Raw genomic sequence first — 121896 nt, 5'->3', positions numbered from 1 at the left:
TTGAAATATCGGAACTGGTGAATAGAAGAAAGTCATGGCAAGCAGTCATAGTACAGAGGTTAATTTACCTTTTATTACATTGTACCTTCCAGGCAATTTTCTTCCAGCATGTACAAATGTAAACACAGCACAGTCCTTGGCATGAGTTGGAAGATAAGCTTTGTCATGTTCATTTTACAGATGAGTAAACCTCTTGTACGGAGCTTGAAGGTGAGACGAGGGGGGGTTGGTTCAGCACTGCACAGTGCTGAAAGTGGTTTGCATAAGACACACACATGCAAACACTTTTATACAATTAAAAACTTAGCTGTGAAAGTCTTAAGGATATACCAGCTCCAGGTGGAGTGCTTTATCTGTGCTGCTGTTCTGCTTCTCCTGGTGTTTACCTTCACTCAGAGAGATGAAATCATACTATAAATAGAAGGCAAAGTCCGCTCTCAAACATTACTCGGTAAAGTCTCCTGTTTGACATGACAATAGTGTGGAGCAATAGGAGGGTTTGGTTCTTTGGAGCTCTTCTGCAGTACACTGTGCTCTCTAGTGAGTGGTGATACTGACTGAATCAAAACAGTGCTATGACCAGGACAAAAGAAAAACACCGACCATGACCTCACTAAACCTTTTGGGCAAGGTGTCAGTTGCACTTCAGCAGATCTCTCTCTTTTTTTAACCTCTCAGTAACTCTGCATTGGCAGTGCTGCCAGGGCTTCCGTTTTCTGCTCCACACCCTCTTTTTAGGAAAAAGTACTCTCGAGACAGTTGGGGATGCAGCTTTATCTTAGTTGCTACGCTGAAATAAGACAAAAGCCTGCTCCTCCCTGTTTCAAAGTGAACACCACCACCACATTTCTAAACCAAAGCCCAGCGCGGGCTGAAAAAAACACGTGGGCCCACTGAGAGACAAGGGCAGCCATTTGGAACAGGGCTCCTTCTGCAAAAGGGGGTGCACAGGGCCTGCTCACGCCACTTTGGCATCTCCATCGGTGCGACCGCAACGCCCACGCACGCCGTGCTGGCCAGCGTGCCGTGGTGACCAAGGGCCGTGGTGGCCACGCAGGGGTCCATCCCATGGCCGCTGTCGCACCAAGGGGTGTTGCATGCCCGGGCCCTACGGGCTCCCCAGCGGTGCTTCCCAGGCGGGCGGTGGCGGCTGGCGGCGGCGGCAGTGTCCCCGGCGGGGCGGGGCGCCACGGCCGGGCCGGGGCGGGGCGCGGGCGGACAAAAGGGGCAGTCAGGCAGGATTGCCGCCGTGAGTGGCTGGTGCGGGGGGCGCGGGGAGCCCCTCTGCTGACGCTGCTGTGTTCCCGCGACGCGGCGGGGACTGCGGGCCCAGGTGAGCGTCGGGGTCCCGGCGGGAAACGGGTGGCGCTTTTCCGCGGGGGGAGCCCGGCCGGGCTCTCCGGGCAGTCCCAGGCTGCGGTCCCAGAGCGCTGCGGAGTGCCGAGGGCTCCTGGCGGTGCTGGGACCCGCCGCCTCACCTGCGCCCGGCCCCGCGGCGTGTCCCGGGACGTTTCGCGGGCAGCACCTCCGCTTCGCCGAAGCATCTTCGGCTTCGGGATCGATGTCCTGTAAGAAACGCGGCGGGCGGGGGGCGGGGAACGTACGGCCCCGGCTGCTCAGCCCCGGCCGGGACCTGTGCCACTCCGAAGGATGCTGCGAGCACTCGTGCACTTTGTACGCAATACGGTGTCCTAAGCAAATGAGGAGCGGAGTGCGTGTACTTTCACTCTTAGCAAAGCAGGAAATAAGCCGTCAAAATAAGTCCAAGACGTGTAGCAAAATATGCCAGAGTTAAACATATAAAAAATCCCTGAAAAACTCGTTTACTATATCTGTGTACGTTTAAAACTATGCCGTTGATAACATGAATGATCTGCAGCAGCAGAGATGAATGTAGAAATCTGTATAGCAATGTATACTCAGTAATGTTTAAGTCGTTTCACAAGGAATGATTTCGTCAGCGTGGTGAGTTCTGTGATTAAACAGATTTTGAGGTGTTTAAGTGCAAAGTATTAGCCTGAGATTGCTTCTCAAGGCAATAGTAGAAAGACAGACACATGCATAACAGGAAGACAGAGTAGACTCCATTGTCATTTTCTGTCACAGCTACATGGACAAAGTTATTTTGAATTAGAGTATTATGCCCATAATAAAAAAAAAAACAACCTTTTTTTTTTTTCTTCATTTAATGCATGTCAGCTGAACGAGTTAGCACTGAGTATAATGAAGAAGAAAATCAGTGTTTATGCAAGGTGTTCGATATCTTCTGGTGTAAAAATGTCCCCTCTGTAGAGACACAATCTCTCTGAAAGAAGAAATTTAACAGAATTGTCTTAATTCCCGTTTCATAGATGTCTGTGGTAGTTTTTATAAGTGATTTCTGTATTGATAGGCCACTGACCATAATAGCATTTAGTGCAGACTAAAAATAAATTGAATGCACTCACCTTATGCAGGGTAACAGCCTGCTGGGCAAAACAAGAGCTGGTGGGAGTAGAATAGGAACTGTGAGCTTTACCCAATACAGAAAATCTAAGTAAAACTGCAAACAGTGTAGCATTTTAATTCTTTATACTGATGTTCAGAACAAGGCAGCATCAATACTGAGGTAAATCCGAGTTCTTTGACTCACAGTCACACTGTTCTTGCATATCAACAATTTCTCTCACCTTCCCAATGTGGCACCAGTAACTGGGATTCCAGAGGCACCTGCAGAAAATGCCACCAGAGGTCATAGATGATGATGAGTTTTCTGACCATAAGTCCAATAAAGCGTCCCTAAATAGGACAGGCTGGAGGTGCAAGGTGACAGTGTGGGTGCTGTGCAGTGCTAAGGGGACCAGGTGAGGGAAAATATATCCCAAGTGTGCCAGCTTTTTAATATTATGAATTATCAAATTTAAGTTAAAAATGTTATTTGGTCTGTTGAAGCTCAACATCTGCCTCAGTATTTTTATAGGTTATGACCTTGGTGACCAGCATCCTTGAAATCTACATCTAATACCAAGGCATGTATCCCAGAATCTGCCTGCTGAGGCAGGGTCACTGCAGGTACTTTACCCTCCAAGTGGATGGGGTGGTTGAACCAGGTCTCTTGAGTACATCAGATTTTCATTTGATTGAACACATCTTAAAATTAAGAATTCAGATTTTACTATGTAACTTTATAATATAATAATTATGGGCTTTGCACAAACTTTTTTGAACACAAATAAAAACTTTTCTGTCTGCATTATTTATTTTAGAAGCTTGCAAAAATACAAAAATCTAAGACAAAATCTTGGCATAAATGTGAACAAAGAAACATTTTTCCATTCATAGATTATTGAACCATATATATAGTCATACTTGCCTCCAACAACTTGGCCATGCAATTCAATAATCAATTTTAAGAAAGTTCTTATTGTATAAGAATCTTGACCTTTTGGTGAGACAGAGAAGTACATAGGGCAGAAGATGTTTTGAAAAGGAAGTGTAAATTAGAACAGAATCTGAGTCAATCTAAACCTTAACTCCTTATAAACAAGTAGAGCAAAAGCAGTATCCCTGACATAGGTGGTGCTGTCACAAAAAAAAAAAACAACAAACCAGAGCCTGGCAGAATGTGTGTGTCGTTTTGGGTTTTATTAATAGAAATAGTTTCATTGCGGTACCAATATATTCTTCTCTTCAATATTCTTAGATCTTCCCATGAAACGTTTTGGGAACTGAATGTGTTCATTTTGATAAAAGCAGACACCCTTTGTTTCTTTTTCAGTTTAGAAGCTGTTGAAATAGGTTGGTGAGCACTGAAAGACTCTTTAAGAAAAATGACACGTTACAGGCTTATCAAAGGATGGCTTTTTAATGCAGACATAACTGTGCTATGTACTTTTTAAGATGGAAATCTCTTGTTCTCTACAGTCACAGTCAGGACTGATGCTCTCTGAGTGCTCTAATAGACAACATAGAAATGCTGATGATATACAAAAAACTTGAGTTTCTTGAAGGCTTGCTTCAATCAGGAGCCCCTTAAACTTATTTTCAGTAGAGACTGAAATCCAAAATAACTGTATGTGCTTTTTGCCTAAAAGGTTTCCTGCATTTAAAGTCTGCTGTATGCATTCTTTTGCTACTAAGGTTATGGAACTTAAGCTTAAGGAACACATTTTTTATGTTTAAATATAATCAAATGCTTAATTCCTATTCTGTTTTGAGGTAAGAAAACCTATGTGACATTCCCAGTGGAGGCATGTTATCATACTAACTTACTGAGCATAAAAACAGAAATGAAGTAAAATGTAAGGAGTACAGCATGTATTTCTTAGATTTATAAAGTGTCCCTTAATAGCTGTTTGAGGCAATATTAAGAAGTGTTTTGTGTAAACAGTCTCCAAGGTCATTGATGTTAAGCTGACTCAAGAATGTGGTAGGAGACAAAGAAATAATTTATCTTTGCTCCTTGACCTGATACTGATTTAAGAGTTCATCTAGCATCCTGGATTAACTAACCTCCACAAAATGAGTAATGATGACTTAACCTCTCATCTTTTGAAGAGAAACTCAGGTTGCTGATGGTTACCCTGCAGCATTTTGCCATGAGCTGTGGTGGTTCCAAAGGCAGGTGTCCCTGTGAGAGAAGGGGCAGGGATCTCCTGGTGCCCACAGGCAGTATGCTGCCCACGGCTCGCAGCATTTGACCTGCAAGGGAAGAAGGCCAGAAGTCGAGGGCAGCTGCTGCTCATTGACAGAGGTCATAGGAGAGCCCAACGAAAACCAAACAAAAAATGCCTAAGCTTTTAAAGTGTATATTCCTGCCTGCCAAATATTCCTGTTTCTCTGAAACCTTAACTAGCTCTTAATCTTTGGTCACTATGTCAAAGACTTGTCCTTGTAAAATAGCACAGAGATTTGTGCTTGCGGCAGCAAGGATGATGCCATGTTTTGAAAGTTGGCTATGGATTGAAGATATATATGCAAACAACCAAGCCTCTATTTGTTTTTAATTTAAATTTAGTCTGCATGGGCAGCGGCAGCTGGTAGAATATGAAGGAGTTTGTGATGGGCTTTGATACCATGGGGGTAAAGGACAAGGGTCCTGTGTGTCAATCCATATTTATGTAGGCAGATGCTGGGAATTTTGAACCTGAACACTGGAATTAGAATATCAATAGTGATTTTCTGTTTTCATAACCAGATTAAAAACATAATAAACATAAACTATAATTAATGCATTATACTAAAGAATCATTGTGCCTGTCTTAAAATCTGTTAGCAAATCTAATTGTACTAACTACAAGTAGATTTCAGATCCTTTTTGTTTTCCCAACTCACCTGGCTTGCCTGGTTTAGCAATGTTCCTTTTTCAAGATGATTTTCTGTTCTCTTTTGCTAGGTTGAAGAACACCCTCACAAATAAAACCAACCTGACTACACAAAGTATAGACATCATCAACATAGTCCTTCTACTGAAGATGCTTCATTATTCAATCAGTCTTGTGTCCATAAATTGCCATAATTTCCATGATATAACTTGGCATTTGGAGAGGCTGTTTTTTAAAATTTGGATCTAGGTCTCTTTTTATCAGAACATTAAGTATATATTTGACTTGAAATACATTATTTATTCTGCTGAAGGCATTTCACCATTGAAACTAAGCTTTAAGCATGCTCAGTCAAAGCTTTACAGGGAAGCTTGAGCTTTTTTGATCTGGTTGCTTGTTTGGAAATGATCTCTGTTGCTGGCATGGGGTCATGCCACCACCTCCTCAGAGCTGTTGTGAGGTAGTCACTATCTGAATTACAAGCAATTACTCACAAACACATACAACCCTTTGATTTCTGTAAACCAAAATCAGTTTGCCTTTTCTTCCTGTATGAATGAGAGAAAGAACGGAAGGGTGAGATGCGTGGTAGAATATTAACACATCCTGCTGTGGATGAACCAGAAGGGCCTGTAGAATGTGATACAAGCTCCTCTTCCTCAGCTCTGCACAGATCCAAATCTGATGAACAGAATAGGTCCATATTAATGTAGCTTTTGTGTGCATTTCTATATTACACTTATACAACCAGATTTTTAAATTGATGACAGAAATGAGTAAATGGCCTCAAGGCAGGTAAGTCTCAAGAAGACAATTGCTAAGCTTTGCTCTGAAACTAAATTAGACCCATCGTATACACTTCCAAGACAGTGACCCTCCTCAGACTACCTTTGCCTCAGTACTGCCCATTCTGTAAAACGCATTTGAATACCCCTCCTTGCTGGATGGGCCTTGCGTTGACACAGCTTCGTGGGCAAAACCAACACATAAGGCTGCAGCAGAGCTGTGGAGAGCATGACCCAACAACTCTTTTTTAGCCTGTGGGAGGAAGGTATTATCGTGGTAACAGGTGTGAGGTAGCATATGTTGCACTTTGGGCTTTTGTTGCGGTACTGTATGGTTTGTTTACATGTCTGAGTTCTGTACTGTGTTGACTTATTATAGAACTTTTTCAGGACACAGGTTTTGTCTCACAGATTCAGACATTTCTGTTGTGTGGCTCTGTGAATGTGAAACTAGCATAGAGTCTAGAGATGAAGAAAAGAAGAGAAAAAGAAAATACCTTTTTTTAGTATTTTTTTCCCCTTGCTATGTCCTTGTGGAAGGTAAAAATAGTAATACATGTGCAGCAGACAGCTGACCTTTTATGCTTGGTCTTACTACATTTTATCCACTATAGCACTTTTTTTACTAGGTAACTTTCAACAACTTTCTGAACTGTGAAGAAATACAATTAATACATTTCCATTGGTACCCACAGGCTACGGGAGTATACCACTATATCCCTAGATGTTTACTTTGTACATGTGAGCCAAACAGTTGGGCTGTTAAACCTCCAAAAGTCCAGCACTGCGTGCTTTGACTGTTTCTCTGTGCAGCTTACTGAGATTAACTGCATCCAGAGAGCTGACATTTTAAGTGTCCAAGGGAGTACTTCAGCATCCCTTGGATCCTCCAAACTCTGCTCTGCCATTCCCAGTTTCCCATTCATGGATCTACAGGACACCTTGGAACTCCTGCCTGAGCTCTGGTGGAGTTCTCAAACCAGGAGCAGCCCTGGGTCACCCAGTCCATACTGCAGTAGTGTTACATTGGACCTTGCACCAAAAGGGACAGGGGTGCACTTGTGGGAATGCGATCAGCCCGTGGCCACCACTACACCCAGTAACCCACTGGTCCAGATGTTGCCCTGGGAAATTGAAGATCCGTTCAAGTACCTGCTCAAGTGAATATGGATTGATTTAATGTGATATAACTTCACTCTGGTGTGTGTATGAAGCCTTGGCACCTGATTCAGAGCTACAGAGTCCTTGGGGTGACTGGGTATCTGGAAGTAACGTATGGTGCTGGAATGCACAAAGTTCCTCTATGGACATCACCCTTTTTTTCCTGATTTTTTTTTTGGATGGAAGAGAGAGACACATAGCAATACATAAAAGATGAATTTAAAACAGGACAAGGCATCTTTTGAAGCAAATATATGGCTCTTTTTTTTTAAAAAATAAATCTGAATTAAAAGAGCCTTTTAACTTGCCTGTAACATTTAGATAGGTGCTCCCTTGGAAGGAAGGCTGTGGTGTTCTCCCTTAGAAAGAGGTGGGTTACACAACTCCCTTCAAAGCTGGTGCAGTAAAATTCAGAAGACCTGATCCCAGCTGCTCTTTGTCACTGCTAAACTACACAGCTTTTCAGAACTCTGGTCATACTTAAAATCCTAGATTCTAAACATCTTTGTAAGTAAAGCAGACGTTCTACAAACAGGAGGAAAAAACCCCAGAAGATGAAATTACAAACTGTATAAAACACGTATCTGCCAGCTGACACTAGTCTGTAACATGATTTTCTCCAGACACATTAAACACCATGAAGAGGATCCTATGATTCTGTAAACCAAGTATATTTTCATTTATTTAGTATCAATTTTTTGTGAGTTTGCTTATGCAGCAATGTATATACATTAGCTATGAGTAATTTTGCTTTGTGAAAAATGCAAACTTAATCTAAATATTGAAAGATCACAAAGACCCTAACCTCATCCCAAGTGTAAAATTTAAAGTTTTTACAAGACTGCAGCAATGTAGCAAACCAGACTCATACCAAGCAGCATTATGACATTATGCTTGGTTTAGTTTAATTTATGAAAATATTTTGTTTGAGTTTTATTAATTTTACCTGCTGAGTGTTTAAAAATGAGAAGGAAATCCAGCCAGCAGAACTCCCCTTTGTTGCTGTCCAGAATCACTCCATCAACAAAAGGGATCAATTTTTTAATGATGGAGCCAGGAAGCAAAGAAACCATAAAAAAGCTGGCCAAAACCAATGCCAGATAAAACCAGAGCATCTCCAGAAAGTTGTATTTAAGTTCCTCATCAGGAAGTCTTCACTGCAGCAAATGTTCAAGGACGTGTGTAGTTTGGAATAATCCCCATCTGCAGCTCTGATGTTGTTTCCCTTGATAAACGAAATAAAATAATCCTAATGACTACAAAAACATCAGCTCTGCTCTCCAAACACTGCTTTCTTCATTAAACAAATGCTTGCAATATTAGACACAAGTCACATGTGCTGAAACCTGTTCAGTTTTGCCATTGATTTTGTGGTACTGTTTGTGAATAACTTTCCCATTGTACAAGCAGGCAGCTCCACTGATTTTACTGGTTCCTACTGTCTGCTTCTCCATGTGGAAAGCTAGTAATGGATTAAAATCTTTCTTATATTCTATTTCTGTAGTGAGTTGCTTGTAATTTCCATGGTGGTAGCCTCCAGCTGGAGATGTGTAAGCTTAGACCTGAATTAAAGACTTACACCTAGGAAAACCTGTTGAAGTTTTTTTTAGGTACTTTGCTGCCTGGGGATCTCCATGGGTTAGAGTGATTTAATGCCAGGCAGGTTGTCGCAAACAATGCAGGAAAGCATCTCATACTAAGTGAAACTACTGAGAAACTATACTTGTCTACACTATTTATCGAGATTTTCCAATTTCTGGTTTGTTCTGAGCCAATATAAAGTAACAGCCATCTAAATGCTTCATGTTTGAATTGCTGGACATCTGCTGGGTCATTGAAACTTTCCTTTGACTGCTCTTAAAATAGTTATCTTAGAAGCACTCATGTTCTGACTGGAGAAATAAAAAGAGTAACTTTAAGAGCACTTGGAACAATTTCCATCTAAAATGAAAAGACCTTGCATAACATGAAGCCCTGAGGTTGTCTTTCATGACTTGTTGCAGAGTAAGATGTCTCGTATCAGGAGAGCTCCCAGGCACTTTGTCCTCTCCAGCTACCCCAATGGAGCACCAGAAGAGGAAACCTACAGTAACCTCCAAACAATTCCAGATACGACAGAGCAAATGGAGATTGATACCAGGTATGACACTACATTAATACTCCTTCTGTCCTTCCCAAGTACAAAGTGCCAGACTTCCAGAAAACTGATAAGCCAAGTAATCACAGTGCATAATATTGGAAATGGAATAGATATAAGTGTAGATAACCTGTAGTGCTTAACACTGACTATGCAAGATTATGTTGCATTAAATGTCTCTAAGTTTTTATCTTGCACAATGGCACAGATACAGCTCTTTATTAGAGACCCACCTGTTACAGCAAGCAGCTGAAGAAGCCATTTTTACATAATTCTCCAGGCGCCGCTTACAATAAACTGTAGTAGTAGTAGTACTGCCTTGGGTTTTTCTTAATCCCATACATACATTTTTTCCAGTACAAGAGTCCCCCATCCATGAAAATTAATTTCTGTAGTTTTTCTGGCCTTTTTTTTTGTTGGTGGACTGACCAAACCAAGCCCAAGGGTTTTTTTTTTCAGCAGACTCTAGAATTAAGCTCTTAAGCCTACTTACTATTCCACAGATCTCAGATCGCAGCAGAAATAAAAATTAAAATAAAAATGTATACTCTTACTATTTTTCTACCAGAACAAAAACACGTGTCTAAGAGAAGCTGAATCTAATGGGAACTTTCCATCAGGAAATCATAGCCAGTTTTTAGCATCAACATGTGCCACAGATGTTGTTCAAGTTTCTGTCTATCTCAGGACCTCCCTAAAAGCCTTAAGGTTTTGGTCAGTTTGTACCTGGGCACCACCCAGTAGCTGGAGACCCACATTGCACAGTGGAACTCATTGGAGTAAATCTGTTGGATGACAAAGCCAACCTTTTTGTAAGATGAAAGATTTTTAAAGGTTTGAATTGAAGACAGTTCCAATATTTTAACTTGGGGGGGGCAGGGGAGGGAGTGGGATAATCAAAAACCACAAACCAGAATCCCATTGTATTGTATAAAGAACTGAAACACCTACAAAATCAACACATTTTTACAAAAGTGCCAAATATGCAACTTTTTGTGGAAACATCGAAACACTTCATGTATGGGCATAAAATACTTAATCAATAAACCCATAAATAATGGGAAACAAAACCCCCTGTAACATTTCACTTTTGCATCCCCAGTTTAGCCCAAGTTGGGGGATTAACAGTCCCTGACATTTGCAGAGTGCTTTCAAAGAATTGCTGTTGCAAGGTTCTCCTCTAATCTGCACATCCTGACTTCCTTGCAGCTCAGCTACTCAGATTGGCCATCAGCTGGCCCTGATTGGGGATGAATTTAACAGGAGGTACCACAGGACATTAGAAGAAACACTGCTTCACCTGGCAAGAGTGTAAGTTACCTTCTTGGCAGATCCTTTTAAAAATCATGTTAGATAAACAAGAATGTTTCTGTATACAAAATACAAAAAATTATTGCTACTACTGCTGCTGCTTCCTACAGAACATAGAAAAGCAAAGCAGCTTGTTTTACTAGGAAAAGCTTGTAATAATGTAAAATGTGAATTGTTTCCACGGACTACAGCCATTTACAGTCAGAAGACTTAAATAGTGTCTTGCTATTTCAAATTCCTCAGAGGCACAGTAACTTTAGACACAATTTTAAGCATAACTGACTTGCAACCCAGTGTGAGAGTAACATGTTACTGCATGTAACTTACCCATGCACATACAAGAAAACATAGCTGGACTAGTTTGAACTGCCTTCTATCTACTGTGAGCTGAAGGTCTTGTCTTGCATAGTAATTAACTGACATGCATTGTCCTAACATGAGATACTCAGCTGTGTCTGAAGCCCCAGGTACTCTACCTTATCTTCTCCTTGCTTCTGGGAAGGGATGGTCACTCATTGCAGACCTACCAGAATGCAGATCAATTACAGCTGTGTAGCATAATGTATAAATGTATGTGTATATAACATATATATACACCTCCTATCTCAGCCAAGCTGGATTCACACTACAGAGAGAGCCTGCAGCATTGCTGTGTCAGTCTTGTATTGCTGTCCTGATTAATCAGACATAAACATCTCTCATTGGGTTATGCTCTTCTAAGTTTGAAACAACCAGAAAGATTGTCACTTAATCACTTAATTCTGAAACTATATTATCTTTAGATTTCAAAGGTCTTCTTCTTAAATATTTAGATAAATATACATGTACACATACACTTTTAGGGAAGAATATACTAAAGGGTTTTTTTGGTTTTGTTTTGGTTGGTTTTTTTTTTTTCCTAATCATTGGTATTTTATTTAGCACTTTTAGAATAAATTTTCAATCTTTATGCTTTTTTTTTTTTTTTTGGTTGTTGTTGAAATCATAAGGGTTGCTATCAGTGTTTTTCAGACCTGGAATGTTATTAAAAGTGTTAAAAGAAGCTTTGGAGATGTTGTGAGCAGTAACTGGACAAAGTGGATCAGTGGCTGTGGAGGCTGGGTATGCTTTCTCCCTTTTCTCCCACCTCTTTGTTGGCAAGCAGGCAACAGGAACACCTGACTCCCTTGTGATATCAGTGAGTGAAGCATGTAATGTGGCTTCAGGCTAGGGTTTATCTCTCAGTTTGTTGGTGCCCCCTTAGTGCCCTGCTTTTTTCTCTTTAGGCTGAGATTTCTCATTTAAAGACAGAGGATGCTGCCCAAATCTCACACAACTCACAGGGTTCCATTCAGAGGGGAGGCACCTGCCACTATGAAATGCTGTAAGCGTCTCCCTGGGGAGATGAGGAGAGCTGCTGCCAGTGATACTAACCCAGAGAAGAGAGGAGGATTCTTTAGAGGCTGGAACCCCCAGTAAAATTGACCCCCCTCTGCATTTCTGCAGCAGAACTAGATCATGCTGTCGGTCCTCTGACCTCCCACATGAGCACTCTTTTAGTTTCCTTTCACCTTCTTTTTGCTGCTTGTTATTTCTAATTACCATCCCCTTTCTTCCTGCAGACCTGCAGGCTTCCTGTGAGGTGCCTCTGCCAGAAGCTGGTGCCTGCAGCCTTGCTTGTTGCTGCCTTTTGGTGGGCCATGAATTATGGACTGTAGAATTAACACACAGAATTAAAACAGAAGGTCATTGCTGGACACTGACCAACATCACTGACACCCCAGTGGTGACAGCTGGTTTGTTTTTCAGATTTACACTGATACAAGTCTCTTTAATATTTAAAACCTAGGCTAGTGCTGGGCCACTGCTGTACTGTATCTTTTTTTAAGAAAAATCTTTTAAAATAAGGAGGTTGTTGCTGGATAACTGCCTGACTTGCTAGTTTTGAAATGTGACTCCAGGCGATTAGAAAGTTTGTCTTTTTTGTGTTTATTTTAATGCAATATAAAGTGTCTATTTCCTATAAATGAGTTTGTTAAGGAGATTCTGGATGTGAGGAAAACTGAAGGCATGCTGGCCATCCTTTGAATTTTAAGACTGTAAAAGCAATAGTAAACATTAATACCATGATACTTTTTTAAAATTAAATTGTTGCTTCAAACCTCTTGCAGTGTTGTTTACTTGATTTTCCAAGACTCTGCTATCACACAGTGACAGCAGTATGTTCTGCCCCTTTTCAAAGTGAAACTAGGAGCTGCTCAGAACAAAACCCCAAGAATTTGATGGGTTCTGAGAGGGGATTTTCTCAGAGGATGCATGTCTTTTTGCAAGGCACGTACTCGGAGGGAATAGAAGCCTGAGGGGAACATGAGAACAACTTACAGGGTTGGAGATAGTTGAGATGTCACCTTCTTGGACTCCACAGGTGACCATTAGGGCACAGTTGAGTTTTTCCTCTCTCATAATCTCCCATTTGTGCCCGAGTGCATCTTTTCTTCTCTGTTGAAGCTGGTTTTCCATATCCAGCTACAGACTCAGTGAGAGAAAACCAAAGTGCTTCTCTGTGGTTTGGATATTCCCCTCAACACAGGGGATGCCTGCTTCTTGCCCAGAAAAGCAACTCTTACCCTTAGTGTATTTTTAAATCAGGAAAATACAATATTCAATGGATTCATGATCTAAGCACTCATCAGAGAAGTTGGACTTTCAAGTCTCTGCTTTAAGTCAGACAAGGAATTTAAACCCCTCTACAGTGAAGACAAATGCCAAATTTAAGCATGTTGAGGAACATGCTTCCTCTCTTTAATGAATGGTGCCTAAATCCCATTATGATCCTAAGTGCCCACCTCAAAAAATGTTTCTGGGAAAAAAAAAATGAATGAAGCTCCACTAGACTATATCATTTGACCATTTAATGCAAAGGATTTTGAAGTATCTTGGAATGACTTGAAATGCAGAGCAAAAGGAAAGCAGACAAAGAAGGAAAGTAAAGGGTGATGGCTCGAGCATACCCCAGAAATTCCAGCAGGAGCAGCAGCAGCATACATTCCAGTGTCACATTTTTCCAAAATGCTCTCAAGCTAATGAGCCCTTCAGCAGCAGATAGAAAAGTTTTTTCCTAGAAAAGCACAGATAATACATCTGGAACTGGAGTCACACACAGGCCAGAAGTTGGCACACATAGCCAAAAAAACAGACTAAAGTTTTATCAGTGAATTGACTGCTCTGCTGAGCTCCATAATAACTGTGTGATAGAAAAATATGCTAAAGTTATTATTTAGTAAAGGGTAAAATTTAACATCAGGAGGGTCTAATAAATTATTCATGTGTAATAAAAGTACTAGCTATGAAAAAATTGACTCTTCCCAGCTGAATAAATTTAATACTACCTAAATAAATACTATACTACAATTTAATAATTGTTTCTAGATAAATAACCTTTACGCACAGGGGAGTGATGATGAACAGGAGACTCTTCACTGCCTATTTCATCCAAGAGCTGTGTGGGGTGACTGCTTTTTCCCATTCTTGTAATCCATAACGTAAGGCTTTGAATCACAAGAGAGGGGAATTTCATCATCCACCATGTATGGCGAAAAACACAGTCTCAAGGAATACAAAATTCAATCCCAGCAAAGAAACAAGTTAAACACAACACAAACGACATCCAAAGCCACAGCAATCAGCACTAACTGGAGTACCACAGAGCAGTCAGTGCCAGGCTCCTCTTTCACCTGTGGAGCACAGTTAGTTAATCCTTTTGTCACACCCCACAGTGACCCAGGAGACCCAATATTAATTCTGGTTTTTTTTCACTGCACACTTTCTCATATGTGACAGCATTTATGGCACTTGATTTTCTTCCACATCCTGTTTCTGCTTGTTCATAGGCAAAGGAGCCATGCTGGTTCGCCACCTCTCAAATACCCAGTTTCCAGAAGCAGAGGGGATAGATGAGCAAACGCATTAAAGAAATGCTCTGAAATCTAGGATTTGTAATTACTTGGGCACTGTGTGCCCAGCCACAGCCAATGATAAAGCGCATGTGAGGTGAGGCTCTGCTAACAGGCACCACACAAAATCAAGCCCTGAATACTCTCCATACAGAGGTACAAAGACCTCCATCACGCTTTTTCTGCTCCTAGAAATTGCAGCATCAACACAAGAGCATGATTCCCTCTGGCTTCTGCTTTTGGAGACACAAAGTTCATTCAGGAGAAGCCTCAGCTCCAACCACTGCACAGAAGAAAAGCAAACACCCGACAGTGGTGATGGGTCCTTCTTCCCACTAATTAACCAAGACCCACAAGATTGGAATGCCCTTAGGATACAGATTTCCCTTCAGCATTTTGCAGCTGACAAAAGCACAGAGGTTATCTAATGGTTTGCAAACAAGAGATTTCTAGATTGGATTTCCCAAAGAGCTTTAATTCCGAGCAAAGTGTACAACAAAATGAAATGAGGGGGGAAAAAAATGAAAAAAATTATGGCAAGAACACTACAAAATAGAAAACAAGTCTCCAACATTCCCTATGAAAGGTTAAATAAAAAGAAAGTCCAGAAATTTTAAAGCACTAAAATTAGTGCCACCAACATACCACACTCAGTTTCAGCTATCTTAAAGCCTGGTTTGAAAGTCATGAATGTTGTGTTTGGTCTTAAAAGGTGTGGTCAGAAACTTCTAACACAGGACAACACAGTGTTTAATAATATGAATGGGACTTAGTTGCAATATTCTAACCGATAATTCTAACTGAAGACTTTGGTATGCTTTTCTGAGTAATTAATGTCTTACCTGTAACATAGGAACCTTCACTGAAATAATAATTTTCTTTACAGTTATTCCAACCCTTACTCATCAGCTTCTAGCAGTCCAATGGTGAAGCTGAATAACTCTATACTATTTTGCTGATTGTTAATGTTTACACATGCTAGAAGTGGAATTTGTACTAGAAGGGGAGGCACAGCTGCCAGCTGCAGTCCACGAAAGAACTGTTTAATAATACAGCCCACTTAGCAACAATAATAAGGGCCAGTGTTTTCAATTCACTCTCCCTGTCACAAGTGTGAAATTACAGAATGATTGGTACTGTAATTGGAAGTTCTCCTGCATTTCATAATACACTACTGAAGACATTGTCAGTCGTTTGATTTAAGTAATATATCCTATTTTTTTTCTATATATTTGCTAAATACAGCATTAAAATACCAAAAAGCTGGGAAATGGGAAGCTCTTTCCAGGAGGGTTTGGGACAACCTGATGCTCTCTAGTTCATCATTTCCTGCTGCCAGGAAATGTAAATAATATTTTCGTTAAGTTTTTTTTTTCCCAGTGAACATTTCTTGTCTAACTCAGCACAACCAATGTGGCATTGGACAACTGGAGGGAAAGTTACTTCCATCCACATGCGGACAGAGCCAATAATGATGCACCCCAAAGCATTAAAAAGAGCAAGAAAAGCTTCATAGTTTATTTATAGTTTAACCATAAGAAAATAATTTTTCTAGTAACATCATTTGCCTCGCTCAGCTGCTACCTGGCAATGTGGACACAAAGTAAGAGAACTTTACATAGATGAATACCCCACAAGTCAGTTGAGTAAGAAAATGGGAACATCAACACACCTGAAAGCCATCCCAAGAAATGGCTCCTCCAAATGCACCCTCCAGCCCAGAACAGAGCCCTCTACAACTTGGAGCCAACAACAACCCCCACATTCCTGCAGAAGATCCCTGCATCACACAGCCAAGGCTACCAACTGGAACCTGAATCCACATCCAAAACACTCCCCCAAAAAATAATCAACTGAAAAAAAACAAACAAAAGAGAAACCCAAGAGAAAAAGTTGCTTGCAGGATTGAGGCCAAACAATGCTACCTGGCCTGTTTGTTGACAGCGTTGCGGTCCCAACACAGATGGAAGGCCAAACTTTGCTCTCCCCTTTCCACACCTGAGGAACTCAACGGAAAATGTTCATTGCAATTACACACATAGTTCTCTTTACAACATAAGAATATTTAAGACTTCCTCTTTTGGGAGCACAAAGTTTTAAATCAGAAAAAAAAGGAATCGTGTGGATTTTTCTCAAAAGGTTATTTAAGTCTCTGTTGCTTCCTCATCTTCCAGAGCATCTACATGTTTATATTGTTTCCAGGCCTTCAAATTACATTGTTTGAGAATGGCTCCTAGTTGATTCCTGGGCCCCACTTCATATGTGTAAGGAAATTCTGTTCCTTGCTTTCTTTCGTACACTGAGTGCATGGTCTGCTCCCACAGAACAGGCGACACCACCTGCTTCACTAACAGCTTTTGAATGTGCTTTGAATGCATGTACTTTTTGCCATCGACATTGGAATACACACAGAGCAGCGGTTTCTGAATTTCAATTGATTTTAGGACTTCAGCCAGTGGCTCTACTGCTGGTTCCATGAGGCTGGTATGAAAAGCCCCACTGACTGGGAGCATTTTTGTACGTTTAAAATAATATTTTCGGGCATTCTCCTGCAAAAACTCCAAAGCCTATAAAAGAGAGAGAGAAGTGAGTCTTGCACAACAAAGGTTTGCTCAGTCACCTCACAAGAATCACCTCATCAGACTTACTGTGATAAAGATATTCCTTTCCCTACCAAACAACTGAACACATACCAGAAAAAAAAAACAACCCACAGATCAAATATTTTTGTTTGGACAAACTAAGGCTGTACATAACACCCACACAGAAGTGCAAAGTAAAAGTTTTTGAAAAGTGAAATGCTCAGTTCAACTGAAGGAATAATTACTCTTGAAGCAATACCTGTAAGTGTCCTGCAATGACTCTGCTGTCTGGAAACAAATAGTTTGAAACTGTGCACACGGGGTTCTCTATACCCAGCGATTCACAGTGTTTACGGGCTTCCAGGCAGGCAAATTTGTAATTTGCCTCTCGCCGGCCGACAACCGAAAGCATTCCACTGGCGACAGCTTCCGACGCCTTTTGCATGGCTTCGGCGCGCACTTTCACCGCGTACAGCGCTACGGAGAGAAACAGAGATGCTGCGTGAACGTGAGCGCGGGCACCTGCGCGCAAGAAATGGCAGTTGCTCACTCTCGTGAAACTCAATGCTTTTAATGCCGCATTACATATGTTAAAGCGAACAGTGGAAGCAGAAAGTAAAATCTGTTCTCTAATTAAAAATAAAAAGCGGGAGGGACACAGTGATAACAGGCAACGCTTTGGAAACAGCAGGGAGCTCCGCACGTTCCCCAGGCACCTTCAGCAAAGCCCAGGGCTCCAGCGAAGACCAGTGCCGCAAACTCCCCCACGCTGTAGCCGGCGGCCGCCACGCAGCGCTCCACGACCTGCGGGGACACAGAGCCGAGCGCCGCCTCAGCCGCACTGCGAGCCAGGCCCGAGGCGCCGCCGCCCCGACCCCCCGCGCCCAACGCGGCCCCTCACTTCAGGCTGCAGGTGGTTGAGCTTCTCCACGGCGGCCAGGGAGGCGACGAACACGGCGGGCTGGCAGTGCTGGGTGCGGTCCAGCGCGTCCCGCGGCCCCTCCAGGCAGAGGGAGAGCAGGTCGTAGCCCAGGACCTTCTCGGCCAGGCGGTACATGTCCCGCACGCCGGGGTACTGCTGCAGCCCGCGGCACATCCCCACGAACTGGCTGCCCTGCCCGGGGAAGAGCAGCACCGTGCCCTCCCGGGGGCACCGCCGCTCCCGCCTCGCCGCTGCCGCGCCCGGCTCCTCGGCCTCCACCGAGCTCTGCAGGAGGTCGCTCAGGGTCGCCGCCCGGTCCCCAGCGCCGGGGCGGGAGCTGTCCCACAGCCGCGCAGCGCCGCGGAGGCCGCCGCGCCCGCTGCAGCCACCAAGCCGCCATGGCGCCGCGGCCCAGCCGCCCATGGCCGCCGCCCGGGAACGGGCGTTGCTACAGGAACGGGGCGGCCCCCGCCTGCAGCCGCTGCCGGGCCGGGCGCCGGCAAAAGGGACGGGGAGGGAGGGAGGTCAATCGGCCCGCCCCGGCGCTCGCCGCCCTCAGCCCCGCGCGCCGCCCTGGGCCCGGCCCGCGCCAGGCGCCTCCGCCCGCCCAGCGCTGAGAGCCCGCCTCGGGGCGGGGGATCCCGTGCGGTCCCGGGGGCGGCGCTTCGGTGCTCCGGCAGAGTAGGCATGACTAGCGGCAGCAGCACTAGCGGAGGAGGAGGTAACGCCGGTGCGGGACGGGACGGGACGGGACGGGACGGGACGGGACGGGACGGGACGGGACAGGACAGGACAGGACAGGACAGGACAGGACAGGACGGGACAGCGAGCCCGAGGGGAGACGCAGCCCCGCAGCGGGGTTCGGCTGCCTCGGCCGAGGGACCGCCCGCCCCAGCCCCCGCGCGGGTCCCGGCTGTTCCGGAGCGCTGCCGCCGCCGGGACCCCACCGCGCCCCGCGGGCGCCCTCGGCTCGGGTTGAGTGGGGCGATCCAGCTCTCTGCTGCCGGCGACAGCCCCGTGCAGCAGCCGCGGGTCCGCCGGGCAGGGGGATGCATGGAGACCGGCGGGGCGATACCGCGCCGCCGCTCACGGGCGGAGACGTCTTGGTCAAACACAGCTTTTCCGTGCCGCCGTTTAGCGCGGAAAGTGCTTTGAATAATAATAATAATAATAATAATAATAATAATAATAATAATAATAATAATAATAATAATAATAATACATACCAAGCTAGGGAGCTTATTCTAAATTTTTATCCAGTACATGAGTTTTTCAGTGGTTCACAGGTGTGCGCACACAGTAGAAAGGCAAATCCTGTTCCTCTGGTCTCTCAGAGAACACCGCACACGCGGTACATTCGCTCTCAGTACTCGGAAGTTTTCATGCTGCTTTTTAACTAAGGTATCTTCCTTCCTTCAGGGTCACCGAGGAACATTTCTTTAAGAGTGAAAGTGCTTTGGTTTCAGTTCTGAGTTTTTGAGTGATGCTTGTAAATCGGCCCAAAATGCACTGTGATATAATTTGAGCGTTCAACGACAAGATTATTTTTTAAAAAGCGAAAGTTGTCGTGCTGAAGTTGTAATTGTGTAACGACTTTGCATGAAGTAAGGTTATGAAACAGTATCAAGCATTGAGTCAGAGCAGCTCAGTGAAAGAGACTGTAGTAAGTACAGCTTGGGAGAAGAAAAATATGTCACAATAGCAGGTAATTATGTTGACTTTATTTTGGCGAATTTGAAAGGACTTGATCTCACTTTTCTATCCTCTGTGCTATTTTGTAAGATGATTTCTTCCATTTGTGCCAGCCTTCAGGTAAAATAACCATAAATGCGTTGCTCAAGTTAGCTGAAATATATGGGCAGTAACATAGGAGATATAAAACATATATGTGACCATATCCCAGCCCATGGCTGCCTCTACCTGTAACATAAGTGTCAGTGAGAATAGATTGAGCAGTAAATGGCAAATTCTCCCAGCAAAGATTTTGCTTCAGTATGCATTTCAGTTCCTGTGAATAATCATATGAAATCATAGATTTGTTTGCACAGCTTGTGCTCTGCCACAAAATAAGTGCAACCTGGGGAGTGACATTTTTTGTTTCCATCTGTACACCTTGCATCACAGTCTTCAATAAATACCGTAATTTTTTAAAAATTCTAAATACATATTATAAACATATATTATACACTTATTAGATATTTATATTCTATTTATATTCTATACCATTTCTTGTTTGAAGTATCTCTATTATTTGAGATTAGATAGCAAAGATAAGCCTGATTTGTTTTTTTTTTTCTTTTGTGGTAGTTGTATTCTTTGTCATAGACTGTGATATAAATTTTATTTCAGTGTTGCAGTTTCCCAGGAATTAAAACCATAACACACATAAATAGTTTATCAATATAAATTATGTTATCTTTAATTTTTCAGACATCTATCTTAGTAAGCCTTCCTTCTGGGGAAAATTTACATGCTGCCTCTCAGACCTGGGCAGAGCCTTATTTGCCCTTAAAAAATGTCTGGTAAAGGATGAGAGGGAGATTATGTGTCTTGGGAACCCCCTTCCATGGTATGGTCCCAGCTTTGTCAGTCCATCTCCAAACACTGGGCACTGGGAACCGCAGGGCTGCCAGGGTGATTTAGCTCTGCAGGGAGATTTTCCTTTGTGTTTTTAATGTGATTTTAAAGCCCCATGTGACTGGGTAGTCAGCTCCAAGCTACACAAGAATGGAACTAGTCAGAAGTTTTATCAGCACAGGGGTATAAGAAAATGGGATGAAAGCAGTTCTCCTTTCCGACCTTCCTTTTTCCTGCTGACAGAGTGCCCCAAGGAAGGAAAGGCACCTGTCTTTCAGAGACCTTCTCAAGGCAAAGAAGTTTTAGTTCATTTTTCATCAGGCTGATGCAACCCAGCTATCTGTCATGATATATCTAATCCCACTTACAGTGCACCCCATCCCTTTATTTGGGTGCACAGTGTTTTTTCTGGAAGGAGGACAAAGAAAGCTTCTGTTAGTTTTTTCTTCATGTTATGTCATTGTAGAAAAACAACAGAGAGAAGCCCATTAGGCAGCAAGTTTAACTATTGGGGCTTTTTTCCCCCCTTTATTTCTCCTTTTACTTTTTGAAGCTGGAACCAACTTTGGGTAAGTCAGATGTTTTGAATACCTAGAATAATTATTCTAACATGTATGTAAAGCAAAGTGGCCTAGTGCAGCCCTCACTGCACTGCTGAAACTGCCTGAAGTCACACCTAGGGATAAAAAGAAAAGGGACAGCATGATGAGGAATATCTTGCAGGGCAGAGATAAGAAGTAGAAAAAGAAGTAAACAAGTTAAGTGTGTGTGAGAAGAAATTATTTCCAACCTTGGTGGTTCTTAGAGGCAGATATCTGCTGGGTACGCTGCAGATATCATTCACAGACATCTAGCATTCCTCAGTATGAAAACGAGGGTGCAAGAATATTGTGCAACTCACCCTGGAGCTTGGGAAAGCAGTTATTACTTCTAGGTTGAGTAATACTGCTGCAACCAGTGGGGCTGTTTTACCAAGGCTGTGGTGTGTAAGTTCTCACCGATTCATTTCAGATCATCAGCACTGAAAGGAAGGCAGGGCTGATGAACCGTTGTGCTTACATTACTTTTAGAAAATGTACAGAGTGTTCTGTAAACATTGTACAGCTCTTGTACTGCACAGGTAAACAAAGACTGCAGCACTGGCTAACGCAGAGACTCTCCAGTGCATCCTTGCATTTTACTTATTCTCTTGCTAAAGACCTACATCAGGTAACCAGAGACAGACAGATGTGGCTTCTTCCATGTTGTTTTCTGAGTTACCTATATTTTTTATGGAAAGTTGATATTTCTTGGGAATGAAAACACAGGAACTCCCACTGCTGATGGACATCTGTGGTCTTGCTGCCAGCATGTCTTGCTGCATGGTTTTGTCCCTCCTTCTCCTTGTAAGACAGAGTATTTTGCCGTGCTTGGGAAGTCCTGAGAGATACTACTGGAAAATACAGCACATAATTAATTAGTAGTAATAGTAGTTAAAAGACTGAGGCACCAACATTCAATTCCAGGCAGTATGTTCAATCTGTTAATTTCTATTTCCTCCCCTTTGCTGTGTCTTCACTTCTCTCGTATCTTTGCTTTCCCTGTTTTGTGCTCTCCCTGTTTCTGTCTTCTCCCTGTTTGCTTGCCTAGTTTTCTTTCTCTTAAGAATTATTTCAGTGTTCTTCCCCCAACATGCATGGGTACATCACTTACTCACTAATGACTGCCACAGAGCAGTATTGTTTCAATTTTATAGTATTTAGCACTTTTGACTTACAGAACACTTTCAGATTTTGTTCTCTGGGAACAGAACCCTGACAAAATCCAGTTGCTGAACGCTGCAAGGAAACCACCTTTATATTGTTAGCATCCAAATAAAGCATTAGGCCTTCTGTGTTCTTGCTTATCACTTTTGAAAAAATAGTATTTGGCAGCCACGCTGGAGTTGCATGTATCACAGCATGTGTAGAGAGGTGAGCCTGGCCTCCCTGTAGGCAAAGCAAAAGGGTTAAAAAGTGAGACCTTACTAACTTTCAATTTCTAACTTAACCTTTGGGAATTACTCATCTGAAGGCAGCCAAAGAGAATCATTGTGCTCGAAGCTCTTGTTCACCTTGTTGTTGCTTCACATCCCAGTAAAAGCAGAGCCTTTCATGCTGTCGGTGGGTATGACAAGTAGTGCACACAGCAGCTGACAGCCTGCTTCCTTGGGAAATAACAGCACAGCTCTAAGTGCAGAACTGGGGAACTCCTCCGGTCCACTTAAGATGCTTCCTCGTAAGTAGAATCCACTAGGCAGCAATGAGCCCTGCAGATTTTTCCTCCTTCCCTAACTGATCCTATCACAGCAGAGTATCACATTGTCCTCCTTCTCCTTCTCCTCAGCCTCAGTTCTGAATTCTTCCCTCTGCTTTTTTTTTTTTTCACCCATTTTTGCTGTTTTTGACCTTGACTCGTATCTCTGGTGGTTTTTCCTGCTGCCTTTTTTGTGTATATTTCTATTCATTGCCTACTTCCCCCAGGCCCTCAGCCCAGGCCTAGTGCCCTTTGTTGTTTACCCCATCAACTTTTCTCATCCTGTGTGCCTTACCAGTCCCTCTATGGTCAGTTTGCCTTCAAAACTCTACTCTGCTTCTATCACCAGGATTTCTCTCAATCCTATGCAGACTGCATTGTGGTCCCAGCCACTGAAATCTCACATTTAATCTGTGTGGGCAGAGCCCTGAGTGCAGGGACAAAAACCATAATGCAAGAACTCCCTTGCTACTCAAGCTTACCCTGATCTCCAAACAGAAATTCACTGCATCAGCTGTGACACTGCAACCTCATCTGTGCCATTTCCTATCAGTTAAAACACATCTATCACAAGTAGGATTTCCTCTTCCCCACTCCCTACCTCCTCATCCCAGCAACCATGACTACAGCAATAGAAGCTTTGAAATTCAGGGAAAAACAACAGCCAGGACAGTATCAATATGGCACTTTTTTCTGACAAGCATCTGAAATGCTCATTGATCTAAAACCTTATTTTCTCTCCTGGGCTTTCTGCAGTTGCTCTTTCCCCACTGCTGCAATCTCTCTTTATCTCTGCAGACCAGATGAACAGGAATTGGGTGTATTTGCCTACTGTATATTTGAAAAAATATCTTTCAGTTCTGCCCTTTTTTTTAATTGTAGCTCTAATATTTACAATTCAGTAAACTAAACAGAGCTCTTCTGTAGCATCTGGCTTTTGACCAGAAATCTGAAGCTTTTTCCTCTTTCCTTGCTTCCTGGTTTTCCTGCTGCCTGTACCCTAACTAAAGCAGCATGGTCTAGCAGAGCAAGGCCCTTAGCCCTACTTCTGCAGGCAAATTTAATGGGCTTGGCAGCTACAATTGCTGCAACTGATTGAATGCTTCATGAAGGAGCCAAAGGTGTAATCCCCATGTATCCAGATTGCCTTCCTTGTTTAGCAAAACATTGTTTAAGTACTTACCTTCTTATTGTCTTCCCTGGTGTTTGTTTTCCAATGCACTTTCTCAAGTGTCTGCTACTGATTCACATCCTTCTGGCTCCCACTGAGCATCCTGCAGACAGCATCTCACATTCTTCAGCTTGAGCACAGGAAAGCACATGCTCTTTTCTTCCTTGGTTCTGCCATTTCATTGAGGGAATAGGCTTTCGGGTGAATACAGAGATACACACTTCTTACTACATTTCTTTATTTTTCAAGTGCAGTTCACGTAACATTAAACTGCATTATTCCTCTGCCATACTTATGGGTGAGGATATTTCTGTAGGTAGAATTCAGTAATCTTCATGCACTCAGCTGAGAGGGAAGTAAAAGCCCCACTTCTCAGCAGCTCTCCCCTCCCCAGGGAAGGATTCCTTTACAGGTGTATTGGTACAAGATCCATTAATTTCAGCTGCAGTCTCTCTCAATGACAACACTAGGCTGTGGATCAGATCTGACATGCCTGTTTTTAAAATCTGTTAAAAATGGAAACTTCTGCAGTTGCATTTTGAAAGTTCTCTGCCAATCAGTGTTTGGTTTTGTTTCAGGTTCACTGTCTCAATGGAAGTGGTAACAGCCTGGGCTCCAGCAGTAGGTTTCATGCTCCTGCCACATGCAGGAGGATTTTTAGGAAGCAGTATAACCAAAAGAGAAATCCCAAATTGGTACGAAACTCTGCAGAAGCCATCCTGGTGTCCACCTAACTGGGTGTTTGCTCCTGTTTGGGGAACTCTCTATACATCTATGGGGTATGTTTTTCACATTGTATTAAGGCACTGACCTGATCTCAAAGTTGCTTTTGGTATGATGCTGTACCAGAGGATATGACTGTACTCCTGTCGCTGTATGTTTGTAAGAAACTATGTCCAGCTGCATGTTTAACAGGTAAAAACATGTTTTGGGAGTTGCGTGTGGGTTTGATAGGACATTTTGTATGCAGAAGTATCCATATCAAAATCAGGAGCTTGAAAATCTGCCATTAATTTGCTTTCCTCATTTATTCTGAGGGGAAGACCTGCCAAGCTGGAAACACTGGGGTAAGGCAGAACTGGGATTTCTTTTAAGTATGTCCTTCAGTAGTTTTAGGAAAATTTAAAAAAAGGGGTGGGGGAAATTAGGATAGAACTGTTCTAACAGAGCTGAATAGGGCAATGGATGAAAATGCTGGGTTGGCACTTCCATGGTCCCTCCCCACCAGTATTTTTTTTTCTTTCTCCTTATACATATACTTTTTAACTTATTTAAGTGCAATACCTGTGTATTTGAAGAGTTAACATTTGAATGAGATCATTACTGACCTGTGAATAAAAACATGCCTTTTATCAAGGAGAAAAGAGCTGGGTGGCTTTCCCAATTTCCTTCAAGTTGATTGCACAATGTATAACCCTGTGTCTAGATTTCTCACCACGAATCTGGGTAGCAAGTTAAATAGCTTAAAAAAGTCCAGATTGTGACAGCTTATCAATTATTTTGGTAATAGCAAAATCAGTGTAGCCTAAGGTGGATAGTCTTGGTTATGTATTATATATTCAGCATAGTGAAAAGCTCATACTTAGTAACAGCCTTCTCTAATCTGTCATGCACACACATTCCTTGAATGACCAAGACATTTAATTTCTTAAGAATCTCTTAAATATATGGAAAGCAACAAATAACTAAAAGCAAGATTTAATAAGCTTACCTGCCTTTCTTGACACTTAACTTCCTAGATTTGTGCACCATAATCTTGGTCTGAAGTTGAAGTTAGATGTGTGAACAAGTGCAAGTCCTCGCTGTGCTCTGGAAATCACTTAGGAAACTGAAGTTTCTAATGCTTACCCTGCCACAGCTTTCTTGTTTTCATTATTCTCTGCAATAAAACTGTCAAAATAGCAAAGCTGCATTGTTCAGTCCCTGTCAAAGAAACAAAGTGGCTACAGAGCTCCCCATACACAACTCTGCTTTGGGAACCCATTCAATGCCACTCATTTGATCCACTTCAAAAGTGGGTTTTAATTTTTTTTTTTTTTTAATCTTTGAAATACCATGTTCCAGTATTAAAACAAAGTTCCTTTTGCATCTTAGAATTATTTCCATTTCAACATGGCATTCTTTTTTAAGACCAAAATGCAGTAGGTTTCTATGCACTTAAAAGTGAGAATTCAGGCATGACTGGAATTTTTCTCTCTCCATGTTGTTATCCAGAGCAGCTGATGAAGCTTGTGCTGTCAGTTACTTTGCCAAGATAGTAGGGCCTAGATATCTAAATCTTCTAAATTAATCCAGATCCTGGCACTGAAGTTATTTTATTGATCAAGAAGGTGTGATAGCTTTAAACAGTGTAGTGAATGACACTTCCCCTTTGCTTTCTGCAGATACGGCTCCTACCTGGTGTGGAAGGAATTGGGGGGCCTCAGTGAAAAGTCAGTGGTTCCTCTGGGTCTGTATGCAGGGAACCTGGCATTAAACTGGGCATGGACTCCAATATTTTTTGGAGCTCACAAAATGGGATGGGTAAGTGGAACCCTAAGTTTCCGAACCAAAGGCTCCTACTCTTACTAGCAAGGTATTAGCATGAAAGATTTGTGTCATAATCTTTTCTCCCTGAAAATGGCTCTGAATACAAAATATGGCTTGCAGAACTTTTAAAATATTCTCTTTAATGCATGCCAGCATCCACATGAGAGAATTTACAGTTCTAGACCACCCTTAAATTGATAGACTTCAAGCAGCTTTCTGCCAGCCTTTGGTAAGAGCTTTGTGTGATTAGAAGATGTAAACATTTATGCCTTATTGCAATTCCTAGGTCTCTCTGGCAAACAGCAGTGAGAAGCAGCTTATTACAACATTATTCAGGTGATCAACACCCCTTTTAGAAAAGACTCATTTTCTCCAGCTCTCTGAAGAGAAACAGCTCAATTATTCTCAAAAATAAGAATTGGTAATAAAAAATATAAAATATTTGTCTGGTTCTCTAGCTGTACATGCAATGCTGTAACAGGGAAAGACTGCCATCCATCACAGATTCATTCACAGTTCATCTCTTCAGGTGACATGAGCAAACTGGACAGGTTTGCTTGCTCCAAGTCACTTTGGGAAGTGTCTCGCTGTCCACTAAAGAGGGTATGAGAGAGACTTCATTTTCCCTCTCTGCTCCCTGCTGTAATGAATGCCCTTTCTTGTACTTGTATTGTTTTATGACTTGAAGTGGTTTGCAACTCAGCAGAAAGCTATCATCTTTTGCTGTTGGCTGATTTTTTGGGAAGGATTTAACTCCCAGAGGGATAGAACAGGTGCCAGAGCCAGGTGGAAAGAGCGCCACACAGGAAATGCAACAAGTAAAAATAACACTAACCACCTTTTGTGTTTCAGGGGTTGGTGACTCTCCTGCTTACAACTGGTACAGCAACAGCTACCACTGCTTCCTGGTATAACATCAACAAAACAGCAGCTTATTTGATGGTTCCTTATTTAGCTTGGCTAAGCTTGGCTTCTGCACTCAGTTATCAGATCTGGAAAGACAATCACAGCAAGAAACCTGAATAAGCAGTTTTCAGCCAAAACCATTTTTTTCCCCCAATTATTTTTTATATAAAGTTATGGCCTTATTTTATTTTTAGCTGAACTACTTCTACTATTACTTTGTTAACTACAAGTTGACAAAACAAATACAACTTTATTAGGCAAGCCACAATGGGGTGTATGTCTGACTGGGTTTTATAGCAAACTAAAAGAAAGTCTTGATTGAAAAGTAGTAAGTGCCATATACTGGTATTGTATGTTGCATAACAACAGCATTTTAACCATTGCCAGAAGAAAGCAGGAACTCAAACTTCCTTATGTTCAGAGGAAGAAATCCAGCCACACACTAACACAGTTTCCAGAAAGGTGACAGGCATGATTGTGGCCTGAATCTTTCATATATTTACCACTAGGCACAGTGCTTTTGTGCTATGATGTGTCCCACTACAGTCACCAGATATTTGTCTTCTGGCCATTGTTTTCCAGAAATGTTTAAGACAAGCTCTTTTTAATAATTTGTGCCTTCCGACTTTGAAGAACTGTACATGCATTCAGCTAAATGCATTAAACTACACATAACCTTGTTCCTTGCTGATATAGTTTTAAATTGTTTTGAGCAGAAGAACACTGAAGGCAGTAGGATGCTACAGCCTCAAAGACAGCCCCTTCATCACTTTTCCTCACTTTTGCAATGGCTAACACAAACCAGGAAATTCAGAGCACCTGTAAAGAAACTGTGAGAACCCAGTCACAACATTTCTTTAACCAAATTTAAGGAACCCAAACATCTGAGCAGAGGGCCAGCATGGTGTGAGCATCACTTCTGGTTGTGCAACCCTGGTCTCCCTTCTGTCCCACTTGCACAGCAGTTGGATTTTCCCAAGTTTATTTCTCCAGCCTATGCGCCAGTCAGTGGAACAAAGCAGATTCCTGCAGACTAGCCTGAAATAGCCTGAGATATTCCTTCATGTTCCTTATCATGAGGGATAACGTGCTACATGTTTGCAAAGTTTGAAGCAAGGTTTGGAACACTTACACAATTTTATAACTACTTTCCTCTCAAGCACATCCTAATTGCTGCAAACTAGCTTAAATAATTACTACCCGTACAATATGTATGTCATGCCAGACAGAATTTTTTGCAGCTTGCACATAAAATTGCTGAACTTCAGGCAAGTGACCCTGATTTGAGGAAAGATTAGGAATGATTAATTTCAAATGAGCACCCCACTGCTGTCACCCTGAAAACTCGGCTTCTGAGCTTGCTGATATGGTTTTCTAAAGACTTTATCAGAACAGTAACTGTAAACATAGATATCTGTACATTCTTTCTGTTACACGTTTTGTGATGGGCATCTCTCATGGCCAGTGCAGTGAGAAAGTGTTATCCTGACCATGCAATCCCTGGCTGTGGTCAGAAGCCTATAAATCTTGGGAGGAAAAATAAACTCTCTCTCTTCTTTTCACCACACCTTGACCTGTGTCCGCGTGATCTATTCATCTTCAGCGGCAACACACTGCCAAATACTCTCTCTTAGGCCCTAGACTTTGAAATCCAAAGACTGTTTGGACTTCTAGCAGAGCTTTCAAAATTCCTTTAATATCTTTCAGCTTATGCATTCCTGTGCTGTTCCAGACATTGCCTCCTGCTGACTTCCTCAAAAATCTGGTTTCTTTAAGGGGCAGGCCAAAGATGACAGCCAGCAGTACAAGTTCTTAAATGCAGCAGGGTTTGTTTCTATTATGTTAAATAGGAAAAATGGGAAGATCTGTAAAATCTTTTGTGGATGATACCCTGATCTGTGCATCAGAAAAGACTCACTTGGACATCACTGTTAAAAGAACCATTGAAGCCATAGAGAAAGCAGAATTCGAGATTTGTGAGGACAATGTGCAGTACACCAGCCCATTGACTTACTTCGGACTCCAGATTCGTGAGAAGACCATCGTACCCCATCAACTCACCATCTGAGATGACACAAAGACCTGAGAGACTTACACAGTTTATGTGGGTCCATCAACTGGATACATCCCCTGGTAGGGAATACAACAAAGGATTTCGCCCCCCTGTACCATCTCTGTGGCAGCGGAGACATGGATTCTCCACGCACTCTCACATCAGAAGCCTAAGATAGCATCACCAAAATCCAAGAAGCCTGGTCTTCATGCCAAGCCCATCACTTTGAGCCCAGCCTGCCTTTCCAGTTCGTCATTTTAGAAAAGGCCCCCTGTTTCTACAGGTTGAATGGGATCCTCAACTCAGAGACCCTTTACTGATATTTGAATGGATCATTACAAGCAATCAACCTATAAAAACTATTACCACCTTTCAAGAAATAATGGCACATCTAATTAGAAAGGTCAGAACCAGCCTCCGCTCTTTTGCAGGGTGTGAGTTTACATTAATATACTTGCCACTGACTACTGGGGATCTGGAGCATATGCTCCATCCAAGTGAAAGCCTCTAGTTCACCCTGGATAGCTATACAGGACAAATTTCCATCCACATGCCAAAGCATAGATTTTTTAATTGTGATTCACCCTTTAATCTGATCCCAAAATTAAACCAAAGTAGGACCCCTCCCAAAGCTCTAACAGTTTTTACAGATGGCTCAGGGTCATCCCACAAAGTCAGTAATGACTTGGAAGGATCCCAAGACCCAGAAACGGGAGTCTGATGTCCAAGTAGTGGAGGGATCTCCACAGATTGCTGAGCTAGCAGCCATCATCACAGCCTTCGAGAAATTCAGAGATGAACCCTTTAATCCACAGATTCAGCTTATGTTGCTGGCATAGCCATGAGGGCTGAACATGCTTTTCTCAAGGAGGTCTCAAATCCAAACCTATACCAATTGATTTCTGCATTAATTGGTTTAATCTCCCACAGAAAGCAACCTTACCATATTATGCATGTTAGGTCACGCACCGACCTGCCAGGTGCCATCACAGAAGGGAACAAGAAGGCAGATGTGTTCGTCATGTCGGCAGAGACTGCTAACATCCCTGACACCTTTGCCCAGGTGAAGCTGTCACATGCATTTTATCATCAAAATGTACCTGCCCTCATCAGAATGTTCAAGCTCTCAAAATATCAAGTGAAAGCTATTGTCGTAATGTGCCTAAACTGCCAAAATTGCCAGATACCATGTATGGGTATTGTGGTTAACCCCCAGGGCCTGAACAGCTGTCAATTGTGGCAGACTGACGTGACTCACTTCCCATCCTTTGGAAAGACAAAGGAGAGAGGAACAACACAAACCCCCCCTTTCACCTTAAAGCTAACAAACTTTGCTTATATTCTCTATCAGAAGCCCTATCCTTGTCCAAAGATGAAATTTATCTACATTGATGCCGCCCTCACTGCTGCCTGGATGCTCCTTACTGAGCCACATGCCTTCAGCTGGGTTGTCCCACAGCCTAGCCATAATGTTTGGGTGACCTTAGCAAAGACACTAAAACAAGATAACTTGTGCCTGTCTGCTGCCTTATGCGAGGCAGACACTCTGGTTCAGGAGCAGCATGGTGGCCATGCCCAGGCCACTCGGTCCATTTGCACACATCAATGTGATGGATGGCAGAAATGGCGTTTATTGCTGAAGAATTTGACACTTTATAACCTAGGTTTACAGTGTTACTCCCATCTGCTTTCATCACAGCTAGGTGCTATTGGCTAATTACGGGGGTCATTACCATAACTAAGGGGGAGGGGGGTGGCCATCTTTCTGTTACATCCCGATATCTTCTGAGCGCTGGGCCCTAGCTTCCCACACTTGTCCATGGGCAGCCTAGACAACCCACTTTCCATATGTCTGGTAGGGATTCCCTTGGTATGAATGGCCCATCACTGACTCAGATCTCCTCTGCACCACAGGTAAGAGGCCCAATCCCCTAGACACTTGGGACGAGTGGACAAAGATTCTGCCACATGCTCCAGAGGAACCCCAAGAACTAGATTTGCTGGGGTACTCCAAAGCAACAGGCTGTGTCAAATTTTACTTTGGACAACCACATCACCATTGGCCAGAAATTGACCAGGCAAAAAACACATACAGAAAAGACATTATCACCAATTAACAAAGCCTATAATAACCTAAATTGGTGTAATTACACCAGTTGCATACTCTCTGTGTCCTCACTCTATCCTAAAGTGTTGCCCTGGGGAATGTTTCTTATCTGTGGTGACTGAGTATGCGCTGGGATCCCCTCGTGTCTCCAGGGGTGTCCCTGAAGCCTTGGCAAACTTTCTACCCTCACTCCAAATATCACATTATTACATGATTGGAAAGAAAAGAGAATTGACACACCAAAAGAGACCCTATTCAGAATCTGATGAAAATTGTGACAGCAAAATTTAAAACCGAAACACAGGAAAGCAAGTTGCGGTTTCCCTGATTCTCCCTTGGGTAGCTGCAGCTAAAGCCCTTGGTGAGCTAAATCACTTGGGGTGTTGGCTTAGCAAGCAGGTCAATGCAACATCTGCTGCCCTGAGAGATCTTTTAAGGGATGAGGAGACTACCAGACATGCATCCCTACAAAATCAAGCAGCAATTGACTTCCTACTACTTGCCCACGGACATGGCTGCCAGGACTTTGAGGGGGTGTGCTGCTTCAACCTCTCTTTGTGCTCAAAATTCATCCACACCAACATCCAGAAACTGAAGGAACAAGTAAAGGGCATAAAAATAGAAAACACAGACTGTCAATGAACTTTTCAGACAATGGGGATTAACAGGATGGGTTTAATCTTTAGTTAAGGGAATTTTGTGGATTTTTGTTCTGATCCTTACTGTGTTACTTATGTTCTCCTGTGTTGTATGTTGCTTTAGGAGCTGTTAAGAAGGCGTTTTTACTAAATACATTAAGGGGGAGCTGTGGAGGCAGGTCAGTCTGCCAAGGCTTTCCCTTGGAGGAATGTGCCCTGGGGGAGCTGTGACAAGCTTATCCCAACCCTCTCCTGGAGAGATACCCCTTAGATGGGACCATCCTCTCTTCTCATGGTGAGGTATCCCACCATGCCTTGATGACTGTATTGGTCCTTTGTAGCCCATTGGTTTTCCCCCCTGGTACAACCCTGGCCGTCCCCCATAAAAACCCCAGCTTCTGCCCAGTTCAGCAGGGAGCTGCCATCCCAATGCTCCTGTCTGTCTATCTCTGAGTTGGCACGGGATAACCTTGAAAGCAGAGCTGAAATCACTTGCAGCCACAGGCTGCCCTTTGCTGAGGTTACCTGGTGGCCAGGTATCACCAGAGACCTCCCTGTAAAGGCTCTCTTGTGGGACTGCTCTCTCTGGGAAAGTCATGGTGTCCTGGGTCAGATCAACGAACCTGGCCTGGCCACCACAGTCTATAGTCTCATTAACCACATAGTTTATTGCAGTGAAATACCCTATTAATATATTATTTCCCACCCACCAGAACAATTTAGATCTTTGTATAGGAGTAGATAAGTAAGGGACATACAAACCCCAATGTGATTCAGTAAATTATAGTTTTAAAGTTGACATATGGAACTTGTGCAATGTTTCCCAGCAAGCAATCAGGCTACCTGAAAAACAAGTCCTACTCTGAGGTCTCAAATATTCAATAAACAAGCCACTTTGTCAACACACACCTATGTTTTACAGAAAGAACAAAGGAAGACTTGGACAGTGCAGACAAAGGGATTATCAATACAGTATATGGTATTTGCATCTTCTTCTGATATGGTATTTTTTTACCCTGGTGATCAGCATAGGAAAACAGTTGTATCAGCAGCTCATAGAACTGAAATATAAATCCTGCTGCTAAGTGTATCTGAGAAGGAAATTGATGGAGTCATGTCTCCTGTGGTTAGACAATGCGTGTCACATGGCAGTTGTCTGTTTCATCCAGAAAAAGGGTGCTGAAGACATCATTAAAAAAGGTAGGGTGGTATTTGCAGGCTCTGTCACAGTCAGGATTAAAGTTCACCTCCAGGATCTGAGGCTGCATAATTTTTTTTCCTGTCAAGGCAAACACAAACATTGCTGCTTAATACAAGCTCTACAGAGATCTTAAATCACGCCTTGTCTTTAATCCAGAAATTATAAAAAATTACTGGGAAAAGCATCTTTTGTGACCCAAACTGCTGAGCCTGTAGGGTGTTTTTGTTTCAGTGGGTTGGTTTTTACTGGAGGGACAGAAGTATGTTCTGCCATCATTATCCAGAGGACAATTATCCCACAGATCCTGCAACCACTGTGCTAATTCAGTGCCTCCTCTGGAATGAGAATTTGTGGCCACTCAATACAATCTTCCTGAATCAGCTGTTTTGCTTGTCAGTGTTAAACATCTTCAAGAAAACTCTTCTTCTCCTTTCACATTTCCATACAAACCTTGTTTTCTTAAACCTCCTAGGTATTTAGCAGTCCTGTTCTTTTAACTGCACCCACCCCCATCTGCCACTTCATGCCACTTCCTAAAGGACGTCAGGAAATTTAATTTTCTCTTATAACTTCATCAGTTCTGGATCCAATCCATTCTGTGCAGAGAAAAACCAAAGGATTTTATTTCATATCTGGTGTTGAGACTGTTAAGTGAGGGAAAAAACCTTCTGATGGATAAGCAAATCCTACTCTGCTTTGCACAGGAGCAATGAATCTCTTTGTCAACAGGCTGCCCACAGCTTTACAGCACTAACACTGGCATCACCCCTCATCTTCAAAAGGCCAGGGACCTGTGCAGCTCATGTTCTGCCAGGTATGTAATGAGAGGTTGGTTCATTTACTACAGTAGTTTTCCTCAAGCTAGTAATGTTTGTGAGCTCCTTTGCTTCTCCCATTCAGGACACCTCTGGGACACGTGAAAGAGCATCCAGTGTGTCTGTAGCAAACCACGTTCAACCTCTTGCTCCACCTCATCTAAGCAGTAAACGTTCCATCTTATACCTCCTGTTTCTCAATCATTTCCCTCCATGACAGCGACTCAATCTTTGTAGAATCAGTCCCTGCAGCAGTGGCCATGGGGCACTCACCCAACACACATCTGCAGGCAAACCTGGGCACAGGCAATCAACTTCTCCTGTGTCTCAGAGAACCCAGTACCAGAGGAAGAGAGTATGTTCAGCTCTGTTCAGTACTCCCTGGCAGCTCTCTTTGTGTTGATGCCTCTGCTACTTTTTTACCTCTACAAAAAACACATGCTTGGGTCAGGCACATTTACAGAACATTCCTGAACCTCCTAGTGAGAGAAATTATTCAGTCTGTTTGGCAGATTTTGCTACCATTCCTCCACAGCTGCCTGGAAGAAAGGCTTCAGGAAGTCACCCATTCTGTGGTACTAACATGAAGCAGCCCCACTCACATGTTCTTTCAGAGACTTGGCAACAGCTGAATGTCAGCCCTGAGGACATCAACAGCACTGGTGAATAGTGAATGTGGTCCCTTCCCTGCTGTAATAAATCACTGTGCACTGAAGACACTGCTCCAAGTCTGGAAGCCACAGACAGATGTCTCCAAGGTTTTCACAGAGAGTGACATGAAATTTCAGACATTTGTTTGGGGTTTTTGTGTGTGTGGTGGTTTGACTGGATTCTTTTGGTTCTCCCCCCCACCCCTCTGTTGTTTTGCTCTGTTTTTCTCCAAAGAGAGAACAACAGCAGCAAGGAAGCAAAGGTGCAGCTGTTGGCAGTTGGCAGCTGCCCCATCACACCTGTTAAGCAGCATGGCAGATGCTATCCCAATAGGTTTGTAACTTCAGGTGTCAGTGGGAGGGACAGAGCACACAGTTCACACTGCTTGAGAAACAGTACAAGTTAAAAGAGAAGAAACAGACTTCTGAAAAGGTCCACATGCATAAACAATTCAACGCTCAAATAACGGAGCTTCTCACCATCTCTGCTGGTGTCCCACTTAAGCATCAAGTCAATGGCATATATTGCTCTTGATGATGGATAATCGCAGATGCCAAGAGGGGCAGGTTTAGACGAAGCAACTTGGAACAAATCAGCAAATGCCTTAAAAATACTTGCCTAATAAAAGAAAAAGCCCTCTGAATGAGGAGTGAGGTTCCATAAAAGCAACACACATGTCTAATCACTTCATTCATGCAGCGTTTTAAAGGTTTGTATCAATTGTACTACATAACAGATGAAGATCTACACAGTGTTGGCTTCCAAATGTGCATTTAGACCTAATGCCAACACAGAGAAAGAACTCAGCACCTGGCAATATCCATGGACTTTTCTGGGGAGGCAATGAATACTATGGAAATCCTGAAAATAGTGCATTTTATATTAGAATTAATTCCCCTCTCAGGCATTATGCCAAGTATTGCACTTATGTGTAGAGGAGGGGGGAAAAAGAAACCTAGGAGAGTTCTGTGAAGACCAGCAGTACAACTGTGAAGTTCTGGCTTCTCTTCCTGCCTATTCAGTTGTATTCTAGTTTTCTTCTGTTCTGTTATGAAAAATCTTTTACCCATTTATACCCTGAAGAAGGGAGGGGGGACATGGAGATTTTAAGAATGTACTTCATAGGTATTTTGAAAAACAGTCAGATATCCAATCTGAAAGTGAAATAAACCAGGAAGAATGCACAGATGTGAGTTTAGCATTGAATTTATGCTGCAGTGAACCATTCCCTCTTTTTTCTGTACACTGTACTACTTTGGGTAACCTCCAGGATGTATTTTGACATCTCTCTTTTCACCCCTTGTAGCTTCTTCCAGACTATTTTAAACCCTGCCATATTGTGAGTATCATTAATTGGACACAAGGATCTAGTTAAAACAAATGTGAATTAATATATGGAAATCAAGTCACAGTTGGATAATTTATGCACTTTTGAATAATTTATGCACATATAAAGGCTCAGTTATCATTCACTCTGTTTCTTCTAGCTCCTAATAAATATGGAAAAAAGAAAGAATTCAGTTTTGTGCATGTTTCTGAACCAGCTCTTCACATTCAGCTTTTTCTTTCAAGCATGAATCATAGGAAAAATTAAAATCAATGAGAAGGGCCTCATCTGCCCTCCTGCACATTTTATGGAACTGTAGTATTTTGAGCTTCCTTTTTTCAATCAAAGATGTCCTGGTATCAGAGAACCATCTGTGTTCTTGTGAAAAGTCATCTGTGCAAGGAGCAGGGACAGGGCTCTGGCAAGGCTGCTAACACAGAGAAGCTGAGGCAGCAGCAGGAAACTCTGCACTTTAGAGTAGGAATAGCTGTACTGCTAAGTCCAACATAAAGAATTACCATAGTGTGAACATGAAATAAAATTCTCAAATTATAAAATACAATTTTCTAACAAGCAAGCATTTGAGGGCAAATTACACAAAATTCCAAAGTAAAGGTTAACATATGATCTCCTCTGTGAAACTTATACACATGAAGTATGTCTCCTGAGAGGAAAAAAAATCCTAACAACCCAAGACTTTTGGAAAAGCTGAGTAAAAAACCCCAAACAGATCATGAACATTTACATGAGAAAGATGAACTGCTGACTTACTTGTACCATTGTCCAAGGATATTCAGGATATTGTTTTTCAAACAGAGGAATAAAGTCTTCACAGTGCACCTAAAACAGTTTAGTAACATCAAAGGCTGTCTTGCTCGGGAATGACAAGAGAATGAAGATCAAATATATTTGCCATTCATACAAATGCACGTAGAGAACTAGGGAATTAAGACAGCTCTTGAATACCTTCCTTGTTCCAGGACTTCCTGTTATAAAAGATCAAACTAAGGCTTTGACAATGACAAGTGTTGTTTAATTATAATTCTGTTATTGTCTCTGTCTGTGTGTTTTATTCAGAATGTTTGTTTGTACTACCTTGGATAACCACAGATTATTAGGGGAAAGAGTCTAGAAAAGTATTTCCTTAGGACTTCAACATCCTGTTCAAATGGATGTGAAACAGACTATTTGCTAACAGCCACAAAGCAGGCACCAGAAGATTTTCTACCAACAGAAAGATGAGGAAGTGTTTTGGGCTGTTTGCTTACCTGTTTCAATGTCACACCAGGAGCATAATTCATGACAGTGAAATGCTTCTCATAATCATCCAGGTCATCAAGCGAAAATGCCCTAAGGAACAGAACAACTCCTCAGTTTCCAAGGTATGCAATTCCAGCATGTGCACACTGCGGGGGGAGGGGGGCACCTGTTGGAAAAGCGCAGCCAGAACACGTCGTAGCTGTAGAGCTGCAGGGGCCGGGCAGAGCGCAGCAGCACCACGTAGCGCACATCAAACTTCACCAGCCCCACGTCCTCACACTCAAACAGCACCGGCTCCTCGATGTATTTGCACACCACCTACAGCAAAGCACATGAAACACAGCTCAGGTGAGATGTGTTACTGCCCCTCCATGACTTAGGGAACCCCTGCTTGCATTTCAGCTTTTCCTCAGAAAATGTTACTTTTTGTCACACTCTAACTACAGGATGTGGAAATAAGACCAGGATGTTCTCAATTTTAAAAAAGTACAGATTTCTAACTGGTGACCTTGTTCTTTTGCAACAATTGTGAGGCAATTCTGTGTGTATTTCTGCACCCCAGAAAATACACACAGTCCACACATCACCAACAAATGGCACTGAAGCGAGCTCCAGTGCTCACACACTGTAATGTACAGGTGGATGTTGCAGGGACACTGTAAAAAGCTCTGTGATTCATCTCTTGTTGACACAGGTGGTCCTTTGTGCCACTGAGCAGAGCAGTAACAATCAACCAGGGGACAGAAGCAATAATGTTCCCAAATTAATGATGAATACTAACTACAGCCAATGTGTTTGAGCCTGAGGACTGGCTTTACAGCAGCACCATGCTGGCATCCCTTATTGTCAGGGCAAGTTTTATTTTTTAAATAAGACAACATCAGGCTCTGAGTTCATCACTGCAACAACTGGAGTTGACCGATTTGCAACTGATTCTATTCTGAACTGTATGCTTATGGCCAGCATATGAATTTTGAAGAAAATTAATTTCCTTTGTATTTTCAGACATCTTTCGACAAAGCAGTTTTTTCAGCTCTGCCTTTTAAATCCTGTTCAAAGCCAGGCTCTCTCACCTTTGGGCTGCTTTCCCTGTGCCTGATGATACTGTTCAGGTTGTTTGTGATGTGCGTATCCAGGCTTCTGGCCAGGTTCCATGGTTTGCATATCCAGTGATTGTCTTCTCCTCTGGGGGAGAGAAATATCTCTAAGTATCCACCTCATTCATCTGTCTGAACATCCACTTGGCTTGATCCAGGTCTTCTCCTGGAAAAATACTTTATAAAGCTGTGGGCTACAGTGCAAGAATTAAGACTTTTGCTGACAGCTGGGAGGAGTAGGCATTAGGAATAAGGGAGAGAAAAAGCAATGTAACCCTTCACAATTTTTTTTTCCAGTTAGGGCCTATCATGATCTCACTGTTTATCTCCTTCTACTGCAACTGACTCCATCAAAAAGGGAAAACAACCCATCAACAGGACAGCATCACCATGAACATGCACAAGTCATGGTGTGGAATTGTTCTGCCAGGAGCCTGAGAACATTCTGGTGGGGTATTGGGCAATTTTCCAAGTTGGTTCCCTACTGACACCTCCAAATCATTCACATTAAATGACACCAGAACTCATCTCTTTGGGAAGAAACTACAGTGTCTCAAAAGTTCACACTACAGGTATGTAAAAACACACCACCATCGGCTCGCTTTCTAGCACATAGACACCTCCCAGGGTAAAATTCTTTGAGATATCCTTGAGAAAATCCAGCAATATGCTGGTCTTTCCATCTATTTTTCCAAGTCAGGACAGGGTGATGCTTGATGTTCTTTCCTCAACCTATTAAAGCATCATAAAGTGAGCTGAAGATAGCAGTTAACTTCTGTTTTGTTAGTTTGAAAATTCCTGCCACTCCTTCCCATTTTCTACACACACACACTGCATTCATTGTCAGTCTTTGATGTTGAAAAATAATTAAACCACCACACACTAGGAACATGTGCCAGGTGTGCTCTCTCCTGATCAATGCCAGTCCATAACAGACTATGTACAGCAAATAACAGCCAAATGAAACACCTGGCAGGAGTGTTATAATAATAAGCAATATTAATAATAAGCAAGCAATCATCAAAGAAGCAACCTTTCAACCAGAATACTCCATGCCAGACATAAGAGGTTATTCAGCAGTAGCCAATGATCTCTTTCTCTCCTACATGAAGTATAATTGTAGTTTCCACCCACTTCAAGACAGCTGCAGTGGCAGCAGTGTGGATTTAGAACCCTAAAGCTCCACAACTACTTCAGTCTAACACTGAAACAAAATTTTACTTTCACAACCTTACAGAACCCAAGTACTTTAAACATTTTCCTCTCTGGCTTAAGTGCAAGAAAACTGCTAATGTCCCCTCAAAAAAAATAAAATTCCACACTTGTGAACACATTTTGAGGCTTCGTGTATCTGTTGAACACAAGAGGCAAGATTCTGACTAGGCAAAGAGCAAAGGACTTCAACTCTGTATTCAAATCACAGCAAAGTTTCTGGGTTTCAAACTGCACTGCTTAACTACTGTTACCTAAAATAAAAACCTAAAAGCCCCCACTTTTCAGGTAAAATTCACTTGAATGTAAATGCAGCAAGAGCTAACTCATGGTGGTGAAACAGCTGCAAAGACCAAACTGCAGGCTCCTGGTCTTTGAGGAAAGTGGGATCAAGACAGGACAAAACCTAAGGAAGAGGAAACACACGTCACCTTCTGTCACGCTGCTGGAAGTAGCTGATGAACTGAGGCAATTCTGTCTGGAGGTTAAAAGTCCGAGGCAACCACCTGGGCCCATCTGGTCCTCCAGCTCGTCTAGCAATGGATGCAAGGCAGTCTTTGACTGTCAGGAGGCTCTCACATGGGAACTGATTCACCATTACCTCAGGCCTCTCCTCACTTAGCTTCCTACAAAGTAAACAAGAGTTTGGTGAAGGGGGAAGGTTGTGGAGGCCTTTGGGAACAGTTTTTATAGAAAAAAAAAAAAAAGAGGAAAAAATATTATCAGCGGAATAATGAATCCTATAATTAATTAACCTAAAATCTTTGAAGTGTGAGAAGTTGTAGAGGATGTCTGCTTCTCCCTCGTTGTCTGTGAATACAAAACGGGGATGCGTCAGGTTGTTGAGGACTTGCTGAATGTCAGTGAACACCCTAGGAGAAAGAAGCACATGAAAAAAAATGTCAGTTTAGCTTCTGAAACTGATCAACTCATGGTTGAATAGAAAAAAAAATTTAAAGTTTGACTTTCTATAAGAATTACATTTTTCCTGTATACACTCTGTGACAATCTCTTCTTGACACAGAAACAATTTAAATTGAAGTGGGATAGATTAAAAAATTGTGAGAGATTACCTAAAAACTATTATTTTGAGATAGAAATCTCAAAGGTAGTTTAGCTCTGACAGCTTCATAAAAAAACTGTTCAGAAGATGATGATTAAACCTGTGACATAGAAGCCTGTAAGAAGTAACATGAATTCACTGTTTTACATTAAAAGTCCAAAAGTGAGAGTGGCCTTGTGCATACCTTCACTCCTGAAAGAGCTCTAAAAATCAGTCTGCTGTCATCCGCATGAAAGAAAGTCATAGGAAATCTTGTCAGCTTAACTCTGTAGCTTCAGAAGATTATTTTTATTTGTTCACAACTTTAAATAAACCAAACATATGAAAGTAGGTATATGCTGAGAATATACAAAGCTTTGAGGCTTGATACAACTTCCCTCTGAACCCCATTTAAAATCACCCAACCCAAACCTGATAGACATTTCAGAATGTAACCAAGAACGAGGCAAGTTGTTGCATATCTTAGGAAATTTCCCTCTCATATAAAACTGGTCACTTGGATGCTAAAACAAGCAGATAGAAATAATGGTTATTTTGATGACTTTAGAGATTAAAGTGAGGCCACTTAATTCAGAACTCAGCATGTTGACTCAAAAGTCAAGACTGTTTTTTTATATCATTCTCCTGGTAAAGGAACATTTAAACAGAATAAAAAAACCCACTAATTTTTTCCATGAAAAACTATTGTATTCTTCCTCCTCTCCAGATCTGTTTTTATCAGCTGTGGAACTTTCCTCTCCTCCTTCCACAACTACACAAGTGGAAGATATATTCCCCTGAGACACTTCTCTAAAAAGATGAACTGCAGAAATAGCCCAGTCACAGGAGGAAATAAATTCTTTAAAAAGCCAAGTATGTAAGATGCTTTACATAGCTCCATGTGTGAGCTATTACAATAGTTATACTCTTTATGCTGAAGCCTGTAACTGAGAGAGACGATGTCACTGTGGATGAAGGGAATCGGCCTTTTGAAAGAAGCCACCAGTCTTTCCTCACTGCTGCAACAGAAAGAAATTACTATTTCCACAGAGTTCCTCTGGCATTTCTTTCTGCAATCTGTGGCTTTTTGGCTTCTCCTTTTAAGTCTGCACACTAGGGGAAAGTGTAATACCAGATCTTCTGTACTGGATCCACTACAAATTCTGCCAAACCCACAAGCTCTCCTAACATCCACTGGTTTGGAGCAACTGTTAGTCCTTGCTGGAGCAAAAGGAAATCAAAGTGGTGACCTGAAGCTAAAAGGCCAATTACACAATGCTGTAACAGTCCTGAAGCACTCAAAATCTGCACACAAATAGGCATGAAACACAAGTAGTACTAAAATTGAAGTTGTTCAGAAAATCCCAAATTGGTTCCTTACAAACACACCCTACAAGTGCAAAAATCCTGCAAAGACCCAGTGCCAGAGCACTCAGGATTGTATTTGAAGACTTGCTTAAAATTCAGAACAAAAGAAATAGGGGAGCTCAATCTAGTTTTGTTAAGTGCAGGAACATCACTGTAATAAAATGAGGGAGATTAATATTAGAGAGGAAATAAGGCCATTTCATTTGTTCTAAGGTGTCATGGGGTAACTTTACCTTTAAGATAGCTTTAGGAGCTAAAGAAGTTAAAGCTGCTGGTGGCTGATGGGAGTCTTTTCTCCTGACCAATTATTGGTCATTTCTAAGAATTGACAGCAGTTTTGACCATTAAAAAGTGAAACCAACTTGTGAACACCACCTTAAGGTGTAAAGCCAGAGTTCTCTTGCTGTCTTTGGTTTCTGGCTTCTGAAAAGGTAACAAGGCTCTGTCTCGGCCTCTTCCCCCCCCTCCAAGCCGGACCAGGCCGCAGAGGGTGGAGGAGCGGGGGGGGCGGGGAGAGAAACGGAGCTGGCCGGCTTGGCTTAGTTTGTAGTTTCTGCTGCTGGACTGAAACCCGACACCATGAACACTTGCAGCTTTTCTAAGACTTTAATTCTTTTACTACCTAGATAAAATGTACAGATTACTCCTTTTTCCCAGAGAGACAGAGAGAGAGAGACAATCAGCATGAAGAAGACATCATAAAATCATCAAAGACAGTGAAGAAAAGAGTTAAGTTTTAGACAGGGAAGAGAGAGTAAGAAGATGCTTTATAAGCTGAAATATTTTTCTGTTAAAGCTATGGAGATGGACAATAGTGTTCTGAAAAAAAATCCTTTAATTCATGACAGAGTATATTGGGAGGGATAGAGTGTTCAAAGTGTGGATTTTGAGCAAAAGGTAGAGTAATGGTGATACAGTGAGGTGCTGGAACAGTGAAGCAAAGATTTGTGGCCTTGAGGGGCAATGAGAAAACTGTTTCCAGAGAAGCTCACAGCGACAGATGAAGAGAATTTTTACCTTTGAATAACTCATCCTTAAAAACGACATCCCTAGACTCATTGACCCATACACACCTCAGAGTGATGTGAAATGAGAGGAGTGAACTGATGGCAGGATTTCCGGGCAGCTGGCATCAGAGAAATAGAAAACTATAACAGAAATAGTTTTCTTGTGAGAAACTCCATAGATTAGCAGAAAAAACCTTCTGTTTCTCTACAAAGGCTGATGAAAAGACTCTAGCAGGAATTGAGACTGTTTTAAACACCAAAGTTCCAAAGTTTTTTGTCTCTATGTTGTCATGTGAACAAGAGAATGGTGGGTAGTGGGGGATAAAAGGGTTTACTGAAAGTTTATTCTGGAGTTCTTATTCTTGTAGTTTTGTTAATAAACTTTCTTTATTCCTTTTAAGTTTTAAGCCTGTTTTGCTCTTGTTCTAATCCATATCTCACAGCAAAGAATAAGTAAGTTTTCTAGTAATTTTTTAGTTACTGCTTTAAGACCACAACATAAGGTAATACACTGATAATACCACAAAAAGATACCGAGAGGTAAGAAATGCACCAAGTCCCATTCTGGCTTTGGCAGGGGGCAGAACATCTACACTGCAATCCTGCAGTATCAGCCAAGCTATTTTGGACCTTTCAGTCCAGTATCAGTGACACACTGAACTAATGAAGCCAGCTAACCATTTTTTCCCCCCTTGTCTCACCAAAGCCCCAGTGAAGGGCTATGAAGTCTGGGATAAAAGATGACATTCAGTGAAATTATGCAAGTAAAATAAATATGTTTATATGTTACTTAATTTACTCAAAATATTTAAAGCTAAGAAGCAATTATGAGAATCAACTCCCACAGCACAGAGCTGTGACAAGACCAACCAAAACAAAGACTTGTCTCATAACAGCTCTTTGGACATTTCAAAACAGTAACTGATGTAGCTGAAGAAAAACATGAAAGAGAAGATCAAAAGAAATAGAGATGATCATACCCAAAACAAACTGGAAAGACTTTCCCTAATAAATCCATCTTTGAAACATTTAGTTCTTTGATTCTTTTTTTCCATTCAGCAATCATCACAGCTGAATAGAACTAGGGCAGCCATTACTATGCTATAAGACCTAGTTAAACCTATAATTTTGCTGTATCAAACTACTTGTACTCACTTCCCTGCTTTTCAGGATTCAGGTTAAACATTTATTTAATCTTCCATTCTCTGTCTTAGCTCTGCTTGGATACAAGATGACTTTGTTCCAAGTTCTAAACTTTGCAACCTTGTGCCTTGAATTTCTCTTCAATCCCCTAAAACAGCAGCAATCCAAAAAGCAGAGCACAAGTATTATTAAGAGACTACAACCATCTATGCAGCTCCATGTGCTCCTACCTGTCTGCCCATGGTGGCACCCCTAAAACCTTTAAAGGAGGCCAAAAGCACTGGAAGGCTGCAGCTCACACTCAGTTATCTCCACTCTGAGATCCTGCTCTACTTGTGGAGGAACTTTAGTAGAAAAAATTCAGAGCATGAGAAGGATCTTACAGCCTTCTGTCCAGATATGAAGAGGATAAAGGAAAAGAGAAGGAAACCCTTAGGAGTACATTGATTGAGTGTGAATTAAATTTCTTAAAAGAAAAGCAGGAAGAATTTGAAGTGTTTCCCCCTCCTTTCTTGACTAATGTGAATGCCATTCATTTGAAATGTAAGATACAAACTAAAGAGATAAACAGAAAAATCTATCAGTGTTTTCCAACATCCTCAGTATTGCTTTCTGCCTCTGTCAGAATGCACCTGCCTTTGACTCCTGTGTCTGAGTACATCAGATGAAAAATATCAGCTTTTGCTTATCCTCATGGTCATGTAACCAAATGGAATCTTGACTGTAACTGGGCAAGTTAACAAATGCCTCTCCCCAAACAGTGACACTGATTTCCAGTAAGTTCTTCTCAAGTAAAGCTGATCTAGGGAGTAACAAACCAAAACAAGAAGCTGGTGTGTGAGTACACCTACCAAATACATTTTAGTGCAACTTTACCATTTAAGCAAAATGTTTCAAGCAAGAACTATGATCCCAGTGTCAGACTACAAGCACCCTGGAGTGCAACTCACAGAACATGCTAAGCAATGGCCTTTCTGGAATAAAACCAGTAACAAGGCAGCCTGGCCATGCAGCACCACTGTTTCTGCTCAAAAAATCCCTTATCTTTGCAATGCTCTTCCATCTTTCTTCTGAAATGGTTTCACAGCATACGGTCCACTTTTGTAGCAAACATATGTCCATTTTAAAACATTCCAGGTTTTTATAGGATTCCTGTTTGATAATGCCATCCAAAGAAGTGAACAGTCTGTTATATTCAAACAGCACAGAGCAACCCCTATGGACATACATGCTATAATGCAGAAGACAAGTCTTTAGTGTCTTTTCTACACCTTAAGTCATACTTAGTGAAAACAACACTGTGTAACTTAGCGTTAAAACATGATGCAACTTTTCCTTCACCCAGAAGGTGGCACTTAAAAAAAAACAACCAACCAACCAACCAAATGGAATTAATTTTTTAGAAATTCTGTAAGTGACAATTGGCTCACTCTGAAAAATAAATCTAACAGGAGCAACTAGTAAGTCACAATCTTAGGCAAGTAGCTCTATATAAACACACCTTTAACTTGCCTCTGTTCTTCAAAGGTGGAAGAGGCTATTTAGCCTGAACACACTGCAATTACTGCACATAATCCTGGTAAGTGGATACCTACTTGAAAACTTTGTCTTTGGCATAAACTGGTGGATTTATTGCTCCGGGAAGTTTTTCCTTGTTTTCTGTTAAAATTGCCTAGAAAACAGAAAATCACAAAAAGTTAATTCTAGGCAGAATGAAAGACTTCATTGCATGTCTTATTGGTCTGTTCTTTTTCATGCAAGTGAATTTCAGCAAAGTTCTATTTTGACAATTCTATTATGTTGTGTAATATGCTGTTCAGAAAAAAAATCTGTACAAGAACAGAGGCAGAAGGAAATCCTATCAGTAAAAAGGAACAAGAAATAAGGTTTTGAGGCCAGGGCACATCAACACTGTTGAGAGATCCTGAGAAACTCTTGCCTCCTAAACATTAAAAAAAAAAAAAAAAATCTCAAATCACAGCCAACCATATAAAATAGAAGACAAAGTTGCTGTATTTCCAACAAAATGGAAAACTGATCATTTACTTGTGACGCTTTGTTACAGATGACTAAAAAAATTATAGGAGGTTGGAACCCAGTTCTGCTCCTATGAAAACAAGCAAAATGTTTTTTGCAGTCTTCAGCAGTAACCATGCCTGCAAAGTCACTCTCCATCCTGTACAGCTCCCCTCTGACTGATAAAAGAAAATACACTCTTGGATCATTGCTGATGCCCTGCCAAAGGAAGCAGCTATCAGAAATTCTAGGATAGAAGTGTCGATGCAAAGTACACCTCTTCCAAAAATGCAAAATCCCAACCAATCAATCTGCCTTAGGTTACAAGACAGCCTAGCTATTATGAGTGTACAACTTTATTTAGCAGAAGGTTAACTTCATTTCTAACTAGATAATGTTAATAACAAGCTGGATAGAGCATTTTCTGCCTCTCAGCCATCATAAAGAAACAGATAGCTGAGGTACAGATTAATCTTTAGAAGCTGTACTTTGAATGCCATTATTGGCCAGTACAGCATCCTCATAGGTATCAAGTTTCCTCATTTTTCTAAGAGGTGAATCTTGTGCAGATATTGTTAATGAAAAGGAAATTTCAAACATTAATTTCACATCCTTAAAATATCCCAAACCTCTATTAGAAAGGAAACAAACTGAATGAATACTTTATAAGAGTGCCATCAAATTAAAAATGTCCCTTCTCCAATATTTAATGGCTCTAAACAACAACATGGCCCATTAGCCAGTCTGAAAAATGTAGCTTTTCCTAAAATTGTAAAACAAAACTTTCTGTAATTCAACACTGAACAGCAATGCTACAATAACAAATCCAATCAATAAGCCTATTAGACAATGCATCAAATATCTGACTGGAAGATGGATGCCTCAATATGAAGTACCTTGTAGTGTGCTTATAAAAAAAAACTATGCCATGCAGAGCAATAAAATAAATATTAGAACTCATTTATGTTGCTCCAGTATTTAAATACTTAGAAATCACATATAAATGTAAGACATTTCTTGTCTCATGGTGCTTTGAATTGTTTTTTTAGTTTAACGGCTGTCCTCTGAATCAGTCTTTAAGCTTAAAAAGAAGCAAAATCGGAATTCTTGCAATGCTTTTTTTAGACACTGCCTCTTCTTAACAGAGATAAGATACGGAATTAACTGGTTAAAATCATACCTGATAATGCTCATCTGGTGGTTCTGGAGTAAAGCAGCTGATATCCAACACTTCAGTAGGCACCCAGGGTAACAAAACACACTTCCTGATCAGGCGATCCGTCTCCCCGTAAGCGTAATCACGAGTGACTTCATCTGCAGCAAAACCAGGAGAGCCTTTAGGAACTGCCTTTCATTCCCACTGAAAATCTTCAAATAACAGCTGTACAGTCAATACCAGCACAAATCTTGTTATTTAAATAAAAAATTAGAGATAATTAAAGAAACGTGATAAAAAGAGTATTATTTAGGATGCTTATGTTCTCCACATGATGGAGGCACAGGGTGGCCCCTGGTCAAGATTACAGGAATAAATCATTGGACTGATGTTTCCCAACTTTCAGATCCCGACTTTCTGACACAAAACTACAAACACAGACTTTAAGGATTTTTTTTAAACCCTTCAGATGACTGAATTTGCAGTTTCACTAAGGCAGTGATGCAAGATTTAAGTTCTCTGTCAATAAAACAATAGCATTATTTTTTGACTGGTAAAATGTCTCTATCTTAAAATACAGAAATAACAGATAGAACTTTTATATTTGACAGTGTTATAAGAATACAGCTATTTTTGGTCTTGAAACATTTGTTCTACTGTGAAATGCTTAATGATTTTGTAACAACTGGCCCATTTTCTATTGCAAGCATTAAAGAAAACCCCAGCTCCTCAGACACACACTCACCACCAGTTTCAAGGTCTCTCAAAGGCCAGAGAACTGTGTAAGCAATTTGTTGAGGCATATAAAACAGAGGTGCTGCTGCAAAACTCGGCTGGTCTGAATGCTGAATGCGTGATCCAAATTCATCCATGATGTACCAGACAGGAACCTTCTCTTCTGCAGTCTGCATGAATAAACAGAGGGAGACATCTCGAACACTGGACTGCAGGAAAAGCTCTGTGAGACAGGCACTGGCAGCACCCCTACACCACTTCTCAGATTTCTGCTTTAACCTCCTCTTTCTTGTGCTATTGTTATTGCCTACCAGACCTGCTTTCCCTGAACCAAACCAGCTGCTTAAGAGAGCTAAGCCAGCAGAAGGCTGCTTGTTAGGACTAGTTTTCATTCAGTTTGTCTCAGAATCAATTAGCTGAAAAGTATTTGAAGTTTGAGAGTGAAGGAGAGCAAAACTGCAGCCTGCACTAACAGTAGCTACAAGTGCTGAGGCTGCATCATCAAAGCACTCCTTCCTGCAACACTCATCATGAAAACATCCTGAAACCTTAAACTGCTTGGTAGCACTACTTTGGTCTTTTTATGGAGGCAGGAATGGAGCAGAGAGATTAGACTTGAGGTATTTCCCAGAAAAGTGAACAGAAGATAAATTCAACCACAGGTTGAATTAACTGTCTTCTGGAAAATCACTTTTCAAGTAGTAACACAGATATCCATTTGACTCTCAAGCTATTCATAATAAATTGAGTAACAAAGAGATAGGGTAGAAAGACAGAGATACTGTTCTGATTTTCCCTTTCATTTACGGAAAAAGTCACAATGAATCTCCTCAGAGACTTTTCAGACCTGATTCTAGTGTGAGCTAAGTTTGAGCTTAATTGATAAAGATGACCAGTCCAGAGAACAATCTCAAGACCCTGAGCTAATAGGAGCAGTCTGACCATGCTCTCACTGCTCAGGGTTAGCCTTGCCCATTCTGCATAGGGCTGAGGCCAAAGAATTCAGATTTCTCCTCTTTAATTAGAAAGACTCAAAAAGACTTTGGAGCTCCACTGCAAACCCTACAACATGTTTTTCACCTGCACCCCAAGGGTTGTATTCCCTCAAAAATGGCACATGTGCATTTGAAAGTGTTTTAAAGGCTCAAGAAATGCTGGTACAGTGCTGAAGGACTACAGAGAGCAGGGTGACCAATCTGGTGTGGTCCTACCTACACACCCTAAAAGCAGCATTTCCTTTTCTTCCAAGTAGAAGGAATGCCTGTAAGGATCTTAGTTAATATTCATGTACTGGAACATCTTCACCCCAAAATTTTTAGCAACATTTAGTGTCTTACCCCTTGAGAGAGCTTGTAGGTCTGGTTGTATTTCCACATTTCCCGCACCACCTGCTCGATGCTGCTCTCGTCTGGGACCTCTCCATGGAAGGGGATGCCCATGAGGTTGGCCATCCTGTGCAGCAGGCCAGGCACAAGGCGCAGCTGCTGCCGGGCATGCTCCACGCGGTATGTCCAGGCGTGGTCGATGAGGAACACGCTGCAGGAGAGTTTGGGTGGTGTTACACCCTGGGGTTCTCACACACACACAGCTGCATGCTCTGAATAAAAGCTGCATTAGTGGGTGACTCCCTTCTGAGGGGAACAGAGGGCCCCATATGTCAACTGGATCCAGGGCACAGGGAGGTTTGCAGGGTACAGGACATCACTGAGAGACTTCCTGGGCTGATTCAGCTGTCTGATTATAACCACTGCTGATACATCAGGCTGGCAATGATGAACTCAAAAGGAGGAGTGTTAGGGCAATTAAAAGGGACTTTAGAGCACAGGTAGTCTTTTCCTCAGTCCCTTTAATGGCGGAGAGAAATGGTGAAAGGAATAGGAAAACTCACATCATCAACAAATGGCTCAAGAGTTGGTGTCACCGGCAAAATTTTGGATTCTTTGTTCATGGGGCAACTTTTACGGTACCTGCCCTACTAGAACCAGATGGGCTCCATCTCTCTGTTAAGAGCAAAGGATTTTTAGCTCATGTTCTGGTGGACTTCATTGAGAGGGCTTTAAACTAGGTTTGAAGGGGGAAGGGGATGCAGCTGGACTCTCTGAAAGGAGGCCCAAGGGTGGTAAGCCTGAGTTAGGGGTGAGATCAGCAGCCCAGCTGAGGTGCATGTATACTAATGCACACAGCATGGGTACTGAACAAGAAGAGCTGGAAGCCATGGTGCAAGAGCAAAGGATGTAGTCCTTTGCACCACAACTCACATAGCTGGAGCGCTGCACTGAATGGCTACAAGCTCTTCAGAAGAGACAGGAAAGGGAGAAGAGATGGAGGGGTGGTCCTTTATATTAGGGAGGTTTTTAATGCCATGGGTATTGAATCTAATGACGATGAAGTTGAGTGCCTATGGATAAGAACTAAGGGAAAGGCCAACAAGGCTGACATCCTACTGGGAGTCTATCATTCACCCAACCAGGAATAAGAGGTGGACAACTTATTCAATAAGCAGTTGGAGAACGTCTCAGGATCACCAGCCCTTGCTCTTGTAGTCAACTTCAACCTGCCAAACATCTGCTGGGAACTTAACATAGTAGAAAAGAGGCAATCCAGGAAATTTTTGGAGTGCATGGAGGACAATTTTTTGTTGCAGCTGGTGGGTGAGCCCACCAGGGGAGGGACTATGTTAGATCTGTTGTTTGCAAGTAGAGATGGGCTGGTGGGCGACGTGGTGGTTGGATGTCGCTTGGGGCACAGTGATCATGAAATTATAAAATTCTTGATATTTAGTGAAATCAGGAGGAACAAAAATAAGACTTTTACACTGGACTTCTGGAGGGCAGACTTTGGCCTATTTAGGAGACTTATTCAGAGAGTTCCCTGGGAAGCAGCCCTTGAAAACAAAGGAGTGCAGACAAGGTAGACATGCTTCAAAAGAGAGATCTTGAGGGCACAGGAACAAACTGTCCCTGTATGCTTAAAGACATGTCGACAAGGTAAACGTCCAGCCTAGATGGGCAAGGAGGTTTTGCAGGAACTTAGGAAGAAAAAAAGGAAGTATCATCTTTGGAAGGAGGGTCAGGTCTCTCAGGAAATATTTAAGGGGGCTGTTAGAGCATGTAGGAAATTAGAGAGGCTGAAGCTCAGTTTGAACATAAAATGACAACTTCTGTAAAAGACAATAAAAAAAGTTTTTACAAATATATTAATGGTAAAATGAAGGGTAAGATGAACCTTTGTTCTTTATTGGATAAGGGAAGGAACTTAGTAACTGCAGGTGAGGAGTAGGCAGAAGTGCTTAATGCCTTCTTTGCCTCAGTCTTCAGTGGGAAAGCAATTTTTCCTAAGAACAACTGTCCTCCTGGGTTGGTAGATGGTGGCAAGGGGCAGAATGGTCCCCCTATTATCCAAGAGGAGGCTGTCAGAGAACTGTTGAGCTGCCTGGATGTTCATAAATCTATGGGACCAGATAATCCATCCCAGGGTGATGAGAGAGCTGCCAGATGAGCTTGCAAAGCCACTCTCTATCATTTACCACAATCCTGGCTCACTGGTGAGGTTCCACATGACTGGAAGCTGGACAATGTGACACCCATTCACAAAAGGGGTGGGATGGAGGATCCTGGTAATTATAGGCCAGTCAGCCTGACCTCAGTACCAGGTAAGGTAATAGAGCAGCTTATACTGAGTGTCATCATGCAGCACTTACAGGACGGCCAGGGGAATGAGACCCAGCCAGCACAGCTTTAGGAGAGGTAGGTCGTGTTTGACCAACCTGGTCTCCTTTTAGAGACCTCTCAGACCAGGTGACTGCCTGGTGGATGCTGGAAAGGCTGTGGATGTTGTCTAGTTGGCCTGCAGCAAGGCCTCTGACACTATCTCCCACAGCATACTCCTGGAAAAGCTGGCAGGCCTTGGCTTGGACAGGAGCACTCTGCTCGGTTAAGAACTGGCTGGATGGTCATGCCCAGAGAGTGGTGGTGAATGGTGCTGCATCCAGCTGGCAGCCAGTCACCAGTGGTGTCCCTCAGGGGTCTGTGCTGGAGCCAGTCCTGTTCAGTGTTTTTATTGATGACATGGATGAGGGTATTGAGACTTTCAATAGTAAATTTGCAGATGACACTAAGCTGGGAGTGTGTGTTGATCTGTTGGAAGGTAGGATGGCTCTGCAGGGAGACCTGGAACATTCAGATGACTGAGCAAAGTCCAATGGGATGAAGTTTAATAAGTCCAAGTGCCAAGTCCTGCATTTTGGCCACAATAACTCCCTGCAGTGCTACAGGCTGGGGACAGTGTGGCTGGACAGTGCCCAGGCAGAAAGGGACCTGGCGGTACTGGTGACAGCCAGCCGACCATGAGCCAGCAGTGTGCCCTGGTGGCCAAGAAGGCCAATGGCTCCTGGCTTGGATCAGGAGTAGCATGGCCAGCAGGAGCAGGGAGGTCCTTCTTCCCCTGTACTTGGCACCGGTGAGGCCGCTCCATGAGTGCTGTGTCCAGTTCTGGCCTCTCAGTTCAGGAAGGATGTTGAGACGCTTGAGCGCATCCAGAGGAGGCAACGAGGCTGGTGAGGGGCTGGGAACACAAACCCTGTGAGGAATGGCTGAGGGAGCTGGGATTGTTTAGCCTGGAGAAAAGGAGACTCGGAGGTGACCTTATCACTCTCTACAACTTCCTGAAAGGAGGTTGCAGTCAGGTGGGGGTGGGTCTCTTTCACCAGGCAGCAACTGACAGAGAGGACACAGTCTTAAGATGGGCCAAGGAAAATTTAGGTTGGACATGAGGAAAAAGTTCTTCATAGAAAGAGTGATAAAATACTGGAATGGTCTGCCTGGGGCGGTGGTGGAGTCACCATCCCTGGATGTGTTTAAAAAAAGACTGGATATGGCACTTGGTGTCATGGTTTAGTTGAGGTATGGTTTGGACTCGATGATCTTGAAGGTCTCTTCCAACCTAGTCATACTGTGATTTCCCTGGAGACAGTGTGATAGCTAATCTGCTCTTAGTCACAAAGTCACTCCCCGAGCACACACAGCAGCACTGCAGGGTAGGAGCAACTTTCCAGAAGTAATATACACTCTGATTTTGCTCTAGAAAGCTTATGGTGCATAGTGAGCATTTCCATGAAAATGAGGAGCAAATAAAGAACAGGCACTCAGCTTGTGAACTTATTCCCTTTAAAAACCAAGAACACAAATGTCTTCCCTTTTGATCACTATTAACTCTACTACATCAACCTGATATTCTTGCCTGAAACAGAAAAACTATTTTGAAAAATATACACCATTTTGAAAAATTACTTGAGGACCTTGTTAGTCATGAGGTCTGTGACATCTACTGTCATCTGCAAAACCAGGTGGAGAAGTCTGATCATCAGAAGCCTGTATATGCTATTGAAAGAAAATAAGCAATAATTTTTGATTGTTTCTATTCGGTTTTTTTTCTTCTTTTTTTGGTAGGGGTGGGGTGTGTCACCAAGCTATTTTTAGAAAAAAAATGCATTGTTTGGAAAATTACAATCTAAACCAAAATAAAACCATACATATCTGGTGCAACTTCCCTTGACAAGTTTAACCCTTGTTTAGGCCGCATGACTTTTAGAAGAAAACCGCAGTTTTTCAAACAGAGGGGTTCCACATATTTTGATTATATCATCTGACTGAACCAATACAGAGAAAAATCTGAATTCTACTTGCTAGAAAAATGCCCAAATCATACAAAAAAAAACCCCCACACCACCCGTATTTCAGAAAGTTAAAAACATGTCAGCTGTCACATAGGGCAAGTATGGTTGAACAATCATTGTATCCCAGATTCCACACACATTAAACCTCACTTAATTTTAAAATTAAAGGCTCCAGAGAATGCTAAGGTCAAGCTCTTTGAAAATGTTAGCAAACAGGTGTGTTGGTGTTCTGCTCCCATATTCACACACCTGAATGTTGCAAGGAAGCCCAAGATTATCACAGGAGCTGGTTTTGAACTTGATAATTTAAGTGCATTCTCAGATTTAGAAAGATGATTACTTAGGTTAAGGCAGGGATGTAAAGGCACATACCTATGATTCTTTGTCGATTTTACTCAACAGGCCTAATTTAAATGTTTAGATTTTGCATATTTACCTAATATCTAAAAAGTATGAAAGGTCTCACAGAAGTTTTATGGAACTGAGCAGAACTGCATTTAGATCTTCTGCAGAGGCATCTCACTGCTTTTCATTAATGCATGACAAATACCCTGTTCTATGTTTGAAACCAGTAAGAACACAAGAAGCAGTACTATAGTGTAAAGTTTTCTTACACAACTTTATTCTAGTTTTAGATGCCTCCTAGTCTTGTATTCATGACAGATAAGCTGATTTGTAAGCAAGAGAACAGTAATTTGATACATTCAATTCTACATGCATGCACATGACCACGCTCTTGAATTATACTTTAGCTGCCTGAAGGAAATGTAATAGCCCACAGAATATTACTGTGAGTACCTTCTTGGCATGAGATTTGTGGTGATTACAAGTATTTAGTTGTTTTTTCCACAGGCACACAGTCTTGAAGATACAAAGGTTTGCTTTATTTCTGCAGAAATCATTTCAAGGTTGCCTTTTCCCTATTTTCTCCCTGAGTTTACCAAAACAAATTTCTGAGTATCTTCCTACATGATTTAAAAATGACATTAAGATATTTGCACTCCCAGTACCCTTTGCTTCATAGCATGCATCTTCCTTCAAATATGCAGCTATGTCTTAGAGTTGGAAAAGAGGATTTCTGAAGAGAATCAAACAAGTCTCGAAGTAAACTATCATCATTTTAGGGTTTCACACTACTCAAAGACTGAACACTATTTTCAAAATCACAACTCACCTATCAGGATTGGAGGCTTGAAGTCCATTCTCATTAGTTACAATAACTTTGAAACAAGGCGCATTTCCAGGATTTGGTTTCTTTTTAAACTGTTCTTCCATTTCTTCATCAACTTCTTCCTCCTCATCCACCTCTTCTACTTGCATTATTCCAAAGTAATCACCAGCATCAAATACCTGAGATGGGAAGTGCATAAAATATCATGCAACTGGATAAGGCAGTACCCTGACACGGACAATGCAACACCTGCAGACATTTCTTCCCTGTAACCTGATAAAAAATGGCATTTTTGACTTAAGATATGAATGAACAACAGTATTTATTCTTTCACATTTTAACACAGCTGTTTGTTTGGGAAGTTTCTTTAGTTAATATTGGCAGGAAGCTTTGTTGGTTTCTTTGGCACCAACAGGTCTACTGATGATTGCCTATCAGTTTAATGCCTCATTAAGAATTTTAGAGGCTGAAAACAGAATACCTTTGTTCAACCTTTGCTAAATTAAGTAATTTAAGATCTGCAAAACTGAGGCTCCACAACTGTACTAAAGTACACTAAGGTCCCTGAAGAAAAAGAGCTTTTCCCAACTGAGTTCTGAACCAGCTAAGAAATCTCAGAAATCTCTCTCTTCTTTCCCTGTGAAAGAAACTGTCAACGCTCACTCCCCTCCAGGTAAATTGGGAGATTCCTTATGCTGCTATATATGAAGATAAGTTTTATACACTGACTTATATAAGTTTTATAAGTGTATACACTAAGGTGCTGAAAGGGGTTTGTTTACATTCTTGCCTACTCTGGGTTCACTACATCTAGAATATATAGAAGTGAGGACAGTCACCACTCAAGGCTCCCTTGCCAAACAGTGGGCTTGCCTTTCTGGCAGAACCAAGACCCTGCTGACAACTTTCATAGTTTCAAAATGAACATATGCTTTTAGGAAGACAAAAATAGGTAAAGCCTCAAAAGACAGCTGAAATTTTTCAGAGAGAATTATTTTGCTAGAATCACTCACACACTACCTAATAAACCAGGCATGGGCAGACAAATCCTTTGCCTCAATCTGACTAAAAAGTAGCAGGGAGGGAGAAAGGTCTAAAGTGTGAACTCCAGAGTTACTGGTTCAATACTCCAAATCTGCAATAGTTCAACAAATAGCCTGCAATGCTACATTAAAAATGATTAAAAATCATTACTTCCGTAAATTGACAACGTCTTGGCTGTAAAATGCCAGTGGCAGCAACAAGTTTTCATTTGTTCAGGTGAGTGTTTCTATAGGACAATTATTTTTGCTAAGTGTCAGCAGGAGGGTGAGGAAATCAACTCCATATTTGTGAAGAAAGGACAGCTAGAAAAAGCAGACAGCTGCTCAAAGAGGGAGGAAGTCAGCAGGGGAACAACAGTTACTTCTCATCTTAAGCCACAGTTCATAAAGCAGATACAAGTGGAGAAGTATCTGAAATTCCCTTCTGAGGAACATGGGATGGTATTTTCCTCTGGAATGGTGGAAGGCAAGGGGAGGGGGCCATGGTGGATAAAAAAATCATAGAATGTCTTTGGTTAGAAGTGTCCTTAAAAGATCATCTCAGTTCCATCCCTGCTGCCATGGTCAGGGATGCCTTCCAGATGCTAACAATAGCTAACAGCTATTAGCTGTTATTAGCTAACAGCTTCTTAGCACACAGCTTCTTAGCTAAATGCTAAGGGGATGCTAACAGTATGTTGGCTAATACATACATACGCATTTTTTTAGGGTAAAGAAAATTACTCTGCAAACAAACTTTCAGGAGATTAAAACACACCTATTTAAAAAAAATAAAAATCAGGAACTTAGTTTCTTTCACTTCAGCAGGTATCAAAATAGCAGTTCCACCTTACTTCTAGTTTTCCAGCTGCTAGAAGAGGACAATATTACTCAGTATTAAGCAGTATCATAACTTCTTGTTGTTCTAATAGTAGTCTCTAATGATTTTTTAAGTCTGCACAGTTGCCTTGAAAATTTGTAGTCATTGAAATTCACGTAGCTGCAGGCAGATCCCAGCAAAAGAAGAGCCCCTCCCTGTGCTCACAATTAATTTTTGTCAGGTTGGCTCCCAGCTGGGTAAGCTCCCTGGACTGGCTCAGGGCACAAATGCTAACTCCAGCCCATGGCAGCCAGCAAATGCAGCGTGCCAGGAAACATGTTCCACTCTTCCCTGAAGTGACACTTGACTGTGCCTGCTGCTGGATCAAGGGCCATCCTCAACAACCTCATTAGCTAACAAAGAAGTGACAGACAAGTGACTGGGAGCTATTAGAAAATGAGAAGTACAAGTGTAATGCAGAGGAGCCACTTGACATGTGCTGCAGTGTGGCACTATGTTTTCCACACTTAGCTTTTATCTTAAAGAGTTTGTGAGAGGGATACAAGGTGAACCAGTGGCTGACTCAGATGCCTTTGCTCACGACAGGCTCCATCCGTTTATCAAACACCCACAATGAATACCAAGTTCTTCCACAACACGAAAGGGAAGCTATTTGGTTTATATTTTATTTTTTAAAATTAAATATAATCTCAAGACTTCAAAAAATGAAGGGATTCCAAATGCCCTAAGGCAAAGTTTTGGTCTCTCCTTCTGACAAATCACCAGATGCATGAGACTGCAGCAGTTGTATTTAGCAAAAAATCTCCACTTTTAATACCTTTACAGAATTATGCTTAACACAAAATTTCTCCCAGAGAATTTATAACCTTATAAAAGTGAATTATGTATATTCCTCATTCAAAGCAAATCATGCTTGTCGCAGCAGCAGCTCAAGACCACCTTAAAAATCACGCTTTTTGTGGTTTTGTTGTTCTTTAAACTCATAATTGATAATACAAGCAGTTCAGTACTTCACTGATGGATTTGGCAGAAGCACCTCATTGTCAGTGTGGATACACAGATAGTTTTGTGTCTCCCCTCTTCCTCCCTCCCTTTGAGCCAGGCTGTAACACTGAACCTATTAACTCAGCAGAACCATTAAGGGAATCTTAAGTAAGCTCCTTAAGCAAAAACCAGCTGGATAAGATCACACCACCAATCTGAGAAGTAATCTTTGGCTTGAAGCAGAACAGGGAGAGCTCACATTAAGTATTCCATCAGAGCAACCAATAACCTCTACACAGCAAAAGGGTACCAACACATTCCAGCAGCACTACTTCTTGCAAGCAAAACATGTTTGGGCAAAATCCCTCCCTCTCCATGTTCAGGTGCAGTTCCAAAGTAACCAACTGCAGAAAATGAGAATTTGATACCAAAGCAGGTACATGTTATGACAATTACACACAGGCATCTCCAGAAAATTCTTTTAAGGCACACTGCAAACTGCTTTGAAGGCCACAGGTAACCTCTGAGCAACAGGCTGCCCTCCACTGCTCAAAAAAATAAATTCTAGGAGTATCATCATGCTGCATTCCTTCTAAGTTTTTTCTTAATTTTTTCTTAATTAATTAACAGCCTCCATTTCTAACTGGGAAGAAACTCTAAGCAGTCTTTTGCCAGCAACATCTGAGGGCTAAAAAAATCTTCCTGCAATACAGAGAAGCCTGCAAAATAACTTAGTGTATGGCTGGAATAGAAAAAAAAACCATTATTAATAAAATTAGATACAGGCATTAATACTATATATACAGTTTATCCAGTAGCATAAGAAACAACCACTACACTAGAAATAAAATTATAGTGAATGATTACACATGCATGTATTTTATTTTTCAAATTTTTGCCAGAAACACCAAAAAAATTTCCTCTCAACAGAAGCTTGAATGCTTCTGTTGAGAGGAAGCATTGAGAAGCATTCTGTTGAGAAGAATGCCAAATGCAAAATGAATAAATAAAGGCAGGTTTACCAATCTAGCAGTTATGCCATGTTTTGAATGAGCAATCTAATTACACAATGCTCTCAAAAAGAAACCTGCTCCAGCAGATCCCAAGGTAAATTAAAAAAAGAAACCCAAGCCCTCCACTTCTCACAGCCTTCAGTGTACACAGTGGAGGGAGGGTGCATTCACTCTGTATGTTGAAACATGTGTGAGAGTGTTGGAAAACAGCTGTTTGGGCTGGGTTCTAGAGGTATTAATGCAAGAGATATTTTATCTGTATTGCAGATGCAAATTTTTCAAGTTCTATGCTAGATAGTTTTAATCTTTGCAGCAGATTAGGATAATTGAAAAATTCCTCTATTTTACATATATAACAAGGAAACTCATCCTACACTCTATGTTTTACTGGGTTTTTGTCCCCAGAGTTATACTTTATTACCTAGATTCCCAAAACCATTTCACCCCTTCCCCTCACCTCCTTTTCTTTCTTTACTGCTGCTCCTCCAGCCTGGACCATTCTGAGTGGTCCAGTTCTAAGCAAGGTCCCGTAGCTTGGTCTCTACCTCCTCAAGAGGTTATCACAGTCCACAGCACTCCTCACAGTAACTTTTCCTGGACATCCCAATCTTCTCAATATCCTTTTGTCCTCCTTCTGGACAAAACCCAGAAGCTGCAGGAGTAGAGACAAGCACTCTCAGCAGCTTGCTTCATCTTCCAAACCTCACTGAAATAATTAAGTCTCTTTCCACACACACTGGGACATCTACTACAGAACAGCATGCTCAGCCACCACTGTAAGTAAAATGATGCAGCAGGAGCAGCCTGCTGCCTTAGGGCATGTGCTTTCTTCCTTCTGCCTTTCATCATCCCAGACTCCATAAAAACATCAGCACCACGGGTCTCTTCTCAGTCTACTGTCTTACCTTCTCAATGTGACACTCTCCCAGCAAAGCTGGTAACAAGCAAGGATTTCAGCCACAGGTCACAAATCTCAAGCTTGCATTAGGTCACAGCATAGATTCAGTTTGCTACCTCCAGCATCATACTGGCAAGTGGAAACACAGCAACTCTCAACTTTGGGTTTCCTTGGCAGCTTTATACTGCCTTCTGTTCCATCCTCTTCCAGGACGTCCCTTCTCATATCCTCCTACCTAAGCAGAGCAGCAGATATTCCTGCTCCAAGTCCCTTGCATGAATACTTACTGGGGGAATGTAATTCCACAAGGAGCTTTTGACTGGGAATATGCTTGAAATAATGTAGATTTATCTTCTCTGTAATAAACACGTATTCCTGTTATTAACAGTACCACGAAACAGCCTGAAAGCAGCAGGAACATATTCAGACCCTTCCTGACTACAAGCACTCATATCATGACTTGCAATGCTTTTCTCCTGTCCCTACTTTGAAAATGAGATGGGGAAAAGAAGCACTCAGGTAACTGGAAATTACTTTACCAGTACATGGTGCTAAACTGCAGTTCCCTCACCTTCCCTACTGTCCGATACTATTGTACAAACTTCTCACCCCATCTCACTCTTTTCTTCAGTGCTTATCCTGCCTTCCAGCAAACTACCACTTCTCCCCTTATCAGAGCTCTTTCTCTCCCCAGAACTAGAAGTTCACCTAATTCATATTTTCTTCTCCAGGTCGACTCCTCCAGACTCCCTTGAGCACTCTCAATTCTACAGATGAATGGTTTTGGGTTGCCTCTCTTTCCTGCCTCAGTTCCTTGTTCCTTTACTCCCACAAATCAAAGACAGCCTACCCCATCCCCGAGGCTAGGCTGCAGATGTGCAAACCACATTGAAACAAAAAAAATCTAAATACGACCCGTGCCTTTACTATCTGTTTAAAATCATTCCTTTTCTTGACTTTGTCTCTCTTCCCTTTCCCATCACAAAGCTCCAGGAAGCAAGCAGATGGTTGCTATAAAGGTGAAAAGGGATACTTCATCCTGGAAGTGTGCCTGTGCCTCCACACTTCCTTTACTTCAGGGCCAGGGGTCAGCTTCACCCGAAAATAACTGCCCAAGTGAGGTAACTCACGCATACATGAGATGAGCTGCCCAAGCTTTGCACAGTTATAAATGACTGAGGGCAGGGCAGATCTGTGTGGAAGTGAACTGGAAAAAAAAAAAATTAAAAATCAGGCAAAAGTCAATCCAAGATGGATTAGGATATGACAACATTCTGGGTCTAACACTACTACCGTTGCTGTTTTTTCTTAATTCTCGTTGGCATAAAAAGCTGAAGGGTTGAGGACACTGTCTTGCATTTGGCTGGGACCGAGTTAATTTTTTTTCTTAGTAGCTGTTAAGAGTGCTGTGGTTTTTTAGATTCATCACGTCTCTTCAGTACTGCATCTCTAGTTACCAGGATTTCCAAACGCTTCCAAACCTCACGACAACAAAAAGACGAAATCAGATACGCACAATACACCTGACGTCTTTCACAGCCCCGAGCTGCAGTCTCGGTAACACAACCCGCACCGCGCCTTTCCCACTGTCCCCTGCTTAACAACACCGTGATTCTTTTCTTCACCCAGGGGTGGAGGGGCTGCCCTCAGCACCGCTTTTCCACGGCCACGTCCCACGGCCTCCGCTCGTCCTCTGCTCAGGGCTGCCCTCCGGGACTGCTCCCTCAGCGTTGCTCTCCCATGCGGAGCTACCCCCAGCGTCGCTCACTCACCTCTCCCCGCAGTTTGCGGCTCAGGCTCTCCCAGTATTGCGTGGGGACCTGCGATGCGCGGAGCGCGGCTCCGTGAAGGGCCACGAAAGCCGCCAGAGCCTCCTCGCCGTCTCCCGCCATGGCTGGGCCGGAACAGGCCGGGCGGGGCCCGAGGCGGGCGGGGAGGCGGGAGCGGCGCTCGGGGCGTTCCCGCAGCCCGGATAGGGGCTAGGCCCTGGAACGGGCGAGGGCCGGGGGCATCGGAAGCGCAGGGCCACTGTCAGGCGCCGCTGAGGAGATGGGGTCTGAGTAGGCTTCAGTCTGCTGAGCAGATGGGGGTTCTGCTTTTGTTCTTCTCTTGCCCTTGAGCTTTAATAAAATTCAGAGCATTCGTGGTGCAGTGCTGGCCGAAAGATGTATTTTGTTTTCCCGATGTTTCAGGGACCCTTCTGGAAGGCCCCCGCCATAGCCCCTGAAGTGGGTTACGGGTGGGGTGTGAGGCATGGCAGGCACTGAGTGCCGGCCGTAGCAGTGGGAATTGCATTAAATGGTCCTCAGGAAAAACAGAAAGTGTCAGTCATTTATTAAAGTTTGGGGATTTTTTAATTTTGAACGTTGACAAGTGAATTTTAACATGTAGGCCCGTCTTAAATATCTGTCAGTACAAGAGGGAGCTGTGTTTTTTGCCAGTGCCTGTAGCGGAGTGCTGGCTTCCCAGTTCTTTCCTTGTATGGTTTAGAAGAGATTTCTAAGAAAATCTCTTCCAAGATTTTGTGGGGAATAAGCTGATGCTTTTTAAACATTACTGGTAGTTTTGGTCTCACCTCAGGTATGGTTATAAAGCCCAAGAGCAAAGGCAGGTGTCTGACACTGCTCAGAGCACAGGTCAGGGCTTTGCTGTGCCTGCTGCTGCTGGGAGAACCCACATTGCTCCCTCTGTGGATTATTTCCTCCACAGACTGGAAATTCCTTTTCCTGGCAGCGCAACCTCAAGTCAAGGATTCAACTTCAGTGCTGCTTGGGCTGGCAGCACAGTACTGTGCTGGGAGGGGCATCCTGGACAGCCCTGGAAATAGTCAAGTTCAAGAAACAGGATTTTAGGATCTAGTTGCTGGTCAAGCAAGCTTCACATTCACAGACTACAGTCAGTAGAGAATGTGCCATGTTGAAGAAATACCTCTTTGCTCTCTGCCCTGTCTAGTGTGGCTGGGCTCTGTAACTACCCAAGAGTAGCAACAATCCCTTTCTCCACATAATCACAGAATTATTCAGGAGGAAGGTCTATAAATTAAAGGGCTACAATAGGTTGACTGGGCAGAGAATGAGTAGAAAGAGATTATAAATGGTGCCTACATGCTATAATTATACATCACCACTCAGCAGCTGAGGATCTAACTCAAATCTCCAGGTTGGATATCTGAATAATAAATGCAGGCAAATTCTCCTCTTTACCTGAGACTGTGTCTACCTCACCGTGTGCCATGTTCCCACATTTCCTCAGCAAAAAGGCTCCACTAGGATGTCTCTAAGGAGACTTCCCTGATTAAACAGCAGAAGATCAAAAAATAGTAGGATTTCCAATGTTCCTTGACTGTGTTTCCACCCTGCTACCCTGAGTTTGAGCACATTTTTTGCTAATATTGCGGTTTGGGAAAAGAGGATGGCTGTGGTGTTGATCTTGCCCTAGTACTGTAAAATGTGGAGATTTGACCATTTACTAGTAGTCCTTCTGGGGACCTTGCTTACTGAAAAGGCCACCCTTCCCTCACTTCTGTCTTTGTCATGTTATGTAGTTAAAAAAAAAAAAAATCAATATTTTTTTCTTAAACAGACCAAGGAGGAAAGGTTTGGGGTGTCTTCATGTCTTTGTTCAGTAGTGCCACAGTGATCATGCCCGGACCAGAGGCAAGGGGAATGTGATCCTGTTTGAACATGAGATTCATATAATTATTTTTCTCACCAAGTGTAGGCAGCTGCCTTCTCACTGCTTGTTTGCACTTCCATCTCACTTTGGATGGGAGCTGTGGTTGCTGGCTGGCTGGCTGTGGTTCCAGGATGTTTGGGTGAGTTTGCAGGTCAGGGGGCTGCTGCTGCTAAACTCCAAGTAATAAATAAGACAGTGAGAATCACTGATGTTAAGAGTACACTGTAATTTGGCTCTTTTCCAACTTTGTCCAGCACTTACCCAAATGTGGTCTTGCTCAGCTGCTGTGCTTGGCAGCTTGTTTTTCTTTTTTGCTTGTTTTCCACAACAGGAGTAATTCCTGGAGCAGGGAGTGGGAACCAACATTCTTCACCATTCTTCACCCTGAGCTCCTGAATGCACCCTGAGGCTTTCAGGAGCAGTCCTTCCTACTCTGATGGATGCCAGAGCCATAGCCCAGAGGTACCACTGCCAGCTTCGCATGAAAGGCGGTGTTTGTGGATAATCTTTGTAAGGAAAACTCAACACAGTATTTTATTCTGATTGTTTCCTTAGGAAGAGTTGCTGATTTACAGTGCCTGAACAGCGCAGCCCTTACTCAGGCAATGTGCTAGTTAAATTTTATGGGTTATTTTATATACATATTCATAGAGAATGCAAAAAGATCTCAGCAAGGCTGAGCCTACTAGCACTACCCCAGTCTAAAAGAAGAGGATTTAGCCTTCTGTCACTATCCATAGTAAGCCAACCCAAAGAACCCTTGAGCCTCTCTGTCACAGCAGACCCCATGACTTTACCACATTTAGTTCCCACCCTGCAGCAGTCTGCAGCAGAAGTTTATCATGAGTTAGCATATGTGAAGTAGCATTTGTCCCCAACAAACACAGCGAGAGTTTTAAAAAGCTTTGTGAGTCTGGCAGTTTGTCACTTTATTCCAAATGTTTATGGCTATCTCATCCAAATAGATCATATTCCTGTTGTTTAATGTTAGAACCTTCCTCTTGGTCAACATGGCATGGAAACCTCCTTAAGAGAGGTAAGGATATAAGGGGCAGAAGAGACCTTAACATCATAGAGAAAAGGAGATGAAGTGATATATTTTTGGTGCACTTCAAAATAAAGCCTCTAATATGTTTTAAAATAAACCATTTACTTTCAAGTCAACAGCTTTCTCAATGGTAAAACTAGAATTTCAGAGCATGCAAAGCTGTCATAGGGGCTTAGATGAGAGGAACATCATTTGCTGTAAATACTTTATCATAGCTGTATAGCTATGATAAAAGTCAGAGAGGTTTGCAAGAAGGCTGTTGTAAGAAGTGAAAATTCAGTATTCTTCTGCATAAAAAACCCAGTTATTGTTACAGTTTTTAGTTATACTATAGTTACAGATGTTGACTGCTTTGTGGACAGGTACAACTTTTGGGAAGGTTTTGCAACACCCACCTGCCAGCTGGAGTCTGTATGAGGTCTGTCCCCTACCTTGGCTACCGTGTGACAGTGGCGCTGTGTAGGAAAACATTTTAACAGAGCAAGGGCATGATATTTTAGTCAAAGCCTGTCTGCACAACCGAGCTTTCAACCCAGATGACAATTCCAAAGATAGTGTCCTTGGAACTTTCCTGGAACAGTGAGAATGAAGAAAAACAATGATGTTGTGTACAAGAAAAGGAATGATAAACAAAATGTATTAGCCAGTTGTCGCTCTATTAGGAACGGCGAAAAGAACAACACAGACTTTCTCATGGAGTCAAACTGGAGAATTCTCTCCCGGTTTATTACCTCAGGTCTTTTTTTATAGACCAATACGTGAAAAGTACAGACAAGAAAACTCTTATTGGTTAGTAAACTAACACATCACCATCATTGGTCAGTGGGGTTCACCACCCCTTGACTTTCTCTTGCAGGAAAACAAGGAACTGACAAACAGCACCTGCAAGGCTGCTTTCTATCTCTGAGGATTGTTTTAATTCCTCCCCATGATTTCCAGGCCACTTTCTCAGGCAAGACTGAGAAAGCTATGTGGCCTGCTATTTCACAGGCACTATGCTGCCTGATTCAGAGTTAGCATCCATAGCCAATAGTAGCTTGTTAAGCTGCACGAACCCTGTAGGACCCTATAAGAGCGTGCTAAAGATAGAAATAAAGCAAAGTTCACTTTTACCTCCATGAGGACTCAGTGAATATTCTAAGCAGTTTTCCATTACCTGGCGCTCTGAACAGGGACCCTCTGTGGGCAAAGGGTACCAGCTTGGCAAGTTTGCGCAGTGGTTGAACATGGAAAGCGGATCGGGGCCGAGGGAGTGGATTTGTGCAGTGGTTGGACATGGAAGTGGATTGGAGCTGGGTGGTGGGTTTGTGCAGCGATTGGACGTGGAATTGTGAACCTAAGCTGGGGAAAACCGGGGACAGAGGAGTCTGAGACGAAGTTCGAGGGCAAGTAAGCGTCGGCACTCAGGGAGGAGGAGTCGCAAATCTCCCCCCGTCCAGGGCTGCTAGCATGATATTGAATTTGCGGCAGCACAAAAACTGCTTCAAAATATACTTGTTAAACGAGGGGAAGCAGTAACGGATAAGGACCTAGAAAGGCTTGTTGTATGGGCTAGAGAAAACAGGCATTTGAAAGTGCCTCCACTGCTTTTTGCAGTGGAAGACTGGAGAGAAATAGGAGACCAGCTGTGGGAGAAAATGATTATGGGGAAAAGCAAGGACACTGTCTTACAGCCTGACTTGGCAGATTGTAATTAATACCTTAAAAGACATGAAAGCGAAATCTACCCAGGCTGCAAGCCCTGTAATTCTACATGCAGCAGCAGTCCCACTGCCCACTGCTGGGTGAACATTCTTGACAATGATGCCCTTGGAGAGAGGTGGGGAGAGTCAGAGAGAAGAGAATAAGGAGATGTCCAATGTTTTTAAATCGATTGTGGACATACAGGGGCAAGATATTAACTCTATCTTTGAAGAGAAGCCAAATTTAGATTAGTATCCACCCGACCCAGGGGGACGTGAGGGGAGCATTGGAGCATGCGCAGAGAACAGAGACACTCCCATGGCAGAGCCGCTGCAGAAGAAGCTTCAAGGCCATGCTGGACAAATATCAGCAATTACAGAGTCAAGAAATTGCTAACTATATTGTATCTAGTTTGAAATTCATTACTGTAATTAAAGGCTGATAAGTTGCAATGGTTACTGCTGCTACCACCTGGCTCTGAGAAGCTCTTCGCTTAACATCGTTTGTTTTTATAAAATCATTCCTTTTCTCTCTGTCTGTGAATAATAAGAGAAATATTGAAAGAACTGCATTTGTTAAAGTTAACTTTGTGGGTATTTTTCTCTCAGTTTTTCCCCTCTGCGAGCATATGTGGGGGATGACAAAGACTTCACTCAAACCTTCTAGAGGTAACAGCAGCAGACTGGGCATTCAGCCTCTCTGCTCCTTCTCCAAGAAGAAGCACCGTGATAGTACCCAGTTTGTTAAAAAGTTATAATTCATTATTTTCTTAGAATGTCTTTATATACCCTTTTAGAGTTAATTTTGTGTTTTTAAGTAATTATGAGTTCTTGCGGTTTTAGATTTTTACTGGAGAAATTACTGCAACCCTTTAGAAAATTAAAAAAACCCTTCTTTAGAAATGTTTACAGTAAATATTAACAGAAGTAAAAAGTTACCTTGCAAGAATTAGTTTTAAAACCTAATGCCAAAATATTGAATGATTTACAGCTACTAATAAAACAACCCTCCAATTAGTGTTATCTACCGAAGATACTCATGGTTTAAAAAATAATTAGCTAGGAAAACTTCACTGTACAAAACAAAGTTAACTATATTACCCATTTGCTTGTTTTTTCCACAATTTTAATAAGGCAATTTCAATGTGAGTCTTTTTGCTATAAAAAACACATGTAACAGCATATATACCAATCTGGACTTCAGATTTTAATTAAAAGTTGGACTTGATATTTCTGAGAAGTACTACAAAAGCTGAATAGCAATTTGCCAAATCCTGTGTTGTTGTGGTTTTCCTCTAGTAAAACTTCACTTTAAAAATCCTAACAAACTTAAGCATATACCCGGCAAATTCCTGCTACGAATAAGTATTTTCAGTAACATCTGTAGTTACTATGAGTTACTCTCAAAGCCAAATTACATAAAATTATAATGTATTTATTGCATCTTTATAATCTCTATAGTAAATTCCTGTTGCTGTTACATTGTTTTCAAAAGGTATACACCAAACTTTAAATTGCCTTTTTTGTAATAATAGAGTAAGACTGAGTTATGTTTTCATTTGATATAGATTAAGTGTTAATAAAATTAAGCAAAGTTAAATTTCATTAAGTTTAGGTCTGACTGTTCTTAAGTTAGGTTTTATAATTTTGGTATTCTTTTGAAGTTAAGTTTTACTATTTCCTTCTGTCAAAATTAATTTCTGCCAAGTTTAAAATTTAAATCGTCTCACGTTTTGTTAAAAGACATTTGTCTAAATTGCAAAGTATAGTTATTTTCCTAGAGAGATGAAGATGACTACGACTGTAACAGCTGTGATGAAACACCTATGCACGCTTGCTTGTGGATGGAGGGGAATTCAGTCACCCTTGATTTCATTGGGAGTTCTATTGTTTGTTGCAATCTCTGCAGTTTTTGTTTTCTATAGGATACACAAAAGAATAGTGACTGTTATTTACTAGGAAATTTAGAAGTTTTTTACCTTATTTAATTTTTGGTCATTATCTTGATTTTCTCAGACACTGTTGACCTATTCATTGTATAATGTGAATTTATGGATATTTTATGAGCATTATCTATAGGGTGTCATTGTTGTATTTATAGCCGGCTTCTTATATATTTTAACATATCTTTGTGTAATTACTTTTTAGACATGTGTCATTTGAGATCTTTTTGTTTTCTATCTGCAGATGCATCTCTGTAAACAAGCTATACAGCTGTTCCTATACAGAGTTTTTCTTGGTTTTTTTTACTCCTTTCCTTGTTTAAGGAGACTTGCTTTTGCCTAATCCAGTGTAGCTTTATTATTTTTCAGTGCTTCCAGAATTCCAAGAAAATGTATTGTTACTTCAAGTCAGCTACCATGAGAAAAGATTAAATCAACTGCTAAATGGTTTGATTAGTCTGTTGCCTAAGACTTCTTATCATTTGCTTTACACAAATGCATTTCAACAGTTTGCTGAGCTTTAAGCATCTCATAGCTGCTATTATTAAGAACCTTGTTTTGAAAATGAGTTAAGAGACATCTTTCCAGTTTAAAGCCCAAGGCCCTGGTCAAGCCTTGACTTTACCTGGACAGAATGTTTACCAACAGATCAGATGTCTTCTGCACCAAATCAGTATTTGAGTCACTTCTGACTTGGCAATTTGACCCTATTAATATGACAGCTGGATCAATTTTAAAGTAGGCTTGGAGAATCATTTCCAGAGGTGGTTATCCAATCCTTCACTGATTTTGTTATCTGTTTACAGACTATGAGATGCTGGTGCAGTGTTTTAGTGGTTAATAGTAATTCTGTATCACATCTGTTATTAATAATGTTTATTATCTGACTGGTTTCTGACTGCTGTAGGTTTTTCGTTCATTATTTGTAGAGTTTTGTGTTGATATTAATATGCATGATAAAGGTAAAAACACTTTTAAAAACAAAAGGAATTGATTCCCTGAAAGCATTCGATTAATGTATTATGTGCATTAGAAATTTAGATCACAATTAATTTTGAATAATGAAATATATAAAAAATTTAGAAAAGATCATATAATCTGAATTCACAATTAAGTGTATCACAGCTAAGCCAAAATTATTCATTAACTTCAAGAGAAGTGCCTATGTTTTGTTGACAGGTTCAAAAGGGTCACCTGTTTGTCTGACCAGACTGTCTGCCTCTGAGAACATGAGATCCAGTGAACAGAGAAGTCACCACACAGCCTTGGTACTCCAAACAAGATCAGAAGTGAATCTGCCGAGACAGTTATGCCTGAAAACTACACAGACAGTTTGCCAACAGAAGTTTTATGTTATAGTCATGAGGTTGTGTCTCTACCAATTTTCTTCAGTTATTGCCTGTTTTAAAATTTGAAAGAATGTGTTGTATAAATCTTTCTAAACACTCAGTCTCTATCCATGAACAACTAAAACAGCTGCAAAACATGGTACACACCCTGAAAGAAGTTGATGACCCTATTAGAAGTTGGTTAAGTAGTTAAAATCTCTTGTACTAGAAGAGAGACTAATTCTTGTTATAGTATTAATAGGGGTAGTTATTATAAGCTGTATGTTATCCTGTATCCATAAAGGTCTGAAATGAATTGCTTCCAAAGCCTGGGCTGTGCAAAAAGAAAAGGAGGAATTGGAGGAAAACATTTTAACAGAGCAAGGGCATGATATTTTAATCAAAGCCTGTCTGCACAACCCAGCTTTCAACCCAGATGACAATTCCAAAGATAGTGTCCTTGGAACTTTCCTGGAGCAGTAAGAAGAAAAACAGTGATGTTGTATACAAGAAAAGGAATAATAAACAAAATGTATTATCCAATAGTAGCTTGTTAAGCCGCACAAACCCTGTAGGACCCTACAAGAGTGTGGTAAAAATAGAAATAAAACAAAGTTCACTTTTACCTCCATGAGGACACATGAGTGAATATTCTGAGTGGTTTTCCATTAGGGCTGTGCTGTTCTGTTGTATGGCTGGACGGTCACGTGAGTGAGGAGGGAAACCCATGTTTTGACCTTGCAATGCACACCCAATGTGAGTGTGGAGCTTGGAAAGAGCCTGGGAGAACACTCTGCAGGTGGATGAATGATCTTAGCAGGTTGGACTCAGCCTCCCCTCTAAAAATCTGGCAAGAAATCAGTGTGTGAAGGATAATAAAGCAAACAAATTATCTGGCACAAACAATACTTCCACTGAGTGTTTTCCCTAAGAGACAAATTTACTGGACCCATTTTATGTGCTGACATAACACACACTGACAAGCGCAGGTGTTTTACTCTCAAAGATACTCTTTCATTGCTCATGCAGTACTGGGGTAGAGGGAGGCTGCCCTCATTCTGGGGGTACAACCATGAGAAGACGTGTTGCCAGGCAGCTCCAAGGATCTTGTGTCCAGGTAGGCAATCCAGCATGCTGCCCTCAGTCCTGAGGCATCCTCCACAGCCACTGCTGCAGTTTTTCATCAGCTGCTTGGGTATCTTCTGAAAGGCAGATATCTGTTCTTCCCTTTCCCATGTCTTTAGGCATACATAGCATGCTGTCTAATATATTACTTTTATAGAAGTTGGACCATTACTTAGAAATACTGTTCTACACACACAAGTGAGGTAGAGGTGCTGTTATTCTACCTGTTATTCTACCCGTTAAAAAGTGCTTTTTGGAGGGTAGCATACCTCATGCTGTGCTGACTGTCAATTTAGATGTTGTATTTAAGAGGCAAAAATAGCCAGTTATGGTGGTTACAGGATAGACCCTTTCTGTGACACCAGGAGTCTGTTGATTGATAATTAATCTATGCCCAGCCTGCCTTCACTTACCTGCTGGGTTGTGCCAGAGTGCTGTTCCTCAGGCCATTATGTTTTGTATACCTGCTGGGAAGTCATGGCAAGATTGGAACTGAGGACGGACCCCTCTGCAATTCACACCAGGCAATGCCTCTTCCAGTAAATGAGAATCTTGTATTCAAATGAACATTGTCATGACTGCTGAAACTTAAGTTGCTGTTACAAAAATTGCCTGTTCTACCCTTGTTTAGAAAGGAATCAGTTTGACAAGCAGGACTTTCCTCTCATGAAGCCATTCTGGCTGTGACCAATGCCTGTGTGGTCCTCCAGGTGTTTTTCCGTAACTCCTAGAATAATCTTTTCCATGATTTTACCAGGCACTGAAGTGATACTGACAGGTTTGGAGTCTCTGTAGTCCTCCTTCCCTGCCCTTCTTGAAAATTGAGACAATGTTTGCCAGCTTCCAGTCAGCTGGGACCTCTCTGCATTCCCATTCCAGTTTTTGTCCTTGTGCACAGATACTTCATTACCAGTAATCAGATTGATTTCCAATGACTTTTAGGAACTTAGAGTTCAGCTTTTCTGTCTTTGATAGAAGCTGACTTTTCTTGTTACTCATTTAAAGCTCTGAAGGACAGCTGAGTGTCATTTCATATGGTGTTTCTGTAGTCCCATAAAAATGATGTTGTGTCTTCTTGGAATACAATGAGGATAGCTGCCATATTACCTGAGCGAATTCCTACCAGCTGAAAAAGGCAGTAATTGATAATTTGCAGCCAATTTCATGATGCCTTTCAAACCTGCCAGACACTGAGAGTCATTAATCATACCAAGAGTATTTATATAATGATCAGTAGATATAAAATCAGCAAAGCTGATACTGTCACATCATAAATGCTTTCTCTCAACAAGCTGAATTCCTTACATGGATAGCAGCAGAATGGCACATACCATGCTGGAACACGAGAGCTTCCTTCCTCTTTCTTTGAGGCTGCTTCTCAATAGAGGTCTGTGACAAAGGGCGTCTGCATGAGCTATACATGGTAACACCAGAGTTAGTTTAACAAGTAGTTAAGAGTCGTAGAGGAATATTGGTGATGTGGTCCGTCCCTGTAGCCAGGATTTCTTCTTTGAAAAACTCTCCTTGAAGCCTGTTTAGAAGGAACTTTTATCAGTGTTGCACAAACTCCAGTGGTTTGATGAGAAAAAAAAAGCTCTCTGTTGCTTAAGGATGAAAATTAGATTAAAATATGTAAATGCTATCAAAAAGATAAGTTATCTTCTTATTCTTGTCCACGCTTGTGCAAGAAGCCTTGTCCTATACACAAATAAATGGCAGGCAGGGGTATCCATTCCTTTCAATGTTTATTATTAAAGTGATTTTAACAAAGGTTTTATTACATGCTTAATTTTTAACTTTGACATAGAAATCAAAGCTATTAATATACAGATGCAAAAGGAAATGTATTTTCTTATAAGGTACATTTACAACAATATTTTCTACGATAAATCTGACAGAATTGTTAAAATATTGGTAAAGCTTAGCACTGTATTTTATTTTCTAAGTATCAAATTTTATACAGTTATTCACTACCCTTGCTCTAAACTATTATTGTACATTTCTTATGGAAATAGCTGTTTGTACACAATTTACATTCATAATAAAGCTTAGAAGTCCCAGCAGCCTCTACAACAGTTCAGTTTAAAATCTCACTCCTCTACAGTGGTTTATGTAGAGCAAATTGATGCAGAAATTAGTATTGTATCCTGTGTGCTTTCCCCTGAAATCCAGCCTGCCAGAAATTTCTGCTTAAACTGGTGCTGGACATGATCATAATGAACTTCTTTGCACGTGAAAGTACCACTGGCCTCAGTGATTTTGTCTAAAAAGGCTCTGTGATCTGATCCAAGGGAATAAATTTCTTTTATTTCTGACCTCTGTGCTGTTTCTTATCCTAAAAGTGGAAGAAGAACTTTAAAAAGAAGAACTTTAAAATACATCTTCTTATGTTGTGAAAATGAGAAGCACTTTAGAATGACACTTGATAGTCAGTTCTGTTTCAATTAGGGTGTTAAATTGCCCCAGAAAACTCTTCCTGTCATGCCTGCGAGACTAGAGAAATAACAGGATCTGTAATCTGGAAGGATAAATCTGGCAACTGCCTCACATCCACCCCAGTCTCCTAAAGTATCTTTATAATCAACATGTTGAGTCCCTGCTGCTCTCAATGCAAATTAATGGCCTTTCTAAGTTATAAAACATAGAAAACAATATTTACAAAATAATTTTAATTAAAAAAGTAACAAAAACAAACTCTAAAAAAGTTATTTTCACAATAATTAAAATAAAGTTTAATTAATCAAAGCCACTTTATTCCTAGATATTGAGAAAAATGAATTGCAATTGTTTGTATATCTTTAAAGTTGTTATCTCCACTCTCTGAATGATGGTTTAAATTATTAGATCTAAAGGTACTTCTGTACATTTTACTCTTGTATATTACATATTAATTTTATAGATTAAAAGCTTTATGATGAAAGAATAAATAAATGAAGTAACAAACTGGAATTGTATATATTCAGATCCTTAGATAAGAGTTTTTTGACATTGTTTATTCCCACTCTGCTTCTATTCAGATGTGAGATAAAACACAAGACTTGTCTCTGAATCCAAGTCTCTTACTGAGGAATAAATTCCCTGCAGAATAGTACCTTACAGAAATTTCCTTTCTTCCAAAAATTCTTCTGGAAGACAAGAGTATTCCTTTTCCCAAGTGCCTACAACAGTCTCTCATTCTAGAAAACTGTTTAATTAAGGTCCCAAAGTACTGAGAACTCCTCCAGTTACTCCCATTCCTTTTCAATCAGTGGTTTTAAACTACGAAAAAATACAACTCCTTGAAGTCATGATACAGATATAAAGAACTGTGTGTGTCACTCATTCCCATCATTAAGAAATCATCCAGACCTTTGAGGTGGCTGAGAAATTTGCCACTGGGTCCAGTTGTTGAAAATTTTACTCCAGCTAAGTTTTAAAGAGCATTCAAAGGTATTTAGATAGTCCAGATATGGGAGCTGTCACAGAGCAGGTGAGCTTTGCTGTCAAACACATATCAGCAGATCTTGTGTAAGAATCACAGCACTACTTTGCTCCTGAAGTTCCTAACCTGCTGTCTGCAAGATTAAAACTAGGTTTTTTATAGATAAGACTGACCTGAGAAATTTGAATGTGTTGGGCAGGCTTAGAAAAAGGCACAGATTGGGGGGTTTGACTGTCCTTTTGGTATGCTGAACACATGTAAAGAATGTTTCTCACGCATATGGCAGCATCCTTGCATTCTGCTCACAGACAGGATTTCAGGTGAGCTGTGCTCTTTAAAATCCACTTGCAACTCAGAATGTGGACCCTCTGAAAACTCTCTGACCAATCCTGTATTTATTTAAGCTAGTCTAAAACTAAATTAAACTAAACTAAATTAAACTAAACTAAATCTGGCTTACAAGGTAAGCTAGTTTTAAGTAAGCTTACTCTAGAATGAAGCTGCTGTGTAGGAAGGATTAGTCTAAATCTGAAGTAGTCATAACTTTATTCTATGGGGGAGGCAAAATAAGGAAATAAATTTCTTTTGAGAAGTTGGTCTTTAGGTAAAAATCTAATGCATGATGGAAGAAGGAAGACGGGGCAAGAAAATGGGCTGAAAGAAAGACTTTAAAATCCAGTTTCAGGAGCTAAATCTCCAGGCAGAGTAAGCCTTGTAATTGAAGGCAACATACAGTGTGGCAGAAGAGGTGGCAATCCACTGAACACAGAGTCCTGCTGCTCCCTGTACTCAAATGACACACAGAGGCACTCTTGTTTCCTCAGCACTTTCAAGACACAACTCAGGGCTTGATGAGCAGCTTGTTACTGCAGTGTCCTGGACTGCAGCAGGTGTGCAGACAGTGGTTTGGTGGCCTGTGAGAATGTTTAGGGATGATTCGCCACCACCTCATTAAAAATAAGTGCAGTATTTAAATCAGAAAAAGAGGCTTAAAACGGTAAGTGCTGCAGGTGCAGCTTTTAAGCACACAGGCATTTGCAAATTGAAAATAAAGAGCTCTGCTTGTGCCACAGAACTGGGCAATCATAAATGGGCACTTCTTCAGTCCACCTGTAACTAAAACATTGTCGCACTACATTAGGAACTGTAAAGTACAACACAGACTCTCTTAGCTGGGTTGCCCAAGAGAGCAAGTTTTATTATTTCAGATCTTCTTTTATAGACAGATCCGAGAATGTTTGAGAGGTGAAACTCTCATTGATCATTAAACCAACACATCACCATCACTGGTCATTTGGGTACTACACCCCTTGACTGTTTCTTGCAAGTAAATAACAAGGATCTAAACAGCACCTGCAAAAGTTGTTGTCTTCTCCAAGGACTGTTTGGATTCCTCCTTATGATTTCTCAGGCCAGAGTGAGAACCTCGTGTAACTTAGTTTCACACAGGCTCTGTGCTCCCTGCCTGCTTTCTTGCATTCAGCATCCATAACACATAAATGTGTTGTTGCACCTGTCCTGTTGACAATGTGTAATTCTGTAAGAACACATACAGGGCTTTATTTATTGATATGTTCAAATGCAGTATTTCAGATTCAGGGTAAAAGCTAACATGTTATATTCTGCCACGTTCATGAAGCTGGTTTGCTTAAAGGCAGCTGTATTTCTCCTTGTATGGTTTCTGATTCCCAAATGTGTGTAGGTGTTCTGTGTAGAAGAAAACGTTCTTTGTTGTTGTGCTGTTACTGTGTAGCAGCAACAGGTTCTCTGACTTTGACAATGAAGGCATCCTACACTAACAGATGAAGAGCTGAACTCACCTTCTATATGATGACTGCCTGTTTCTGTAACTGTAAATCTAGTATGAAAGTGAAAGCATTTTTAACTTCTAGAGCGGATAAAAAAATTCTGTGCTGTTCTCTCAGTCAACTGAAACCAGTTCAGACTGCTATATATACCACTTGTCATTACTTATTTCATTAGAAATTTGAACATCTGAGAGCATTTCTATGCAGAGTGACAAGCATTCAAGCCTGACTCATTTTTTAAATATGTCAGATATGAGCCCCCTCTATGTCCACAAGCATTTAAGTGTCAGCTTTTGAGGGTCAAATTATTCTCTTTCTTTCAGCACCTTCCTTCAGCAGCACAAAGCCTGTGTTTGCCACTGAAGTCCACGAGTACCTTGTCCTGATCATGGAGTCCCTGCCCTGATCTGGCTCTGGGAAACACCAGCCTCATTCTCAGGTTGACTGTCAGGATGAACTGGACAAAACCCTGTTTTTTTGTAGTGTGGTTTTAAGTCAGGGCAAGTGGTACCTGAGCCAAATGCAATTTCTCGCACCTGTATTCACCTCTCACAGCTCTACCAAGGTCCCACTACTACTGGGCAGAACTGGGACTTGTCCCTCTTACGAGTTCTCTCTGGCACAGGATTTCCCATGGAGCTAAGAACCTGGAAAATGTTACAGTGCTGCCAGTGGCTTTTGGAGTCTGGCGTCAGTGTCATACAATGGTATTACATTCAAACATGTTGGTTGTTAAGCAAAAACTTTAGCAAGGATTTTACTCAGTGTACAGTACCAGGTTCTGGAGTTTGCTTACTCAAGTTTGAAATACTAAAGATCACTGTAAATAATTTGCCAAGTGAGGAAGTTTTTTTCACCATATTTTTCATATATTTCCTTCATATCTTTCGGTAGAATGGCTGCAATCCTGACTCATTCTAATGGATCTGAATAAAACTCTGAATAACCCATCAGACTTTGAACTACTGTTTGGCTAAAGTAGATTTTTAGTTATATACTCCTGCATAATTGAGTACCTGAAAAGATTTTTGCTTTTTAATTTTTTGTACAAATGACTACTGTTAAAGAAAAAAATTATGAAAATTTGTTCTTTTTAGTGATCCTTGGTGAATATTAAATAAAAGTAGTTTCAACATCATCAAGAAAAAGTTAGGTTTAACAGCCTTTAACAAAGGACTTTTACGGAGAAGTGACATTTTTTAACAAGGGTTAATGTCTATATTAAAAAGAAAGCTCACCAAAAATTTGAGGTCCGTGAGTGGAAAAAAAAGAATTGTTAGACTGTAAGATCAGGTTTTTCAGGCATAGAAAGAAAAAAGTGATATTCTTCAACAGAAAAGGAAAAAAGGCAAGCAAAATTACAAGATGGTTAAGTAGAAGAACTTAACAGAATACTTAAGGTGTGTTCTCTTAGAAATGGAATATTCAGCCACTTGTATTTCAACAGAAACCAATTGTGTAAATTTAAGCAGTACTTGCTCAAGGACAAAAAAAGTGTCAGAAGATAATCACAACCACCCCTAATATATGTCTTTGAGATCATCCAAAGATGTGTTAAACTACAAGGTAGACAGGCAAAAAAAAAAAAAAAAGCAGCAAAGCAAAACTGGATGTTACTCTTTTTCTGAAAGGATGCTGCCAGGAGAGTTCATTTCTCCATTTAATAAACTTGTAGAATCAAAAGGAAAAATGGTACACAAGAGGAAGGGACTGAAAAAGAAAGAGGCTGAAAAACTAATACAAAAAAAAAAGCTCCTCTCTCATTTGATTTAGCTTCTGTGTCAGGAAACAGCAGGAAATTCAAGATTTATGGTCATGGTAAACCCACTGTTGCTCTGTGGGCAGGGCCTGAGCACAAGGCTAAAGCTCTCCTGCAGTCCCTGTGCTTGATGGGTATTATGACTACAAATTTAGGATAAAGGGGAGAGCCATGTTCCAGCAAACACAGAACCTGCCCTCCAACTCTTCTGCAAAACCGTGTCCTGAATCTGGGGCTTGGACACAGTTGCATTCCCAGTGTTTTAAAGACAGCAGGTCCAGCAACAGCTCCTCCTTGCTGAGCCCCTCCCACGTGTCCTGAGGGTGACTCTTGGTCTGCATGTGGGGGGTTCCCAAGGAAGAGGCAACAGCTGACCCTTTATTGGGCAGCAGTTGCATCTCCACTGATGCTATTTTTCCTGGAATAATACATATTGAAAGAGATTGTCCCAGAGTAAACCATTATCCTGTATTATAAAACCTCTAAAGGCTTTAGCTGAGTGTTAATAGAAGTGACAAGCACTTGGAGAAGTCATTTAATTGTCTACACAAAGTTACATATAGATATGAGTAAATAGGATGTGTGGGAGTAAAGATTTAAGCATGAATAATATTTACAGTAACTAGAGATAACATTACTAATGTACCCACAAATAGAAGTATATATTTATATATTGTACTTAATTAGATGCTCTCTTAATGGAAAGAAAACCAAGACTACTAGTGTTGTTGTTCATTTCTCACATATCCTATTGTAAATGTTTTCAAAGGGACCAACTGAAGCAAGGAAATCCAGAGCTAAATCTGTTTCAATTAAGTAATTGAGAGTGGCAAACCTCTGAAGAAGTTTAGAAGAGAACAGATAAAAACATTAGGACATTAGGGTATGGAACTCAATCTCACGTAATTCATAAAACAAAATTATATTTTTTTTTTATTATTTCTACTTGGACAGAGGTTCCATTAAGCCACAAATGAGAAATAATAAAATTTTGATTTTTTTTTTCTTCTAAAGATTCAAATATAAACTTCAAGTGCAATTCAAAATCCAAGTATTATTTATACTACATACTTCTTTCCATAAGAGAACTTATCTGCAGGTAGTTTAATCATATTTGAATAGGTTTCTCCTTTCTTTGACAAAAGTTATTGTTGATGAAAAATAAAAAGCTAGAAAGAATATTTTTACATAGTGAGATTTCAGATGGAAAATGAGGATACACTAGTGCAGACACAAATTTGGATCTACAACTAGAGGTACTCAGGCATGTATAATTTTTTTTTTTTTTTTGGCAAGAATCCCATTCAGAACACTGACTTTCAACAATTTTAAAACATTACAGGTGTTCTTCAGTAACTATTGAGAACAAAGACTGCAGAAAAGAGCTTTCAAATGAACAAATATTTCTACTACGGAGAAAAGACAATATTTGACAGGAATTCAAAGTAACCAAAAATTGAATACCACTAGACTACTTGTATGGTCGTAGAAACCTGGAAACTTTCGATCGCAGCAGCTTTATAAATGATCTTGGAAACATTTCTTTTGACTCTTGTGCTGTGTACTTGAAATAGTTTTGAGGGTGTGCCAATACATCAAAGAGAGCTTTAATCAGTTTCTTGTCCTATGGAAGAAAGCATAAGTATGTTAGATAAAAGCAAGATTTGGATTTAGTGTCTACACAGGTTTCAAAATTGAAGAACACTCAGGTCTATTTTGCAGAACTTGAGTCTGGGTAAAGCAGTGTAAGGAAATGCTCCATGTTGCTGTGGAGTTTTAGAGGGATGAGTGTACCTGCTGTGCTGGATGCTTTTTGAAGTGCTCCTGGCAGGTCCTGCCCTGGGAGGGCAGCACCGAATTAACCACGAACTGCAGGTATCAGGCATTAAAACTGAAAGCTGTCTCTGACTGTCTTTCCCACCTGTTCCATACTGCTGTCCAGGCCTTCCCTCCACGAATGGGAGACAAGGCTGATCCTCAGTGATGCTGAGCTTTCTAAGGACTTTCTTGTGTACCTTGGGAAAGCCTTGATTCAGAGCCTCAGCTGAGCCTGTGCCGGGCACTGTGCACTGCAGCTGGGACCTGAGCAACCCATAAGCTGGAGGGAGAGAACAGTGCTGGGCAGGATGGCGAAGGGAGCCGGCTCTTCCTCAGCTCCTGTCCTTCCAAGCCTGACATTTACATGGCTCAATTCTGCCCTCTGACCAACCTTTTTTTTTCAGTTTTAATTAGTTAGTTGTTACAGGTGTTTCTTGTGTCTTTGGAAAACCATTTCTTACTGATGCAAAATAGTGATTTAGGTAAATACATTTTTTAATGCATAGCAAACTTAGTGAGTCATATAAGCATTAAATGACAGAGTGAGGCTGAAGAAGGCTCTTCAAACAATAGGCCCTTCATTCTTGGCTGACTGATTTTTTGAATATACAGTCTTATTAATCATATTAGCATGTATTTAATTGAGTTCCTGCTTCTACAAAGGACGCAAGGGTGTGCTAAGCCTAGCTCAGTTACTTGATTTTGGGCTGCTTCAAATAGCAGCATAAATCTCAGAAGACAGAGCACTGAATTTGGGGTCACCTATGAGCTTTAAATATAATGACTCTATCAAGGTATCAAGAACTATTTTAGGCAGATGCTTAGGAATTCTTGGTTGGCCTCAAAGAAAGAAGAAACTTCTTACCTTTAGAATTTCTTGATGGTTTTCTGATGCATATAATCGGCCATCTCGAACAATGTCTTCTATCAGTTGTTGGTAATCCTCTGAAAAATAAAGATCAGTTGAGTGACTGACATCCTTTGAGAGGGCAATAGTCAGACATTAGCTAGACCTCCTCTTGAAGACAGAACTGAGAAATTTTGTATCCAGTTAATTATTCTGTGTCTCTCAGGCTGTATTCCAATTTAATCACCTTAAAATTCTCTATTTTTTATAACAGTGGTTTTGAATTATCCCTATAAATATTCAAAAAACATCCTCAAAAAACTACTTCCCCCAGATAAGAACGCTGTATTATCTCCACTCTATAGAAGAAGAAACAGGAATACAAATAACTGTTGAAACATTATATAGACATACGTTATTTCAAAGTCTTTGCAACTAAAATTAAATGAGGCACATAAGTTTTTCCTTGTTCTTCTGTCCCTGCAAACAGTGTAAGTGAGATTCTAAAGAAAATTTTCTGTAATTCAGATATAACACAGAGATGTAAACCAATTCCATTCTCACCATCGTAAGTCACATAGGGGACCTGAAATCCTTTGCCACTGTTTCCTTCATTTGACTTGAACTGAATCCAGAGTTTCCTCGATCTTGAGGTAAATGCAATAGGTCTCTCATATGTCTGACATGTTTCATATGTAGTAATTGAAGTAGGAGAAGCTAGAAATAAAGTTAAACAATGTTCTTTATAAATTAAGTTTTGCACCCTTCCTCATCTAGGGATCAGAGATGCCAAATTGACAAGACACTTCCCAGCTGACAGCAGAAGCTTTTTATGATAGAATGGCTTTATTTGCCTATAAAGAGAAGTAGGTTTTTCCACAAAGGTAATAGGAATCCTTCAGCAAGAAGCTTAAGCAGATGGCAAGGTATAATTTTTGATGTTTATAAAACTACTATCAATATTAATTTTTTTATTTTTACTACTCTAGCATAGTATCCCAGAGTATGCGTTTGCTTGTCCCAGATAGGTAAGAAGAAGTGAGCTGCATGCCAGGCAGACATGGTAGCCAGTCCCTCACATGGATAGTTTGGGGAGTTCATCTGATAGCAATAAACCACTTATAAATAGAAACACAATAAAACCAGAATGTAATGTTGGTATGGTAATTCTGAATAAAAGACTGTCACACTCTGCAGGGTCAGTGACCCACAGAACAGTTAACCTGGATGTGAGAAGGTGGTTGGTGACAGCCAGCACAGCTTCACTGAGGGTAAATCATGCCTGAAGAATAACTTTACCCTGATGTGATTGGCTTTGGTCACTGTTGGAACCACAGTTTGGGGTCAGAAGGATAACTGATGTGTTTTGTTGTATTAAGCGTTTTGCTTTTAAAAATGCTCATCTGCACAGGTATAACTTTCTTCCATCTATAGTGACCAGGTGTCTTCCTTCTGACATACAGGGATGTCTCTACAGGCCCTCAGGGATAAAATGTTGTGAAAATTGTTTTAGCAAATAAAAGACACAATTTTTGTGAGTAAATACACTCTTTTGAACAAAAACTCCATAGGAACAATTGCCTTTCAGGTTTGGTGCTTCTTGATTTAGCAACAAATCACCAGAATGATGCCCACATCCTCCATGCAAAAGAGGAATGTATTTCATTTGGATCTTAATTTCAGAAGTTGTTGAATTAAATTCATAATCAAAGACACAATGCACTCCCTCCATTCCACAGAAAAGCAGGATAACTTTGGATTTCTTGAGGGTGCCAGTTGTACCAGCACACTGGCCAGATTTAGCAGTAACTGCAGCATATATATGTTTACAAAGGGTGAGAACACAGTTTGTACAGATTACAGAGATAGTTCCCCAAATATAATTTATCATTGCTGACTTCTAAATGGCAGTGATTTATTCCATGTGGTAACTTGGTCAGACAGAAGCCCATTACTGCTTTGTGATTCAGACAATAAATTTGAATAATTAATATCACACTGGTAAAGTGTTTTAACTTGCTGAGCCACTTCATTCAGGAAAAGTTTTAGAAACAGTGGCTACACTGAAGACATCCCTTCAATATGAACTATTCACCCCATCAGTTTGCAGGAAATATAACCCATGTCTGGCAACTTACCACTTTTTCTCATTACTAAAACATCACCACATTCATCTTCAATTGGGAGAAATATCTCAGGTACTACAATGAGTATTCTTCTCTTTGGGGGTGGATTTATATTCCAAATGCATTCTACATTAGCTGGGTAGTCTCCTGGATAATTGGGTGATTCAATGTAGCCAGTGTAGTCCCCCAGTTCTCCTCCACAGTGCTGGTCTGGGGAGAAACATAAATTAGCATTTGTGTTACTTGATAAATTAATCTGAGGTGTTTTTCTAGATATGTCATGAACTGTTGGAGCCTGGGATACAGAGGAGAAAAAGGATTTTTTAGAGAAAAGTTACAATGAACAAGTCTAAACGCCTCCTTGTGGCTTTAGAAATGCACACATTCTCCAGCTTTAAAGGAATACTTGATCAACAAGGTTGCTGCAGCTGATTGCAAAACCTTAATCTCTCCAGTGCATGTACTGACTAAATGCTTCATCCAGGCTGCTTTAACTTTGTTTGAGAAACACAGGTAAATAAACATGATCCAATTGTGGTTGCCATGGATACTGTGCTGACATACAGAAGATATTCTGCTTTAATTTACTTGGCTTTTAACTGGCTTTAGCTGAATGAGAGTGCTGGTCCAAGTAGCCAGCCTTAGTTGATTACACATTCGCCTTGCTTCATCTTAGATTAAACCAGTTAGTAAAGGATCTCCATTGATGGATCAGTTTTTCTTTCAGAGTTTTCAAAAATCCTACTGAATTTGGCACAAATTACTTAAAACTTGACCTCCCCAGTCCCACTCATCCACGTAACATTAGATACATGTTTAAATATTTTGCTTAATCCAACTCCCAAATATTATGCAAGGTCAGAAACTGGCTTGAAAACTGAGAGGATCTAAGATAGCAGAGTAACAAGGATGATTTTATTTTACAGGAAAGTCATCAAACTTCTATAAATTCCATACAAATATATAATTTACTCAAATGATATTGTAAATTATGAAGGGTTTATAAGACATATGGCACACAATCAGACTAAAAATTTACAGGAGATCTGCAGATGAATAGTTAGATAGATGACACTGCTTAATTATTATAGAAACATTATCTTAAATTAGCATGGTAGAGATGAAAAAAAAATGCTTGCCTAAAATAATCAGTCATTCACAAAGGATCAAATAAAACTGTACTGAAATCCTTTGGGATATTTAAAATGGTAGGATAGGAGGCTGAGTAATGCAAAAAAGCCTCCAAGAAGATTTCACTATCGTAAGTGATTACCTGGCAATTGCAGCATGCATGACCATATCTTCTAATATTTTACAATTATTCTACGTGGCATTTACTCTGATAGAAGATATTTTGCTCTACAGAAACACAGAGAAATATGCATCACTGTTATACAACTTACAGGGTCTGGGAAACTAAAGGCTTTGTAGTTTTAACTTGTAGCTGGCGCTCTGTGAAATCCCCAACTTTTCTTCTCATTGTTTTCCCAACTTTTACAACTCCCTCTGGCAGGAGATATTTGCTAACTAGGAAATACAAAACTGAAGTCCAGCCTGACAGATGGAACCTTCAAGCTGCAGTTCAGATCCAAAGACACACTCTGTGTCAGTGATATAAATGTGACTTACTTTTGCAATGAGTGACATTGGTGGAGCCATCAAAATCTGTACTGGTGTTGCCAGGGCAGGTGATGCAGTAGTTCTGACCAAATTCAGGCTGATATGTTCCCACAGGGCACCGGATACATCTGTGTGTTGTGGAGTTGTAGTAGTGTCCAGGAGAACAGTGAACTGCAAGGTATGAGGTGTATTATTTTCAAAAAGTAGCAACCTCCAACACAGAGAACTTTCCTCTGCCTTGGACATACCTGGTCTGCAACACACTTATTAGGCCATAAAGAGCAGAAAAGACACCAGGTCCCTATATTTCCCAGTATAAAGGATATGTATCTCTCACTGTATTTAATATATTTGTAATAAATGGAAGCGGATGTAAGTCCACCTCAACAAGAAAAATTACTTCCATGGCAGCAGGATTCCATTAGTGTCTGTTTGCCAGGGCCAGCATGTCATTCCAGTACCTAAACCAAAATGTATTCCTTCTTCAGCATTGGCACTGGAAGTTGACATTATAAAATATAGAATGTGTTGCACGGTTATAGTTTCTGCCTAGTCCATGAGTAATCAATCATTAACTTCGTATAACTTTTGTAGTGTTTAGTTTTTTTGATATAGTAAATAAAACTATACAGGACACAAAAGCTAAAGTGTTGTCTAATCCAAGCTTGTGTTATTTATTGCCACACAGTGGGGCTGATTCCCTTACCAGTAGCCGTGCTGACCCCATACCTGCCTGTGGTAAATTCCAAAGAAAACCGTAAGTCAGTCCACTGTTCAGTCTGCACAACCTCGGAAGACCATTCCCAGCTTACAGATTTCATTTAATCACATGCCCATGCAGCAATAATGTTTGTTTTGGAGCCTTCAAATGCCCCTTGGCACTGATGATAATAAACCAAAGGCCAGGAAGTAGGAAGATATATTGTGGAAGAATTTTGAATTCACCTTTGGTTTCACAGTCTTGAAAGGAAACAGCACCTTCATATTTGGTCACAAGCCCACCGCCACAGGGGAAGCAGAGGGTCCTTCCTGGTTCAGGTTGATATGTACCAAGAGGACAGACTGTACAAGGTTTAAAACCATCTGAAGAGTAGTGCCCAGGAGAACACTGCCCTAGAAATTGAAAATGATCATCTGTATTAGTGTGTTGACTTTTCTGGATGAAGTATAAAACCTACTAGTAGTTAGCAAGGTTTTCTTTCACTTAAACTGTGACATTAAGACAGCTTCAGATCAAGTTCTAAACTTACCTGCAAATTTTGTCTTGTTCCTGTATCTTCTTCCTAAAACCACCACCAGCAAACAGAACCAGTTTCATAATACGCTTTTTTGGCAACTATACTTCTGTTTGGATTATTTTTTTTATTTTTTTAAAATTTTTTTTAGAAAGGGGTGTATTAAGATTTCATTAGCATACTTTGTACTTTCACCAAGTCTTTCATCTCAGTATTTCAAAGCACTTCATAGGAAGAACTAGAACTGCACCATGCCTATGAAGAAAGTTTTTGTATCTCCATTTTAGAGATGTGGACCATGGATTATGGGGTTTACCAGATGGGATGGTACCAGTCCAGCACCTTGTCCATGAGAATGCCTAACACCAGGAGCTTTTAACGTAGTTGTGAAAGCTGGTGCTTGTCAGGTGCTTCTCTGCCAGAAAACAGCAATTTGTGTAAAGCAAATTGCTTTGTGAATGAATCTACTGATAGAAGTTTCCAAACTTGCTCTCCAGGCAGTTTCTGATAGGCATTTGTTTGGCTTGGTTCTTGTTTGCTTGAGTACTTTGTGAACGTGAGAACCAGGATGTCAGGTTTTTCAAAATTATGGCATGAATGTGTGCCTTCACACCACTCCAGAGAGGGACACCAGTGTTGTGAGATGCTACATATTCCCTGAGGTTGCCTAATCCCAGTACTTTGTAATTTAGCTTCCCTGAGAACTGAGCAGCAGACAGAAACAACTGACTTGAAAAAAAGAAAGCTTTTGGAACTCTAGGTATTGTTGCAGTCTCATAAGAACCTTGATACCTGCTGGGAAAAGTTTGGGGCATTCAGTATCTTGGGCGCTAGGCATGAGCAAGGAACTTTGCTACTTAGGATGAACTTGTGGCACTGAGAAAGCAAAGTTCAAGTTCTGTCCCCACAAAACCCAAACTCCTATGGCCACTTTTGAAGTCAGGATCTCCAGGATTTAGTTGTGCTCCAATCCCATCTGGCTGGAATATGACTTTACAAACTGGCTGTTGTGACACAAATCTCAGAGAAATATTATGACATTACTAATCTGTGGACAATTTTGCCCTTGTTTTTAGGAGCAAAATGGATCTACCTGGCCTGGTCCAATTGGTTACTGGAACCCAGAGTGCAACATGTTTCCTGGTAGGATTTGTGACGCTTGTGGGGGACCCATGCTGGAGCAGGCCGTGCCTGAAGGACTGACCCTTTGGAAAAGCGACTCATATTGGAGAACTCTTGCCCATGAGATGGAGTCACATTGGAGAAGTTAATTAAGTCTCCCATGGGAGGGACCCCATGCTGGAGCAGCAGCAGTGTCATGAACAACATCAGTGTCATGAACTGACCATAACCTCCATTCCCATTTCCCGCACTGCTCGTTGGGAGGCGGTAGAGCTGGGAAGAAGGGAGGGGTGTGGAAGGGGTGTTTTTAGGAGATATTTTATTTCTCCTTATCCTGCTCTGATTTTGATTAGTAATGAATTCACTGAATTTTCCCAATTTGAGTCTGTTTGATATTTGGTGAGTAGTGTCTCCCTGCCCTTAAGTCATGAACATTTGTTACCCTGTCTCCCTCCTCTCCACCTGAGGAAGACAATGAGATCTGCTTTGGTGGGCGCCTGGTGTCCAGGCAGGGGCAGTCCACTGCAGCATGGAATTCATTGGCAGCTACAAGTGATTTCTGCACAACAGGCACTTAAAATCTCTGACATACTTGTGGAACATACATCCCTCACATTTGGAAATGAGGATTTCAGTAAAAGTCTATTGGTTACTGCACAGGCATTTCTGCTCTGGAAGATACAATGCAAAAATACTATTGATTACTGGCAGTGAGTACAGACAGTACAGACTTTCTAACAAAGTATCGTTATAAAAAATACACTGTTTCATCATATGTGCTGACACAAATTTTGATAAAATCTTTGTCAGGGAAATTTATGAAGTCCAAAGCATATTCTCTCTTGCTACTTCCAGAGGAAAAGGGGAGAGCTAAGCAGAAAAAGACTGTTTTGATCTGACAATTAATATTGTGAAATAAATACATTCTTCAGAAATAATCAAAAGGGTTTTTTTTTGTTCTTGTACAGAACAATAATTCCAATGTAAGCCTTTCCTCTAGTTGTTATGCTGCTTTTGTGTTGACTATGCTATAGTCAATCTTTATAAACTCAAACTGTATGTTGATAAGCTTTCTTGTGTTATGGATAAATACAAATCAGCATTAGCAAATCAGCAAAATCTATCGTATGTTTGGACTGGAGACACTGCAGTTATTTTTTGTTCAGTAGATAGAAAAAAGTAGCAGTTTCTCAAGTGACATTTGCCATGTGTTCTCTTTAGACATCCTTGAAGAACACATTAATGCAAATTACATGGATGAGTTTTCAAGTTTGAAATTTTGTAGCAGATAGGACAGATTTATTTCAAAGTCAGATAATGTATCTGCTATAAACTAGATTTTGATAGTCTGTAATGAAATGAGGTAAAGAAAATAATTAACAGTTGTATCGTAAGAAGTTAGACTGACCAAGTTACAGTAGAAGCACCAGGTATTATCATCATTGTGACTTAGTTTATAAATCATGAAGTTGAATCAGAGATGCTACATCACTGGCCAAAAGTTACAGTGCATTCAAGCAGTGCTGAAAATTGCAGTCATTAGTTCTGAGTCTGGGTTACAGATCCCTGCAGCATAACTGTCTCAAATTTGTAATTGCTGATAATTAGAGCAGGTAAGCTGCATCTCATGCAAAACAATAAATGAGCAAGTTCATTATTAGACTCACCAATACCAGTCCAAAGTAATCCATTCCTTTGGCTCACAATGTACAGATGAGTCCTTACAAGTCAAGGTACTTCCATACCTGACCTGAAGCACAAAGTATTTTGCTTGGCTTGCTTATCTCCATACCATAACTCACATTGCTGTAGCAGATCCCACTGTCTTGTCAGCAATGTGAGTAGGTGGCCCAAGCCAAACCATCCATTGCTTGTCAAGTGCACAGAGATTTCTTCTGTTACCTTTACAAGACAGAACTGTGGCAGGCTCTTTCCTCTTTCAGCCTCCTTGCCTCACAGGCTGTGTGTGGCAACACCTAAAGCTTTTATATTCAAATTCAACTTGCCTCCACATTCTGACACGTTCCGGGCACCCGCTACTCCCTGGCCATCGTTACTGGGGCAAGGCTCACAGGTGAGCTGGCCTTCGGTGTCCTGGTATGTTCCTGGCGAGCACGGAATGCACTGATTGTGTTGTCCACTATAAAAGGTGCCTGTGCTGCAGGTAACTGAGGAAACAAAAGGGGAGCCTACGTAAGGATCTTCACTTTGATCACATTATTTGCCATAATATCAAACGTTTAGAGAAGGTCTTTGGCCCCAAGTTTATGATGGCACATGTTTTGCATATGTTAGTCCAGGATCCTTCCCTGATGTAAACAGACCAATCTCCACTGTGGTTTAGGTCAATTTATATCAGGGTGAGGTCCTGCTTCTATTGTTTAGACTATTAACTGGCTTTGTAATGCACTCAGGTGTGTATCACACGTGTGTTGTTAATAAAGCTGGGTACAGTCTTGAAACAGTATCTTGCAGTTTATTAAAGCAGTGCTGCAGAGAGTGTGGGAAGCATGAGCTTTTAGTTTATACCAGGTGCAGTTACAAGTTGGTTTTATGGCCAATGACTACAAAAAGTCAACTGAGATCAGTTCTAGAGATTTCTCCATGGGCAATGTGTCCCCAGTAATAATTTCTGTCTCTTGCCACTCAAATACCCCAACTGTACAGCATTTTAAATACAGATATGAATACATGTGCTTTTCTCGCTTTAACAGGACATGCCTTACACATTTTTCTCTGCCGGATAGGGGTGGTCAAAATGTCTGAGTTTCTAGGTACTGATAGCAACAGCATCGCAGTTTCTTAATCACTGCTCCTACATGATGACAACTACCTCTGAACCCACTCACTAGAAGCACCTATCAGATGTGACTTTTGGATTGTAAATCATTTGGTATCTCAAAAGCTAGAAAAATAGGTATGCTGATTTTGAAAAGATGTCTGTAAGTGATTAGAAAGCTTGCAGTGCTAAGAACTGCCATTAATAAATCTGCACTAGCACTTTAGAAAAGAAGTAAAGGACTAAAAGTGCTTTTAAAAAGCACAGAAAAGCACTAAAGCCTGATAACGTGGGAAAAGGCTTAAATAAATTAGGAATTTTACATAAAATAGATTTCTATAATTCTTTTTTTTAACTGGACTTCTTGAGCATTAATTCATATCCATGGATCATGGATTATTTGATGGTGAGGACAGTGACAGTTGGTGATAAAAAAGTAAATATACAGCTACTAGGTAAACATCATATTACTGTTTTACCAAATTGTAAATGTGTTTTGATAAGATGGGAACTACTGGTAACTAACTGCCAACATTTTCTTGTGGCAGGTTTTGATACCTACCACTTGACAGCATAGGAATGTATCCATATTTATACATTTGATTTCCTACAACCATCTAATGAATTCCCTTTGGACTCTTATGAACCATCCATAGTCCATGTATATATGCTGAGTAATACTGATTATTAAATTCTAAGTCATTATCTCAGAGATTTCCTCCTTGGTTCACCATGGAAAAGGTAATTTTAGACTGCTTGTTTTGGGGGATACGACTGAATATTCGAGCTGTTTGGACTTACCACATTTTCCATCCTGCAGTACTTGCCCTGTACTGCATGCTTCATGCCCTTCAGTAGCTTTAGCTGGCTTCTGAGCCACTTCATATTCTGTCCCAGAAAACTGAATGTAAAATTGCTGTTTATTAATAGATTTCCTCAATGTTTTGATTGCAGTTTGCAGCTTCTGTTCCATCCTTTTCCGAACACAGTCAATGTTACAGGTGTCTAAATGGGAAATGATAACAAAACTAGAAGCAATTGAGATTCATGTTTAAAAGCGGTGCTTAACAAAAAGCTTAGCCTGCATTGCACTACGACACCTCTGTCTATTTCACTGTGTTGCCCATATAAATTGAAGCAGCAGCTCATTGTATTCAAGATCAGGTCTTTCAAAGGGACAGGACAGTATCCTGAGGTCCATGGAACAGTTCCATAGCCTGCAAGTGCATGCTGAGTGCTGCAGAAAGCATCAATCCACATGTGTTCTCCCTTCAGCTGTGTGTTCAGTCTGCCACCGTTAGTGTCCCTGAATTTTCTCTGCTCATGCTTTTCTCAGTTGATTAGGAACTCCTGCCACTTCCCTGACCAAAACACCTTTGTGTCAGTGACAGAAAGAAATGTGATTTCAGGCACAACTATTGTTTGAACTGCTTGGCTAATGAGGTGCCCCTCAAGGTTAAGAAATCAGGCTTTGAGGACTGGCATCTTTATAGGATTCATTCCACATTTTCCTTGGCTGGAATTTATAACATAATATTCCATCTCATTTATAACTTGAGGTAATTAGTTTTATTCCAAAGTTTGGCAAGAACACATGAATTTTTCAACTGTGTGATAAAACTGTCTGATTCACAGACCAAATATTAAGCAACTTACATTTTGGAGGATATTTTTATCAACCTTTTTGCAGAACTTCTACCTAATCTTTATGTTCCCTGAACATTGATCAACACTTCTGCTGTTTAAAGAAATCAGACTGGATGAAAGCACATGATTTAACTCAAAACCTTGGAGGAATTTTGATGCAGGTTCAATTTTTGTTCCTTTGGCTTAGTTTCATCCTTGGCTCTTGTCAAATAAATCTCTGAAATCTTTATTTCTTTAATTAAATCTTTGAGTTTGGAAAGCTGTTGAATGAGGCTTGTGCTAAAAAGTGTTTATGGCAGCTTGATGAAATAGCTTCAAGGAGAATTTAACAACACACTGGAGAACTAAATTTTGATTTCTCTTTCACAAACCTGAGACTTCTTCAGACTTCATCTCCATTTCAAACTCCGCAGTGATATGGGACACTTCTTTTGACGGTGACTTGCGGCCTCGGCGTTTTTTCTTGGAGGAATCACACTTGAGATTCACAAAGGTCACCTGGCAGTTGTCTGTACAGGGGAACTGACCTCCTTTGCACCAGAGAAGCAACACAGGAAAGAAATCAAGTAGCAAGTGACAGGCTAAAAAGTGGTTATCTCACTGGGTTATCATGAATGCAGTGACAGGCTTCATAACATTTCCTATGTGCTGTGAGACACCTCCTTCTCTGGGCAGTGTTGGGTTTGCTCATTTTGCTAGTGGATGGAGAAGGCAGAAGCACAGTCTGGTGATGCTCAGCTGCACAGTGGGGCCTCCAATGCCTAAAACTGCCTGGCCCTTTTCTTCATAAGGATTAGAAAGCTCTTTACAGAAATGATCTTAAAATCAGCAAATACTATAAACTATATTTGATGGCTAAACAAAGCAAGAGAGCCAGTTACATAAATCTATGAGAATGTCAGGCCTGGGTATCAGTGGGTATTCTATCTCTTTCAGAAGTGACGATCATCAGATAGCAAAGGCTTAAAAGGCTTTGAATGTCAGATTATGAAAATGTATTGGAAGGTTTCATCTGAGCAGGAATTGTAGTTTACCACAGATGATGGACCTTCCAGGTCAGGGAAGAGAGAGGAATTTGTAGTACTCAAGCCACCAAAGGATTTCATTCCAAGGGTGTGGCTGTCTGAGGTAATGTTACTGTTAGACTCAGAGGTTCAGATGACAGAACAAATGCAAAGCAAAGGAAACAAAGGACAAGGAAATGCATGCAAAACCCACGTTCCCATAGTGATTGTATGGACCGAAAAATTCAACTTCTATGACTTTAAAAGTAAGTCTGATAATCACACCTTATTCACAGGATAAGCATCTTGATGACTAAGACTTAAGTCAGTACTTGTTAGATTAGAGATAGCATGTGTAGACTGCAGGGTAAAGATGAAATATGAGTCTAAATTTAAAAAATAAAATCTTTGAACCATTTACTTTTTTAAAAAATTGCTATTTTACTCTTGTAAAAAATAAAATAAATAAATTAATAAAATAAAAAAATACTCTTTGTTCAGGGATCATATAAGATTTCTCACTCACTAGTGAAAGTGGTGGTAAAACAAATTCACAACAGAGAATGCATCACCAGTAGATGTTTGGTGTAAGCTGCTAAGTTGCTTTAAGCAGCAATATAACTTTTTTAATACCACATTTTTGTTATTTATACCTAAATCTTATAAATATTTTTTCCTAACATCATAACTACTCACTCTTTCAAAACAAAAGATCTAAGGCTGTGTAACATACTAACCTTCGCTTTTAGGGGTTTTCTTTGGCGCTACAATAGGTTACTAATCCAGTATAAACCAAACAAATAATAGCTTTTGTTTTAATTTAAAAACTCATTTGGGAAACCAAACTAAACCAGCCAAACTGACACTGTTTCACATAACTTTGCCCTAGTCATTGCTTTTTGTCAGGGCATTTCTGCCATTATCCAGGCCAGAAGACGGATCAGCTTAATTCCCAACTCATATATTTTTGAAGAAAGATTTTTCAAAGTAACTGGTGAGATTTTCAGCACCCAAGAGCCAAAACCAAGGCACTGTTCAGCCAGAGTGGGACTCTTGGCCTGAACTTAAATTCACACCAAATATGAAAACAAATGATTTTCTTTCCTGTCTGCAGTGTGAAAACAAAGCACGTAAATGAACAAGCAAACAAACAATAAAACTAATTAAAGTGTTGTTTACATGCTGGAAGAAACCACATACCTGAAACAGCCTGCTTCCCAGAATCTTTTGTTTTTTCTTTGCTGCGAGGCTGTAAATGACATTTTGCATCTTTGATTTTAAAACGAACTTTCTGCTTGATTGGCAGGGCTAGGGAATCTGTTGATGTAAAGTAAAAAAAGCTGCCATTGGGATGGAAATGAAATGAGACATTTTTAAAAATTTTTAAAAACTGACTCAAATGCTTTCTTGTGACTTAAAAAAAGAGGCAACCCAAGAATTACACTTGTGCAAGGGCCCCATTTCCACAAGTTCATTTTTTTAAGTGAGTACCTACTCTTGGGCCCACACAGATCAATGAATGTGCTCGTACCCTGCTTGCTCTGCACATCTTCTCAGATTTTGGGTAAATTTGTCTTTTACTATGAGAAATATTAAATCCTACCTTTTTTTTTTTTTTTTCCTGGACTCTGTGAATTCCCATGTTAGTTGTAGTTCTGCTCCTGCTAGTGCCAGTAAGACTTATTTAGTGGTGCTATGCTCTTGGCAACTGAAAACCATCCAAAGGAACTCCTTGTATTGCAGTCTGTGGCTTGCAAGCTTTATCCCTCAGCTTTGAACAAAGGCAGGTTTCACATTCATGTTTTAAAGGCTGTTATACAGCCATGCCATGAGAAGAAAATTGAGCTGTTGTCTGATTTGATGAAGTCCCTGGATGAAGAGACTGGCCTGTCACCTGCCAGCTGCTGTGGGCTGTGCACTGGCCCTGCTGAAGGTGAAGGATGGTGCCAGGTGATGCCACAGTGTGAGTCCCTCTTTCCTTGGAAGGGCTTTGCTGAACCAGGACTTTACAGGTGGCCTGATCCTGTGCCACAAGCAGACACATCTGCTTCCAGGATGTGTCACTCCACAGCACTCTACGACTCCACAACAATGTACGTCCTAGCCTATCCCAAATATATAAGAAATACATGTCTGGAGAACTGGAAAATGGGAGAGAAGTACAGCAGGTATGTGTATGGTGGGCTGACTCCTACTGCTGGATGTTTCAGCTGTTTCTAATTTTGCCAGGCTTCAACTTTTTGGTTTGGTTTTTTCCATACTGTCAGCTTCCATAAACATTTGAAATGTCTCTGCAAAAACAGTCCAGCCATTTTTGAGAAAAAGATGAGTGAAATAAATGCATTATTTTCTCACAGAAGTCTCATAACCTTTTCATGGGAGGATAACCTTTTATCCTTGCAGTAGGAGAGCCTGTGCTCCTGTGGAAGGGCTTTGCAGGTGAGGGCTGGGACCCCACCTTGTGCTACTGCTGGGTCACTCTGGCTCAGTCCTGAGCCTGGGAAAAAGTCCTGTTTTGATATGCTCACTGTTGCCTTGTTAGACTATGGAAAGCAAACAATTCTAAATATTTGTCCTTATTGAACATAATTCAAACCTGCAGCACCCATCCTCCCACACTGACCCTTCAATACAATGCTGCAGCTCCACACACCCCACCCTCAAGGAGAGGCTGCAGAAAAAGTGTGTGCATAAGGGGACATTGGCTACCTTTGATGCCTAAAGATTTTTGCTTTTTATACATTTTCAATATATTTGTAGCTTTGTAGACTCTTAATACATGGTTATATAGCTGGTATTTTTCCTACCCTTTATCATAGATTTTAGAATAATAAGCTAACCCTACTAACACATACTTGGAATTCTGTTTAGCCCTATTCTTAAGAAGAGAATTCCTGACAAGGACATCTTATTTTCTACCAGAACTTAAGAGACATAACAAGGGAATAGGGCAAAGAAGCCCCAGGGTGACTGACCCATGGATGTGTTACTGGGGTAACTGATTTCTATTTGATATCCTAATTAATTAACCTTATAGAATCATAGAAATTTTGTACCACATGTGCACAGAGCCATATCTTGCTGACCTGAAAGCTTTCATTGAATAACTGGTTTTGTATCTTACTACTCTATTTTAAGAGAATTACTTTTTTATCTTACCGCTTCAACTCTGTCCCGAGGTTTTTCTTTTTGTTATTGGGCAACACCTTAAACCTTGCCTTATCTAACGAATGGATCTGATGTCCTGCAATTCCCTGAGGTCCATCCCCTCCCTCCCTGGGCTCAGGAAAGAGGGAGCAAGCAGGGCAGCACCCACCTGAGCAGCTGGGCAGGGTGGAGTTGCGTCTGGGCTGTGCCTTGCCGTGTTGCACGGGGATGCCGCAGCTCAGCGTGTAGCTGTTCTCTGAGTCTGGGGGACAGAACACAGTCAGCACTCAGGCAACAGCCTCACAAAGCACCTGCTCGAGGCTTCAGCTTCTCTATGCTGCTAAACAACGAGACGTTTTAAATGCTGAACTTGGATTTTAAGTGGCTGAAATACTTTGCCAAAAGGTTCAATGCTTCACAGTGTTGACTACAAGGTTTGTTTCTTCCTAGCACTGAAATGATACATTTCATAAGTGATTCAGCACAAGGTTAGCTGCGCACAAGTAAAAAATATTTTGTGTTTGTCCATGGCAAAGTCCTTCTCCTTTGATCATCCCTGTAATTTAGAAAACAAACCATGTACTGTCATAATAATTTTAGCTTCAGGCTCCAATAGAATTTTTTGGCAGAAACAGAAATGGCATACTTCAGTGTTTACATATTACAGAGATAAATCCTGTCCTGGTGCTTACAAATTAGAGAAATGCACAGTTTCAGTAGTCTCTGCTAAACTGAAAATAAAATGTGAATAAAACATTAGCTCGACTGCATATAATGCCAAGACTAATCGTGAAAAGTAGATGCCAAAAATAATCCTGTGCCAGAACATCTATGAAAAAGAAGCAGCAATCCCCCACTCCTTCCCTGAAAAACTGTGAAGATGAAAACTACAAGTAGCAAATGGTAAGAAAAGAAAAAAGGAGGGAGTGGAACAAAATGCCCAATTTTTTATAAATACTACTCAGCTGGGTTGAGAGACACATCCACCTTAACTAGGATGGTGCAGAAAAAATTTGTTATATATCAAACTGCTGTGACAAAAGGGAAGGCAAAAATGAACAGTTGATTTCAGTGAATTCCTGTTACTTTTTAATACAAGCCTTTTAGAATTTTCCCACCCTTGCAACTGACATCTCAAATTAAACAATGAAGGACCAATCTTCTCATGTGTAGTTGCTCTTGATTTAATTTATAATGAGGTTTTGCTCATTTACTGTTGTCCATAACAAAAAATGAATGCAAGAATCATGAATACATTAACAGAGAAAGTCAGCAAGTCACATCCTAGACATAAGAGGACAAATACTTTGCACAAACCTGGAACAAAAAGAGTATTGGATGGGCATGAAAGGAAGCAGCTCTCTATGCCTCCTGTCTTACTGCATACTAGCTGAGCCTTGGGAGCTGGTTTGGTATTTGGGAGACATTTCACCATCTCTGAGGAGAAAAAAAATTAGGAAATGTAAAACAATTGCCCAACACAGAACCTCGTGTGCACACTTGGATACAATGGTGGGAAAAGGCAGGAAGTGGCAAAAAACATAATGACAGATACAAGTATTTCTGCAATAAGCACATAAGGGAGAGCATCTGGATTGGGATGTTAAGCTTGTACTTGAAAATGAAACTCCTTCCCATTTTTAGACCTAAATTCTAGATCAATCTTTCTCTCCTATCCTCCACTTTGGGATCTTTGTGCTCTATGAGCACAGTTCTGTGTGCACATCTTGATCTCAGAAGCAACAGGAAACACTGATCACCTGAGATTCCCCTTCTCTGATTTGGAGGCACAGCTCTCTGATTTAACAGACCAACAACACACTGTGCACAGTGCTCTGTTTACTTAGATGACCACTAAAATTGTATTTTTAAATTCTCTAACTCCCACTGACTTTTTAACTTTAGCTCCATGCTCTAGCTTTTGGAGCTAAAAAATTTCAAACAAGGCAGAGGTGAGGCAGGAGACGCTAGGATGGAGATGGAAAGTCCTGCTGGCCCTTTCAGATGCTGCTGAAATGTCCCAAACAATGCTAGAAGGGACCCTGTGACACATACAGAGATCATAGAGCCATCTCTCATCAGTGCCTACAACATGAGGCACACTGCAGCTCATCTGAAGGAAAAATCCAGACTCTCCTCTTGGCTTATGGCAGGATGAAGTCAGAGCATCCTGCAGGTCTCCCAAGTGAGTCTTCATACTTGAGTAAGGGAGTGCATGTGTTTCAGCTGAAAACACATGACGTTATTGTTGATTGTTTGGAGCAGTTCTCTGTGCTTCACCCTGAGAAGATGGTATGACACCGACAGTCATAAACCTGCATTTATTTTAATTTGCCATCCTTTTGGATTGAAATATTACTTAAGCACATCTTTTCCCCCACAAATGACAAGGTTCATTCTTGGCTGTAGCTGGCACATGCCATCACTTTCTATAGGGAGGAAGCCTCACTGCTTCCCTCTTTTTCCCAGAAGGTTCCCCTCTGCAATGAGCGCTGACCAAGTGCAGCTGGGCACCTCTTCAAGCAGCTTTTCCAGACTGCAGCAGCTGAGACTTAAGTCTCAGCCAGGTGGCTGTAGGGTAGCTCTTGCTTCAGCCCCATAGAAATGCTGTTTCAGGTACATGATTTTTCTCTGTTTCTTGATATTTCTTTCCAATCTGCTCACCTTACAAGATAGGTTTGGCTGACACTTGCTTTTCTTAGTACTCACTGTGGCTCTGTAAATGTAATTTTTCCTACCTGTGGGCTTGCCAGCAGACCACACGAAGGTAAGGGTTGCTTCTGGTGTCAGAAGCAACCCTTGTAGCAGCAAGACTGGTTTGGGTCTACCAGGGCTTGGGAAAAGCCCAATAAAGTCATCATGAAACCAAGCAGTTCCAAAGCAGTACCTGGAATGAGTTTTGCCTGACTTGGCTTGCATGCAAAGGAAGAGTCCCAGCAGCGTCCAGCTGGTTTGTATTCCTGGCCTCACTGGTCGTTAAATATAAATAGATACAAGTCCCATAAACATGCCTGATGTTCACATCTCAGATATGGGAATAATCATCCTCCACTTATCTCCCTCCTAAGTCTTCTATGTTTCTCTGGTGATGTCTTTGAAGGAAATATTTCCTTGGACTGAGGAGACAACAAAGCACAAAGTGCCATTGCTGAACAAAAGAGAGTTTTGTTACTGCAAATGTCTCCAAATCACATGGCATTCAGCATCACTAAATATAATTCTTCCACTTTTTATTGTGCTTTTGTAACAATTTAGAATGTAGTTTCCTCTCAAAAATGTTGGCTATAAAGGCAGGTGATCAGCAGTGAGATGATGCTCATTTTAAGTCTCAATGAAGTCACCAAATACTAGAGTGTGTATCAATAGACAAGGGTGTTCTATTTCCATCTTCCAGCTGAGCATTATAAATAATGAGGAGAAATTTACAACCAGGAAAATATTTTCAATACAGTCTCTTACCAACATTCTTAGTAGGCTGAGAGGGAATATAGCACAAGTAGTCTTCATACCAGACCTCCAAAAATTTTAGTCCCAGCTGTTAACTTACAAAATCCTTTCCAAAGGAATAACTGGTATATGGCAAGGGAGACCTAGTGGATAACTAAAAACCACAGTGAGCTATTTCTTGCTGTCACAATGCTTAGTTCTCTGCATAGCAGGGAAGGTAGTAGACAGGTAAACAGGAAAGCGAAGCACTTAATTGTACTTAGGAAGAACATAGAGGAAAAGGCTGGAATTCTGCTTGAGGATCTCACCCACCACCCCACCTTGGTTATAAAGTGCTTTCCATACTGCTGTATCCATGTAAACAACACCACAATTGCATGATCACACAAGGCCAGTGCAGTGCTCTCTACTCCAGATTTAAGCAGTGCTTTCTCTCAGTATGTACAGAGATTCCCTGAAGGGAGATTCCCCCTTTTTCTTGTTCTGTCTGACTCCCAGTTAGGCATTAGGCATCATCCACAAATGTGCCTATGAGAAGTTATTTGTGTTTTCAAAATTTGGCCATGGAAAACCCCAGGTATGACATTCTCATTAAAAATTAAAAACCAGAATTAAAATCTCACAGAAAAGGCTTTGGCTGTAGCCATGACCAAGATTTGCTGTGCTTCAAATAAGACTCCAGAAAAAGAAGCCATCTATTTAAAGGATACAGAAATTCAGGTCTGTCCCAAAGTGGCACTAGCAGCAAGTGCCAAATTTTTCTGATTTCAGGATTTGTGCTCATTGTGATGAATACTTTTGACACAGCTAGTGTCAGTACTTTATATCAAGCAGGATACCTTTAGAGATAACTTGAAAATTTTGGGTATGGTTCTGTGAATGTAGGTATTATGTCCTACCATGTCCTACTTGTAAACAGTGAAATATTTTGAATATTCTAAATTAGTGTTAGAGGTAAATAGAGTTATAACTGACATTATGGAGATGGGAAGAGTGCAAATTAAGGACAAAAGTATAAAATACCTAAGATAATAATAATACTTCAATTTCTGTGAATGGACTCATAAACTTATAGAAACATTCCACACAAATGAAATCCAACATATTGCTCATTCGCTAATCCACCTACAGTTGTATCCTAGCCCATGGAGCTCCACAGGATCAGGTGTTATCTGAGTTTATAAAATGAATTTCAGGATCTAGATTGTGAAAATGCAGCTTCTCTCAAACAAAACCAAGGACTTTTGCACCCTACTGGAGAACAGGAGCCTCATCACAGTCACCTCTGAGTCACATTTCCACACTTACCAACACAGTCCTTTTTATTCCAGTGCAGTTTCTTTCCAGGTGGGCAGACACATTCGTAGCTCCCCATGGTATTAAGACACCCAAAGTCACAGCTCCCATTGCTGATGCTGCATTCATCAATATCTAAAAACATATTTAAAGTTGTGAAGAGTCTTAACCATGTGTACACACATATACTGCCCATTAAGATATGACTTGCATAAGGAAACCCATTTCTATTTTATCTTTTACATTTGAGCCCACATAAACATGTATGAAGACAGACAGTGCCAAACAACTTTAGTGCATATTGCATGTATTTGGCCTTAAACTTTACAGCTCCTACTCTCCCAAGGATTTATCCATTTGATACAGTTTACTTGCCAGGACCAGTCACACTGAAATTCTTGGAAGTACAAGATATAAAACATGCTCAAAAGTTTCTGCAGCATCTGGACAATGATGTGTTACACAGAAAAACGGCATAAACCTCTATGAGATCACATCACTTCAGCAAAACAAGGAGATAAATTCTCTACAGTGATTCACAGAGTTTCTTTTAGTTCAGGTGAAGGAGGAAATTATACTTTTGAAAGAAACTAAGCAGTTGAATTGTAGTTTAGATATATACTCCTTGAATAAAAATAAAAGGTAAAGTTTACAAGAAGGGGAAGAAATTATTGTATGTGTTATCATTGATATTCCACAGAAAATCTTTCAACTTTTGGTACATTAGGGAAGTATTTAGCCAGTATGAGATGTGTCCTTTTTAGTCCATGCATTCAGCACTCATATACTCGTGCTGACAAGGTCAATCTCTCATCTCCTCTCTTCCCACCACCAGAAAGGATGTTTATTTATTTAATGAGCTGAAATGACACTGAATCAACAGGAGATACACAGAATTGCTAATGCTCTGGCTCACTGGTAGACCTCAAAATTAAGCATGCAAGGACTAAAACTAAGGACAGGCCTAAGTGGCAAAACTTGGGGCCTGGACAAGTCTAGATTCAGAGTTGTGATTTTGTATCTGCTCATAATGGAAAAAAAAAGCAGGAGGTTTGGATCTGGTCATGTTTTTGCTCCAAGTTTCAGCACTGAGTATTTCCAGCTATAGTTTTGGTCCTTCTTCAGTCTTACTGAAAAGACTGAAGCTGAACTGAGGCTGAAGGTTATTTAAAGACTGATGCAGAACTCCAAACTTTGAGGCTTCTTTCCCTAAATTATTACATTAAGTCATTAAGGAATTAACTGTGAAACTGAAGATCAGTGTCTCCACACCTCATATAACACAGGTCCCAAAAACTTTCAGACTCAGAATTTGCTTTCACAATTGTTTTCAAGTAAGGTCTGTTCCCAAACTGCTTCCTTAGATGGACTCCTATTTCTCTTCCCATCTGGCTCTACTCTTATTGTGAATTTATGTGATACTTTTCCATAAAAGAGAGACCAGCATACACCTCCTACCTCTTTCTCCCAAAAAGAAGCCGTGCAGAGATGCCATTAGCAGTGTCTCATGTTGACATTACAAAATCAGGTGAACTCAGCCCTCGGAAGTGAGGGGCCAGCACATCTGTTTCTGTTACATCAGCTGAACCTCTAATTTGGTCATTGTGGTAATGCTGCACTTCAAAAATATCTCTCTCCTAGATAATGAAACATTACAGTACCGATTCTTTCCAGTCATACTAAAAAGGTTGAAAGCAGGTCCCCAGAAGATAGGAAGAATATCCACCACAGCCTTCTGTTATGCATTTCACAGGCAGTTTATGTCACAGACTGGTAAGGACAAATGCCAACAGAGCCAAAATACATAAACTTTGCAAAATTGACATCTTTCCCCTATTTTCTTTGTTGCCCATCATATGAAGCCTCCCTACAGGTGTGAAAAAACCTCACTCCTGTGGAAGTTCTGATAAAAAAATGGTGGGACATTGGTTGTCATTTTTTTTCTCTTGGGAATGCTTCAGCAAATTTGAGATACTGAAATTTTAATCACACCCAGCTCATAATATTTTAAGCTTATTTTAACATTATGTCTTTATCATTTTAAGTTACAGAACCTTAATCTCAAAGATCATGTGTCTCTGTAAACAGTTCACAAAGCAAACAAACACACATGTAAGCAAAACTCAGTTTCCAAACCTCCACAGTGCGTCAGTCCATACAAGGTGTAGCCTTTGTGGCAGAGACACTCGAAGCTTCCAGGGTAGTTGATACAGGTGTGGTCACAGGTCCGTTCAAAGGAACACTCATCTATATCTGAATAATTAGAAAAAGCATTAAGAAATTACATTTAATTCTGAATTGCTGGATTTTCTCACTGGGTTGAACATCTTGTTACTGATAAAAGTACCATTTACCATCCTACATAAAATCTGAATAAAATATTCTCATTCCTCTAGTGCCTTGTTAAGAAAATACTTATGGGTACATGGAGAAGGACAAGAAGAGATAATTTGGTAAAACCAAATTATTGATGAAGATTGTATTATGTACATTCCCCATTAGATGGCAGCCTTTAACTTCTGATCATACTGATCCAGCAGGGCTGGGCAAGTATGGAGCTTTTGGGGAAGTTAGTGGCACAATGGAAAAAAGGTTTAGGTTGAATCAAGCAGTTCTCTCTTTCACTGACCAATATGCTGACATTTTGCCCACCAGGACTGGGAGTTGCTTCCAGACTTCTGCTCTGCCTTACAACACTCTACAGACTTGCAGAGGGCAAGCAAAATACTACTGGAGAATAAAACAGCATATGGAACAGACAGGCTGCAGCTAGCACAGAAAATATTGGTCCAAAGCCTACATTCTACCCAACTCAAAAAATTATGACCTTTTGCCTTATAAAAAAAAAAAAAAAAAAGACAGGCATCTCTAATTATCTCTGCTCAGCAATATGAAACCCTGGCTTACACAACCTCTTCCATCCAGCAGGCTATGGAAAAAGCAACCAAGAGCACATTGCTTCCAGGACAGTACAAAGGCTTTGTTGAGCAGGTGCTGTGGAGGTTGATTTGACAGCAGTCCTGACAGAATGGACTTGCTGAAAACATTAAACGTACCTTAAACAGCAATCTGAGCAGAATAACACTTTTGGGTTAATTTTATTGTTTTTTTTTTGTTTTTTGTTTTTTTTTGTTTTTTAAGTTAAATTCTCTCCAGTAATTAATTTTTCTGCTTATAAGTCAGAAAATTGAATACAATGACATTATTTGAGAGTGGTCATTTCAACAAATCTCATTCCTCTAATGTTCCTGAATTATAAATGAATAGAATAGTACTCCTATGACAATTTCCACACTTACTAGAGCTGCTTTTTAAGAACAAAACCTGAACAACACCATCAAAAAATGTAACTTAGACTTTCATATTGTACATGCTTGGAAACCTGTTGGTGTTTGAAAAAAGTTAAAAACTCACCATACTTCAGGATATTCTATCTCCTATATCCAAGTGTTATTTACATAATTTTGACATTTAATTCTAGGTCTCATTCTGTTATTATAAATGCAAATACTTACCCTCCTGAACTATAAAACTGAGATTTCCTGTGTGGGTACACAAACCCAAATCTGTGTGAGAGTTTATGCACAAATTCAGAATGACAAAAACAGCTATATTTTATATGACCTCCATCTTTAAATGTTTCAAAACATTCACACAAAAGATTCACAATATGGGAAGCAACTGTTCAGGCAAATGCATAATGTAAAATGAATGAATGATGAACAGAAATCTGTGCTGTCCAGTTTTATGTGTGCATCACAATCACTTTCTGTGATCAAGTCACAAAAAGATGACAACTGAGATTTTTCTTTCTTACATCTATTGAATTTTTTAATGCATTTTTTAATCCATTTTTAAATATCATCAATTGAGTTCTTTAAGTAATTTCTTTCTAAGGTTTCCTTTATAGTCTTGGAAATGTGCAGCTTTTGAATACACATAAATGGCAAACTTTCAGCTTTCTCTAAATAAATACACAAAGTAAAATCATTTGGGAATGAACACTGCAGCCATAGTTTAAAGGATTTTTAATGCTTAAGAAGCCAAATCATACATCATGGTTTCATTCATGTGTAACCTCTTTCGATATGTAGAATTGTGGGAAATTTACAAAAGCAGTTAATTTTCTGGCCTCTCACTTACCTTGGGAGTCTCTTTTTCCTAGTTTTAAACAGTGATCTTATCCTGCACTAGTTTAGTCCATAGTGTTTATGCACTGCTTTCACATGTAGCACTTTGTGTTGCTGCATATATGGCCTATTTTTCTGCACATTAAGGAGGATGCACTCCCCTCTTTACCCATGGAAGAATAGTCTGGCCTGATAACGTGACCACTGCTTGCCAAGTGGTGCCAACAGGCACTCAGGATACCAAACACATTTCTACTTCATAGCTTTTTCACCCTTTAAACCTCTCATCTCCTTTCCTGCTGATGCTCTCAAAAATTCAGTCTGCTGAACTCAGCATCCTGCTCTGGCTGCTGGAACAGGGCAAACCTCCATGCAGGTTCCCCTGGCTGAGCCTCAGCCCTGGCTGCTCTTGACTGAGGAAGGCAGGGAGGGACCCAGCTTTCTGCAGAGCCCTGTCTGCACAATCACCAGCCCCCTGAGGAATTCAGCACTTGTCATAGAAAAGGCAAAAATATGCACCACACACTCTTCATTACAATAAACTGGTGGTGTGATACAGAATGCAGAGATCGCTTTTTTTTGTTTGTTTGTTTTTTGGTTTTTTTTTTTTTTTCCTCACGAAACTCTGAAGTCTGTGCTCTGGATGCTGTTATCCCTGGGCTCCCAGGAACTTTGAAGCTTGCCCTCACACTTCTGTGGTGCTTCACAATACCTCTCCATATTTAGCCTGAAAGGATGTGCTTATTTCCCACCACCCTCATGACATTCACGTTCACAGCCCCTGGTTTCAAATCCTGCTTTACCACAACAACAGGGAACAAATGTGGGCGTCTAAACCCTGTCTCATTTGTACAAGCAACACTACAAAATCTGGTAGCTTCATCTACTGAACAGAAGTCAAAAAATACAAAAGCAGAGATGTGGCAGGTCACAGCATCACCCCCACCTCCACGTACACACTCAAACACAAAAACATTTTTGTATTGTGTTGCTCTGAATTTCCTCCCTCCCACACCCCAAAATAAATACTGATAAATTAACTTTCTAGGTCTGAGGTGCTCTTAAAATGATTTAAGGTTATTTAAATAAAGTTTTTTAACCATTTGAAGATGAAAAGTCAAAATGTTGTGTTTTTGAAGATCTGCTGTTTTGGTTGCATTTGGCATGAATTCACATGTAGTCCAAGCTGTCTTTGAACATTTCAGATTTGCTAACACACTTATCTGACATCAACACAATTTTTTTACTTTCACTTACCCAAAAATTCATGCCACATTCACCACTGCAATCAGCATAGGTGACTGTCATTGCAGCATATTAAGAGGTGTCTTCACAGCTGAGCTGTTTGAATCTTGCAGGGACTACGGGGCTAAATTCACTGCCAGTGGCACATGGTTAGTTTCCTGACAGCTTTTTTTAGGCATACTAATGATACATATAAAATCTAAGAAAGGAGCTCCCTACTTCACAGCAGACCCAGTGGAAGTGACAAGTTCAGGGGTTGGAGCAGGTGACCTCCAAACGTCGTTTACAAGCTCTACCATGGATTCATGGGCACACTGGCAGTGCCAGACTTCTCTTTATGGTGTCCTGTGCTGCTGACAGCTCTCCTTGCAGTCCCTGTTTCCATGACATCAAGGGATCAACTCAGGCTGAATAAAGTCCAATATCTCTTCCAGCAATCCATGTTCTCACCTCCAAAGAGAATGTCTGAACAGAGGAAGCACTCCTTATTTTTTCCCTAGAAGAGATTCAACTGGAAGAGATTGTTCAATGGTTTAATAAAAGAGCAGGATTTCCCTGGGGTTTTGAGGGAAGCAATTTTTGGCAGTGGTGGCCATGCTTGATAATATTAGTTTGGCTAGGTTCCTATTATTTCAAGTCAGCATTTGGATTTTATTGTTGATTTTTCAATCATATGTAGCTGCTTTTTTATTTTTTTTAGTTCAGGCTTTCCCATGTTAAACGATCCCATAATGATCTTTATTTTTCTTGAATGTGAAGTTTTTTAGTGGGTGTCAGATTGTCAGTACTGTGAAGTAAATTCTTCTATCTCCAGAAGGGAGCTCCCAGAGATCGAATTTCTTCTAAGTTTCCTCAAACAGATGTGTCTCAAAGGTGACCTGAGGGAGCAGGGAATAAAGCAGCTCATTTTCCATGCTCATTCAAGCCCCTGCCCTTTCCACTGGTGCTGCCACTAGACTCCCAATTACAGTAGCACCAATTGTTCTGTGGTTTGTGTGATGTGGACACTGACTCATTTGTGGACATAGAATGCAGGACACCCAGAAGCCATCACACAGTGGTGATTTTTGCTAAGCCTGAACCTGAGCTGGATTCCAACCAGCAGCTCTCAAGTGAAAGGCTCCTTTCTGTACTCTGTTTCCAGCCCTCAGACACAGTACCCTGTACTCCTGATTGTCTTCGCTCTAAAATAAATTTCAGAGTAATTAAAAGGAACCAATGATCAGAAAATCAAAGTGTAAAGCAGGACATTTCCAAAAAAGCATTAGCATTACAAACAAGCAGCTCAGCACCAGACACACACACAGGTGAGACTGGTAAATGCTGCTGGATTTAGAGATGTTTTAGAACTGCAAACTGATGCAGGACCTGCTGTGACTCCCTGACAGAATGCACATGTGCAAAACTCACTTGCACAGAGGTGTGATTTCAGCGTTGTGGTTATAGAACTGAAGAATTCAATGCCCAACTTCCAATTTCACATTAAAAATCTACTTCAAAAATGAGGGTTTTCCCTTCTCTGTTTTCATCAATGTAATTTTGTTAATAATAAGAACAGATGAGAAAATTGTTTAGTGAAAACTAATGGTTATCTCACCAGCTTTTCTCTGAGACATACACCTAGTAGCCAGGTCATTTTATGAAACTGGGTGTCTCCTTCCAAAACACAGGTCATATATTATAACTGCATAAGAGTTTACTCTTAAGCCTGGAGTATTTTTCACCTGATCTGAAAATAAAAGTGGCAAGGGGAGATCATTGCTATTTGGTGGTGCTATTTGTGCTACAGAGAACAAGAAAGAAGTGGCTCAAAGGCAACCAAAAAAAGCTATAACAGGCATGGGGAACAGAGTGCAGACTGAAGATTCTGGACACTGTAAGCAAAGAACCCATCTTATATTTGATTTATCTGTGTTCAGTGAGGCAAGACATGAAGTTTATTTGCAAAATAGGTAAATTAAATTTAAATATATTATTTCAAATAGAAGTAAAAGATAAAAGAATTATTTTTTATTTAGAAAGGGAATGTACAATAAAAATAAAAGGAAATATCTATCTCTACTATCTACTCCTTCATCAGCAGAAGTGACTGATGACACCCTGAATGCTGGTAGGTCAGTCAAAAATGGTCATTTTTGATATTACAGCAATGCTTAAAAGTGCTATTACAGCTGTGAGTCTGTACAGTTCCAATCTGCCCAGTAAGCTTAGGTACACCTTGATTATGGTAGCAAAGATTTCTATCTACCTCATAACTGCTGCCCAAGCTGCTATGATGAATATCCACAGCAAGGAAGCTGTGGGTTTCAGATTCAGGCGTTGGTGGGGGTTAATCCCCAGGCTGTGAAGAGTGGCCCAGGTGTCCCAGAGCAGTAGGCAAAGCAAAGCCACTCTCAGAGCACTGGGGTTACCTCCTAACAAGGCCACATCCTCCTCATGCAAAGGCCTGGGAAGATGTAGTACTGCTTTGTCCATCTCACACAGTCCTGGTTTATTTTTAACCCCCAAGCCAAAAGTGTGGAGCACCCCAGGCCATGCACACAAGCCAAACTCAAGGTTAGTCAGAATGTTTTGTGTTCACCTTTCTCAGCTTCCAAGTTATTGGCCTCTCTGAGAAACAGAGCCTTTCCTTGTTCTCATTCACTAAGCACACATACACAGAAACTCCAAAGAAGTGTGACATGGTGTTTTTAAAATAAACACTAATGCTTTTTTTTGTATGTATTTTGGCTGAAAGTTATATTCTGTCTTCTCCTCCCACCTTCAATTTCTGTGGGAAACTGATACCACCCATGCAATGTTGTTCACCTCACAGCCGAGCCAGCCCTGTTTCCAACAATATTTGACAGACATTAGGGAAACCACGTATCTTAATCTGAGTGGTTGCTGGACCATAGGGAGTCATGATTCAAGCTATGTTGCCCAAGAAATGGTGGTTTAAATTCAATGCTGGGAAGGCATTGTTTTGCTACAGCAGTTATGTGAAGGGGTTTCCACCACATCTCAGGTTTTTTGATCCACAGTGACTTAGCCCTGTTCGCAGTTAGTAAAAATGCATCCTCCATGTGAGAACGTAACTCTCTAATATACCGCCAGCCCCGACCAGGTGGAATGGCTTACGGCTAACTTCTCCTCAAGTTTCAAAGTCTACAATAATAAAACAAATTAAAAGGAAGCAGGGAAAGATGTAGTAATGTAGAAATCTACTTCATTACCTTCCCACTGAGTGCTTCTGGAGCAGGCTAATGCAAAGGGGAGAAAAAGTAGCCATAACCCCAGGTCTTGTAATGTAATTGAAAACCCACACCCATTTAGACTTCCCACTGCTTTACTGAGCTGCAATCAAGTCATCTTGCTGCTGAGACTTAATTGTTAATAACATACCTAATGACCTGCAGAAAAAACCAGATCCAGCATTAATTGCTGTACTTTTAATGGGAAGCTAAGTGCCCAGGCAGCAGGGTCTCATCTAGTATTTCAGATATTTGAGTGGGAAACTGTCCATTATGACTAATGTTGACTTGGACCAAAGCATTTATTTATTTAAGAACATTATTGTTCACAGTTAAGTACGTGATTGGTGAAGACCAAATGTAACCCATAATCAGGGGCTGAAAGTCTTCTTAAGGAAATTGATTTGTTCGCAGGGAAATGTGCTTTTCATTAGAGATGATTTGTTAAAATGCAAAGTAGTAGTAAAACAAATAAATGTATATAAACAGCAAAAGAAACCTGCAATATATGTTTGAGACAGAGGCAATAAATAATTAGAAACCCGTGACTTATTATGTAAGCATTGCACTGAGCAGGTATTTCAAGGATTTAGCAGTCCACAATGAAGTGACTGCTACTCAGCTTCAGGCACACAGTATATGGCTGTACTAAGGACAAATGTTATCATCTACCTAATTCTATTCACAGCCTCAGGATTCTGTCTGTATGTTTTTACTCAGTGTACTGAGATACTGGAAACAGCTTGTTTTCATCTTCCTCCTGGCTTATCTGTACCCATGGTAAATTCAATAACCTCCTATCTCTGCTCCTGAGGCTGTCACTCCTAGTACAGGCCATGTCTTTGTCTACCAAATGCAGTATAAGAACTCCACATAGCTCTGATGCATTAGCAGTTTAGGGAGCCACAGCTGTCTCTGTGTTTATCATTCTGGTCTGATCATTTTAGATACCCTCATTTTGCCCTAAGGAATATCTGGGCGTCACTAACTTCTCCTTTTACTGTGTGTTCTCACACTTCTGCTACATGTCTGAAATTGAATAATGTCTTCCAAGACATAATCCAGAAACTGAATGTTTATTTTGATAGAATAAGGATATTTAATGCCAACATTAAATACTCATACTAATTTAGTCCAAACTCCTGTACTTAAGCAGCCTCCAGCATTTTTCTGGGTGAACTCCAAAAGCATCCCTGTCCCAGAAGGGACTGTCTAGGTGTTTTCCTGAATAGATCCCTTAATCTTTTCCATCAGATTAACTTTCAGAGTTCAAATTCGTGTGATCTCTTTTAACTGCTAAATTTTGTAAAGGCTGAATAATTTATCTTAAAAAGTGCAATGCATATCTGATCCTTTCAGGAATAAGCAGGTACCTCCTTTTAGATTTCTCATACTATTTTCTTGGGCCTGAAGTTACACACAAGAAAGCAGGAATGATTCCAGCTAAGCAGTTCCCTTGGGCTGGCTGGCTGCCTCTACTAATTCCTGTGAATCCACCTCAGTTCAAAAGACAGCAATCTTTGGTTGGCCCCTTAAGTTTTAAAGGAACTGCAGCAGACAGATCCTTCTTTGATGCTAAGCACCAAGGGGACCACTCTTCACCCAGCAAACTCATCACACTCATTAACATCACAGCAACTGTTTTCCCACTATTTACCTAGACGTTAAAGCAAAGGGAACTGCTTTTAGGAAGAACAAGACAATACATTTTGGAAGGTCTTTAAAGGCAAATGGCAGCTTGTTTCCTTTATCTCTGCTATCAGACCTTATCAAAAGAGACCAGCTGCACTTTCTGTGAACCACTGTGCTATCTCTGGGGTTTGAAAACAAAAGGAAAACCAGGTTAAAAAATGAGACTTGGCAATCAAATTGTAGGCCTAGATCCTTTGCTCCCTCTCCACAGTAAACACAATCTTTTCTTTGGGAACTCTTCCAAGGGAGTTTTATGTGATCTAATGTAGCAACAAATTAATTTTCCCTTCTCTTTTCAGTTTCTTTCAAAAATTCCGTGATTAGTTTTTCTTCCACACTGAATCCACAAGCTCTTTCTCTTCCACAAGCTTCCCTCAGGACTTCCTCTGAGTCTGCAGAAATGGGGCTGTGGAACAAGTCACTGCAGTAAACGCCTATTCCCTTAACATGTGTGTGTGTGTTCCCCTTAATGCATGTGCCAAGCCAAGTGGCCACCACACATCCCTCTTCCTGTCAGCACTGCAAAGCCAAGTCTGATCCCAGGCACTATGGCTTTGTTCTGCCTCATGCATCAGCCATGGATTTGCTTGCTTTTAGATCACCAGGAGCTTTGCCCAAGGGGTAGGAAAGTTTATGGTTTTGGATGGAAACTGCAGAATCTGGCAATTTCAGCCAGGCAAAAACTGGCAGCCAACTTTGGGGTTTTTGGGGGTTTCTTTGACTGCAGGTGGCGGGATTTGGACCAAGGCTTTTTCTATAATGAAATACATCATCATTATCACCACCATTATTATTACATTATTATTTCTCTGCTGTTGGATGAAGAAAAGATTTCTGATATGTTTCCCTGCAGCAGCATGGAAAACCCTACCACCTGCTATTTTTGGGGGCAGCACCAAACTTAGAAACAGAAAAATGGTAGAGGATTACCTGATAAATTCAATTTTAGCAGATAATAATTTCTTCTAATATTTTAAACACGGTTGAGCAAAATTGCTCAACTTGCTAAATCTCTGTCCTGCAAGCAGAGCTGGGGAACAGCAGCATCAACTTTTTGCCATGTGAACTGCTGAAGAGGAAAAGTTGCCTGGCCTCAAGTGCCAAGCCAAGTTTCCCTCTTCCTCTGATTCTTCATCTGAGCTCAATTCTGAATTTGGTCAGCTGTCCTAGCAGAGAGAAGAATGAGAAAACCAGTGCTGGTCACCAGAGAAAGCTCTGCAGATACTTTCAAATAGAGAAGTTAGAAAAAGAAAGGTTTTTTTGTTTGGTTAGGTTTTTTTTCAGATAGGAAATTTTGCCTGGTCTCTTATGGAACATGGAAAAAACCCACTAATAACTACACACAATGGTATAAAATTAATAAGTCTGTCCAAGTTCACAGGCAGAAAGTGAGCCTAGGGAGGTGTTCTATTAAGGCATTTGGAAGGAAGATTTCAAACTGGTACTGGTTTTCCCTGTTGAGCACATCACATTTAACCTCACCATAAGCTCATGGCAGTTCTCTCATCCTGCTTTTTCTCCTTACTGCTTTGTGAATAACAATTTTAAAGAGGATTTCCAAATGATTTTTAAAACATATAAAAATGCACTATAAGGATTTGAACCTGACTGAAGCACCATTATTTTTTAACAATGAAAGATAATAGTATAAAAAATGCCTAAGTGCACTTAACAGTATTATTCATTTTTATAACCTATTACTTTTAAAATCAATAGGAAATGAGTTAAGCTAAGCATTTTGTCAGATCATAGGAGCTACAAAATTTTCCTATGATTACATCAGGAAGTGCTGGCTGGAAGGCCAAAGAAAGTCCAAGTACGTTTTCAAATTTTCAGCAAAGGCAAATCAGAGAAAGGTCAAGAAAGCTGTGATAAATGAGCCTGATTTAAAACTGTAACCCCTGAATGCTTAGCCTGGAGAATGCCAAGTGCAGCAACAGCCAGTGGCATTTTTGATAAAGTCAAAGTATTTAGCATGAATGAAGCTATAGCACTATGGGCATCAAGGATATGTAGCCCTCGTATAACAGCTCTTTTCAATATATGAGCATTTTAGGGACCAATCTGTGCAATCACATCTTCACTGCTCTGTGGAAGGTGCACCTGTGCTAACAAATGTATTGCTTGGCAGAAGTGGGGACCACTATCCTCAACACATCTCTGACACTGATTTTATTTACTTTATAGCTTCCTCACATTAAGTACAGATTGTCTTTGACATAAGATTTTGAAACAGAAGTAAATACTGATGTATTTATGAAATGGTATGAAAATAAAGATCCTCTGTTGTGTTGTGTTGTTAATTTTGTTCCCCGTGTTGTTATGTTAATAGTTTGTTCCCCTCTCCCCTTTGTTTTTGTTACTAGTTTAACCCAAGTTGTACCCTCCTACCCCAACTGTCAATCCACCCTTGTACCTGACTCTTGTTCTTGAATGTTCCCTGTTCCTCCCCTCTGGGCCCTGTCTGTCACTTGGCTACTCCTCCCAGCTTCTAGAAAGCTCAGGGAGGGTGGTCGAGTGATAGGGCAGAGACAGAGGAGTTCCCTCCCTGAACCTCCCTCATTGATTCTTTCCAATGTCCCTCTGATCCCTTCACACTCCCCCCTTGTTTCCCATTGTTTTTAGATCCGTCCCCTCCCCTCATTCCTCACCCAAATTTAAGTTGCTGTCATCCCTGCTTTGGGGGCTCCCCTGGAGCAGCACTCCTGAGGTCAGAGGTCCCTGTGGGGACCCTTCAAGAGAGCCTGACTCCTGCTTCCTCTATTGTAGCTGTGGTCTATTCCATCAAGCCGCTCTTCTGATTCCCAGGATTCGGAGGGGTGTCCCCCTGCAGGTCAACAGTATTGAGCTAGCCCGAGTGGTTGGAGTGCTAACTCCAAAAGGGACACTACAGCCATCCTCTTGAACCAACTCGTATTTCTTTATGTGACAGCTGGATACAACCACTTCCCAGCAATACAAGCTTCTCCAGGCTTTGAGGGCTGTGACTTGAAGTGAAACAGAGATTGCGACCAGAAAGGCAGAAGCCTTATTTTCTGTGTGAAGAACACCTCAAAATTTGAGACAGAAGTTGTGCCAATGCTTAGACTTCCCAGACATTACCTTTCCCAGCTTTTCCCCACCCCTCTCCATTACTTGAGGGCTTTTGTTGTGCTCATCTTCCTCTCTTAATCTCAGGAACCCAGCAGGAGACAATTGGCTTTGGCTCCTATTACGTTTATCCTCTTACCATTGTTTTACTAGGACAAGCTAAAATGTAATTCAAGCCAATACTTTTCAAATGCTTTTTAAAGAAAGTAAGTACTTTTATTAAGACATTGCCAAGATTTTATAAGGAAATGTATAATTTTCCAGTATCAATCATTTCCAAAGGCAAGCTGAGTTATCTACTGCTATTATAGGAATAACCTGTGCTACTATGTCAAGAGCTTGGGGTAGGAGAAGCCATATATCAAGAGAAGTGCATTAAAAGAAACTTCAGGCAGGTTTGTTTTCCTACAAACATAAATATGTTTACTAGTCTGCACTCTGCTCAAGCCACTATTTACACTGCAACACTGTAAGAGCAGCTTAACAGTCTGAGGAGAACATAATAAAGGCTTTACCCTTTCTGTAGAAATGAAGGAATATTCCCTCTATCCTGCAATATATTTGATTTTAGCCATAATTTTGAAAAGAGAAAACTGTTCAGGTTGCTAAGGTGTTGTCTCTATCACCCTTAGTAGGAGCTGCTAGTGAGACTTCTTGAAGGAACAAGGGACTAGTCTGAGTGAAAACATGCCTAGTGTTATTTGATGGTGCTGAAAGAGCAAGTACAACACAGTTTCAGTTTTCAGCTGAGAACTCAAATGCAGCACTTCACTTCCTGTGGACCTGTGCATTCCCAGCTTGCTTCAAGTTCTTGCTGAATCCAAGGGACCACTGAATACACACAAGAATTGCTGTTCTCTAGCTCTGCCTCAAAGGCTTGCTTAAAAACCCTGCCCAGAAGGGCTGGCCTCTGCAGAATCCCAGCAGGTATCCCTCTGAAAACACCAACATCATGATTTGCAAACATGCCTCAAAAATCCTCCACTCAGCAAAACTCCAGAAAACACTCCTCCATTCCAGTGATTCTGTATTGGAGCTTAGTTTTTGGTTTTATTTCACCTGTCCTAACTAAGGCCTCCTCTCCAAGCTACCAAAACAAAGAGTAGTGGTTCGTAACATGGCTAATGTAAGAAAAATCCCTTTGTTTCAACAGGTTAGGCTTTTATTCTCATTAGAAGAAAATAAACAGGCCACTTTTGAAAGACCCAGGAGTGTAAATGCAAGCACAGAAAAATATCTGGGATAAGGCTGTCATTTTATTGCAATTCTGTTTAACACTCAGGGTAAGGGCTATCTAACCATAATCAGCGTGACTGAACGCTTGAGCGCAGTAACACGGTATTAATGTGCTGTAGTGGAAAATAGATATACACATATAGTCTTTCTCTGATTCTCTTTAAAAACAATTCCTATTGAATTACAGCTTTCAGCATGATTTATCAACAGATTATTGTTGGTGGAAGAATGCTACCTTCCTGCTCCAACTCTTCCAAGGCTGACTCATATCCTGGTAATTCATTAATACATAACATGATTCCAGGCCAGTAATTTCTGCACTATTCAAGTCATAAATCCTAAAATAATCAAATGAAAAATGTATCTCAAATTCTCTTTCTAAACACTAATGGAACGTTTTGCTTGGCTTCCCACACACATCATCAAGAGGGGGCCAGATAGAGCTGTAAAAAGCAATTTGATAGCAGTATACTTTTTAGAGTTTAACAGTATAAGAGCTACCATATTGAATGAGACCTGAGGTCAAACTAATCTACTATCTAAGTTCCAACAGTAGCCTGTGTCAGAAACTTCATGGGAAAATAGAATTGGAATAATCTGTCCCATCTGCTCTCTCCACATTAGGTCTCATTCTATTAGAAGGTGATTTAAAGCCTAGATTGTGAGTTTTAATATGCCTTCCAAGAAGTAGCAACCAAAGAACATTCTCCTTTAACTTATGAAAATACTGCTGCAGAGGGGAGAACTGGAGGTGGTGGAGGAATGTGTTTGTTTTCATGTTTCAGCAGACTTAATTGCTAAAACCAACACTGCAGATACTATCACTTGGCAAACAAACTTGTGCTGGCTAGAGCTGTTTTTACTTCCTACCTGGGGTATTTATTGTTTCTGGGTATGATCTTGCAACCCTTTTTTCTCACAGAGGCAGACAGTAGAAATATTCACAGTCTCACTGACACCCAGTGTAACAGAAAGGCTTTGAGAAGTATTCCTTTCATTGACAGTGTAACATGTTGTTTACTCAGTGGAGTATTTTTTAAATCTTGATGCAAGAAGCAATATGGTCCTTGTCATAAGCAAGATATTTTTGTAAGGCTCTGTTGTGCAGAATGCCATAGAGAAAATCTGCATAGGGAGTGAACATCATCAGTGACAGGGGAATCATCCTGAGTTTTCTTTCTCTGAGCTAATCTGATTTCCACAAGCAGCTCCCACTATCTCCTCCAGAGCATTAATTCCTGGTTCTTGAGCTACACTGCCCTGGCAGCAGAACCAGCACTACTATTTGTATATGAAGAGTTCCCACAATTAAAACACACTTGGGTCAGACTCAGCTGGGCTGGATGGAAATCAGCCTGTAACAAGCTAATGTATTTTATATGTTAGGGCACATCTATCTGATGGGGATAGGTATATGAGTGCATTTGCTTTTCTATGTGTTTAATGGGGTAAGAAAAGGAAAGAGCGGGGGTAGACCAACAATGAAACTTTCTGCCACTTTTCACTGGAAAGTTGGCCAAACCATGTTGATAAACTGAATCTGAGGGGCCAGATGCTCCAGCCTTGACTTCTGTGTTTTGTTATCTTAGATGAGTGATTGTGTCCTGTATAAATCAATGCAAGGGGTGCATGCTAATCCTGGTACCTTCATCAGGTTATGTGTTTGGGACAAGGGGCATTGCTTTGTTGGGTTACAGGATCAAATGTGAGTAACAGGTCACTGTCATGTAACCCAAGGGTGCAAACCTCTTTGGCTATTTTTTATTTTTATAATTTAGTTACTCTGTGTCAAAGATGGCTGGAAATTCAGTGCTGCTGGTGTAGAGGCAGTGATTTATTTGGGATTAAACTGGTCCTGTAATTCCACATTTATCATCAATGGTTCCATACAGAAGAATACAATGAGATCTTCGTAGCTAGTCCTTAGGGGCTTCTTTAGGCCAAAAATAATTCCCACAAACACCTTATATCTCTCCTTCCCTGTATGAATAATCCCTCATTTCATACCCATTTTCAAAACAGAGATACCATGCTGGGAGATCCAAATCTTACTCTGGGAAGGCAAATAGTGCCTATTTTGTACAATAAGCTAGAAGATGTGCCTTATGAGAGGTGATTACTTACCCAGTTAATTGGGCAATGTTTCAAGACCAGGCCTGCAGGATTCTTGGATCACAGACAGCTACTGTGTTTTTCAAGGTGCTATTTTTCTTTCTCTCATTCTGGGATCAAAGAAGGCTTCTCCTGACACTAGGCATTGGAAGCCCTATGTAAAGCACATCCCTCTACTAACAGATATGTAGAGATATAAAACAAAAACCAAACAAAAGAAACAGGAAACAGAAAATCCAGAGCTGGACAAGGTTTGAGGTGTATTGCAGGACAGCACTGCAAAATGTTGCCATAGTTACTAAGGAAATTGCTTCATTATCTGCTCACAGCATCATTGCTGTAGACCATTACTTCCAGTTGCTCCACTCCATGAGCATCAAGTCTTGAGGAACACTTGTCTGGAAGTGAGGCTGAGGAGAGAGAAAGGGGGACATAGGAAGCACATTTGTTTTACATAAAAAAAAAGTACAAATATCAGATATGATGGTATAAATGCTGATGTCTTGTAGTGAGAGGGAAAACCACCTCAAATCAGCTGTACTTGGACTTCTACTGGAGAGCTTTGTAGCTATCCAAATATAGCAAAGAGTGCCCATAGAATATCACCAGAGGGAAAATTCAGTTATTCAGCAACTTCTGAAGCAATGAGGCAAATTCAGTTTGGGATTTCCTATTGTAGAAACATGCATCACTGAATCTCCTTTGGACAGACACCAGCAATATCAACAGCAGACTGTGAGACCCTGTGTTCCAGTGCCTGGCTACAAAAGGGTCAGTTACATTTGTTTAAAATTTGGTAGGAGAGTAGTAAAGAATAACCAACAGTCAAACCAGCAATACTTCAAAGCAAATAAAAACTGCTGTCATCTATGGCTGTAAAGGAGGCCCAAAAAAGCCAGATGGCCCATTCAGGTATTCCACATGCCCTGGAGGTACTGTTCCCTGGTGGACAGACTTCTTTTATTACAGTGACTGTATCAATTCAAATGGTTGGTGAGAAGGCAACTTGAGAAGACTTTATCATGTCCATGATATCATCAAATCCCCTTAAAGCCTACTCTGGAGACTATAAGTGGACCAGAATGATGCAAATGCCTTGAGCTTTTGCCCCCTGCAAAAAGTTAAATTCCTCAGTGTAGGAGGATTTGTCTCTATTTTGAACTGAGATGGTGAGGGGCAGAAGGTGAGTGTGGATTTAGCACAAAATATTACATGTTGATCACTGGATGTTCCCACTAAAAGCACTTTTTTTTCCCTCAAGGTAAGGCATTTTTCTATCTCTACCACTCCCTGGAGAGATTTGTAACAAACGTGTGCGCTGTCTCTCACTGTCTAGCTTTGCAAAAAGCAATGCCTAGAGCAGAAACAGAAAATTATTTATGATAGAATTTCACACATTTTTCTGGGTTCTTAATGAAGCTTGAACTTGAGTGGAGCAGAGAAACTGCTTATTGTTGATGTTTTTTTTAAGATCACTGCACAACAAACAGAAACTGAATAAGCAATTAAGTTAACTGGCTCTGAAACTCCTACTGGCTGAGGATTAAGGTAATTATGTTTGAGTTTACACACATTCATTGCAGCTTTATTTCACTGTAGCAAGTCTTGCCTGCTTGCTTGTTGCTGATGTCATTCTAGAACTGATTGGTAGTGTTGTCCTTCTATTAATTACCAAAAAGGTTACAAACACAAGCTCTCTTTGCTATAAATATAGCTATGTTATTTTTATTACATGTTCAAAGGAGATGCAGACCTCTTTTGCTAGGTTTGTACAAATAGATCCAACTGTTTCTTCCTGCACTGAAGTATTTACAATACCTTAGACTTAAGGGATCAATTGAGGTAATACACAATAAATGGGTTTGGTATCGTCATACAGTGATTTCCCTGTCAAAGGCGGGGGGGGGGAAATCTGTTTTTAGGTTTGAGTGAAAAGAGACTCTGGAAAAACAGTATCAGCCTCCACAGTATTACTGGCAGGGCAGTATGGATTCTTCACCTTCTAGGTTACAAGTTTCCTTTTAAGTGGCTGGAATGCAGGGGAGGGGAAAGGAAGGGAACCCCCCACATTCTCCTGGCCTAACAAGGAGCCACAGAGTGAGAACCACTCCCTAGCAGAAGTAATCTGTGATTGACAATGGTTTTCTTTGCAGCCAGGGCTAAAAATGGTTTAGCTGTAAACAGACAAATGTAGAATATTTTAAGGCCCTTTACAAAGGCAAGCACCGCTTATGCAGGCACTCAACATGCAGGGTGGCACCAAGAAAGCACCAGGCTTTAGACTTCCTGAATAAATCAAGGATTTCTTGTATCAGGATATGAACACAAATGCAAGAGAAAAAGAATACCTTGTTATGGGCAAATGAGCAGGGGCAGATTTACAAAAATCTATTCTAATCTATTTATTCTCTAGGCAGCTCAGGCATTTGTATGTGTGATCTTAGGCAAGCTGCTGTATTTGGCTTCACCCTTCCTGCCTAAAAACTGAAATACTCTCCTCTTCACAGAGAGTATGAATGTGGAGAAGGCACTTGGTACGACCAGAGTGGGAGCTCTGCAAACAACCAGAACAAAGTCTGCAACTGATACAATTTCCCTGTAATCTCAAAGTCAGCTCTGAGGTCTACAATGAAAGGACATGAAGGAAATTAGGTGAGGTGGGACAGCTTCAGAATTCCACTGGGAAGATGAAAGAACATTTTATATTGAAATATGCAGAATTGCCTTGTGCTGATATTAATGATGAAGGTGTTTGGAGATGAATGCTCTATATACTGGGGAGGCCACCTGAACTAAATAAGACCCGGTCCCAAACAATGCAGCCTTCTAAGGTCCTAAATGGTGTTTTGTAAACATGTTGATTAGTAACTGAAAGAAATCTTTATTCAAAAAAATGAAAACCAGAAGGGAAAGGCAATATTGACAGAAAGATCATAAATCATGGAAACTCTATTATGAATCAAAACAATAGATGCAACATAAACAACAGCATCTTTTATAAACAGAAATTAGATTGTTCTGTTTTACTCACTGGAAAGGCTAATATGCCTAAAACAATTTTCCCTGAATCTCTCATTAATGCTTTATGGTCAGCATCAACCAGCTGTTACAAAAAACAAAATGTGGATGATTTATATCCCAGAAGAGTCACTAACCCCAAACCACATTTTCCTGATGGACCTGACATTAATAACTACAAACACTTCCCCAACTATATTTTCTCACAGCAGAAGAATCAAAGTGCAGGTGATTTCTTGCTCTTGTTCACTTTCTTTCTCTCTTTATTAGCAGCCTAATACTGACTTGCATGAGTCACCAATTATCACCTTAAGCACCAGACAGGAACTAAATTATCACAGTGATCCCTCCACAAAGCAGGCATCGCATCATGTTTGCTGGGGTCCAAATACCTCAGACTTGAAACAGGAAATTACTCTGTCCTCCCCATTTCATGGTATGAAGAACTAGAGTTTCTGGGATGGAGGAACTTGTCCAGCTCAAAAACTCTTTGGGCTTGCACTAATCTGTCTTTTACAGCAACAGATAAACTACAGTTTATCAATCTATGTGTCACATAGAGGCAAGACAGAATTGTCTGCCCTTCCTCACTGACAATGGGAAAAGCAGGATGGCTGAGTCATGGTTATACTTCCACGTCTGATCACATGCAGGGGAGAAGATCAGCTCCTGCTTTAGTCTTTGCACGGTGTGTATTGTTACTGGCAACCCTGTCATTCTGGAGCTCTGGCACATGAAGAAACAAAACTCAATTGAACAGCATTTACACAGCTGCCTCTAGATTCTCACTATCATCACAAAAACCTGATTATTTACAGGGAGTTGTTACAGCCTACTATTAATCCTCTGGATAATGAACAAATAAATTCTGCACCAGCTCTTGCCGAACTTTCCTTGAGTTTTTCCCTGGTGTAATAACAATCAGTTCAATGGTGAAACCTCTGACCAATAGCACAGTGAAAGCATGCCATCATACATGAAATTAATGAACAAGGTTCTTCCTAACCATCTCTAACTACATCCTGAAGGGAATGTTTCTTTTTAATATCCTTTTAAATATTCTGTCCCTGTTTTTAGCAGGCAAATCAAAACCTGGCAACTTCCCCATGTCTGACATGGTCCTGCAGTGTTATTTCTGCTGAATCATGTGGCAAAAGCTGTGCTAATCTCATCTCTTTCCATCCTGTCCTGCTTGAAACCAACCTTTCACTAACTCCTTTGTGCCTAATTACACAATCAGGGTGGAGGTGGCTTCTCAAATGATGGATGGAAGTACCAATGAGAAGCAATGGAAAAATTCAAAATGACATGTATCTTCAGATCATGGTTTCTCTTTTGTGAATAATCAAAAAAGATTTAAAATACGAATGCTGTTTTGGACTTCATAACCTTTACTCATTCAAAACCCATGCAAATAATCACATATTAATAAAATGGCATTTTCTGCACAAAATTTTAATTGAATACATCATCCTTCCCTTTCTCTCTCTATTGATGCATGCTCATCTTTCTAACATTTTCTATGAGTTTTTTGAAAAGTAAAGCAACAGAGTTTAAATGTCATTTCTCCAAAGGTACATGGTCAGTACTTGGAAATGGGTATGCACTAAATTAGTCATAGAATACATAACATCAGATGACTTAGGTAACAAATTATGACAAGCACAGCAAATGGTAAAAAAAACACTTCATTTGAATTCCCACAAAATGCCACCATCATCCCTTCATAAACAGTTTCTCTCAAGCAAAGGTGAGCTCACAAATTAAACCCTTTTTTTTTTAGTTCAAATCTTACAAATGCTATATTACAGTTAGTTCCTCTAAATGGCTCTGGTCTAAATAAAATAAGCCTCTGTCCCATTCAGATCATAGCAAATGAGAGGATTTGAACATAAGACTCTTTGCCTGAGGCTATTTTACTATGCCACTTGGATTTTTACACTTCAATGGGACACTGGCATTCTTACTACTAAAAACATTGAAACAAGACATTTCCAATAATCTTCTAATCCCACCTCAGAAAACAGAAAGCTCACAGGTGTTCTCTAACCTTACTTACTTACAATTAAAACCTGCAGTACAAATGCCTTAAGTATAAAAACAACAACAAAAATCCACATTCTCATTATATGAAGAACATTCTCATTATATGAAGAGTGAGGTTAATGAGGTATTACCTTGGCAGGTCCTTTCATCTGTGAGCAGTTTATAGCCTTTCTGGCAGCTGCACTCAAAGCTGCCA

At 40.8% G+C, this 121896-nt stretch overlaps 5 protein-coding genes and 1 long non-coding RNA gene across 19 annotated transcripts in view; 2 read left to right on the top strand and 4 right to left on the bottom strand.

The window, feature by feature from the left end:
- Positions 1-1167: 1167 nt before the first annotated feature.
- On the top strand, positions 1168-12837 carry LOC147653699 (uncharacterized). 3 transcript variants are annotated; one of them, XM_086885229.1, is made up of 5 exons: positions 1168-1333; positions 9253-9389; positions 10596-10697; positions 11699-11798; positions 12299-12837. In XM_086885229.1, exons 2-5 carry the CDS (start codon positions 9259-9261, stop codon positions 12392-12394), a joined length of 429 nt encoding a protein of 142 aa, XP_086741355.1. In that variant the 5' UTR covers positions 1168-1333; positions 9253-9258; the 3' UTR covers positions 12395-12837. The 3 variants fall into 3 exon arrangements, with proteins under 3 accessions (XP_086741355.1, XP_086741354.1, XP_086741356.1); XM_086885228.1 differs by having other exon boundaries at positions 11687-11798; XM_086885230.1 differs by lacking the exon at positions 1168-1333 and adding an exon at positions 2949-3008 and having other exon boundaries at positions 5375-9389.
- Positions 12838-16118: 3281 nt separating this feature from the next.
- MCAT (malonyl-CoA-acyl carrier protein transacylase) lies at positions 16119-18656 on the bottom strand. The gene is made up of 4 exons (XM_086885220.1): positions 18113-18656; positions 17928-18015; positions 17471-17688; positions 16119-17196 (listed from the first exon to the last, which is right to left on the bottom strand). The coding sequence occupies exons 1-4, from the start codon at positions 18554-18556 to the stop codon at positions 16774-16776; spliced, it is 1173 nt and encodes a 390-aa protein (XP_086741346.1). The 5' UTR covers positions 18557-18656; the 3' UTR covers positions 16119-16773.
- A 106-nt stretch (positions 18657-18762) lies between these two features.
- Positions 18763-29157, top strand: TSPO (translocator protein). 2 transcript variants are annotated; one of them, XM_086885227.1, is made up of 5 exons: positions 18809-18854; positions 19553-19838; positions 24734-24934; positions 26540-26678; positions 27537-29157. In XM_086885227.1, exons 3-5 carry the CDS (start codon positions 24747-24749, stop codon positions 27708-27710), a joined length of 501 nt encoding a protein of 166 aa, XP_086741353.1. In that variant the 5' UTR covers positions 18809-18854; positions 19553-19838; positions 24734-24746; the 3' UTR covers positions 27711-29157. The 2 variants fall into 2 exon arrangements, with proteins under 2 accessions (XP_086741352.1, XP_086741353.1); XM_086885226.1 differs by lacking the exon at positions 19553-19838 and having other exon boundaries at positions 18763-18854.
- Positions 21942-27554, bottom strand: LOC111929362 (uncharacterized). The gene is made up of 3 exons (XR_015285735.1): positions 27520-27554; positions 24168-24349; positions 21942-22142 (listed from the first exon to the last, which is right to left on the bottom strand). It is a non-coding gene; the product is annotated as an uncharacterized LOC111929362 (long non-coding RNA).
- Positions 29158-31254: 2097 nt separating the features above from the next.
- TTLL12 (tubulin tyrosine ligase like 12) lies at positions 31255-62999 on the bottom strand. 4 transcript variants are annotated; one of them, XM_086885190.1, is made up of 15 exons: positions 60309-62999; positions 59581-59775; positions 55267-55442; positions 49756-49954; positions 48429-48588; positions 47708-47841; positions 46107-46183; positions 40707-40823; positions 40383-40577; positions 38716-38827; positions 37809-37960; positions 37651-37732; positions 37154-37222; positions 35535-35673; positions 31255-33667 (listed from the first exon to the last, which is right to left on the bottom strand). In XM_086885190.1, the coding sequence occupies exons 2-15, from the start codon at positions 59620-59622 to the stop codon at positions 33516-33518; spliced, it is 1806 nt and encodes a 601-aa protein (XP_086741316.1). In that variant the 5' UTR covers positions 59623-59775; positions 60309-62999; the 3' UTR covers positions 31255-33515. The 4 variants fall into 4 exon arrangements, with proteins under 4 accessions (XP_086741316.1, XP_086741317.1, XP_086741315.1 ...); XM_086885191.1 differs by having other exon boundaries at positions 61647-61800; XM_086885189.1 differs by having other exon boundaries at positions 61538-61765.
- Positions 63000-72550: 9551 nt separating this feature from the next.
- Positions 72551-121896, bottom strand: part of SCUBE1 (signal peptide, CUB domain and EGF like domain containing 1) — a 205507-nt gene continuing 156161 nt past the window's right edge. For 5 of the 8 annotated variants that reach the window (XM_086885181.1, XM_086885185.1, XM_086885184.1 and 2 more), the window contains 15 exons: positions 121832-121896; positions 102035-102151; positions 99911-100033; positions 96473-96592; positions 95325-95417; positions 93209-93325; positions 91376-91534; positions 90159-90362; positions 88585-88746; positions 85167-85334; positions 84231-84392; positions 82614-82811; positions 81040-81192; positions 80494-80573; positions 77077-79434 (listed from right to left, as the gene is read on the bottom strand). The exon at positions 121832-121896 is cut by the window's right edge and continues 58 nt beyond it. In XM_086885181.1, the coding sequence (XP_086741307.1) occupies positions 79282-79434; positions 80494-80573; positions 81040-81192; positions 82614-82811; positions 84231-84392; positions 85167-85334; positions 88585-88746; positions 90159-90362; positions 91376-91534; positions 93209-93325; positions 95325-95417; positions 96473-96592; positions 99911-100033; positions 102035-102151; positions 121832-121896 (2074 nt within the window). In that variant the 3' untranslated portion in view covers positions 77077-79281. Of the gene's footprint in view, positions 75781-77076; positions 79435-80493; positions 80574-81039; positions 81193-82613; positions 82812-84230; positions 84393-85166; positions 85335-88584; positions 88747-90158; positions 90363-91375; positions 91535-93208; positions 93326-95324; positions 95418-96472; positions 96593-99910; positions 100034-102034; positions 102152-121831 lie in introns of those variants that run through there. The other 3 variants (XM_086885182.1, XM_086885186.1, XM_086885183.1) reach the window with 2 other exon arrangements.

Source organism: Cyanistes caeruleus, chromosome 4 (genome assembly GCF_971803275.1).
Source record: "Cyanistes caeruleus chromosome 4, bCyaCae1.hap1.1, whole genome shotgun sequence".
NCBI lineage: Eukaryota > Metazoa > Chordata > Aves > Passeriformes > Paridae > Cyanistes > Cyanistes caeruleus.
Note: the sequence above shows the minus strand (reverse complement) of the source record. Positions and strands in the feature narration are given on the sequence as shown.

Excerpts from the sequence above, each read along its gene's own strand:
- TSPO (XM_086885226.1), top strand. The coding sequence starts at position 24,747 with ATGGAAGTGGTAACAGCCTGGGCTCCAGCAGTAGGTTTCATGCTCCTG. Across the intron at positions 24,935-26,539 it reads ACTCTCTATACATCTATGGG|ATACGGCTCCTACCTGGTGT; the intron begins GTATGTTTTTCA and ends TGCTTTCTGCAG. Across the intron at positions 26,679-27,536 it reads GAGCTCACAAAATGGGATGG|GGGTTGGTGACTCTCCTGCT; the intron begins GTAAGTGGAACC and ends TTTGTGTTTCAG.
- MCAT (XM_086885220.1), bottom strand. The coding sequence starts at position 18,556 with ATGGGCGGCTGGGCCGCGGCGCCATGGCGGCTTGGTGGCTGCAGCGGG. Across the intron at positions 17,689-17,927 it reads AGCCCTGGGCTTTGCTGAAG|CGCTGTACGCGGTGAAAGTG; the intron begins GTGCCTGGGGAA and ends TTCTCTCCGTAG. Across the intron at positions 17,197-17,470 it reads TCATTGCAGGACACTTACAG|GCTTTGGAGTTTTTGCAGGA; the intron begins GTATTGCTTCAA and ends TCTCTTTTATAG.
- TTLL12 (XM_023926906.2), bottom strand. The coding sequence starts at position 61,913 with ATGGCGGGAGACGGCGAGGAGGCTCTGGCGGCTTTCGTGGCCCTTCAC. Across the intron at positions 55,443-61,793 it reads GCCGCAAACTGCGGGGAGAG|GTATTTGATGCTGGTGATTA; the intron begins GTGAGTGAGCGA and ends TTCCCATCTCAG. Across the intron at positions 35,674-37,153 it reads ATCCTTGGACAATGGTACAA|GCAAGTATTTTTAAGGCATT; the intron begins GTAAGTCAGCAG and ends TTCTTTTATTAG.
- LOC147653699 (XM_086885228.1), top strand. The coding sequence starts at position 9,259 with ATGTCTCGTATCAGGAGAGCTCCCAGGCACTTTGTCCTCTCCAGCTAC. Across the intron at positions 9,390-10,595 it reads CAAATGGAGATTGATACCAG|CTCAGCTACTCAGATTGGCC; the intron begins GTATGACACTAC and ends ACTTCCTTGCAG. Across the intron at positions 10,698-11,686 it reads CTGCTTCACCTGGCAAGAGT|GGTTGCTATCAGTGTTTTTC; the intron begins GTAAGTTACCTT and ends TGAAATCATAAG.